Source organism: Mustela lutreola, chromosome 3 (assembly GCF_030435805.1).
Source record: "Mustela lutreola isolate mMusLut2 chromosome 3, mMusLut2.pri, whole genome shotgun sequence".
Classification (NCBI taxonomy): domain Eukaryota; kingdom Metazoa; phylum Chordata; class Mammalia; order Carnivora; family Mustelidae; genus Mustela; species Mustela lutreola.
This window is the reverse complement of record NC_081292.1, coordinates 80018404-80162582: the sequence shown is the minus strand read 5'-3', so window position 1 is coordinate 80162582 and position 144179 is coordinate 80018404. Positions and strand designations below refer to the sequence as shown.

Sequence of the window (144179 nt, the reverse complement as noted above, 5' to 3'; positions counted from 1 at the left end):
CTGCTTCATTATCTTCTGGTATAATTTGTTAAGCTGATGATTAATTCAAAGCCCTATTTCCTATGAGTTCATATTTTACCATATTTTTAGGTTTGTTTTTTTTTTTTAGATTTTATTTATTTATTTGACAGAGATCACAAGTAGGCAGAGAGGCAGGCAGAGAGAGAGAGGAGGATGTAGGCTCCCTGCTGAGCAGAGAGCCCAATGTGGGGCTCAATCCCAGGACCCTGGGAATCATGACCTGAGCCGAAGGCAGTGGCTTAACACACTGAGCCACCCAGGTACCCCCATATTTTTAAATTTTTAATAAATAAGCTCTCAAATAATCACTTATAAAAGTACCTGCTTCCAAAACCCTTTTATATTTTAACTAACTTCTGGGGTGCACATTAAAGTTTTCAGAATGCCCTAATAAGCATTTTTTTCAATTTTTCCTCAGCCTGGGAAATTAAGCCTCATATAAAGTTAAATTATATATCCAAATTAATGGTGAAGTTGTGATGCATGAGATAGTTTGTCTCCATATTTGAAGGTTTTCATTAAAGGAAATTGTCCCATGAAAGTCCTAGGTGCAAAAGAAATAAGGATGTTATGTACTTAAGGGTGTGGTTAAACAAAAGGAGAGAATGGGGATGGGGGCTGTGCTTTAGAAGGTTTCAGATCATGGAACGGTCATCATGGCCAGTTTTTCCAACATGGTGTTGGTCTGGTTCACACAGAGGTATATCGAAACTGCTCTGTTTGCCTTCAAGAAGACCATTGGATTTTTATTCCAAGGAGAATATTTAGGAATCAAAGATTATGCAAAAATAAAATGAACTGCCCTGAGTGGTAGTAACTTTTTCCACCTCTGGAGCAATTGAAATATCACCTGGATATTTCTAGGGAATTCATATATTTTGCGGATGAGATTTAAGCATTGCTTAAGTTTGGTGATGAGGCATTTATGGTTTCTGATATTTTGTGACTTCATACAACCCTGATGATTTAGAATATGTTTGAATTATAGAATACTGAAGGCAAGGCAAATGTTTTAATTCATGCTTTGCATTTAAATCACAATGGAAGAGATCATATGCCATTCAAAGATATCTTAAACTAAATTTTGATTTTCCTGAGAAGTTGCCTATTAATTAAGAGAATAGATTTGAAATTGTTAATTGCAGGAAGACTCCATCAAATATTTATTGTATGAATAAAGTCTGAATAATTAAACATGTAGAGAAAATACATATTTGTATTAGATTTTTCATTCATTATTCCTTACCTTATAGAGAGATTTGGGCTAGATGTATGATAGAAGCTTTGCTGCACTCTGCATGTAAGTATTAGCCAATTTTAAGAAAATAGGGTTAATTTCATTTGCTCTTTTGGTGCCCCAATTATTAAAGCAATTGCCACTTTTATAACTGGTACTCGTAGATGTTAAGTACAAGAGAGGAAATAGAGTATCATAAACTTGATTACCAATAACTGAAACACCACACTTACTTTAGCAAGATAATTATTGTGGTTTTCAGTGGGACCATACTCTGACAATTGTGAGGTTTTGCCTAGTCTCACCTTCTGCCACTAGGAAACACGTCCAGGCATATTTTAGAGGAGCAGATGGGCAGTAATAATACATGTTTCCTAAGTAGATCACTCAAAATCTAAATGCTCATTCACTTATTTATTTCTTAGCGTACTTTACAGGAGTTTAGACTACTTGGGTATTGTGGATAGCTCTCTCAATTACTTTTATATAGGGCATCTCTCATCCATGGGATACAGTTTCAGTTGTTCATATGGGACCTATTTTTTTCTCTGTCAGAATTGGTGTTGAGACTAATAGGATAACATACTTTGGAATGTATATTTAAGGTCTTTTTGTAAATTCATCCTCAGATTTTATTAGAAATTAAAATGAAAAGAAAAGGGTCTTAAGCACTAAGGTAATTTGGTGTGAAAATATCTTTCAATTGTGATTTATCTCTGTAAATAAGATGTTTTGTCATTGTTTCTGGTAAACTAATTTTATTTAACTATTTTCTCTAAATTAATAGAACAATTTGAATATGTCTGTGAACACTAGCTTGAAATATGATCCTAAAGATGTTTCAAAACATAAATTATATTTATATATAAATAAATTATATTTATGTTTTGAAACATCTTTAGGATCATAAAATACATATTTTAATGGGTATATAGCTATTGTTTAAATCATGTTTATTTAACACAAATTTGTGAATATTGTTTGATGAAGCAAAACTGAATTTCTGAAACCATTTTCTATTGGTTCTGAGGGACAATTTATATTAGAACATATTCTTTTTAAATAAAAGATTTTATTTGAGAGAGAGAAAGAGAGAGCATGACGGGGAGAGGAGCAGAGGGAGAAACAGATTCCCTACTGAGCAGGGAGCCCAATGCGGGGCTCAATCCCAGGACCTTGAGATCATGATCTAAGCTGAAGGCAGATGCTTAACCAACAGGACTAGCTAGGCACTCCCTATTAGATCATATTCTTAATCAAAACTCACAAGTAAAAAGTTACTAATATATCACTAAGAGGATTAAGCCACTAATGCTATGTATGAATGCAGAGTAATCTTACTAAAATATATCATAATTTATTCCTTCTATTGTCAATATATAGGAATTTGGGGTTAATGTGCTAATTATAGGAAAGATGAAGACATATTAAAATATGTACCTATGCTTGCATAAAGGAGTTGCATGTGGGCATAGAGTGATAGTAGCTAACCACATAACATATAGATGATGCCAGCATCTTCCAAGCACTATGTATATAACAACTTATAACCTCACAAGCATGCTTTGAATTGTTGATATAACAACTATTCACATTTTCATTGTGTAGAAGGAAAAGTGAATCATGGAGAAGGTCACTGGTCCAAAGTCAGGCTCATACTTGGCCGAGGGAGGACTTGAACTGGGCAGTCTGTTCCAGACTTCATGTTTTTATCTCTCAGATGATACTCCGTTAGTTTCTTCATTCTGCATTAATTTATTTGCTGAACATAATCATTGAAACCAAATCAAATTTCACTAGTTTTGTGTGTCAGGAAGGTTCTTTTTCCTGATGTGTTTTAGGATGGTACTTGAGAGATTGTTATTAATTTGGCTTTCCTGTCTACAGACAGTACATTTGCATCTCTGCAAAATTAGCAATTAGTTCCTTGGCTTGGCTGCAAGCATTTTTACATAACTGCTAAGATAATAAACAACTCCTACTTTTCCATAAGCAGAGTTATCTGTTGGAATGCAACAGCCACAAAAGAGCCAAAATGTTGAATGGCCAGTGAACATCTAAGAAACAGTATTCATCCACAAGGGCCCTCCCCCACATCCTGCAGGAAGGTACTCAGGGCCATTGTGCATGTCCCTTGCACCCTGGGGCATTGGAGCCACTTTTACTGAAAGTCAGTATGCTCTCCAGCCTACTAGGCAATCACACTGGATGTTAAAGCTTTTTTTTTTTTAATTTTTTTTTAAGATTTTATTTTTTTATCTGACAGAAAGAGAGACACAGCGAGGGAAGGTACACCAACAGGGGAGCAGCAGAGGGAGCAGAGGGAGAGGGAGAAGCAGGCTTCCTGCCGAGCAGAGTCCGATGTGGAGTTCAATCCCAGGACCCTAGGATCATACCTGAGCAGAAGGGAGATGCTTAACGACCAAGCTGCCCAGGAGCCCCCTGGATGTGAAAGCATTTATGTGAGTAGCATCTATTTTATTTGTTCCTGCCCTGAAGATGCTGACAAGATAATATTTACTGATGGCATGGTTTCTTCATTTAAAATTTTTTCAAAATTTTAGTCTTAAAAATTGTTCCTAAACAGAATAAGACATAGAGATGTCAGGCCGTCCTTCAATGTTCTCATTAGTAGAATGTTCACATAAAGCTCTCTTCGGTGATGCGGGAGAAACAGACATAGGCTTTTCTGATGTTTGATATGAGGACCAACTCCTTTCTGGGCCACTGCCCAAGCCTCTGAAAGCTGAAGCAGACCTCTTTTGTTTTCTAGATTTTCTTCCTCTGGGAAGTGGCAGTCAATTGTAAATGTGAATTTGGGGAGACATAATTAGTCTGGAAGGGAAGTCTAGGGCTGAGTTTCCAAAGATAGAATGCAATGACGGGCCTGGATTTGGCTCATCAGTCTGCTGGATGTGCTGCTCAACATGCAGGAACATGAATCACTGGAATTCAGTTGAGAGGGTCTAGGTCCTGGTGCTGGTACTCTCAGTTTTGATAAAAGGCAGTTTCCCAAAACCCTTCAAGGATGATGACCTAACAAATTGTACAGCTCATTAATCCAAGGTTGATGAGATTGCCAAAAGATTGTTGAATTTAAGACACCTAATTGTACTTTTTGCCATTCAAATTAAGGTTCAGAGTTCTGAGGTTGTCCAGAACACAAGCAGTAGTACACGTAACTTTGTACCTGTTGTGCTAATGAACCAGATATCTCGAAAACACTGAGCAGGGAGCAGAAATGCATAGATTAGGAGAAAAAAAAAAAAGAATCATAGATGAAGGTGATGTGGTTTTGGAATCTAGGTGAGGTTTGGTGGGGGTGGAGTCCAGAGCCCATGTCCAAGAAAGAATTCTTGAGACATCTTTGTTGTGAAATGGTTTATTAAAGTACAGGGAAAGGACCTGGGGGCAGAAAGAGCTGCTGCCCCGAGGTTGTGAAGGGTGGCTGATTATATACCATGGGATTGGGGCAGGTAAGGAAAAAGGGAGGTTTCAAAAGGATTTTCATATATTAAAGAAGACTCACAGGATATGGAGGCCTTGCCATTGTCAAGTTAAGGTTGTTTTTCCCTCTAGCAAGACATTAACATGAAGATAGTTGGGAACTTCCTGGAGGAATGTTACACTCTGCCTGTTTCAAGTATCTCAATGGGCTGCCAATTATAAGGACATTATAAGGACACAAAAGCTATTGCTTTAGTAAGTAAAATAAGTAAGTAAAATACTTACTTATTTCGTAAGTAAAATCAGGTCTGGTTGGACTGCGGTCTCTACAAGTTAACTGTTCTCCCTTTAGGGCAGCCAGGAGTGCCTAAGGAATGTCACATATATCCCATGGGTAGGGGGGGAGGGTTGTGGGGTGTCAGTTTCTGCTTTGTCCTCAGCTTGCCTTCTGTTACCTCATCAAAGGGCAAGCTTTAATCTGTAGGTAATATATCATGATTACTGAAGGTTTTTAAATCACAAACAGAAGTAAAACTAAACATTTTGATGTAACAATTTTGATGCTACTGAGCAATTAAATTTCTCCTGGAAGAGAAATTGAAATCCACTAAGAAGTCAGTGGAATTAAAACTAGGAAGGGAACCATCAGAGTAAACAGTCTGTGATTTAGGCTCTGAGGTACCAACATTTTATTGCTTTAAATTTCTTTTTTGATATATCCTTTTCAAAAGTTAAAACAAAACAAAACAAAACAAAATGGGTTCCAGTGTGTTTAGAGAATTTCCTGGCATCTTTTGAAGTAATTTGACCAATTCATTTATTGATTTTCATAATTTTCTTATTAACCTATATTTCTTTTTAGTTGTATAAAATAGTGAGCTTTTATCATCATTATAGAAATAACATTTTTTGGTGAGCTGTTGACTATTTTATTTTGGTTTTTACATTCACTGAAGGTATTTTTTATTAGCATTGATAGGGAAAAACTGTGCTCTAAGATGGCTGACCAAACCAGCAAGGGAATTCCAGTCCCTGTCTCAAAGCCCTTCTGGGTTCTTCTTTCCTACCCCGTTTCCCATGCACGTGCCAAAAGTACCAAGTACGTGTAAGTAGAAGGGTATAAATCTCCCTCCCTGCTTGTGCTCAGGGCTCAGACTCTTGGAGGACAACCTCTTCTGAGCCCACTAGTGTTAAATAAACCTCCAACCCTCCAAAATCTCTGAGTGCCACTTGGTTCTTCCGCCAGGATCCAATTCAGGTTCCACAACAGCATGGGGCAAATCTACCTACCCTCTTTTCTTTATAATTTCTTTTCTCTGTAAGGTTATAAAGTCTTTCACCCTTCAGGGTGGGGACAAGTATTTAACTGCATTACTACTTTTGTTTTTAAATGGTGTCTACAGTTTCTATAACTCATCTGGATACAATTTTGGGTGAGAAACTTTTTATTTTTTTTAGCAAGGCTGATGTCTTCTCTGGCTTATTTATGATGTGTTGATTTGGCTAATCTGGTCTCTTTTCTCTGCTGCTTTATGAAAGGATTCTGTGGATCCAGGTTCTTCATTTCTAAGGTGAGGGGTTCAGTGATGGGTTGGCCGAGAGTAGAGAGAGCGGCTGGTGGGCTTGTCTGGGGCCCAGGAAAGAGATGCAGACTGAGGTATACTTAGGGTTTCATCTAGTACTACCACGCACCCAGACTGTGGCCCAGGGAGCCCCCCCCCTGTGTGAAGGATGGGGGTGCTAGTTTAAGGACCCAGAATAAATCACCCCACTCCTATAAAACCTTTTATGGTTATCAAAAATATAAAACTGCCTTTCTTTTCATGCATACACCTCCTAGGCTACAAGCTACATCATGTAATTTGATTTAACTTGAATTTCAAAAAAGGGCAGATCATTTGTTCTGAGCACTGAATCTTTTCTAAGGATGTTATTAGCATTGAAGCAAAGCACTTTTTGCAAGTAAGATAATAAAAGCATGGCTTTCCCCTATCCTTTCATTTAAATTCCTCTTTTCTGCCATATTTATCCTGTGAGCAGACATAAATGAAGTGTACTGTTGTCTAAACTTGCTTCAGAGGACACCTTGGTGGTTCAGTCATTAAGCATCTGCCTTCAGCTCACGTCATGGTCCTGGGATTCTGGTATCAAGTCCCACACTGGGCTCCCTGCTCTGAGGGAAGCCTGCTTCCTCCTCTCCCACCCCCCTGCTTGTGTTCCCTCTCTCACTGTGTCTCTATCTGTCAAATAAATAAATAAAATCTTGGGGTGCTTGGGTGGCTCAGTGGGTTAAAGCCTCTGTCTTCGGCTCGAATCATGATCCCAGGGTCCTGGGATCCAGCCCCACATCGGGCTCTCTGCTCTGCAGGGAGTCTGCTTCCTCCTCTCTCTCTCTCTGCCTACTTGTGATCTCTGTCTGTCAAATAAATAAATAAAATCTTTAAAAAATGATGAAAAAGAAGTAAACTTGTTTTGGGTACCTCTGCCAGGCACAGTTCTTGCCTTTCTGGAACTCATACAGAGTGACAGGCAGAAAAACCAGGACAATAACTGCAGGATAAAGACACACAATGACTTGGGGTCCCTGGATAGCTCAGTCAGTTAAGTGTCTGCCTTTGGCTCAGGTCATGATCCTGGGGTTCTGGGATGAAGTCCAGCATTGGGCTTCCTGCTCAGTGGGGAGCCTGGTTCTTGCTCTGCACCCTCCACCCCATGCTTTCCCTCTCTCTCTATCCCTCCCCCCAAAGATACACAAATACAGACAACAGGTTTAACAGTCTCAAAGACATCTTCCATGTATATTGAATATCTTAAGATACTGGTTGAATATGATGCTTATAGTTTTTGAATTTCAGAGATCAGAAGGAGGATGAGAACAGTCAGATGAGACTGAAAAGAGGGAATGCTGGGAGCACAGCCTCTCCACACCTACCCACTGGCCCACAGTGACTTGCATATAGTAGATAATGAGTGAGAGTGTGAATGTAATAACACTGCTTGTGCTGGAATGTGCAAAGCTGGGAATAGGTGTCAATTTGAGATGAGAGTATTTCCATCTGCTGGCAGTAGTTGGATTGGTAATGATGGAAGGCATGATCCTGATCCTGGGCTAGTCCATCCACCTCTCTAAGCATCAGTGTCCTTATGTTAGCTAGGGTGCAACAGATGTTACTCAATCAGAGGGCTGAAAACCAGCCACAGAAGGGAAGTGGGAGAAGGGACACAAAAGGGAAGGGATATGTTTTGTTTTGGAGAACCAATAGTTCCAGCCAAGGAGAGGACCTGCTGAGATTTTCACCTGAGAGCCCTGTGCTAGGTGTGCCTTACCCAATAATGCGCCACCCCCACCCCCGTAGGTGAGCCAGTTTGAGTGAGATTGGAGCTGAGAACCTGCACAGAAGTTCTCCTGAATTGTACTGAAGTTACCTTTTACTAATTAGAGTACTAAGATCTCCTCCTAGGGGTAGAGTTTTCAAGCATTGTTTGAGGATATGGATGTATGCATTGATGTATTGATGTACTGAACATGTGTAATTGAACCAAAGGGCCTAATGGAATTTGTTTAAGCTCCATAACTGTTGGGCAATCTCTCTGCCCTGGGCCTAAGACACTGAGTAGAAGCTTCCTGCACTACCCTGAAGGGAGCCAGTGCTTTGAGACCTATTTCCCTGTCTCCACATTTGTCACAATAATCACAAGTTCTTTGGTTTCAGCACTTCCACTTCTGTTCAGCACTTGTGTTCAATTTAATGCACCTCAAGTGATGTGGTTTTGGAATATAGGTGAGGTTCAGTGGAGTGAGGTCTGGAGCTGATGACCAAGAAAGAATTGTTGAGATGTCTTTGGTGTGAAATGGATGGTGGTTTATTAAAGCATGGGCACATGACCTGTGGACAGAAAGAGCTGCTGCCCTGGACTGTCAGGAATGGCTGATTATACACTCAGGAATTGGGGGAGTAAGGAAAAAGGAGGTTTCAAGAGGTTTTTCCATATGTTAAAGAGGACCCTAAGGATACTGGAGGCTGTCAAGCTAAATTTGTTTTTCCCTCTGGCAAGGCATTAAGATAGTGAGGAGAGCGGGGAGGAGTCAAGATGCAGAGGAATAGAAGGGTGAGATGACATCAGGTTGCAGAAGTGCAGTTAGATAGTTATTGAACCTTTTCAAACACCTGCAAATCCAACAGGAGATTGAAGAGAAGAGCAGTAGTTCTAGAAACAGAAAATCAACCACTTTCTGAAAGGTAGGACTTGCAGAGAAGTGAATCCAAAGTGATGGGAAGATAAACCTTGGGGGGGGGGGGGTGGCTCCCAGAAAGTGGTGGGGCAATGGAGCACAAAATCAGAACTTTTAAAAGACTACTCCACTGAGGACATGGCTCCAGAGCCTAAGCAGGGGTGGAACCCGCGTGGGGACAGAGGGGTCTCAGGTCCCAAGGGGTCACAGAAGGATCAGGGGGTGTCTGAGTGTAGCAGAGCTCACAGATATTATAGCAGGGAAGCTGGCTACAGAGACGGAGCTGAGGAGTGAGCTCTCAGCTTGGTATTACCTTAAACTGTGATCTGTGGCAGTCAGGCCGCTGCTCTTTGAGCAGGGATTCCACAAGTGGCAGATCCAGGGAGACTCACCTTCCTTCTCTGGAGGTAGGAATCTGCTGGGTTTGGAGACTCCAAACAGGACTGTATGCCAGAGACAGAAATGCTCAGTCATAGGCCAGGTGAGCTCAGAGAACTGCTGGAGACCAAGATGGGAGTGATTGATGTCTTTTCTCCAGGGTCACACTAAGGAATGGGGCCCTGAGCTCTTGGCACCTCTGGGCCAGAGACTGGGAGGCAGACATTTTCATTCCCATCTTCCAGAGCTCTACAGAAAGCCTTCAGGGAACAAAAGTTCCCAAGAGCAAACGGAAGGAAATTACTTAGCCTAGCCCCTGGCAAGGATGGTGCAATTCCACCTCCAGCAAAAACACTTGAGAATCACTACAACAGGCCCCTCACCCAGAAGATCAGCAAGAACATCCAGCCAAGACCAAGCTCACTGATCAAGGAGAAAAGCAGAATTTGAAGGAGGGGAAAGCAAAGCATGGAATTCATGGCTTTTCCCCCATGATTCTTTAGTCTTGCAAAGTTAATTAAATTTTTAAAATTTTATTTCCTTTCTTATTCTATTTTTTTAACTTTTACTCTTTCCTCTTTTAATGTTTTTTAACTACTTTATCTTAACAATACCTTTCTTTAAAAAAATCATTTTGAATCTTCATTATTATAGTCATATTTTATTCTTCATTGTATCTAACTTAATTTTTTTCAAACATACAGGGTTTTTTCTTCTAAAAAATTCTGGGATACAACTTCTTCTAATAGATCAAAATATACCCTAAATCTAGCACAGGGCTTAGTTCTAGGCTCCAGCCTGAGCAAATTCTCCTAACTTGCTTTATCTTTCTTTTCCCATCCAACTCTTCAACTCTCTCTCTCTCTCTCTCTCTCTCTCTCCATATATATATATATATATATATATATATATATATATATATATATAGTGGTTGTTATTGTTGTTAAAAATTTTTTTAAAGATTTTATTTTTTTATTTGACAGAGAAAGACATCATAAATAGGCAGAGAGACAGACAGAGAGAGAGATGAGGAGAAGCAGGCTCCCTGCTGAGCAGAGAGCCCAATGAGGGACTCGATCCCAGGCCCCTGGGATCATGACCTGAGCCGAAGGTAGAGGCTTAACCCACTGAGCCACCCAGGACCCCTGTTGTTAAAATTTTTTTTAAAATTTTTGAACTTTTTAAACCTTTTCTTCTCCCCATGATTTGGGATCTCTTCTGATTTGGTTAACACACATTTTTTCTGGGGTCTTTGCCACCCTTTTAGTATTTTATTACCTCATTCATATATTCTTATCTGGATAAAATGACAAGGCAGAAAAACTCACCACCACCACCACCACCACAACAACAACAACAAAAGGACAAGAGGCAGTACTAAAGACTAGGGACATAACCAGTACACACGTTGGTAATATATCAGATCTAGAGTTCAGAATGGCAATTTTCAAGGTGCTAGCTGGGCTTTAAAAAGGCATGGAAGATATTAGAGAAATCCTGTCTGGATAAATAAAAGCCCTTGCTGGAGAAATAAAAGAACGAAAATCTAACCAAGCTAAAATCAAAAAAGGTATTAATGAGGCGCAATAAAAAATGGAGGCTCGTACTGGTAGGATAAATGAGGCAGAAGAGAGAATTAGTGATATAGAAGACCAAATGATAGAGAATAAAGAAGCTGAGCAAAAGAGAGATGAACAACTACTGGACCACGAGGGTAGAATTTGAGAGATAAGTGACACCGTAAGATGAAACAATATTAGAATATTTGGGATTCCAGAAGACAAAGAACGAGAGAGGGGGTAGAGGGTATATTGGAGCAAATTACTGTAGAGAATTTCCTTAATATGGCAAAGGGAACAGGCATCAAAATCCGGGAAGCACAGAGAACCCCCCTCAAAATCAATAAGAATTAAGTCCACACCCCATCATCTAATAGTAAAACTTACAAGTCTTAGTGACAAAGAGAAAATCCTAAAAGCAGCCTGGGACAAAAACTCTTTAGCAATAAATGGTAAAAATATTAGATTGGCAGCAGACTTATCCACAGAGACCTGGTAGGCCAGAAAGAGCTGGAATGATATATTCAGAGCATTAAATGAGAAAGACATGCAGCCAGGAATACTATATCCAGCTAGGCTATCATTGAAAATAGAAGGAGAGATTAAAAGCTTCTGGGACAAACAGAAACTAAAAGAATTTGTAAATACCAAACCAGCTCTAGAGGAAATATTGAAAGGGGTCCTCTAAGCAAAGAGAGAGTCTAAAAATAGTCAACCAGAAAGGAACAGAGACAATATAGAGTAACGGTCACCTTATAGGCAATACAATGGCACTAAATTCATATCTCTCAGTAGTTACTCTGAATGTAGATGGGCTAAATGCCCCAATCAAAAGACACAGGTATCAGAATGGATAAAAAAACAAAACCCATCAATATGCTGTCTACAAGAAACTCATTTTAAACCCAAAGACACCTCCAGATTTAAAGTGAGGAAGTGGAAAACAATTTACCATGCTAATGGACATCAAAAGAAAGCTGGGGTGGCAATCCTTATATAAGATCAATTGGATTTTAAGCCAAAGACTATAATAAGAGATGAGGAAAGACACTATATCATACTCAAAGGGTTTGTCCAATAAGATGATCTAACAATTGTAAATGTCTATGCCCCTAACATGGGAGCAGACAACTATATAAACCAATTAATAACAAAATCAAAGAAACACATTGACAATAATAAATAATAGTAGGGGACTTTAACACCCCTTGACTGAAATGGACAGATCATCCAAGCAAAAGATCAACAAGGAAATAAAGGCCTTAAATGATACATTAGACCAGATGGACACCACAGATGTATTCACAACATTCCATTCCAAAACAACAGAATATGCATTGTTCTCTAGAGCACATGGAACATTCTCCAGAATACATCACATCCTGGGTCACAAATCAGGTCTCAACTGATTGGGATCATTCCCTGCATATTTTCAGATCACAATACTCTGAATCTAGAACTCAATCACAAGAGGAAATTTGGAAAGAACTCAATACATGGAGACTAAAGAGCATCCTATTAATGAATGAGTGGGTTAACCAGGAAATTCAAGAAGAATTGAAAAAATTCATGGAAACAAATGATAATGAAAACACAACTGTTCCAAAATCTGTGGGACACAGCAAAAGTGGTCCTGAAAGGAAAATATATAGCCATACAAGCCTTTCTCAAGAAATAAGAAAGGTCTCAAATATACAACCTAACCCTACACCTAAAAGGAGTTGGAGAAAGAACAGCAAAGAAATCCTAAACCCAACAGGAGAAGAGAAATCGTAAAGATCAGAGCAGAAGTCAATGAAATAGAAACCAAAAGTACAGTAGAACAAATCAATGAAATTAGAAACTGGTTTTTTGAAAGAATTAATAAGATTGAGAAGCCCCTGGCCAGACTTACCAAAAAAGAAAGGACCCAAATAAATAAAATCTTGAATGAAAGAGGAGATCACAATCAACACCAAAGAAATACAAACAATTATAAGAATATATTATGAGCAACTATGCACCAGCAAATTTGACAATCTTGAAGAAATGGATGCATTCCTAGAGACAAATAAACCACCACAACTGAACAAGGAAGAAACAGAAAATCTGAATAGACCCATAACCAGTAAGGATACTGAAGCAGTCATCAAAAAATCTCCCAAAAAACAAGAGCCTAGGGCCAGATGGCTTCCCAGGGGAATTCTATCAAAAATTTAAAGAAGAATTAATTCCTATTCTCCTGAAACTGTTCCAAAACATAGAAATGGAAGGAAAACTTTTTATGAGGCCATTACCTTGATCCCAAAACCAGACAAAGACTCCATCAAAAAAGAGAATTACAGGCCAATATCCTTGATGAACACAGATGTGAAAATTCTCACCAAAATACTAGCCAATAGGGTCCAACAGTACATTAAAAGGGTTATTCACCACGACCAACTGGGATTTATTCCTGGGCTACAAGGTTGGTTCAACATCCACAAAACAACCAATGTGATACAACATATTAATAAAGGAAAGAATAGGAACCATATGATACTCCCAGTATATGCTGAGAAAGCACAGTATCCTTTCTTGATCAAAACTCTTCACAGTGGAGGGACAGCCAGCATAAAGTCACACATATGCCTTAAGAAAACATGCCTCTACATACATTGTGTGTAAGTAAGGCTGAGGGTCCTCTTTGTACAGAGATTTTAGTATTATAATGAGGTAAATGTCATTGTTGGTCATGCCATACATGGTCCATCGGTGCAGACTAGATTCAGGGGTTTAGCTCAACACATCTGGGTGGTCTGGGCCAAGTGGAAGTCTCTTCAGGGCAATTGCTATCACCTGATGGGTGGTTTCTGTTTTTATCTGCCAGAGTTAATAGGCAAGTCATAAAGAAGTGCTTAAAGAAAAATGTAAGACAAAGGTTGCAAATACAAGCAGTAAAGTGAGTACGGGAAATCAAGGTCAGGTCTTGGGGTTTAGCTGGTAACACTTCATTGGAGATATGCATCACAAATATCTTCTTCCAGTCTGTGACGTGCTTTTTTACTCTTTTGGTGGGGTCTTTTGATGAATTATAGTTCTTATGTTTCAGTGAAATGTAAGGTTTCAATCTCTTAGTTGCTTTTCATGGGTCCAATTTAAGAATTTTTTGTTTTCCCCAGGGGAAGAATGGGTATTTTTCTGTTTTCTTCAAAGAGTTTTATTATTATATCTTCCACATTTAATTTCACAATCCGTTTTAAATATACTCTCCATGTTTCAAATGCATTTTGTGCATAGTATGCAGGCAAAGTCAAGGCTCACTTTATTTTCCATCTGGTAACTTTTAAGAAAACCATCCTTTCCCTACTAAGTTGCAGTAGCTTTGTGGTAAATCAGGTGATTGTATATATGTGAATCTATTTCTGGACCCTGTTTTCTTTTCCATTTTATTCTGTGAGCAGAAACCAGGACTGTTTTTGTGAGGCTATAGATAGTAATTTCTCAGCATGCTATTTTTAGATTGAGACATGAATGCTTTTGCCTTCATAGAGTTCTTTTGATTCTTTTCCCTGACTTACTTTCCATCCCTTTATAAAGAAAAAGATAGCAGTGACCTCCTGGACATGCACTGGCAATGGTGACCCCAGAGCTTTTTTACTATAAATTTTATTATGTTTACTTTGTCTAATAGAAAAAAAAATATGTCGCTTAACCCAAAAAAGAAAAGAAAAGTACAATAATATGAAAGGAGCAGTTATTTTTCATTATTTATTATTCATTTTTCATATTCCTGACTGAATATGAACACCTACTAGAAATAATCTACAAATGTTTTGAGATCTCAGAGAAATAATAGTTTTATAATCCAAGATTTGGCTTTTCAAACTATTATGTGTAAAGGAAATATTGCATCAGTTTATCTTTAAACTTGGCATTTAATATAGTAATTAGTATAGATATTGATGTAATCTCCATATTTTCACTATATATTTTAAATTATCTTTTAATTAGAAAGGTAAATGTTTAGCTCTTGCTTGTGAATGGAAACATTAAGTACAAGAAACAATACTTTTACATATTATGGCTGTTATATTTTTATAAAATGAAATTCCATATGTTCTTCATAATCTGACAAGTACAAAAAAAACTCCTGATGTAAGTATTGATCATAGTTTCTCTGATGCTTCCAGTGGAACTAATATACCAGATTGAATTCTCTGTAAGTCCTTAGTCACTGAACACTTGCTATCTTGTGACAAAAAATTTTTTTAAGATTTTATTTATTTGACAGAGAACAGAGAGATCACAAGTAGGCAGAGAGACGGGCAGAGAGAGGGGCAGAGAGAGGGGGAAGCAGGCTCCCTGCAGAGCAGAGAGCCTGATGTGGGACTCGATCCCAGGACCCTGGGATCATGACCTGAGCCGAAGGCAGAGGCTTAACCCACTGAGCCACCCAGGTGCCCCTTATGAAAACCTCTTAAGTCTATCTCACAATGTACCTGGCTCCCCCTAAAAATAGGTTCAGCAATATGTGCAGCCTTAATTCTGAAATTATGGATTTCTCTTTTCTCTTCCCTCTAGATTCACTTGTGCTTCTTCAAAATGTTAGGTGAGTTTTCTGAGGTCCTATATAACACCAAAACTTACTGATAAATGACAGCTACCTGAATCATTCAGGCAAGGAAGTTTCTGTTAAGAGAATAAACTTAGAATTAGTGGTCCTTGTCCCACAGAATCCAATTTTGGCTAAGTTGTACTGTGAACAATGCGCAGTTTGTTTGCATTCACAACATATACAAAGTAAAGATGAGAGGGAGCACTTTGTTGCCTTAGGTCTTCAACAAAGACCTTAGTGAAGATAAGCCAAATAGAGCTAGAGGAGATACATTTGAAAGAAGTGATATAGCTCATCACTTTACCAGTTCAGTGATTTTTGAAACGTGTAAACTTATGTTAAGAAACATTAAAAAGGCAGTTTTGTATCAGTCCCGAAAGGGCTTATTTAAATTTCAAGATGGTTAATGAACTTCTTTTGTATGGAAATGAAAAAAATAAATCTAGACCAATATATACTTTTTTCCATTTATTGTGTAATATGGTTAGTTCTCTAACATCTTTAATTCCTATCTCAAAAATAATTTTTCACATATGTCATGTTTCTCATGAAAATTATACTTCATTTAGAGAAAAACAGAATTGTCAAAATCAAAATGGCTATATCTAATGAATGAGTCAAACTAAAATAGGGATCAAAATGTTTAATTGTTTTCTAAAATTTTCTAGAAATCCATATTCTAAAATTATTTTAATGTACAGAATATGGATATTAGGTCATTTTTAAGTGCTTCTCTTTTATTTTCTTTTTTCCCCAAGGTTTTTGGTTTTTGTTTGTTTGTTTTTTAAGATTTATGTATTTATTTGACACAGAGAGTGAGATCACAAGTAGGCAGAGAGGCAGGCAGAGAGAGAGGGGGAAGCAGGCTTCCTGCTGAGCAGGGAGCCCAATGGTGGGGCTCGATCCCAGGGCCCTGAGATCATGACCTGAGCCGAAGGCAGCGGCTTAACCCACTGAGCCACTCAAGGTGACCCCACCCCGAGGTTTTATTTTTAGGTAATCTCTACACGTAATGAGGAGCTCGAACTCACAACCCTGACATCAATAGTTGCAAGCTGTACCAATGGAGCTAGCCAGATGCCCCAAGTGCTATTCACATTAAGTTTAGAATGGGAATTAAAATTTTTCTCTACAAATTCTGTGTTAAAATCTTTATCCCAAGGAAAGATAGAGGGAAGAGAGCAGAGAGGTTTTAGTGTCTCTTTGTATCCCTAAATGCATCAGAGATGTCAGTTGCTACTTCCATCTGACGTGCCATCGTTTAACTTTTGTGGGATTTTGGTGGTGGGCTGGGGTTAGGGTGGGGTTATATGCCTTTTGTTTGTTTGTTTTTTAAAGATATTATTTATTTGGCAGAGAAAGAGAGAGTGCATGCACAAGCAGGGGGAGGGACAGGCCGAGGAAGAGGGGGAAGCAGATTCCCTGCTGAGCAGGTAACCGAACATGGGCTAGATTCCAGGACCCTGGGATCATAACCCGAGCTAAAGACAGACACTCAACCGACTGAGCCACCCAGGTGCTCCAATAATAGCATTGATGTAGAAACCTAGGAAGACCACCACCTTACAACCCTAATTAGTGTTTTGAAACCACTTATGAAAGTCTTTCTAGGAATGTATAGATATTTGTATGGCACTTTTCAATATGCAAAATATTTTCACTTAATTTCTCTCATTGTGATCATCACAACAAGGCTGTAAGGTTAATTTCTTCCAGATAACAGAAATTCCTACAGGGAAATTAAGGCTAATTCTGCCCCTTATCAGAATGTCACATTGTATCATGCCTACAATTCTAAGCAGGAGGATCTGTGTGAAACATCGGAATTTTCCTGAGGAAACAAGTTCTCTAGATGCTTATATTAAAAGACTTATCAAATGAATAAGGATGGCTGTGTTCGAGTCATATATTTTTGAGCTTCACTTGTGGGTATTGATGATATGGGGCTAGAGATAAATGTGGGTTGGGAGCAGTCCTGAAATTCCAACATGAACAGAAAGTAGCTGACTGCAAGCACCTGACACAGGCAGCTTATGGTGCCCTTGGACTGCACCATCACTGTAGTTTTATCTTATTAGACCTCAGCATCCCTGTGGTCTACTGGTTCACCCTATTGGATAAAGTCCAGAATTTTCCCTTGGAGCAAAGGTATTTCTTTTAAGTAAAAAGGCTGGATTCAGATAGACAAAGGTCAAACTTTCAAACTCTTTGTTTCTTGAGCATTATCTTTGAAAATGTGGATGGTTCCTGTAGTAGACTAGCAGTTCATACTATTGTAAGAGGCTTCCTACAGAAGGTAATTGACTAAACATACTCCTTGTTGTTAATGAACTATATCTTTGTGCTGTCTCTTAATTTGTAGAACTTTCTTCAAGAAAGGACCACAGTGACTGCTCATCACTTTCAGTAAGATCCAACTTGTTATTATAGTAACCTTGAGTATATGGTTTCCCCCCAAACTTTGAAAAGACCTTGTGAGAAAATACTGTGCAAAGTAATGGTAATAAATTCCTTGATATTAGCCATCCTCCATTTCACAATTGTAGCCTTTTAAGATATGCCACAAGTGCATTAGGAGGCATTTAGCTTTGACCCTTCTAATCAAAGTAAAACTTTTGAAGTTTACTACTATGTGAATACACAGAATCATCTTGATGCCACACATTATTTAATGGAGATTTTCTGAATTTCATTCTTTTTTAAATAATCTTATTTATTTGACAGAGAGAGAAAGAGAGAGCACAAATAGGCAGAGCTGAAGGCAGAGGGAGAAGCAGTCTCTCCACTGAGCAGGAGCCGAATGCGGGGCTCGATCCCAGGGCCCTGGGATCATGACTGGAACTGAAGGCAGCCGTTCAACCTGAAAGAGCCACCCAGGTGCCCTTTGAATTTTATTGCAATCATAACCTTGTAATTACAAGCTCTGTAATTAAAATGATTAGAAATAATGTGGCAGTGAGCATTGAGGAGGTATTTTAGTATGTCTAAATTGCTGGAATTGTTACACTTGATCTTAGCCAAAAGGCCGAGAAGCGATAAAATTGCTGGAATTTTTAAGATTTATATGAAAATCTTGGAATTTCCCATTCCAGTTTGGTGTATTCCAATAAACACAACAAAGAACATATGCAGAGGGAAATCAGGTACTACCTAGAACTTGAGTAAAATGAGAAAAGTTTAAAGAAATAATTCAATAGTGATCTGGAGAAATAGTCCTAGTTTGTGGATATGTGGCTGGAATTTTAAAATGATTAGTCCAATCAGACAAGAATTTAGTTATAGTCTCATGGAGACAGGACTAGAACTTCATCACACTTATAAAAAAGCTAACCCCTGAACAACTGAAAAAGGCAGCGCTGACTACAGGGGTAATGTGAAAGGGAAGCTAGGAAATGCAGTAGGAAATGCAGCTGGGGGAGACTGGTGAGTAGCACAGAGAAGGCGAGTCCCCACCTTGGACTCCCACAGCTGAACTGCTGTGGCCACCTGAAAGCCAATTTCTGGCTCACTGGGCTACATTTTGATAATTCTGCTTCCACCAAGGGGCAGAATTCATCTGTTAGTATACCACATTCCCTTGGCAATCATATTACTGTCACAAGTGACAATGGTTTGAGTTTATACCAGAATCACCCCAGTGACATGGCCTGCCTTCATACAAGGACATGGAAAAGTTAGTACTTACTGATTCATTCATTCATTTATGGGAAAACGGTTTGAGTGAAGATATTTAGAATACAGAGCAGCACAGGCATGCTTGTGAGGTAAGTCATTCAAATCCCAAGAAGACAACTTGGACACGCTGTGGAAGTGATTTCTTGACATTCCAGTTACATCCACAAGCCTGGACCCAACCACCTCTTAACATTATGAACTAGGATTTATCACGTAGCTCATGGGGTGAGATTTCAACTAACTCTACTGTGAATACTGTATTGATAATGGTAAATAGCCAGTTACTCAATTAATCAAAACTTTTTTGAAAAGCCTCTCCAGTGTTTTAAGGAGTGCACAATTGTTCAATACAATTGTTTGGGAAATACCAGGTACCAAAGTTGGAAGGTGACTTGTCCAGTATCGTAAATCCCTGCAGATGTCGGGATCAGAGTGATGACAGAATTCTTGTACAATTTTTGAATGCTCTTATTTCCAGGGTACAAAATAGGCCACAGTTGTAAATGTTGCTTACTCATGTTTCCTTGCACTCTTCAATGCTACAGGCTAAAGTATGTTGCTTTTAAGGATCTAGCTATGTATATTGTTGTATATGAAAACATTAAGGACAGAGTATACATTACTAGATCATGTATAAACTTTTTTTTAAAAAAAAGTTAATACCTGCATATATGGTGACAGTTCCAGAAATCATACTTCTAAGCAGGTTGAAGAAATAAACTTGTTGTACATAACTGAAATTGATGAGGTAATTCAAGCATCATATATACTTGTGGGATTAGGCTTTACACTTGCAGGAGTTAGCTCATTCTTTAAGAAACTAAGCAGTTGATGTTAGAAGCTTGGACTTGTTAAGTAGACATCCACTGATACAGAATTCAAAGAGAATACAAGTGACACGTATGTGAGTTATTCACTCAGTAATATTACTGACTAGTGGAGGAATTAACTGATGGCATTTCTAAATCAGTCTAAGAAAGGAGTATTACATCAACTGGGAATTAGACTGTCAGAAGCATTTTTGCTATTAGGGTCCACAAAACATCTTGCAGAAGCAACATAAAACATTTATAAAAATAGCCTCTGAGGTGCTGGAAATTCGTGAATTGTCCATTTTATAGTGATAGTTCAGTAAGAATGGGGGGGATTTCTCCCTCTAGCAGGCCTAGCACCTGCTCTGAAGGGAAAAGATTCGGTGACATGTTAAAATGGCTGAACAGCACAGTATTTTAATGGGGGCACAGACAGTAAATAGGCATTGCTAAGTATATTCTTATGTGATGCATACAATTATGCTTTGATGAGAGCACAGGGAGATTTAATCTTGCATTTTGTAGCACTGAGGTTTGCCACTTTCCATTAACATGGGGACTGATACTGCTAGTAAGCCTTATTTATTTTAAGGTAGGAATGGAATAGGTGGAGTTCAAATGAAATGGTATCCAAGTCTGAGAAACCTAAGAAGTATGTAAACCAAATAGTTTACAGCTGACTGCAGTCTCATTACCACTATGTTGAGAAGTGTTTGAATTTCCATCTTACTCATAAAGATAATAAATTATAGAAAGCATTTTTAAAATTGGCCAAAGATGGCTTGTTTATATTCTGAGACTATGACTAATATAAAAGCTATTAGTGGACAATGACATTTTTAACTGCTTCCAGTTTTTACTACTAAGTAAAATTCCTATTTGTGGAAAATTATTTTAAACATTGAATTTTGTGGCTTTAGACATCATTAAATCACATGCTAGTCTAAAAAAATTTCAAGGATATCTATCACGATTTCTAAATATCAAGGGGGTAATAGCTACTTTGCACCTAACTTGAGAAAGTATTGTGATGGTTTAAAAAAGACAATTTTTATGCCCTGCTACTCCTTTGAATGTAAGTTGGTTCTGTTAGTTTGACCAAAAAGACAAGTGACAGAATTTGATTTCCAAGCCTCAGACTTTTGCTACTTCTTTCAGGAATGCTGCATTGCTTAGAAAGCCAGGGTATTATGATGGAGGCCACACAGGGAACCAAAATATTCCTGGTGACAACCCCAACTAATCTTTAGACACTTCAGTGAATATGGAACATCTAGCCTAAATTGAGTAAACAGGTGACTACAGCCATGTGAGCAACTAATTGTTTTGGAATGAACAGTTACACAATAAACACTTGATACAGAAATTGGTACCAAAATTGTGGGGCTGTCATAACAAAAGCCTAACATTTGGCACTCCCTGACCAAAGGCCAGAACAGTGAAGGAGTTGTCTGTGAAGGTTGGGAAAGTAGAGAAACTGTTACTGGAAGCTGGAAAGGTGAGGACATTTTGCAGTAGTCAAACAAATGGCAAAAGTAACAAATGTGTGCTTCCGGGTAAAGTTTCCAAGAAATGTTCAAAGTGACAACTGATTCATTTTAGCAGTGTATGAGACATGGGAGAGATGGTTCCAAAATGCAGGTCTCTGGGAAATGTGACTTGATGAAATGAAATACGAAGAAACATTTAAAAAAACTGAGGCTCTGGCAATTATACAATAATAGCACAAAAAGAAAAAACAACAGAGAAGCGTCAAATAGACTACGGGCTGTACAAGGAAGGAAATGTAATCCTAGCTCAGGACTTGGATCAGCAGACAGTATTTAGAGTCATGACAATGTAAATGCTAGTTGAAAAGGAACCGTAAATTACTGGAAAGAGAGCAGAGAGAGTTCTAATGAAATAACTAAAATTTCATATAAGACAGTAAACTGATAACAAATTATCAAGTACAGTACAGTACAGTTATGATTTGGTATATAAACTAAAAAAGTCTAACCAGTAAAATTTTACCTCTATGTGGTACAACTGGGAAACAGGACAGGGACGTAGGGGTATATTAAGTTTTTTGAAAGCATGTGCATGTCTTATACCATGAAAATTTTAAAAAATGAAAGTGAAGGTTAAGATAATTTTTGTTCATTCTGTTCTTAGCATATGCAGAGGTAACTCTGCAAAAAGAAATTACCCACATATTTTACATGTGCTTGAATTTTACTTGCAGAAAAATATGATTTAAACACTCATCCCTGGAATAAAGATATATTTCTATTAGAGTCTGAGTAGTGAATTTAACAGCTTTTGACTCTGCAAAAAATCTTTACAATAGCTAATATTTATCCAGTATTTAATGTTTTTGAAACTGTTCTAAGTACTGTGTATTAATTTTCATCACTTAACCTTCAAAATGACCTTAGGAGGTAGGTCCTAATAGTATACCATTTTATACATGAGAAAACTGAGGTTCAGTTTAAGTTGCCCAAAGTTAAGGTTAGATCTAGAAATGGAACTCAGGAGTTCTGATGCACCAAAGTACAATACACATTGACCATAACCAGAGGGTTAAGAACTCAGTGAGTTCTGACTTCTAGGTTTCATTTTTCTTTTTAGCTAAGAAAATTGCATTTTCCTTACATGTGTTTTATAAAGGGATATATGAACACTGATAGGATGGAAATAAAAGAAGAAAAACTAAGAGCAATAAAATCCAACATTAAAGAGGGGCATTAATGAAATGATGGCTTTCATGTGTCAGGCCACTTTGGTTCCACAGCATAGTGACCACATATTTATGTGTGTGACGGGTACCAAATAAGTCAAATAGTCCATCTGGCAGATTCATTTAGGCTCAACCAAATCTGCTTAACAAAACCATTCTGTATATAAAGTAGTTTATTGCTTTGGTTTTTTGCATTGAGATGTCATGGAAGGATTGAATAGAAACATGTGAAATCATTTGCTCATTTATTCATTAATATGTTGTCAAATTCAGTTATCTATACACTATGGTGTTTATTCCATTTTCTGTACTATTAGATATACATATTTAAAAAAATATTTAACTTATTTTTAAGAAGAAATTAAATATTTTCTGAAAAAGAATCATTTAATTATTGTTCTCTAGCAACAAACCTGAAACAAGCCTCATCCAACTCAACTAACTCATTTAAATACCTTTGCTCCATAGCAATTTGTCTACATACCTAGTTTATACAATTCTATTCTACATAACACTGTTTTACCCTGTTACATAGTATATAGTTAAAGAACATTTTTGTAATAAACATGTTTCTCTTTTGCTTTGATACAGAACAAGTTTTTCCACACTTCCCAGCAATCACTCAAATATATTAAAAACGTATCCTTCTTTAAAAGGCACACACATGTACAGGTTCAAATCTTTATTGTTTTAAAATTCTACATGTCTTTTACAATACAATACTTTGTTATTTAAATGACCTCTAAATGGTTAATGTACAATGAATATGCTTTTTCTGAAATCAAACCATGAATTACGATTTCATCAATATGACTATTCTAAACCAAATAATAAAGAGGTTGGGAAGTCTCCAGTGCTGCCTTTTAAACTGTCGATAGCACAGACTCTTCCCTTTAGAACCCAGGTGACCACTGTTGAAAGTGCTTTTGAAGATTGCAGATTATGGCTGATCTTAACATCAGTCACTCAAATTAAGAGTTTCTTTTTGTTTTGAAACATCAAAGGGCATTTAAAAAAATAAATGAAACAGTTTGCTTTAGTAATCTACAGAGGCAAACTCAAAGTTATGATTATCTGCATGCAATAACACTCCTCTTTAAATAGATTTGAAGAATTTATACATTTTATAAAGAATGTGTTTAAGAGTGCAAGTTTTCTGATATTGATTTCACAAAAGGACAAATGCTGGTAATAATAACTAACATTTAATATCTAAGTCCAAGCTAATGTATATGTAACAGGCAATTAATATGGCTAACCATAAGCCACAATGCAGGGTATGCCCTTTGAGAAAATGAACTAGTTTGGTCCGCATTTCTAGTTATTTGGGTAAAAAAACAAAAACAAAACCATTTTAACTCAGCCAAGGGTTTTGATGAATTTATTGTTCCTAAAACGTAGCCAGTTAAAAAGTAAGTGATATACACCAATGAAGTATATTGTCACGGTGACTTTTGTATAAAAAGATGGCCTGCTGTTTTTGGAGTGATGAATAAGCACTGTAGGACAAATCAGAAAAACGTCACAGAAGGTTTAATTTCTTCCATAAATTATACTTTCTTATTCCATGACACAGCTTTCACTCTGTAGAACTTTGTCCCCAAAGGAACTTTAAATCTGTTTTGTGCCTATGAAGAGAAGGAAAAGAATCACTTAAATGGGTAAAACCAAATTACAGAGGTGCTGTCCTATAACACTACTCAATGCTAGAGTACTGGGGGCTGAAAAGCATGGGTAAGGAGAAGTCTTTATAAAATTATACAAGATCCAGCCCTTACACCTGAGAGTATACTGAACCACTAATACTGATGGAAGAAAGAGCTGGTAATCACTGCTCAAGAATATAGTACAAAGGGAGATATATGTCATGATTTTAAGTATCAAAGCATCCTCAAAGCACTGTTTTAAGTTTCATTAGTGTTTTGGAGCAGAGGGGCCCCAAATTACAGTGAGTCAGGAAAAATGCTCATTAGATTCCATTGATTCTATAGCTTTGATACTGACATTAGTCACGTACATTTTTAGTCACCAATTTTTTTGCATTCTTTCTTCAATAGGGGTAAGCATATGAAAATCAGAAAAAACAACTCTGCTACAAATAGATTCACTTTTAATCACCAGTTATGCTGTGTGATTAAGAAAACATAATGGTTCTAGAACAGAAACTTGCAGTTATTGTCATGTACAGGCCGACTAACTGTTGGGAAGCTACCTATATCCACTCTCTAAAGATAAATAACAGATATTTATAAAATCGGTGGTTCATACTCACAACTCATTAAATTCAAGGTATTAATGAAATGAGCTAAAGGACAAACGCCTGCCCTACTAACAATTTCTATGTGAAGTAGTATGTGAATCTGAATCTTCTTGATAGTTTCTAGGTTTATATCTTTTGATGTAGTTTTTACCTTTTTGGCTTGACAGTATTCCTTTTCCATTACTTTTCCAAGTACCCAGGGTCTTCTAGATGCACCTGAAGCTGTTGAATGAAATTGTTAATTTCTTTTTAAAAGTAAGGATATAATCACCCATGAAAACATAACTGCCAGAATCAAATCAAATAAAGTTCTCTAAAGTAAAAGAAGGTATAAGACTTTTAAAACAAATCACTAAAATACAAAATTATTTGTAAATCGAAAATTAATTCCTTTTACTTTTCCGCCATAGTTTTGGCTTTTCTCACTAAATATAGTTGATAAATCCTATCACAGAACTAAAACAAAGTTCAAGAACTACAAATCATGAATGAATAAATCTAGGAATTCTAAATTAGCTCAACAATGCCATCTACTGAAAGTGCTAAGGAAGATGACAATGTCCATTTCTGAAAGCAGACAGTTACTCAGACAAAAATTGCTTTTCTAGGTTCAAAGCAAACCACTGCCCTTTTCTTTGGTGTTGGGGGTGGGGTGCCTTGAACGCCAGTGCTCAAGGGCAGGAGCTGCATCTGCCTGGCAGCCTGGTATGCCTTGGCATGGAGTGTTAACATCATCAGTGAGGAAAAAATGGCAGTTAAAGGGTTAAGAACCAAATCTGGAAAGGCAGTGCTTATGTGAAGGGGAGATGGAAACTGTGGGAGGAGACAGGCTGAAAACAATAGTCCTCATAGAGTCAAAGTGTGACAAGCTAAGGAAATTTTATTTTTTAATTCATCAGAAGATAAGTTTTTAAAAGAGTCGATTTCAAAAGTATTTGGCCAGTAAACTATCTGGTTAGGCTAAAGCCTTTGAGATTCCTAAGAAAAGACAAAACTGATTTTTATTCTGTAAACATTATTTGGCAACATATAAATGAAAGATATTACAAGGGGTGCCTAGGTGGCCCAGTAGGGTGAGTGTCTGCCTTCAGCTCAGGTCATGATCCTAGGGTCCACGGACTGAATCCTGTGTTGGACTCCCCGATCAATGCGGAGTCTGCTTCTCCTTCTGCCCCTCCTCACAGTCATGTTCTCTCTCTCTCTCACTCACTCACTCAAAAATAAACAAACAAAATCTTTTTAAAAAATTTAAAAAGGGGGGAGGAGTCAAGATGGCGGAGAAGTTGCAGGCTGAGACTACTTCAGCTAGCAGGAGATCAGCTAGATAGCTTATCTAAAGATTGCAAACACCTGAAAATCCATCGGCAGATCGAAGAGAAAAAGGACAGCAATTCTGGAAACAGAAAAACAACCACTTTCTGAAAGGTAGGACTGGTGGAGACGTGAATCCAAAGCGAGGGGAAGATAGACCCCGGGGGGAGGGGCCGGCTCCTGGCAAGCGGCGGAGCAACGGAGCACAAAATCGGGACTTTTAAAATTCTGTTCCGCTGAGGGACATCTCTCCAGAGGCTAAACCGGCGCGAAGCACACGCAGGGTCACAGAAGGATCGGGGGTCTCTGAGTGTCACAGAGCTTGCGGGTATTGGAACAGGAAAGCTGGCTACAGAGACAGAGCCAACAGTAAGATCGCAGCTTGGGGTTTCCTTGAAACAGCCGCAGGTTCGGTGAGCTAGGAGCCCGGCCAGAGGTCAGGCAGACGGGAGTAACTGGGCGCTGTTCTCTGAGGGCGCACTGAGGAGTGGGGCCCCTGGCTCTCGGCTCCTCCGGGCTGGAGACCAGGAGGCCGCCATTTGTATTCCCGTCCTCCGGAACTCTACGGAAAGCACTCAGGAAACAAAAGCTCCTGAAAGCAAACCTGAGCAGATTACTCAGCCCGGCCCCTGGTAAGGGTGGTGCAATTCCGCCTGGGGCAAAGACACTTGAGAATTACTACACCAGGCCCCTCCCCCAGAAGATCAACAAGAAATCCAGCCAAGACCAAGTTGACCTACCAAGGAGTGCGGTTTTAATACCAAGGAGAGCAGCAGAATTCCAGAGGACGAGAAAGCAAAGCACGGAATTCATGGCTTTCTCCCTGTGATTTTTCTTAGTCTTGCAGTTAATTTAATTGTTTTTCTTTTTCATTTTTTGTTTTTTTTCTCGCCTTATGGTAAAATTTTTTTTTAACTTTAATCCTTTTCTTTTTTAACGTTTTTTAACTAGTTTATCTAATTACATATTTTTTTTTTAATATTTTTCTTCATTTGTTTTCTTTTTTTAAATTATTTTCGTTTCTTTTTTTTCTTTCTTCCTTTTTGAACCTCTTTTAATCCCCTTTCTCCCCCCTCACGATTTGGGATCTCTTCTAATTTGGTTAAAGCATATTTTCCTGGGGTTGTTGCCACCCTTTTAGTATTGTACTTGCTCCTTCATATACTCTTATCTGGACAAAATGACAAGACGGAAAAATTCAACACAAAAAAAAGAACAAGAGGCAGTACCGAAGGCTAGGGACCTAATCAATACAGACATTGGTAATATGTCAGATCTAGAGTTCAGAATGACGATTCTCAAGGTTCTAGCCAGGCTCGAAAAAGGCATGGAAGATATTAGAGAAACCCTCTCGGGAGATATAAAAGCCCTTTCTGGAGAAATAAAAGAACTAAAATCTAAACAAGTTGAAATCAAAAAAGCTATTAATGAGGTGCAATCAAAAATGGAGGCTCTCACTGCTAGGATAAATGAGGCAGAAGAAAGAATTAGCGATATAGAAGACCAAATGACAGAGAATAAAGAAGCTGAGCAAAAGAGGGACAAACAGCTACTGGACCACGAGGGGAGAATTCGAGAGATAAGTGACACCATTAGACGAAACAACATTAGAATAATTGGGATTCCAGAAGAAGAAGAAAGAGAGAGGGGAGCAGAAGGTATACTGGAGAGAATTATTGGGGAGAATTTACCCAATATGGCAAAGGCAACGAGCATCAAAATTCAGGAGGTTCAGAGAACGCCTCTCAAAATCAATAAGAATAGGCCCACACCCCGTCACCTAATAGTAAAATTTACAAGTCTCAGTGACAAAGAGAAAAGCCTGAAAGCAGCCCGGGAAAAGAAGTCTGTAACATACAATGGTAAAAATATTAGATTGGCAGCAGACTTAACCACAGAGACCTGGCAGGCCAGAAAGAGCTGGCATGATATTTTCAGAGCACTAAACGAGAAAAACATGCAGCCAAGAATACTATATCCAGCTAGGCTATCATTGAAAATAGAAGGAGAGAGTAAAAGCTTCCAGGACAAACAAAAACTGAAAGAATTTGTAAACACCAAACCAGCTCTACAGGAAATCTTGAAAGGGGTCCTCTAAGCAAAGAGAGAGCCTACAAGTGGTAGATCAGAAAGGAACAGAGACCATATACAGTAACAGTCACCTTACAGGCAACACAATGGCACTAAATTCATATCTCTCAATACTTACCTGGAATATTAATGGGCTAAATGCCCCAATCAAAAGATACAGGATATCAGAATGGATAAAAAACCAAAACCCATCTATATGTTGCCTCCAAGAAACTCATTTTAAGCCCGAAGACACCTCCAGATTTAAAGTGAGGGAGTGGAAAAGAATTTACCATGCTAATGGACATCATAAGAAAGCAGGAATGGCAATCAAATCAATTAGATTTTAAGCCAAAGACTATAAGAGATGAGGAGGGATACTATATCATACTCAAAGGGTCTGTCCAACAAGAAGATCTAACAATTTTAAATATCTATGCTCCCAACGTGGGAGCAGTCAACTATATAAACCAATTAATAACAAAATCAAAGAAATACATAAACAATAATACAATAATAGTAGGGGACTTTAACACTCCCCTCACTGAAATGGACAGATCATCCAAGCAAAAGATCAGCAAGGAAATAAAGGCCTTAAATGACACACTGGACCAGATGGACATCACAGATATATTCAGAACATCTCATCCCAAAGCAACAGAATACACATTCTTCTCTAGTGCACATGGAACATTCTCCAGAATAGATCACATCCTCGGTCCTAAATCAGGACTCAACCGGTATCAAAAGCTTGGGATCATTCCCTGCATATTTTCAGACCACAATGCTCTAAAGCTAGAACTCAACCACAAAAGGAAGTTTGGAAAGAACCCAAATACATGGAGACTAAACAGCATCCTTCTAAAGAATGAATGGGTCAACCGGGAAATTAAAGAAGAATTGAAAAAAATCATGGAAACAAATGATAATGAAAATACAACGGTTCACAATCTGTGGGACAACAACAAAGGCAGTCCTGAGAGGAAAATATATAGCGGTACAAGCCTTTCTCAAAAAACAAGAAAGGTCTCAGGTACACAACCTAACCCTAAACGTAAAGGAGCTAGAGACAATACAAGAAAGAAACCCTAAGCCCAGCAGGAGAAGAGAAATCATAAAGACCAGAGCAGAAATCAATGAAATAGAAACCAAAAAAACAATAGAACAAATCAACGAAACTAGGAGAGGGTTCTTTGAAAGAATTAATAAAATTGATAAACCTCTGGCCCGACTTATCAAAAAGAAAAGAGAAAGGACCCAAATAAATAAAATCATGAATGAAAGAGGAGAGATCACAACTAACACCAAAGAAATACAAACTATTATAAGAGCATACTATGAGCAACTCTACGCCAACAAATTTGACAATCTGGAAGAAATGGATGCATTCCTAGAAACATAAAAACTACCACACCTGAACCAGTAAGAAACAGAAAGCCTGAACAGACCCATAACCAGTAAGGAGATTGAAACAGTCATTAAAAATCTCCAAACAAACAAAAGCCCAGGGTCAGACGGCTTCCCAGGGGAATTCTACCAAACATTTAAAGAAGAGCTAATTCCTATTCTCCTGAACCTGTTCCAAAAAATAAAAATGGAAGGAAAACTTCCAAACTCATTTTATGAGGCCAGCATCACCTTGATCCCAAAACCAGACAAGGATCCCATCAAAAAAGAGAGCTATAGACCAATATCCTTGATGAACACAGATGCGAAAATTCTCAACAAAATACTAGCCAATAGGATTCAACAGTACATTAAAAGGATTATTCACCAAGACCAAGTAGGATTTATTCCAGGGCTGCAAGGTTGGTTCAACATCCGCATATCAGTCAATGTGATACAACACATCAATAAAAGAAAGAACAAGAACCATATGATACTCTCAATAGATGCTGAAAAAGCATTTGACAAAGTACAGCATCCCTTCCTGATCAAAACTCTTCAAAGTGTAGGGATAGAGGGCACATACCTCAATATCATCAAAGCCATCTATGAAAAACCCACTGAAAATATCATTCTCAATGGAGAAAAACTGAAAGCTATTCCGCTAAGGTCAGGAACACGGCAGGGATGTCCATTATCACCACTGCTATTCAACATAGTACTAGAGGTCCTAGCCTCAGCAATCGGACAACAAAAGGAAATTAAAGGCATCCAAACTGGCAAAGAAGAAGTCAAATTACCACTCTTCGCAGATGATATGATACTATATGTGGAAAACCCAAAAGACTCCACTGCAAAACTGCTAGAACTTGTGCAGGAATTCAGTAAAGTGTCAGGATATAAAATCAATGCACAGAAATCAGTTGCATTTCTCTACACCAACAACAAGACAAAAGAAAAAGAAATTAAGGAGTCCATCGCATTTACAATTGCACCCAAAACCATAAGATACCTAGGAATAAACCTAACCAAAGAGGCACAGAATCTATACTCAGAAAACTATAAAGTGCTCATGAAAGAAATTGAGGAAGACACAAAGAAATGGAAAAATGTTCCATGTTCCTGGATTGGAAGAATAAATATTGTGAAAATGTCTATGCTACCTAAAGCAATCTACACATTTAATGCAATTCCTATCAAAGTACCATCCATCTTTTTCAAAGAAATGGAACAAATAATTCTAAAATTTATATGGAACCAGAAAAGACCTCGAATAGCCAAAGGGATATTGAAAAAGAAAGCCAACGTTGGTGGCATCACAATTCCGGACTTCAAGCTCTATTACAAAGCTGTCATCATCAAGAAAGCATGGTACTGGCACAAAAACAGACACATAGATCAATGGAACAGAAGAGAGAGCCCAGAAATAGACCCTCAACTCTATGGTCAACTGATCTTTGACAAAGCAGGAAAGAATGTCCAATGGAAAAAAGACAGCCTCTTCAATAAATGGTGCTGGGAAAATTGGACAGCCACATGCAGAAAAATGAAATTGGACCATTTCCTTACACCACACACAAAAATAAGACTCAAAATGGATGAAGGACCTCAATGTGTGAAAGGAATCCATCCAAATCCTTGAGGAGAACACAGGCAGCAACATCTTCGACCTCAGCCGTAGCAACATCTTCGTGGGAACAATGCCAAAGGCAAGGGAAGCAAGGGCAAAAATGAACTATTGGGATTTCATCAAGATCAAAAGCTTTTGCACAGCAAAGGAAACAGTTAACAAAATCAAAAGACAACTGACAGAATGGGAGAAGATATTTGCAAATGACATATCAGATAAAGGACTAGTGTCCAGAATCTATAAAGAACTTAGCAAACTCAACACCCAAAGAACACATAATCCAATCAAGAAATGGGCAGAGGACATGAACAGACATTTCTGCAAAGAAGACATCCAGATGGCCAACAGACACATGAAAAAGTGCTCCATATCACTGGGCATCAGGGAAATACAAATCAAAACCACAATGCGATATCACCTCACACCAGTCAGAATGGCTAAAATCAACAAGTCAGGAAATGACAGATGCTGGCGAGGATGCGGAGAAAGGGGAACCCTCCTACACTGTTGGTGGGAATGCAAGCTGGTGCAGCCACTCTGGAAAACAGCATGGAGGTTCCTCAAAATGTTGAAAATAGAACTGCCCTATGACCCAGCAATTGCACTATTGGGCATTTACCCTAAAGATACAAACGTAGTGATCCAAAGGGGCACGTGCACCCGAATGTTTATAGCAGCAATGTCCACGATAGACAAACTATGGAAAGAACCTAGATGTCCTTCAACAGATGAATGGATCAAGAAGATGTGGTATATATACACAATGGAATACTATGCAGCCATCAAAAGAAATGAAATCTTGCCATTTGCGACAACATGGATGGAACTAGAGCGTATCATGCTTAGCGAAATAAGTCAAGCAGAGAAAGACAACTATCATATGATCTCCCTGATATGAGGAAGTGGTGATGCAACATGGGGGCTTCAGTGGGTAGAAGAAGAATCAATGAAACAAGATGGAATTGGGAGGGAGACAAACCATAAGTGACTCTTAATCTCACAAAACAAACTGAGGGTTGCTGGGGGGAGGGGGGGTTCGGAGAAGGGGGTGGGATTATGGACATTGGGCAGGGTATGTGCTTTGGATGAGTGCTGTGAAGTGTGTAAACCTGCTGATTCACAGACCTGTACCCCTGGGGATAAAAATATATGTTTATAAAAAATAAAAAATTAAAATTTTAAAAAGATACCATGAGTAAACTATTAGAAATAAAAATATATAGATGTATCACATGATAGAAAGATAAAAGCCCCTAAGCCAAAGGATATGAAAATATTCTCAAGAGTAATATAGGACATCACAGACAATCCATGATTTCTGGAAAGAATGACCTAAAACTAAATACTTATGTTTTGTTTGAGCAGTAAATAAGTCCCACTGTCATGGGCAAAAAAAAAACACTATTATTATTCCCCAGGGCAATGATAGAAGGGTAAGGTAGCATCATCCCCAATTGGTATCCTCTCTTCTGTATTTCTCAAAAAAAAAAAAAAAAAAAAAAAAAAAAAAGGTTGGAGGGGAGAGAAGGCTGGAGTTCCTTGGTAAAATAAGATTGTTAAATTCTTTTCTCCGAGACCTCTGAGAACCTTTAAAATGGTAATGTTGCACTGTGAATCTCTAAGATTATACAGTGTTTCTTAGATTTATTTTCATTTATTTATTTATTTTTTAAAGGATATTATTTATTTATTTATTTATTTGTCAGAAAGAGACACAGCAAAAGAGGAAACACAAGCAGGGGGAGTGGGAGAGGGAGACAAAGGCTTCCCGCTGTGCAGGGAGCCAATGAGGGGCTTAATCCCAGGACTCTGGGATCATGACCTGAGCCGAAGGCAGACACTTAACGCCTGAGCCACCCAGGCACTCTTCATTTAATTTTTTAAAGATTTACTTATTTGTGAGAGAGGGGTAGAGAGAGAGAATGCATGCATGTGGAGGGAGAAAGGGAGAGAATCTTCAAATAGATTCCCCCTGAGCTTAGAGTCCAACACGGGCCCAAGATCACAGCCTGAGCTGAAACCAAGAGTTGCACATTCAACCAAGTGAGTCACTGAGTTGGTTTCCTAGATTTAAGCACTAACTCTCCTATTCTCGGGAAATGTATATTGAAATATTTAAAGACAAAGATCCATGATATAACTTAGGCTCATATGGTTCCAGGCAACAAAACAAAACATGCACCCATTTGTGTATATTTATGTGTCTATACACTTAGACATACACATGTAGAATAAGGCAATGGGGCAAAAATGTTAACAATAGTTGAATCTGAGTAAAGGTGTATGGGTCTTTTGTTTTTGCTCTGTACTTATCATGCAACTCTGTGGTAAATAAAAATCATTTTCAAATAAAAAGCTTAAAGAAATGAGACAAAAGAAACCCACAGAAAATCGAAACAATACCAAGTTCACTGTTTTCAAGACACAAAGCCAGTAAGCTGTAAGGTTATCCTCCCATTTTTCAAAGTCTTATGAAAACTATGCAAGTGTGTGGACATTCACCAACAGCCATGATGGACTGATTATGTGACATGGGCCTAGTTCAAGAGTTGGTATTTGCCCATGTTGGTTAAGTCATTCCGAAAAGAAACATCAATGTAAATGGACATACATTCTCATATTTTAATAATTCTATTTAAGCTAAGTATCCCAAGGTTTCTATTCTTCTAAGTTCAAAGTAATTATAATAGACATTGTAATTTGGTAAATTTTAACAAAACTATTTTTTAGAAAGCCTTAAAAAATTAAGTATTGACAAGTTTAATGAAAAACAAGGAAGGAACATAAGATGATAATAAATAAAAGATATTTTATAGCTGGAGAGACTATTTTTTCTAAAAGCAGTCTTTTTTGCCTTTTTAAATAAATAAGTGTGACCTAAGCTTAAATAGGCTGCATTTATATGGGAATTCTGATAATATAATTCTACTTTTGCTAGGGTATGAGATACTTGACCTAAATGCACTAAATATACTCTAATTTTGAACTGTCCAGAGACCAGGAAAATAATCTAATACTGATTTTATAAAAAACAACAACAAAAAATTAAGCAGAGTTCCTTCTTAGTGACTTAATTCTGTCATACTCAAACAAGAGGGTAGAAAAATCTTTGAAATATTCTCTACACTCCAGGTTTAATATTTTAGTAATGGATGTGACACTTACCACCCTCACCTGGTTTGAGATCCAGGGCAGGCAGAGACTCCGAATGCAGAAAATACAAGGTTGGACTAACAGTAAATAACACATAATTGTCATGGCGCTCATCTAGGATGATGAGTACCAAATCTCCAACCTGAAAACTGAATAAAAGAATGTAATTTATTGTCTCAATAGTTACTGCCTCACTCTTCTGAAAACCTTTAAGTATATATTCTGCAATGTTCCACTCTATATTCAAATATCAGTGCATTATTAAAACTCACATTAACACATGATCTTTTTTTTTTTTTTTAACTCTACCCTGCTCCCGGTGGGAGTGCTGGTCATACATAGCACATGTTCAAAGGGTGATGCCCATGACACTCAAAGACCAAAATTTTTAAATTTCCAATACTATTGTTTAAAAAAACAAAAGTAATGCTTGGGTGAGGGGGAGAGAAAAACACTATTATAGTCACCAACCACAGGAAGAAGCTATTCATCTCCATCTTCCATCTTAGAACATGAAACAAATTCCAAGTGAACTTATTTACAGTCATAGTGGAAAAGAAAGACTACATACTATTTCTTCTGTCTCCAGCTTTAGAGCTCTTCAATTTGAAAGAAAAACCTACTGTGCTCAGTTCATGTACTTATAGGGTTAAACAGGATAGTGAAAATTAATGCTTTGGGGTGAAGGCCCAAAAGGAGGAGCAAGGAAAGAAAGAAGTGGGTACAACTGCCCATATGCTTTAATCGGTTTTGTGTCTTCAGAATCATTTTTAGAATGTTGTTCAAAATATGAACAGGCATTTAAAGTTAATCTTAATCTTTTGACCTTACTGAATTTATCAGTTCAAGTAGTTTTTTGATGGAACCTTTGGGGTTTTCTATATAGTACCATGTCATCTGCAAATAGTGTAAGTTTTACTTCTTCCTTGCTGATTTGAATGCCTTTTATTTCTTCTTGTTGTCTGACTGCTGTGCCTAGGACTTCCAATACTATGTTGAGTAAGAGTAGTGATAGCTACCAGAGGGGAAGTGGGTAGTGGCGATGGATGAAAATAGGTGATGGAGATTAGGAGTACTTTTATCATGATGAGCAGTGAGTAACACAGAATTGTGGAATCACTATATTGTACACCTTAAACTAATATAACACAGTATGTTAACTACACTGGAATTAAAAGTAAAAACTTAAAAAAAAAAAAAAAAAAAAAAAGAAAGTTAATCTCAGATTTCTTAGTTGTCAAGATAATTTAATTTAGTAGGTCCTGTACCTGAAAAATCATCAAAATCACTGGGAAAGCTTTTAAAGGATAATAGCTTTTTCCTTAATTGCTCATCGTACAAATACTTGATGCCTTACCTAACAAGATGTGGCAGGAATGGTTTTGGCTAAATACCAGAACACCTTCAAAAAGGTAGACAGGGCCTCTCTTTAGGCAGTTAAATATTTTTTTTCTTTTAAAGTTCATCTCAAAACTGGATTTGGTTTGACATACAGCTGATACATAAAAGCAGATACCAGCTACCTTTCTAACATCACTGAGAAAAGATAAAATTCTAATTAGAAGTTCAAGGCCAGAAACCACAGATGTCTGACAACCAAAAATTTAGTTGACAGACCTATTTTAGACAAAAATAAAGGGTCTTGTAAAAATATCTAGTTTACTGATTTTTGTATCTGTCCATAGGTATAGGATATGTGCTGTTCACGTGTTCATGTGCTGCTGGCAATGCTTTTGAAAAACTTTATTACAGAGATCCTCCTTTTAATAGCCCATGCCAAAAATCAACATATTATGATGGGTAATGGGGTAATGGAAGACTGTCTATGAAATTATTCAACTGATAAATAGCATATTATGAATTTGTAGTAGTATATCAATAAAATGAAATCTGAAAAATAAAAATGAGGAAACAGTATGACTTATAAAAATCTGACTCTCCAACCTACAATGTAAAAGGAAATAGGATGTAAAAGAGGTGGCATTAGATGAAAAGTAGAGTCAAAAGGAATATTTGTATATAAATGATAATTGAAGCTGTAATGACTTCAAATAGAATGCTAATGTTTCCAAGAATAATTTAGGAAAACTATGCTTTTTAATAAAAAATTTTTACTACCAATGGGTACAAAACAGCTCAATGCACTTGAATCTGAAGGATTACAGCCACTGAAAAATATTTTCATTAACAATTCAATAAATTAATAAATTTTTAAAAATCAATAAATTTATTTCACATGGAAAACAGAAAATATAAATATAATACTTGCTCTCTAATAGCTATCTTTTCAGAATGCCTTGAGGATACCGAAGACATGCTCTGAGACATCTAAAAAAAAAAAAAAGAATAAAGTTTATAAAATTAAAGCACCACATATATTTATTAGGTCCTTGTTGCAAAAATTTCTTTTGATGTCACACATATTCACATCTGTGTCCCAGCTTTTAAGAGCCCAAATATGATGTTCACTAATGTAATTGCTTTCCATCAACAATGACTTTCAGTGGGCAAATTCACCTACATTTTTATATATGGTATTTTTTAAGTCAAATTTGGCTGCATTAAAAACTTTAAATATAGAATCGTATCTTATTTCTATTTACACAGTTAATATTAAATATATCACAGAATAGAGATTGACAAGTTTTGGAGAAGCGCTTGCCAATTATAACACATCAGTTTCAAATCTTTCATTTTGGTAAAAGAACAAACCAAAAAACTCTTGAGCAAAATCTTATTCAAAGGTCCAATATCTAACTAGGAAAAACAAATATAATACTCCTCTGGTTAAAATAAGGGTGGGAGAAAAAAGTCCCGAGAATTGGTAAAGTCCCTCACTTACCTCCAAGGCAACTTCTGAGAACTTCAGTTTAAAAACCCACTATTCCCAGCAAGGGCTAAATAATGAGCCCTTAAGGGGCTTAAATTAAGACCTTGAAAATTAATTCCTCTCCTGATGAGCACAATGGAATGGGACTTGCTAGCTGATGTAGTGCTGCCTTAGCCCAGCTGGGACTGCTTGCTTTTCAAACAGGCTTTAATCCATTATTTAATACCATCACACGATACATGGGACATGTGTCCTATGGTCTTGGGGCCTGAAAGGATGGCAATGATGCCTATATTTCCCAAGCAGAGTGGGTCCATTACACAGTTGTACAAATCAAGGACGGATAAATGAATTTCTCTTTGTTTAAGAAGTCTAATTCTGATGCCCTCGGAACATTATCTGGAACGATGCAGGGTCTCACTAGCATTTGGAAACAAAATAAAATGAACAACAAATAGTAAATAGAAAGGCCTAAAAGTGTAGTAACTTTTCAGAATCATCGAAATGGTCTATATGCTGCCAGTGAAGACAAGTCTGATTTTCCATTTTCCAGACCATATTCAATTTTATTTTGATTTTTAAGTTTTTCATATATTTATTATAAAATAAACGAGGGCTGAGATTTAAGAAAACACTGTGTGAAAACAGTTGTAAACTGATATGAAAGTATGCTTTACACTAAGTTACATCTTGGGGCGGGAGTGGGGTACTCTTTGGATCTGAAGAATAAAAAGCTTTCATTCATAAACACTTCCCAAGTATCAACTGTGTACCAGTTGCTAGTTTAGGTGCTAAGAACACAGAAAATTGATTAAAATCCTTGCCAGACACAGCTTATATTCAACTGGAAATACTGCATAAAACAGCATACTGAATGATGTCTGGGATAGGCAATTCTTCTTAGTCTTTGTGAACAACAGTTTCCTCTACTTAGAAAAATAGTAAATAGCCTTAAGATTATCTTGGTGATAAATTGACTAGAATGACTATAGACTAACTCACTATATGACCAATGACTGTAGAATTAAGATGTGATTTACACTGTTTGAGTTGGGGAAGAAAGGCATATGAAACACAGCAGATGTTTCCCTATAAGACACAATTTTTAAAAAGCTCAATTCTAATCAGTACCTTAAAGTTTTCAAAAGTACTGAACACAGGCCTTAGATTATTCCTATTTTGTTGTAAATTACAATTATTACACCTTGAAAAATTAAGTAATTGCTTTATTAAAACATGTAAGATCAACTTTATAACTGTTCAAGTAACTGGTTAGGTTTGCAGGTGACAGCAGAGCCAAGATTAATTCAAAACCATATAGTCTCTCATGCAAGGTGTCAAGGTCAAACAGCTGAAGTTAAATTAAAAAAGAGAGAGGAAAAAAAAGAGAAAAAAAGGGGAAGGGATACAATGTATTAATTATTCACACTTCCATGTGAACATGTTAATTTTCAAAAGGCCTATGAAGAATACCTTTAACTTTGTTACGGACTTAAGAATCCTAACTTGATGTTATAAATACACATAATTATGGAATCCTAAGTGATCATAGCTTTTAATCAGAAAACTGCTTTGATTTTATTGATTGATTTTAACATTATATTAGTAAGGTAGTCCACTTGGTCAGTTCTACGGCCACATATAGTAACTCTGAGAATCAATTCATTAATGACCCACATGGCCCAATGAAACTACTAGAAATAAATTAATCAAGCTGTATACATCTCTGATGGTATTTATAGTGAAAGAAAATGCAAAACATTTTGAAATGTTAGTATCTATTTGGTAAGAAAAATAACTTACCAGTCTTTGATTTAACCGCTTGTTTTCTTCTTCTTTCAACTGTAACGTCTGCAGGAGAAAAAAAAGACCCCTGTGGTTTAATCCCTTGTACCTTCTCAAATTGAAACTTAGTAATTGTCAAAATTTCCTGAATTTTCACATTAATGTTCTGATCTACTATGAAATATTAGGATATTCTTTTTTATGGGTCTTTTCCAACTGTTTTAATTATTTACAGGCTTGAGAGAGAGTTAGAATAATTTTAGGTACATTTGCCTAGGCCTAGAGTTCTCAGAATTTTACATGCATTAGAATTACTTGTGACACTTGCAAATATGCAGTAAGTAGCTGAGCTCTATCCCCAAAGACTCTGTAGGGAATAGATATGAGACAGGGATAGGAATAGGTATGGCCAAAGAGGATTCTGTAGTTGTAACCCACAGCCCACCTGATTCTGACAAAGGTGATCACACAACCCTTTAATTAAAAAAAAAATGTAGAAAATCTTAAAAGCCTAAGGAATGAAAAGTAGTCTATGAACAAAGATATGTTAACTTTAAATCAAAATTACATATAACCCGGTAGTACAACTGGGAGGAAACTACTACTGCCAATTTTTTCTTGTTCAATTAATTTCTTAAAAATCCCTTTTCTTCTTCATTATTCATATTCTATTTTTGCCCAATTCTAGAAAATATTTACCTTGCTTTAGAAATACTTAAGTTCATAATTATAATGTTCTGTGCATTTTGAACCATTACTGAATAAAACCATTATTCCATATATTCATTTTATAAAGAACACCAATCTTTCTTACTGACAGAGACTTCAATTATTGGGAAGAAATGAAAAGGAAAGGACTGAGTTACTACTGCCAAACATTTAGCCAGTTGGATTAAAAAAAAAATGACAGGATTTCTCAAAACATTAACCATTAAAGTAACCATTAAAAGCAAGATTAACTTATAAACACAACTGTGTATGTTTTCAATACAAGGTTTATGTAACTGCATCTCCAAAGTGAACATAGCAAACATTGTATTTCAAGAAAGCAATTTACTTACTCGTTCTAACAGCATTATTCTCTGTTTTTCTTCAGAGAGCATATGAATATTTTCTCTAAAAGAGAATGATTTATTTTAGTTTAAGTTGTTAAAAATTCTGAACTTACATTTTCCAATAAGATTTGGAAATTTTATACTAAGTTTAACTATTAATACAGAGCACTTAAAAAATTTAAAGGTCTGTACTAAATTTTCAAAAGCGGCCTATTTAAATTAGGATACATTTCAATGGTATATATTCTTTGTACCAGGTCTTGAACCTAGGTCTATAAACTGTTTGAAATTATAAGCAAAACTTTGTGCATGCATTTTTCTAGAGATAAGGTCTTCTAAATTTTAAGTCCCCCCCCCCCTTCTTCCTCTTTGTGGGGTTAATCTATATTACCAATCAAGTGTTACTTCTTGGGTGGCTTCACCATTAAAACTAGAAACAAAATAAAATTCTACACATACTTGAGTAAGCTACAGAACTTAAAGTTTTATTTTATAAAAAATAAACCAAATATCAATAGACTTCAGAAGTATTACTAAATGGCTATAAATGTGCCATGTGTGAATCTGCCCATCACACTAAAATACTCAAAAACCTAACACCTCCATCACTTACCTTTTTTGCAAGGCAGGGAGAACACTGAAATTCTACTCTCCTATCATATTTCAAATACACAACACATACTCTATGTGTGTGTGTGTGTGTGTGTGTGTGTATATATATATATATATATATATATCTACATATCCACATATCCTCAGGTCTTACTCATCTTTTTTTAAAAATTTTTTTTAAAGATTTTATTTATTTATTTGACAGAGAGCGAGATCACAAGTAGGCAGAGAGGCTGGCAGAGAGTGAGAGAGGAGGAAGCAGGCTCCCTGCTGAGCAGAGAGCCTGATGTGGGGCTCGATCCCAGAACCCTGGGATCATGACCTGAGCCGAAGGCAGAGGCTTTAACCCACTGAGCCACCCAGGCGCCCCGGTCTTATTCATCTTACAACTGAAATTTTGCACCTTTTCCCCCCACCTCCTGGCAACCACTTTTCTACTTTACCAGTCTGATTTATTAAAGATTCTTCATATGGGGATACTATGTAGTATTTGTCTTTCTCTGCCTGGCTTATTTCACTGAGCATAATGGCCTCCAGTTTCATCCACACTGTTGCAAAGGGCAGAATTTCCTTCTTTCTTATGGCTGAGTAATAATCCATTATATATTTTTATTCACCATTTTATCTATTCCTCTATCAAGAAATACTTAGGATGCTTCCTAAGTATGCTGGCTACTGTGAATAACACTGCAATGAACATGGGAGTACAAGAATCTCTTTGAGATAATGACTTCATTTCCTGTGCATGTATATAATCAGAGGTGAGACCGCTGGATCATATGGCAGTTCTACATTTAATTTCTTGAGGAACCTCCATACTGTTTTCTATAGTGGCTGCGCCAGTTTACATTCTCACAAATGGTACATAAGGGCTCCTTCTTCTCCACATCCTTGCCAGCTGTTGTTATCTATTGAATACAAAAACAGACATCCTGATAGATATGAGGTAACTGTTATCTTGTGGTTTTGATTTGTATTTCCTTGATGATTAGTGACACTGAGGAACTTTTCACATACTTGATGGCCATCTATATGTCAACTTTGAAAAAACATCTGTTTTTTTTGCCCACTTTTTAGCTGGTTTGTTTCTTTGCTATTGAGTTTTGTGAATTCGTTACATATTTCAGACATTGATAATTTATCAGATAAATGATTTGCAAATATCTACTCCCACCTATGGCTGGCCTTTTCATTTTGTTGATGTATAGAAGCTTTTTAATTTGATGAGGCACCACCTATTTATCTTTGTTGCCTTTGCTTCCAGTGAAAAAGCAGAAAATCAATGCCAAGGCCAATGTCAAGGAGCTCACCTCCTATATTTCCTTCCATGAATTTTACGGATTCAGGTTATGTTCAAGTATTTAATCCATTTTGAGGTGATTTTTATATATGACGTTAACACAGGGATCCAATTTCATTCTTTTGTATGTGGCTATCCAGTTTTCCCAGCACAATTTATTGAAGACATTGTCCTCTCCCCATTAGTTTTCTTGGCTACCTTGTCAAATTTTAGTTGCTTAGTATGGGGGGATTTATTTCTGGGATCTCCATTCTGTTCCACTGAGCCATGTGCTTATGCCACCTGTCTGATTCCATAGCATTTTAAGACAGTTTGAAATCAGGAAATGTGAGGTCTCCAGCTTTGTTCCTCTTACTCAAGATCGCTCAGGCTACTTGGTGTTTTGTAGTTTCACATGAATTTTAGGATTGCATTTTTCTATTTCTGTGAGAAATGCCACTGGAATTTTGATACAGATTGCATGAAATCTGCAGATTGCTTTGGTTAATAGACATTTTAAACAGTATTAATCTTGCAATCTAAGAACACAGGATACCTTTCCATTTATTTTTGTGTCTTCTTCAATTTCACCAATATGTTTTAGTTTTCAATGTAAAATCTTTCAGCTCCTTGGTTAAATTTATTCCTAGGTATTTTATTCTTTTTGATGCAATTGTAAATGGGACTCTTTCCTCAAATCTCTGTTAGTTCACTATTAGCATATAAAAACACTACTGAGTTCATTCCTGCAACTTTACTGAATTTATGATTAGTTCTAACAGTTTTTGGTGGTCTTTAGGGTTTTCTACATATGTCATATCATCTGCAAAAAGAAAATTTCATTCTTCTTTGCCAGTTCGGGGTTTTAAAATTTTTTTCTTGCCTAATTGCTCTGGCTATGACTTCCAGTGGTGAGAGTGGGCATCTTTGTCTTATTCCTGATCTTAAAAACCTTCAGCTTTCCACTAGTAAGTGGATTTTCATATGATCTGGGTTTCTCATATATGGCCTTTATTATGCTGAGGTACATTCACTCTATACACCTAACTTTGTTAAGAGTTTTTATCATGAAAGAACGCTGGAAATTTTGTCAAATGCATTTTTTCTTTCATATATTGCAATGATTAAATGATTGTCATCCTTTGTTTTGTTAATGTGGCATATATCATACTAATTTGCAGATATTGAGCTACCCTTGTATACCGGGAATAAATCCCATTGATCACGATGGATGCTTTTATTTTTTATTATTTTATTTATTTATTTGAGAAAGCGAGTAAGAGAGATCATGAGTGGGATGAAGGGCAGAGGGAGAAGCAGACTCCCAGTTGAGCTGGGAGCCCGATGAGGGACTCGATCCTGGGACCCTGGGATCCTGACCTGAGATGAAGGCAGACACTTAACTGAGTCACCCAGGCGCCCCGTGTGCTCCTTGCAATGTACTATTGAATTCAGTATAGTACCATTTTGCTGACAATTTCTGCATCTGTTCATTAGGAATATTGCTCTGGATTTTTCTTTCCTTCCCTTGTCAGGTTTTGGTATCAGGGTAGTGCTGGCTTCATATAATGAGTTCAGTGGAGTTCTTTCCTCTTCCGTGTTTTATAAGAGTTTCAGGAAGTTTGGTATTAGTTCTTCTTCAAAAAAATGTTTGACAGAATTCACCAGAGAAGCCATCTGGTCCTGGGCTTTTCGTTGCTGGGAGGTTTTTGATTACAGATTCAATCTCCTTAACTATTAACTAGCCTGTTGAGATCTTCTCTTTCTTCATGATTCAGTCTTGTTTGGTTGTATGTTTCTAGGAATGTATCCATGTCTTCTAGATTGTCCAATTTGTTGGGAATAGTTGTACACAGTAATCTCTTATGGCTCTTTGTAGGTCTGGTACTGTGGTAATGTAGTATTGTAATTTAATGTTTTAAATTCTTTTGCATGTGTAATTCACAGATTACATTTTAAGCAACCTGACTGAGGCAGGAATTCTATCTTCTAAATGTTAATTCTTGTAGGAAGAAGCTTTGCCTAACATAACGTCACAAAGACTCATAATTTTAGCTTTTACATTTAAGTCCATGATCCACTTTGTTAATCTGTCTTGTAAAGTAAACAAAAGATCCAGTTTCACTCTTTTCATGTGGATATCCAACTGTCCCAGCACCATTTTTTAAAAAGGCTATTATTTCTCCATTGAATTGTTGTCTTGGCAGCTGTGACCATAATGTAAGGGTTCAACTGACTATGAGAGCTTACTTCTGGACTTTCAATGATTTATAAACATATACATTCACATATACAAGCACACAGATATAGATGAGGCTACCACCACCGTCTTGATTGCCCTAGCTTTGTATTAATTTTTGTAATAAGGATGTGGACATTTCCAACTTCATTCTTCTTCTTTGCATATTGTTTTGGTTATTTTGAGTTCACTGCATTTCCATATGAATTTTAGGACCCACTGTCCACTTCTGGAAAAAAGGCATACTTCAACAGCAAATATTGTGCTGAATCTGCACATCACAAGAGTACTGCTACCTCAACAAGATTAAGTCCCCCCCCGCTTTAAGATTTCATTTTTAAGTAATCTCTACACCCGGTATAAGGTTTGAATTTACAACCCCAAGATCAAGAGTAGTATGCTCTACCAACTGAGCCAGCTAGGTGCTCCAAGATTAAGTCTTCTAATCAATGAACATGGGATTTTTTAGGTCTGCAATTTTGTTAAATAATATTTTATAACCTTCAGTGTATATGTCTTGAGCTTCTTTTATTAAACTTATTAAATATTTAGACTTTTAGTGAAATTCTTGGGATTGTCAATAACAAGAACATGTTATAGATACAAATAAAGATAGTTTTATTTGTTCCTTTCCAATATGGAATGGATGACTATAATTTCTTTTCCTTGCCTGAGTGACCTTTATAGAAGAATGGATCTTTTTCTTAATTTTTAGGGGAAAAGCATTCATTCTTTCATCACTGAGTATGATCTTACTTGTGGGTAAGATGCTTTTTATTAAATTAAGGAAGTTCTCTTCAGTTCCTGCTTTACTGAGTGCTTAAATAAAGTATCTGTTTATTGATACTGATAGGGTATATTATATAAACTAATTTTTAAATATTCGGCCAATATTGCATTCCTGAGACCCAGTAAGAATCCCTTTTATGTATTGTTGGATTTGGACTATTTGTATTTTGCTGAGAATATCTGAATCTATAGTTATGAGATATTTTCATAAGTATTAGAACTGAACTTGATGTGGAGTTTCTCATTCAATAGGACTTGGAAGGGTTCTAAGATTTTAATTCCTAAGGAGTTTAATGCTAGTTCTGATACTGCTTATTTAGAGAAGGAACCTGAAGAATGACTGTTAAACTACCATTTTTAATTTTTCTAAAATAAGCATTTAAAGTTATTTAAAATAACTTTAGAAACACAAACAGAAAATTAAGGGAAACTCCTAAAGTTGGTTGAAATAAGTAGAAATCCAGCATATTTAACAAGCCAATTAGAAAAGGACCAAATTGGCATTACTATCCCTAGCTTCAATTTTCTTTTTCTTAGTTTTACTGAGGTCTAATAATTGATATGCAAAAATCTGCACATACATTTCATATACACATCTTGATGGGTCTAAACATATGCATACACCATGATACCACCACCACAACCAAGGAACCAGATATATCCATCAAATTAAAAAATTTCTGTGTGTGTGTATAAGAAAAAGGAAGAGAGAAATTTTAATGTAACACTTACTAGTCTTTTCCTTACGCTTCCCTACTCCACATTCAAAGCAGTCTACTTTAAAAAATGCTACTATGTTAAAAAAAATCTTCAGTCTTTAATACATCTGTAGTATTTTTTGGTATATAACATAAAATATAGGTTACCCTCCACCAATAAGCAACCAGGTATTACTCCAATGTCTCACGTCTTCTTCCAAACTCATTTAAAATGCCATCAATTTCCATACATCCATGGGTTTACTCAAGAGAATCAAATCTAGTAATCTATTTACCTGTGACTTTATCAACAATATACAGAATTATCATCTACATAGCTTAAGACTGCATCTTAACATCCAGCAGGATAAATTCCTACTCGCTGATAATTTTGAAAGTTATCACTGTTTTTTTGCACATATATTTTTCTGTATGAATTTTAACATCCAACATCAAATTTTACCTACTTATCCTGCTGGAATTTTAAATGGGTATAAATAACTGAATAAATCTGATGAAAAAACAGTATCTTTATAACACTATACTTTATCATCTTCAACTCTCAAGCCTTTTAGTACCTTTCATATAGTTCCACAGCTTTCTCCACAAGGGTCTTGCATATTTTTCGTTAAATTCATTACTAACAATTTCCTTATATTTTCATTGGGACCTCATACACACACACACACACACACACACACACAAACACACACACACACATATATATTCCCATCAGCTTTTGCTGGTAAATAGATGCAAACTGCTCTATTTTGATATATTTAAGACACACACTCTGATGCAGTCTTACTACTTTTAATAGTCTGTTAGGTCTATGTGGTTTGAAAAGGATATTATCATGATATCATGACAGTTAAGACTTTACTTGCCAATTTTTATTGTTTATTGTCTTGCAGAATGGTGATGGTGACAGCTGGCATTCTGGCATTCTTCCTAAAATTACGGAAAATGCTTCTAAATGTTTCAACATTGAATATATTTGCTATGTCTCATGTATACTCTCTCAAACTAACAAAGTTCACTTCTATTCATAATTTACTAAGTTTTTAATTATTGCATTCCTGAAATACTCCACTGAGTCATGATGATCATCTTAATACTCCATTGTATTTAAAATGCTGGAATTGTCTTGTGGACTTTTTACACTTATATTAACAAATGAGATTAACTTTTATCTTATTCTGTAAAATTTTTAAAACCATACCTGCAGTTATGGCTATACTCATTCCACATATTTACTTGTACCTACTTTTTGCTTAATATTTTATTTATCACATCTCATATACTTTTACCAATTTCATTTTCTAATACAGATACTTGAGATTATTTAATTCTTCCAGTGTTACCACCTTCTTAGTATCTCTCGTTTTTTGATACTTTTGTTTAGATTTAAATAATTAAATTTCCATTTTCTTATCAATACCTATGTTGAATATACAGGTATTCAGATTTAAAAATGTATAAACTTCTAAGTTTGTTACTGATTTTCAATCACTTATGTTTAGTGGCTGGAATTGTATCAATATTTAGACCTTTGAGACTTCCTTTGTGATCTGGTATATAGTGAATTTTCTTGACTGTTTCTGTACTGTTTTATTTTTTACTTCACTGTGCCCTGAGAGGAAATTCTATTGTTAATATGGATCTGAAAAGTTCTCATTCTAGTTTTTTTTTTAAGATTTTATTTATTTATCAACAGAGATCACAAGTAGGCAGAGAGGCAGGCAGAGAGAAGGAGAAGCGGGCTCCCCGCTGAACAGAGAGCCCAGTGTGGGGCTTGATCCCAGGACCCTGAGATCATGACCTGAGCTGAAGGCAGAAGCTTAACTCTCTGAGCCACCCTAGGCGCACCTCTCATTCTAGTTTTAATCCATTTTTCTTTCAGATACAATTGATAGAAGTTACATTTTCAAGCATCTACGTAACAATGAATTGCTTATGGTAAAACTGCCCTCTCTAAATATGAAAACTTTTTCTTAAGTTTATAAAAACTATTGCTTTGAGTAGCTTATATATTTTTTCCCTTTATCATTTTTCTTTAGGTGCTTCTCATATGCAGAATTGGATCTTTTTTTTTTTTTTAAATTCTATTTATTTATTTTACAGAGAGAGATCACAAATAGACAGGCAGGCAGAGAGAGAGAGAGGGAAGCAGACTCTCTGCTGAGCAGAGAGCCCGATGTGGGACTCGATCCCAGGACCCTGAGATCATGACCTGAGCCGAAGGCAGCGGCTCAACCCACTGAGCCACCCAGGCACCCTGGATCCTTTTTTCTTTTTTTGCCCTGAGTCATTAGGTCAGTTAACTTTCCACATATTTCGACTTATTTCTGTCATTTACATTTTCTAATTACCATGGGTTCTTTAGAGGTTTGTTCCTTGCCTTTCTGAATTATTCATTTCTCTATTTTTCACATACAGTCTTAAAGCCTTATATCTTTCCAAGACTCAAGTTAACCAGCTTCTACTCCTTTTTTTTAAACCAAGTGGAAAGCTGCATTTTTACTTTTTAAAAAACTCCTCTGCCTCCTCCCACCCAACACACACTCATCAAAATAAATATATTTATTACTATAGTAATGCCTTTTCCTCGAGTTAATGGGCCTCAAAATTTAAACAGTTCTATAAATAAAAATAGTCTGACACTACTGCAATGATCATTATCTTGGAGGCCTATGAAAAGTCTGGTGCACATAAAAAGTATAACAGGTCAAAGTGATTCAAATACACACAATCATCAGTATTAAAATATTTCTCAAATCTACAGCTTAAACGAATTTAAATGGCACAACTTTCAGATATATGGGCTGTGGGCAACCAGCAGTGCTACACGTATTTCCTATCTTGAGTGCTTTCAGCTTAGACAAGTGCACTAGTGCTGTAAAAGCATGTATTACTTAAGGCAGTTGAAGACATATGTACTTACTGTACAGACATCATGCTTGTCTCCATTGCTGAATCAACTTTTCCTTCATCTTGTGTTTCCATGGCTGATCTCTCTGTTTCACCTGGGAGTTCAGGTGCACAAGCTCCATAAAGTTCTGGGGCTGCAGCTACATATGCTGAAGGAACAAAACTGCTACTACGCAGCTTACTGACTTCTTCTTCAAGTTTTTTCTTTTCCTCAAGCAAACGAGCTCGATCTTCAGATAGTGACTCTATCAAATCTGAAGGCACCCCAAGTTGAAATAACATTATAAAACATTTCATATGATTTTTTAATTTTAAAAATAAAAATATATTGTGAAATATTACTAACCTTTATCTCGCTCTTGCTGTTGCATTGTACTTTTCAACTTATCACTAAGATCATTGATTATGTTTTCTTTTTTCATTTTCTCTCTTGTTAAAACAGTGTTAAAATTGGTCTGGAACAAGAGAATGACAACTACTTAAATTACCTGCATGTACACAGCAGCTAGGGCTAAAGAAACTAGCCAATATTTTTGCATGGTGCATTTGTATGTGGAGAAGATAAAATGCAATTCACAAATGATGTTAATTTTTGATAAGAATGTCCTACTGTGGTAAAAACAATGTCACTGGGTTGTCCTGAGGTTCCATATTAAGATATGCTACAATTTAATTCCTTAAAAATGAATTCTATTTTTTCATTATTATCTACATATCTATTGTCAAAGGAAAAGCATGAGCAGATGATTTTAAAATTGGGAAGAAAGAAAACAAGTGCTGTTATCCACTTTACTTTTTCTTTAATAATCTTTCTGCTTCTGGAATCTTCCTTTAGTCTTACAGCTAAGTCTTGATTACCACAGTAATATTTTATAGAGATGACTTTATCTCATCTTCTTCTCCTTTCTGGACATTTGCAATAGCCACTGCACATGTAGTGAATAATAACCGGATCTGTTACTCCTTTAATTTTTTATAAAAATTTTCCTACTGTGAAACGCATATATCAAAGTGCCTACACAGATTACATAAGCCCATCTGGCAATTCTAACCACAGTTTCTTTTATAAAGATGACTGAATTGTTAACAATTACATTTATAAGATCTCCATTAAGATCTTCCTTAAACTTAAAAGCAATAGCTGAATGGTAAATGATCTAAATTGATTCTTCCCATCTGCCCAGCATTTCCAATTCCAAATTTAATAATCTATGATCTTTCAATCAATGCATAAAGCCAATAATGCTAAAAACTGGGAGATGACTTAGTATGGCATTTTTAGATCGAAATTAGTTAATTCATTAAAGATTGAGTTAAATACCATTTCTAGCCAGAAAGCATACATGAAGATACCTTGAACATTTATGATGCTAAGCCATTTCTTTTGTTAAGCCATTTCTCCACATATTATGTATGTATAGAAAATTAACAAATATTTATAATAGTGTTTTAGTCAGTTAATTCATCCCTAATATTTATAAAAGCATATTTCAGCCAATTAATCCGTCCCTTATTTAATTTTGTAAATCAGAAATTGCATATTAGCTCACAAAAGACCACAGAGAAAGAAAGTGAATGGAAGATATATTTTAAACATAGATGTATATATAAAATATATCCAAGACATATACAAAGGAATTTTTAAAAACAGAGACATCATTAATGATTTCTTCATTGGTAATTCTTCCTTAAAACTAAACTGGCTGCTATTCCACCTCCCTGAACACTTAATTTTGTTGACTTCCATAGCCACATTTTTCCTTTTTCTAGTTATTTTTTCTTATTCCCCCTTTCAGGCTCTTCTTTCATTCCCCAAGCCTTAAGGCTTAAAATAGAAAGTTCCTACAGGTTTTGAACTACACTTCTATACTTTTCTTGAATTCTACAAAGACCTAAATGTAATCACACCACCACAGGAAAAGGAAAATACCACATATATTGAACAAATGTGTGTATCAACTGCATATGTTACCTGTTTCAGAAAAACATTCCTTGGGGTAAAAAAAGCAGGTCATTATTCTCCCTGCCCTATCTGTCAGAGCAGGCATCCACTGTCCCCACAGCTGCCCATGTCTAGCAGTTCTCCACTCTTTCTCCCCAACCCAGTTGTACAAATCCAACTGTGGATTTCCTTTATTTTCTCTCCAAGTGCCTGAGGTGAAACACAGCTCCTGAAGAAGGCTGCCACCTAGTCCTTAGTGGTCTGTGCCTGTTTCCCATATAAGCTTTACCCTCTCACCATTCCTCAATATTATTAATCAAGTGAATCAACAAAATTCAACAGTAGGCCACGATTATGTACCACTAGGCTGTCACATGGATAAAAATTATAGGAAGCATAAGAAATTTGTATAGATTGGCATGTAATTTAGAGTAATAAAATCTGAGAGCTTGGAGGAAAAATTCAAATATGTGCAAAGTAATAGAAGCACTTCCATTTTACAAAAAACCTAATCTGAATTGAAAATGCTTTTATCATGAGGATATTTAATAAGTATGACAGGGTCAATGCAGGAAAATCACATGTAAGATATAAGATGCCCTGAGTTACACAAAAAAATTATGTCTGTTAATTTATGTTTATCTTCTTTAGACCTGAAATAAATGAAACAAGGGTTGGGGAACATACCTGTTGTTCAGCAATCAGAGATGTTCGAACATTTTGCATTTCTTCATTCTTTCGTTTCTCTTGCTCTTCAAGTTGTTCTAGAAACTTTGCTTTTTCTTCCTGAAGCTTTTCTTGAAGTTCAGCAACTAGGCTTGAAGAATCTTCTCTGGTAGATTCAATGGCAAGACTTGAAAATTACATACAGTATTAAATTTTTTTAAAAAATAACATATAATCATAAATATACAAAATATCAAAATTATTTGGCATCAGAAAGGCTATATACCTTCCTTAAACCCAATAGTAATTAATTACTGTAAACCGAATAGTAATTACCGTTAGAGATAATTCTATGTAACCCTCCACCCTTTTTACCTACTAAGGAAAGGGAAGCAAGTGAAAGGGAAAGTTTAACAGAGATTATATACTGACACCAACATGGTAAATGCCTATAATGATTACATTTGATAAATTCAGGGTAATCTGCTTCTACCTGCATTGGGAATATTTTCAATATAACGAATCAATATGCCTCTCAAGAGCTCTGCTTCAAATGTCAGTTCTGCTAATCCCAGAACTGTAATGCACATGACAGAGAAAGAAGAAAACAAACATATGTGAGGATCACATACTTTTGAAAAATCCTTCTTAATTTTTTAAATAGGTTTTAGTTCACTTTGTTAATTAGTAAACAAGTAACACAAAACTAAAAGGGAACTTAAATGTTCACACAGCAAATCTACATATTGATCATTCATATTCACCTCCCTCAAAACTAGCTACCCCCTAAGGGGTTACGGATAAAACACCAGAGGTAAGAGAAGAGGACACACAAGGAGAAAAAGCCCAAACACAAGTTAGTAAGTATTGTAATTTCTGATATAGAAGTTCAATCCAATTTTATCTTTCAATCCAATAATCTTTTTTAAAAATTATTCTTATTAACATATAATGTATTATTTGCACCAGGGTACAGGTCTGTGAATCATCAGGTTTACACATTTCACAGCACTCACCATGGCACATACCCTCCCCAATGTCCATAATGCAACCACCTTCTCCCTACCCACCCAGCAACCCTCAGTTTGTTTTCTAAGATTAAGAGTCTCCTATGGTTTGTCTCCCTCCCAGTCCCATCTTATTTCATATTTTCCTTCCCTAACTCCCAACACCCCCCCGCCCTACCTCTAAATTCCTCAAATCAGAGAGATCATGATAACTGCTTTTCTCTAATTGACTTATTTTGCTCAGCATAATACCCTCTATTTCCATCCACGTCGTTGCAAATGGCAACCTAATAATCTTTTACATCAAAAAAAGTTTGCCCATGAAGTAGATAATTAATCCCACCAAAGGAGTTATAAATATGTTAAACCACAGGAAAGAGGCTGCCATGTTAGCAAATATTCCTAAACTATTTTGGTGACTAAGTCAACTGATTGCTTTAAATGTAGATTTACACAATTTTAAATTACACTTTAATGTTTTTGGAATCAAATAAATAAAATTTATTTGAAAGAGAGAAAAAAAAAAGTGGGGGAAGAAGCACAGGGAGAAAGATAAGCAGACTGCGCTGAGGGCAGCGCCCGATGCAGGGCTGCATCCCATCAGCCCGACATTATGACCCAAACTGAAATCAGGAGTCCAATGCTGAACCAGACACTCAACCTACTGAGCCACCCAGGTGCCCCTTGGAATCAAGAGGCATTTTCTAGTCAATGTGGATACTGAAATTGTTTGCTTATAATTATTCCTGATGTAATTTCGTAATATATAAAATTATCATACTATTAATATTATAGCAATTGATAATCATACAAAGGATTGCTGTGATTCTTTTATTCATTCTTCCCACTTTACTAACAAAATCAAGCAGTTCATATCAATTTATTGCCCATTTTCCTCTAAGGGATGGTTTTAAATGGCCAAACATGAAATATGCAGTTAGAGACATATTACCTCTATCAAAGTTTGAGATTTCTTAGTTTACAGCAAGATTTCAATTGGGAAATCACCTAATCCCTTAGGCAGTAGAAAGGATAAGGTAAAAGAGTTGTTTTCAAAGTTCTTCCTTTAGGGCTAGAGGAGTACAGAAGGTAAAAATTAGAGCGCAGATGGAAACCTGACAAGCTACGTAAACCAAGGTGTTACTTAGGAACCAGAATATAAATATGGACTCAATATACTAACAATAAAGTGTTAAGGGTTCAAATTGGTACAGGCAAGGTTTAAGTATTAGGTTTTCTTCAACAGTGCCTAATGTCTACCTTTGGCAAGTAAGAGTTATACTTTGAGGAATTATCCCTACAATTATAGGATAGGTGAGTTGTTACAGGAAAAACAAAAGGCCAGGTTTCAGGCAGGTAAGCAGGGCGACCATAGTGAGGAATGAAGTTAGAGAAGCAGGGGGGAAGCCAGATCACAAACAAAAAGTATTTGGATTTTCTCAGCAGTACAAGGTAAAGTCATTAAAGAATCTTGTCTAGAGAGAATGACAGAATATAAATTTAGGTTTGTCAAAGACTGTTATGAGGATTTTGGTGAAAATATGGAGCACAGTAACAAAGAAAGGAGAGATTTCAGCATGAGAAAGGATGCTAAGAATCCTGTGAGAGTGTGTGGGGTGTGTGTGTGTGTGTGTGTGTGTGTGTGTGTGTCATGCACAAAGATGGGTAGTATTTGTAATTTCTAGGGGTCTTGTAACTTTGGGCTGCCTGATGCACCTTTATTTCAAGTGTCAGTGCTGTGCTAGGATGGGGCAGGTAGGGGAGAAGACAGTTCTAGGCATACAAGAATGTGCAGACACATCATTGTCTCTTTGTACTTTTTTTTAGATTTAAAGATTATTTATTTATTTGAGAGAGAGTGATAGACAAAGACAGAGAGAGAGCATGAGCCGGGGGAGGAGCAGAGGGAGAGGGAGAAGCAGACTCCCTGTTGAGCAGGAAGCCTGACGTGGGGCTTGATCCCTGGAATACAGGATCATTACCTTTGTAAATACGTAATTATTCCAAATACCCAGAATGAGCACATTAAATGATTAGGTATACACTGATTCATAGGGTAAAAGACTTTTGGTGGCAAAAAAAAAAAAAAGGAGAGCTTAAGACACAAAGAACAATAATCCTACAGTGTTGGGGTCAGGGGTTTCTTGTGATTATATATGCTATGTCACATTGAGACTCCTGTTGGAAAAGGTTCCAGGGAACTGTTAGCCACATCATTCCATTGTATTTTATACTACTCTACAACCTCAAATGGCTCTGTCATCAGGGGGAATTAACCCCAGCAATGGAATAATAATAGCTAAAGTAAGTTTTATTTTTTGTATCACCACAGCCACACTTTCTTTGGGGAGTAAGGAGATACGTGTGTGCTGGGTACCCGCAATCTAAACTTACATAATCCTGTCTTATATTAATATCCCAAAACGGCCTTGAAATTAGAACTGAAGGAAGCAGATACATTTGTTATCAGTTGAAGTTTCTATACTCTTACATAGAACCTGAAATAAATCATAAATCATTTCTGGTTGATAGGTTACCCCACCATTAATAAATTAGTGTATGCTAGTCAAAAGATTATTTTATACCCAACATTTCTAGAAAATTTGCATTGAATACAAACTAGACTGTCATGATGCCTGAACTATTTCCTATCATTATATTAGATTTGGGCCTAGTAAACAAATATTGTTTACTGTGGGTTTTAAACGTTTTTCAGATTAAGTCTGTAAAACTGAAATGCTCTTCCTATACTCACCCAAATCTATATCAACTACTCCCTGGAGGTACAGCTATAAACAGTAAAGTAGGCAGATTTGTAATCATAGACACACATACATTCTCTGCACTCATTTTCTTTGTACAGAGGTGTATGAGAAAGCCCCTTCCCCTATTAAAAATAATCTATACTACTGATTTAATTTTTCCCTAGTTATATGGGAAAAAATGTGTCTTACTTTAATTTTGCATTTCCGTAATCCCAGGTAGACTAAAAACTATTCACGTATTGGCTATTTGTATTTTTTCATTGATCTGGTTATTCATATACTCTGTCCATTTTTCTAATGAATACCTTGCCTTTTCCTAACTGATTTCTGGGAGTTCTTTAACATTACAGATACAATTAATACTTTTATTTATATCTTGTTGATGCTTCTCCCACACAGCTGGTCTCTCCATACTGCTTCTGGCATATTCGCAACCAACCAAGTGGTGGAAAGCAGGGAGGTGTGCTGTATCATATCATCATCCCAGCATCATTTCTGCTCAAAGATTTCCACATTCTTTTTCAAGTGTTTCTCCTGCATGACAGAGAAGCCTAGAAACTATGTCAACCAGAACCCCCTTCCCAGTAAGCTCGGAGTTCAAGTTTGCCAATGAAAGATACACAAGATACACAAGATCTGGAATGCTAAGGAAAAGAGAGTTTGTCATTCTGTAGAAGTGGCTATGACCAGCTATGTGGGCTGTTCAGTTTATGAGGGGTTTCCAAGTGGACTACCTGCACGGGTGCTATAGTAGACAACTGGTGGACATCTCCAAGAACCTGTAGCAAGTTTCTGATTCGCTACCACTTCTGGCGCTTCAGACGGCTTTGAACCTACAGACCTTCAAGTCTTTGGCGGCAACTCCTTTACCCGTCCCTCCCTCGGAACTTCGGGGAGTTTGGGAAGACCCAATTCTAATATTAAACCCTTTAATCCTGGAATATTTAAAAGAGATTCTGTTTTCTAAATTCAATTCTGACAGATACAAATATGATCCTTGGGGAAAAAAGCATAAAGACAGGAATCTGGAATTGATTCTCTGATATGCTTTGATCTGAAGGCAGTAATGACCTGTCAGTGCAAAATAGAACTCTGGGAGATTAGGGCATTCCACGGCAGAGGAGCTGATACCTATACCTGTGTGGATCAGGTGATTAAGGTGGCCAATGCCACAGCTGTCCCTACCAATCCCACCAAGCCTTCCTTGCCAGCAGCAGCAGCCTTTACTGCCTCATCTGAAAAGATTAGTGCCAGTTTGCCTGAGGTTCCCATCTCAACAAGCTGATCCTTCTCAACTGGCTCCCCTACTATTTAATTACTTCCAGACCCATCTCTACTTTCAAATCCCACATCCCAGGGGAGTTGAAAATCTAACCAAGGAGGAATTGCAACTGGAAAATTTTTCATTTATATTGATAGAAATATAGGAAATACGTATGGGGATAGAGCCAATAGGAGTTAGAAAAGGAAAGGCAAACATAATGGTAACTTGGGCCAAAATTATCTGTAGGGATACAATAATCAGAGACTCCAGATTCAATGTTAACACACTGCTAGATTTATTGCCTGAAACCTGGATGTGATGGCCCACATTAAAGAAAATAAGATGCAAAGACGAGATATTCTAGACCATAGGCAAACAACGGCCTGCAGGGCAGATCCAGCTTTTATTTGTTGTGTAGTTGAAGTTTTACTGCAAAATAGCCACACCCATTCATTTATATTAACTCACTTATCTCTTGCTAGTTCAGCAGGAGGGATAGAAACCATTATCACCTGAAAAGCCTAAAATATTTACGATTGGTCCTTTACACAAAGTTTGCCAACCAATCTCTGTATCAATGATTCTCAAGGTGAGATCCATAGACCTTAGGGGTGACTAGAAACAGTATCAAGGGATCAGTAAGATCAAAACGATTTTCATAATAATACTTAGATGATATTTGTCTCTTACACCTTGTTGACATTTGCACATATAAAATCGCTGACACCTAAATATAAAGACAGCAGTGCCAAACCGTACTTTTTTTTTTTTTTTTTAAGATTTTATTTATTTATTTGACAGAGAGAGATCACAAGTAGGCAGAGAGGCAGGCAGAGAGAGGAGGAAGCAGGCTCCCTGCTGAGCAGAGAGCCCGATGCGGGACTAGATCCCAGGACCCTGAGATCATGACCTGAGCCGAAGGCAGCGGCTTAACCCACTGAGCCACCCAGGCGCCCCCAAACTGTACTTTTAATCATTGTTTCTTTACACTAAAGCACCCAAAGTGGAAAAGAAAAAGGCAAATTTATTTTGGAATATCCATGATATAGCAAGAATTATTATTACTGAATCCTGACTACTGACTATGCACCTTTTTAGTACTCAGCATGATGAAATGAGTACATATAAAGCCACTTACAGAAATATGTCTATCTCACGGAAAAGTACTTGTATAATTCCTTTGGTGTGTGCTGAATTAGCTACTTTTTCATGCTCTACTATTTCTATTTGAAAAACGACAATCTGCGGCACCTGGGTGGCTCAGTGGGTTAAAGCCTCTAAGGCTCAGGTCATGATCTCATGATTCTGGGATCAAGCCCCCTATTGAGCTCTGCATTGGGCTCTCTGCTCAGCAGGGAGCCTGCTTCCTCCTCTCTCTCTGCCTGCCTCTCTGCCTACTTATGATCTCTGTCAAATAAATAAATAAAATCTTTAAAAAAAATAAAAATGACAATCTTTGGTTATTTAGATTTTTCAACATATTCTTAAGAATGACTAATGTGAGCTTATTAACGTCAATGAACAAATGACAGAATTTATTACCAATGGTTAAGATGTCATTATTTAAAGATAAATTAAAATTTAGAAACCCTGAGGTGCCTGGCTAGCTAAGTTGGTGATCTCAGGACCATGAGTTCGAACCCCACGGGGCATAAAAATTATTTAAAAATAAAACTAAAAAAACAAAAAAAAAATTAGAAAACTTGTACCTGCCACTATGGGCTTGAGAGTTTTGCAGGACTTAAGATCTTTCTCATAAAACTGGTAGATACAGTAACACATCTGATTTTTCTTTCAATAAAATATGACCGTATTTACAAGATCTACATAACTCAGTGAGCCTGTATTTTTCAAATGGACAATTCATTATGCTACAAAATTATGCATGAGTAAAATAGCCAAAGTGCAAGACAGAGTTCAATAGATATTAGCATAAACAGCGTGAAACAATCCATTCTGACAGTTTCATATTCCTTCCTGAAACTTATGTTTAAGAACTTATCGTTTATTGAGAGGGAGGAGTCAAGGTAGTGGGGAATTAGCAGGCTGAGATGACAACAGGGAGCAGGAGATCAGCTAGCTTATCAAACCATTCTGAACACCTACAAATCCAACAGGAGATTGAAGAGAAGAGGAGCAGCAATTCTAGAAACAGAAAATCAACCACTTTCTGAAAGGTGGGACCAGCAAAGAAGTGAATCCAAAGCAATGGGAAGATAAAGACTGCAGGGGGAGGGGCCGGCTCCTGGCAAGTGTCAGAGAAACAGAGCACAAAATCATAACTGAAAAAGTCTGCTCCACTGAGGGACATCAGTCCAGAGGCTAAGCTGGGGTGAAGCCCATGCAGGGACAGCATGGTCTCAGGTCCCGTGGGGTCACAGAAGGATCAGGGGTGTCGGAGTATTGCAGAGCTCACAGGTATTAGAGCAGGGAAGCTGGCTAAAGAGACGGAGCCGAGGAATGAGCTCTCAACTCAGGGTTACCTTAAATTGTGATCCGTGACACAGACCACTGCTGTGTGAGCAGGGACCCCACAAGATCCAGGGAGACACCCCCTCCCCCGGAAGAGCACAGGGATCTCTGGGGCTTGGAGATTCCAGGCGGAGCTGTGTGCCAGAGACAGAGATACTTGATCACAGGCTGGGTAAGCTCGGAGTGCAGCTGGTGGCCAGGGAGACGAGTGATTGAGCGCTTTATTCTGAGGGTGCACAGAGGAGTGGGGCCCTGAACTCTCGACTCTTCTGGGCCAGAGGCTGGAAGGCCGCCATTTCTTTTTTTTTTTTTAATTTCTTTTCAGCATAACAGTATTCATTGTTTTTGCACCACACCCAGTGCTCCATGCAATCCGTGCCCTCTCTAATACCCACCACCTGGTTCCCCCAACCTCCCAACCCCCACCCCTTCAAAACCCTCAGATTGTTTTTCAGAGTCCATAGTCTCTCATGGTTCACCTCCCTTCCAATTTCCCCCCACTCCCTTCTCCTCTCTAACTCCCCATGTCCTCCATGATATCTGTTATGCTCCACAAATAAGTGAAACCATATGATAATTGACTCTCTCTGCTTGACTGATTTCACTCAGCATAATCTCTTCCAGTACCGTCCATGTTGCCACAAAAGTTGGGTATTCATCCTTTCCGATGGAGGCATAATACTCCATAGTGTACATGGACCACAGCTTCCTTATCCATTCGTCCACTGAAGGGCATCTTGGTTCTTTCCACAGTTTGGCGACCATGGCCATTGCTGCTATAAACATTGGGGTACAGATGGTCCTTCTTTTCACTACATCTGTATCTTTGGGGTAAATACCCAGTAGTGCAATTGCAGGGTCATAGGGAGCTCTATTTTTAATTTCTTGAGGAATCTCCACACTGTCTTCCCAAGTGGCTGCACCAACTTGCATTCCCACTAACAGTGTAAGAGAGTTCCCCTTTCTCCACATCCTCTCCAACACATGTTATTTCCTATCTTGCTAATTTTGGAAGGCCGCCATTTTCATTCCTGTCCTCTGGCAAAGACACTTGAGAATCACTACTAACAGGCCCCTCCCCCAGAAGAACAGCAAGAAATCCAGCCAAGACCAAGTTCACTTACCAAGAAGAACAGCGGAATTCCAGAGGAGAAAGCAAAACATGGAATTCATAGCTTTCTCCCCATGATTCTTAAGTTTTGCAAACTTAAATATTTTAAAACTTTACTTTTTCTTATGCTAAAATTGTTTTAAATTTTAACTTTTACTCGTTCCTCTTTTAATATTTTGTAAATTAGTTTATCTTAACAATACTTTTCATAAAAAAATGTTTTATGAACCTTCATTATTATAGTCATATTTTATCCTTCATTGTATCTAACTTTATTTTTTGAATACACATAGGGTTTTTTCTTCTAAAAAAATTTGGGATACAACTTCTTCTAATAGATCAAAATATACCCTAAATCTAGCACAAGTCTTTATTCTGGTCTCCAGCCTGAGCAAATTCTCTCCACTTCCTTTTTCTTTATTCTCCCAACCAACTTATCAACTCCTTTTTTAGAAATTATTTTAAAAAACATTTTCATCTTTGTAAGTCATATTCCATCCCTGCACTATGTTTACCTTTATATATGCTTTTCTTTCTTTAAAATTTTGGGAGGTAGTTTCTTCTAAGAGACCAAATACTCTGAAAGTTAAGTGGGTGACCCTGTTCAATTCACCAGTCTAATATAAATATTTTTTAAATATTTTCTTCTTTTTTTAAAATTTTTTTGTTCTGAACTTCTTTTTACCCCCTATTTCCCCCCCATAATTTGGTGTCTCTTCTGATTTGGTTAAAGCACATTTTCCTGAGGTCTTTACCAACCTTTTAGTATTTAATTCGCTCCTTCATATATTCTTATCTGGATAAAACGACAAAGTGGAAAAACTCACCACAAAAAAAAGAACAAGAGGCAGTACCGAAGGCTAGGGACCTAATCAATACGGACATTGGTAATATGTCAGATCTAGAGTTCAGAATGATGATTCTGAAGGTGTTAGCCGAGCTCAAAAAAGGCGTGGAAGATACTAGAGAGACCCTGTCAGGAGAAATAAAAGCCCTTTCAGGAGAAATAAAAGAACTAAAATCTAACCAAGTTGAAATCAAAAAAGCTATTAATGAGGTGCAATCAAAAATGGATGTCTTACTGCTAGGATAAATGAGGCAGAAGAGAGAATTCATGATATAGAAGACTAAATGTCAGAGAATAAAGAAACTGAGCAAAAGAGAGACAAAGAATTACTGGACCACGAGGGGAGAATTTGAGATATAGTGACACCATAAGACGAAACAATGTTAGAATAATTGGGATTCCAGAAGAAGAAAGAGAGGGGAGCAGAAGGTATATTGGAGAGAATTACTGGAGAGAATTTCCCTAATACGGCAAAGGGAACAAGCATCAAAATCCAGGAGGCGCAGAGAACCCCCCTCAAAATCCATAAGAACAGATCCACACCCCGTCATCTAATAGTAAAATTTACAACTCTTAGCAACAAAGAGAAAATACTCAGAGCAGCCTGGGACAAGAAGTCTGTAACATACAATGGTGAAAATATTAGACTGGCAACGGACTTATCCAGAGAGACCTGGCAGGCCAGAAAGAACTGGCATGATATACTCAGAGCATTAAATGAGAAAGACATGCAGCCAAGAATACTATATCCAGCTAGGCTATCACTGAAAATAGAAGGAGAGATAAAAAGCTTCTGGGACAAATAAAAACTAAAAGAATTTGTAAACACCAAACCAGCTCTAGAAGAAATATTGAAAGGGTCCTCTAAGCAAAGAGAGAGCCTAAAAGTAGCTTATCAGAAAGGAACAGAGACAATATACAGTAATAGTCACCTTATAGGCAATACAATGACACTAAATTCTTATTTCTCAATAGTTACCCTAATGTAAATGGGCTAAATGCCCCAATCAAAAGACACAGGGTATCAGAACGGATTAAAAACAAAACAAAACAAAACCAAAAAAACCCATCAATATGCTGTCTACAAGAAACTCATTTTAGACCCAGAGACACCTCCAGAATTAAAGTGAGGGGGTAGAAAACAATTTACCATGCTAATGGACATCGAAAGAAAGCCAGAGTGGCAATCCTTATATCAGATCAATTAGATTTTAGCCAAATACTATAATAAGAGATGAGGAAGGACACTATATCATACTCAAAGGGTGTGTCCAACAAAAAGATCTAACAATTTTAAATGTCTATGCCCCTAACATGGGAGCAGCCAACTATATAAACCAGTTAATAACAAAATCAAAGAAACACATTGACAATAATACAGTAATAGTAGGGGACTTTAACACTCCCCTCACTGAAATGGACAGATCATCCAAACAAAAGATCAACAAGGAGAAAAAGGCCTTAAATGACATACTGGACCAGATGGACATTACAGATATATTCAGAACATTCCATCCCAAAGCAATAGAATATACATTCTTCTCTAGTGCACATGAGAAATTCTCCAGAATAGATCACATCCTGGGTCACAAATCAGGTCTCAACTGGTACCAAAAGATTGGGATCATTCCCTGCATATTTTCAGACCACAATGCTCTGAAGCTAGAACTCAATCACAGGAGGAAATTTGGAACGAACCCAAATACATGGAGACTAAACAGCATCCCTCTAAAGAATGAATGGGTCAACCAGGAAATTCAAGAAGAACTGAAAAAAATTCATGGAAACAAGTGATAATGAAAACACAACGGTTCAAAATCTGTGGGACAAAGGCAGTCCTGAGAGGAAAATAAAAGCCTTTCTCAAGAAACAATAAAGGTCTCAAATACACAACCTAACCCTACACCTAAAGGAGCTGGAGAAAGAACAATAAAGAAAGCCTAAACCCAGTAGGAGAAGAGAAATCATAAAGATCAGAGCAGAAATCAATGAAATAGAAACAAAACAAAACAAAAAAAACCACCAACAACAAGAAAACAGAACAAATCAACGAAACTAGAAGCTGTTTTTTTGAAGAATTAATAAGACACCTGAACAGACCCATAACCAGTAAGGAGATTGAAACAGTCATCAAAAATCCCCCAACAAACAAGAGCCCAGGGCCAGATGGCTTCCCAGGGGAATTCTATCAAACATTTAAAGAAGAATTAATTCCTATTGTCCTGAAACTGTTCTAAATCATAGAGATGGAAGGAAAACTTCCAAACTCCTTTTATGAGGCCCGCATTACCTTGATCCCAAAACCAGACAAAGACTCCATCAAAAAAGAGAATTGCAGGCCAATATCCTTGATGAACACAGATGCAAAAATTCTCACCAAAATACTAGCCAATAGGGTCCAACAGTACATTAAAAGGGTTATTCACCACGACCAACTGGGATTTATTCCTGGGCTACAAGGTTGGTTCAACAACCGCAAATCAATCAATGTGATACAACACATCAATAAAAGAAAGAACAAGAACTATATGATACTCTCAATAGATGCTGAAAAAGCATTTGACAAAGTGCAGCGTCCCTTCCTGATCAAAACTCTTCAAAGTGTAGGGATAGAGGGTACATACCTCAATATTATCAAAGCCATCTATGAAAAACCCACCGCAAATATCATTCTCAATGGAGAAAAACTGAGAGCTTTTCTGCTAAGGTCAGGAACATGGCAGGGATGTCCATTATCACCACTGCTATTCAACATAGTACTAGAAGTCCTAGCCTCAGCAATCAGACAACAAAAAGAAATTAAAGGCACCCAAATCAGCATAGAAGAAGTCAAACTCTCACTCTTTGCAGATGATATGATACTATACGTGCAAAACCCAAAAGAGTCCACTTCAAATCTGCTAGAACTTGTATAGGAATTCAGTAAAGTCTCAGGATATAAAATCAATGTACAGAAATCAGTTGCATTTCTTTATACCAACAACAAGATAGATGAAAGAGAAATTAAGGAGTCGATTCCATTTACAATTGCACCCAAAACCATGAGACACCTAGGAATAAACCTAACCAAAGAGACAAAGACTCTGTACTCAGAAAACTATAAAGTACTCATGAAATAAGTTGGGGAAGACACAAAGAAATGGAAAAATGATCCATGTTCGTGGATTTGAAGAACAAATATTGTGAAAATGTCTATGCTTCCTAAAGCTATCTACACATTTAATGCAATCCCTATCAAAATCCCATCCATTTTTTCCAAAGAAATGGAACAAATAATCCTAAAATTTATATGGAACCATAAAAGACCTTGAATAGCTAGAGGAATATTGAAAAAGAAAGTCAAAGTCGTTGGCATCACAATTCCAGACTTCAAGCTCTATTCCAAAGCTGTCATCATCAAGACAGTATGGCTGTCAGAAAAACAGACACATAGATCAATGGAACAGAATAGAGAGCCCAGAAATAGACCCTCAACTCTATGGTCAACTCATCTTTGATAATGCAGGAAAGAATGTCTAATGGAAAAAAGACAGTCTCTTCAACAAATGGTGTTGGGAAAATTGGACAGTCACATACAGAAAAATGAAACTGGACCATTTTCTTACACCACACACGAAAACAGACTCAAAATGGATGGACCTCAATGTGAAAAAGGAATCCATCAAAATTCCTGAGGAGAACACAGGCAGCAACCTCTTCTATCTCAGCCGCAGCAACTTCTTCCTAGGAACATCACCAAAGACAAGGGAAGCAAGGGCAAAAATGAACTATTGGGATTTCATCAAGATCAAAAGCTTTTGCGCTGCAAAATAAACAGTTAACAAAACCAAAGGACAATTGACAGAATGGGAGAAGATATTTGCAAACAATAAATCAGGTAAAGGGCTAATATCCAAAATCTAGAAAGAACTTCTCAAACTCAACACCTAAATAACAAATAATCCAATCAAGAAATGGGCAGAGGACATGAACAGACACTTCTGCAAAGAAGATATCCAGACGGCCAACAGACACAAGAAAACGTGCTCCGCATCACTTGACATCAGGGAAATACAAATCAAAACCACAATGAGATACCACCTCACACCAGTCAGAATGGCTAAAATTAACAAGTCAGGAAATGACAGATGCTGGTGAGGATGTAGAGAAAGGGGAACCCTCCTACACATTTGGTGGGAATGCAAGCTGGTGCAACCAATCTGGAAAACAGCATGGCGGTTCCTCAAAAAGTTGAAAAGAGAGTTATCCTATGACACAGCAATTGCACTACTGGGTATGTACCCTAAAGATACAAATGTAGTGATCTGAGGGGGCACATGCACCTGAATGTTTATAGCAGCAATGTCCACAATAGCCAAACTATGGAAAGAACCTAGATGTCCATCAATAGATGAATTGATAAGGAAGAGGTGGTATATATATACAATGGAACACTATGCAGCCATCAAAAGAAATCAAATCTTGCTATTTGTGACAACGTGGATAGAACTAGAGGGCATTATGCTTAGTGAAATAAGGCAAGTGGAGAAAGACAACTATCATATGATCTCACTAATATGAAGAAGTGGAGATGCAATATAGAGGGTTTAGGGAGTAGGAAAAGAATAAATGAAACAAGATGGGATTAGGAGGCAGACAAACCATAAGAGACTCTTAAACTCACAAAACAAACTGAGAGGTGCTGTGGGGAGAGGGGTAGGAAGAGGGTGGTGGGGTTACGGACACTGGGGAAGGTATGTGCTATGGTGAGTGCTGTGAAATGTGTAAACCTGGCGATTCACAGACCTGTACCCCTGGGACTAATAAGACATTATATGTTAATAAAAAAATTAAAAACAATTAAAAAAGAAATAATCATTTATTGGACTTTGACTTAGTATCAAGGAAATGTCCACAAGTATCTGAAAGTTATTCAAATATTCCTCTTTTCCAGTTACATGTAAGTAAGAGGGAAATACAAAATGATAGAAGTTGGCGAGAGGGAGACAAAGCCTAACAGATTCTTCATCTCAAGAAACAAATTGAGGGTGGCTGGAGTGTAGAGGGGTGGGGAGGATGGGGTGGCTGGGTGATGGACATCAGGGAGGGTATGTGCTGTGGTGAGTGCAGTGTACTGTGTAAGACTGATGAATTACAGACCTGTGCCCCTGAAACAAATAATACATTATATGTTGATTTAAAAAAAAGCTTCTCTGTAGTACTCTGCAGGACAGGGATAGCAGAGGGAGAGAAAAATCACTGAAATTCAATGAATTTATAATGAGAATACAGTATTCTGGAGTGGTAGAGGCCCATTAGTGGCACTTAACCAGAGATATGATGCAGTACTATTACAAGCAGCAGAGCCAGAGCAGCAATCAGGTCTGACCCAGAAAAATCTTTGGCACTGGCTATCCACAGGGCCACAAAAGAGGGATGACAAAGGATTATTAAAACTTAAAAATTTTTTTTTTAAGAAACTCTTCATCACCCCTCACCTAACCCCAACATCTGAGTCAGTCATCAACTACAATGCCAAAGTTTTATAATGCTGTCTCCATAGTCTTTAGTATAGGGACCTGTGTCCACATCTCAGGCTTAGTGTGTATTCTGGTAAAGTAGTTAACCAACATTTGGGGGACAAAAGAATACTGGCTCTGAGGGGGTTCTGATACCACTGTGGTCCATCAGGAGATTACTGATAGCCAAGTGATAAATGGGGTTTGGGTTCAGTGGGTCCTTTATCATGGACAATTGATAAAATACATCTTTACATCCAGAATCCAGTGGGATATACATAAAAGTTATTGTTGGAGACTCCTTGTTGGTTCCCTTTCTCATGGAACTAAGGAACTATTATGATAAAAAAGCCAAGTAAAATCTCTAAAACAGTCTCTCATTTCACAGGATGTAAGGGCAATTTTTATAATGTTCTTATTCAACTTAACTATGTGTCCTATAGAAAATATACAACAATAAGCAATGGATCCTCATAAATTTAATCAGGTAGTGACTCCAAGGAAACTTATTTCACATATGACCCCTCTGCTGGAGTAAATCAACAAGGCCATTACTGCCTGACATGGAGCTAGTGACTTAGTGATTTCTTCCCTCTTCATAATACATACTAGAGGCTGACAAACTTTTTCTAAAGGGAAAAAGTAAACATTTTAGTGAGATCATCTGTCATACCTACTCAACTCTTCCAAAAGCAACCACAGGTAATAAATAGGTAAAGGAACGGGCATCTGTGTATATTACAATAGAGCTATATTTACAAAAACAAGTGATAAGCTGGATTCCCACAGGGCAGTTTGCAACCTCTAGTAGTATAGACCACAAGCAGCAGTTAGATTTTACCTACAACAACAGCAACACACTTCCAATGTCTTATCTCTGGATTATACCAGTTCTCTAGTTCTCTGTTAAAATCCAGTATTCAGGGGGCCTGGGTGGCTCAGTGGGTTAGGCCGCTGCCTTCGGCTCAGGTCATGATCTCAGGGTCCTGGGATCGAGTCCCACATCGGGCTCTCTGCTCAGCAGGGAGCCTGCTTCCCTCTCTCTCTCTCTGCCTGCCTCTCAGTGTACTTGTGATTTCTCTCTGTCAAATAAATAAATAAAATCTTAAAAAAAAAAAATCCAGTATTCAATGCACACAAAACAGATAATCATGTCAAAAATGGGCAGAAGACATGAACAGATACTTCTCTAATGAGGACATACAAACGGCTAACAGACACATGAAAAAATGTTCATCATCACTGGCCATCAGGGAGATTCAAATCAAAACCACCTTATACCAGTTAGAATGGCCAAAATTAACAAGACCGTAAATGAAATGTGTTGGGAGAGGATGTGGAGAAAAGGGAACCCTTGTACACTGTTGGTGGGAATGCAAGTTAGTGTAGCCACTTTGGAAAACAGTGTGGAGATTCCTTAAGAAAGTAAAAATAGAGCTTCCCTATGACCCTGCAATTGCATTACTGAGTATTTACCCCAAAGATACAGAGGTAGTGAAAAGGACCATCTGTACCCCAATGTTCATAGCAGCAATGGCCAGTCTCCAAACTGTGGAAAGAACCAAGATGCCCTTCAACGGACGAATGGATAAATAAGATGTGGTCCATATATACTAGGAATATATACGCCTCCATCAAAAAGGATGAATATCCAACTTTTGTATCAACAAAAGATTATGCTGAGTGAAATAAATCAAGCAGAGAGAGTCAATTATGGTTTCGCTTATTTGTGGAGCATAAGGAATAACACAGAGGACATGGGGAGCTGGAGAGGAGAAGGGAGTTGGGGGAAATTGGAGGGGTAGACAAACCATGAGAGACTGTGGACTCTGAAAAATAATCTGAGGGTTTTGGAGGGGGGAGGAGGTTGGGTGAGCCTGGTTGGGGGTGTTATGGAGGGCACGTATTGCATGGAGCACTGGGTGTGGTGCATAAACAATGAATTTTGGAACACTGAAAAGAAATTTAAAAAATAAATACAAATTAAGAAAAATCTAGTTGGCAGGGATACTGGTCTTCATGCTATTCCTCAAAATATCAATACTAATCTGAGAGGAGGCGGGGAAAAGATATCATATTAATCCAATACATTTATGGCATTTATGTTCCTTAGGCCGAGTAAATAGGAAGTAGCAACTACTTCAGCTACCAGGTGACGACAAAGGAGTGCCAGAGGATGAGCAATAATGACCATGAAAATTCAGGAGCTTGTCAGTACAGTGAAATTTCTTAGTATTCAGTGGTCCAATCATATGAGATGTCCCCTCTAAGGTGAAGGGACTAACTACATTGTAGGTGATCATCTCTGAATTTTGGAGGCAAAATGTACAGTACAACTGGGTGTGCTGCTCAGACTCATTAATGAAATAATTCCCTATTCTGTGTAAGGTCCAGGGCAACATGCAAGTTGCTTTGCCCTTTGACCCACATCTCCCAGAAGATGTTTGAAGTGTCTGTAGCGGAAATTAATAACGTATAGAACTTTTGACAAGTCATATAGGAGAATCACAGTTGAGACCCTTAGAATTTTGAAGTGCATAACTAATTTTTCTTTTTTTTTTTTTTAAGATTTTATTTATTCGACAGAGATATCACAAGTAGGCAGAGAGGCAGGCAGAGAGAGAGGGGGAAGCAGGCTACCTGCCGAGCAGAGAACCTGATGTGGGGCTCTATCCCAGAACCCTGAGATCATGATCTGAGCCAAAGGCAGAGGCTTAACCCACTGAGCCACCAGGCGCCCCCATAACTATTTTTCTGTTGTAAAGTAGCTTGCCTCTGGGTCCGCAGAGACTGAAAGACTGACCATGGTCTCCCAAGGTACTGTGTCCTGAGCTACCCATCATAAGGTAATGCTGTCTAGGTCATGAAACCATAAAGTTGGGTATACACGGCAATATACTATCACAAGTTAGATATGGCATACATGAGATCAAACAAATTATGGCACAAGTATGGCATAAACAGATCAAGAGGTTTCAGGTTCCCAAGGGGCCTTCTCCTGCTACACTGCCTCCTTTCTCTCCACCACAATTCTGACATTGACTGAGTGAAAAAAAAAAACCTGGCAGGCTTGGTTTTATCATGATTCTGTAAAATATACTGACACTATTCAAAAGTATAGTTGAGGTATTAGAGCCCCACTGAGAAATAGTTCTAAAGAATAGTAGTGAAGGGGAATCTTCTCACTGGCAATATGTTAAGCAGTGTACCTAAAGTTACTAAAGAGGACAAATGGTCAGAGGCAAAGATTTGCAGTGATTCATGGAGACTGGCCAGGCTTTGGGTGGATAGTGAGAGACTTTAAAGAAACTAGATTGAAATCTGGTGGGAAGATTTCTGGAAAAGAAATAAGGACCAGCCTCTTGAAATGTACAGGATATGTAAGTTCTCTGAATATATTGTGTCTGACTGTGAGGAACCTCTTAATAATCAGATGGGCAACCTGAACATTCTAGATTATCAATCAGTCCTAGTCAAAAGGCTGACGAACAACTGTCCATACAGGCAGGAAGTGAGGTTACATATAGGCTCAGCAATATGAACTTCTATGTATTTAGTAACTAGCAGTTGAGCCCCCTGATATTGTAGTGCTCCTCTGGGAAACCAGCCAGCTACCTGGTGGCATGCTGATTACACTGGACTGCTTCTATCAAAGAGAACTGTAATCTATCTTCACAATTAACAGTCTATTATTCTCCATATAGAATTACTTTCCATGCCCACAGTATTTCTGCAAAAATTACCATTCCTGAACATACAAAAAAGGCTTATTCACTGCTATGATATTCTACTAGAATTGCTTCTAAACATAGAATTACATTGTACAGTGAAACATATGTAGCTATAGCTACATACCCATGGAAATCACTTATCTTACCACAAATGCCAATCACTAAACAGCCAGTTTGATAAAACTGTGGATTAAAACATTAAAAATTCATTACAGTACCAGATGGGTTCCCTACCCACTGTAGAGCCCAATGCAGGGCTTGAACTCATGATCCTGAGATCAAGACCTGAGCTGAGATCAAGAGTTAGACCTTAACCGAATGAGCCACTCAGGTACCCTGTCATTTTGAATGGCTAGAGCAGAGAATGCAGAACATACCCTGAATCAGATTATTACTATGTGAAACTAATTCTCCCACAGTTAGAATATATAGGTTGGAGAACCAATGATAAAAACTGGAATAACACATATGTTAAACTAACTAGAATTTAAATAAAGATTTAATACAAGAAAAAAAAATTGTAATAACTATTATTCCAATAAGCCAGCAGCAAAAATTTTGCTTCTCATCCCTACAACGTTGGATTGTGCCAGTTTGGTTTCTCCAAGAAGAATTCCTTTACCAGGAGATACCACCAGGGTCCCACTCACCTGGAAGCTTAAGCTACCACAGGGATACATACGGCTCATCACAGCACTGAATCAACACAAAAAGAAGGAAGCTGCAGTTATATATTGATATTTAACTTAATTATCAATGAGAAACAGTTGTCCCTAAACAGTAAGGCAGAGGAATATGCCTGGAAGTCAGAAGCTTTTCTAGGGTATCTCCTGGCACTTCCATGTCCACTGATAAACAGTCAAATGAGAAACTACAGTGCCTGTATTACAGGAGGAATCATTATTGGCAGTCTCTTCTGGTCAAGTAAAGTCAGCTGAGGTAATGTTTAAGGTAATAAAATAGAAGGAAGCTGTAAATACCTATTAGGGTTATGAGACTAGTTATAGAAATAAAGACTACCACGATTAGGTCTATACATAAGGATGAATTTCTTTTTTTATCCTTATACCTTCTCTTGGTATCTCAATATGTAGTAAGTATTGTGACAATTGTAATTAAACCTGTATTTCAGTATTTAGCCTACAGTATATCAAACAGAGACTGTGTCTGTACAGAAAGAAAAATGAACAGAGTTCTAGGATGGCTACAATGACATAAGTTATTTGGAAGAATAACTCCTTTGGAAGAGGTGAGACTGAGGAGATATGAAAGACACAAGCTGAATCATGTCGAAAAGAATGACATTTCAAGTGTCTTTATTTGGAAGTTCAGTATGGGTAAATGAAAAAAGAAGGACCCTTGGGTTGGAAATGGGGTATATACAGTACTGGACTGTCATCATCCATCCATCCATCACTCTCATCCCTCTTTTAGAGTCTCATCTGTACTGTACTGCAGAAATGTGTATTTCCCAGAATCCCCTTGTAACTGCAAGTTTGCCAGTAAAAAGAATATGTACAAGATTGGAGAGCACGAAAGCTTGGTGCACCCTGATGAAATTTCAGAGGAGCTTCCTGTCAAGTAACTGAGAACTACCCTTTTGTGTTGCAGACTGAGCCACATTACTGGGGCTCTGAAGAGATTCTTGGTTGCTACAGCAATTTTCCAGTGAGCCATGAATAACTCTCAGCTTTGATGGGTAGTTCAGCATCTATTTTCCTGATATTTCACCCAGAGCTTTCCTGATTTTCAGCAGTCATTCCCTTGATCTTAGCTCCCCCAGCTCTCTAAACATTTGTATTAAACCCTCCAATCTGCCCAGAATACATGAAGAGTTCTTGCTTTCAAAACAGAGTGGGAGGTTTAACTGAATGCCAGTATATGAAAAGTACACAGCAGAGTATATCACAAGATATTATAAAAGTGATGAGGCAAGAAATAGGTTAAAGTATATAAGGTATTCAAACCTACAAATATATTCACTGAGAAGAATTAATGACAGAACTAATTGATAATGGTCTAGAAGTTAGTCATTAGGCCATATAGCCCATCAATGAAGTTTAAAGAGCAGAAATACTGATCAAAAGGTAGTAATATCAGTCACAATATTAAAAATGCAAAAAAAAAAACCCCAAAAACCAAAAAACAAAAAACCATCACTGTATAAAACCTGGAATTTAAAGACATTATCTTTTGAACCACAGAGGAAATGACAGAAATTGTAATATCAAGGGACTAACAGTGAAGAAACACTTAGTCAATTTGGAATTTACTCTTTAATAAGTGAGCACTACTCAGATGAAACTATTATCTTTCACACATATGCTATTTAAAAGGAATGGTAAAGAGTAATTTTCAACAGAAGAAATTAGGTTAAAACATCAAACCAAAAAAGGAAAATTAATGAATTAAAAAGAAGCCCAAAACATATGAAATTTTCAAAAAATAATTTCTCTGAAAATCCAAGATTCTCAGCCATTTTTAAAAGCCACTAATGAGCTTATGCAGTCTATTATTTTTTAAATGTTTACAAGAAACAATGAATATAAAGTAAAAGATTGTAGTTTATAAAAATATCTCAATTACTATATTGACCTATGATAAGGAAGTAAATCAAGGTACTGTGATTATATAAATAGTTAAAATTTGAATCACCAATATTTTAATTTTAAATTTTAAAGCAATTCTTACCTCTTTGCTATTTGATTCTCAAGATGTTTAACTTTTTCTAGTAACTCTTTCTCAACAGCATCTCTCTCCAATTTAAACTCTTTTAGGGCAGTGTGAATAGCTTCTTCTTTTTCACAATTAAGCTTCTGAATTAACTGTTCTCTGTCTTGTTCCTGGCTCATGACAAGATTCTCTTTGTCTTTCTCAAGTTTCTGAATAATGGCTTCATACTTCTCTTCCTGTTGGGTGAGTTTTTCATCTTTTTGTTTTTCAAGAGCACTCAATTCTGCGCCCAATTTACTCTGCAGTTCAGCTATTTCTCCTTTCAGGTTTTTTTCTATTTCAAATGCTTGGTGATTCAATGACGTTACTTTGTTTAATTCAGCTTTAAGCATATCAGATTCTTCTTCATGTCTACTAATTAACTCTGAAATGCACTGATCTTTTTCAATTGTCATTAAAGTTCTTAGCTCTGCCAAGCCCACCTGATAGTTTTCATTATTATCCTGAATCCTTTGGTTTAGTTTACTTATCTCTGTTCTCAAATTTTCTGTCTCTTGTTCAAGGAGAGATTTTAAGGTCTCCTTCTGCTGGGTTCTGCATTCTTCCAGCAAAATTTTTATTTCATCAGTTTCTGCTTCCTTCAATGCAAGTTCAACCTCTAACTTACATCTCATGTCAGACAAATCTGAAACCTTCAGTTTTAATTCCTGTAGCTGTTGTTCTTTCTCTTGGATAACTGTGGCATGAGACTCTTGTATCTGATCGATTCGTTGCTGATTTTCCTTTTTTAGTTTCTCCAAAGACACTTTATGGTCTGCCATAACTTTCTCAAATTCCTGAGTGTGCCTGACACGCAGAGCGTCCTCTAACTCCTTTAGATGACTTTGCTCTAAACACTGAAGTTCTGTCCGCAACAACTGCATCTTCTCATTATTTTCAACATGGAGCTTCTTTAATTCTTCTAACACTATCTCTCGTGACTGTTTCAGTTCATTAATTTCACAGTTTTGAGTGTGCATTGTATTTTCCATCTCTAACAACTTCTGATCCTTTTCATTTTGCAAGCAGATAACAGCTTCTTTTTCATGTTTAACCAAAGCAAATTCATTATCTTTATTTTGTAAAACCTCCTCAAGGCATACCAAGTCTCCTTTAAGCTTTTTAATTTTGTTTTCATTTTCTTCACTTTCTTTCATAAGTGCATCAAGTTTGCCTTCGTATTCACTTTTTAAAGACTGCAGCTCTCTTTGATGTTTTTCATTTAGTGTTACTTCCAAAGAATATTTTACTTTTTCAATAATGTTTCTTATTTCTAGTGCTGTACATTTTAAAGAATTTGAGAAGTCACACTGTTCTTTCTGTACAAATGTTCTGAAGTGGCAAAGGTCTTCCTTGATGGTTTGTATACTGAAGTGTGAGTCTTGGGCAACAACTCGACACTTTTCCAACTGGACATTTAGAGAAGCATGATCTCCTATATCCTCTTTACCACATACATTTGTATCCTGCATCCTTCTACTGTCTATCGCATTGATAACAGATGAATAAAGTGATTCCACCATCATTTCTGGACTCTGTGGATCACTTATAGGATTAGGAGATGACAAATTTTCTTCTATTACAAACTCATTTACGGCAGACATAAAATCTGATTCAGGGCTTTCTGCTAATGAATCCAAATCTAATGAAACTTGGTGAATAGTCTGTTCTATGTTTGGATGGGGGATAGTTTCAAAATCAAATGTATGTGCATCAATGCTATCTGGAGATAATTCTTCTAAGGGACATACTGCAGGACATAAGGGATCCTGAACAGTGAGTGGAGGAGGAGTTCTTGGTGAGGTAGTAGTTGCAATTCCTGTTGCACTTTCTATCCTTGGTGACGAAGCCGACTGTGGGGACGTCTGACTCATGGATGCCTGGAAAAGAGAGGGGATAGGCTTAAAGAGCTGTAGCAACAAATATTTTACGCTAATGAAAACAAATCATTTGAAAGAACTTAATTTGCCTTTTGTTCACTCAATAGATCTGTAATGGTCTGTGACATTTCATCCAAACTTTGTGCTGCTTTTACCAAATTATGTAGAGCAAGTACATGCTGGTGTAGAGGTTCAAAGTCACAAAGTAAGGGGACCCTGGAACAGAAAGCAATATAATTAGATTTGTGATTCCACAATGAAAAGATGGATGCCTACAACCAAATATTTCCATCTATGTAAAAAAAAAAAACAAAAACAAAACCCCCCCAAAACAGTACCATCATCCCCTTTTAATCAACACCAGAAAAATAGCTTAGACCTAAGACATAATCACTGAAGTGATGAATCAGACATCTCCCACGCTATACACAAAGTGAGAATAATTACTAGAAAAAAATTAATTACATGTAAGGCACTAATTTCCTTTATCTTCATTTTCTGATCATTTGCATATTCCCTAGAAACTTCTTAAAGCAGCATATCAGTCTATCATAAAATATTTCTATATTATGGCATCTCCTGAGACTATCAGTGCTACTTTCCACAGCTCCAAAATAATTAAAGTATTTTAAAATGATAACTAAAGTTAAAAATAATCTTTCTCAGCCTTTTGGCTAAGATCAAGTGTACTAAAGTTAAAAATGCTAATGATATTTACCTGAGGAGTGGCTGAACTTCTGAAGGACAAAATGATTGAAGAAACTGTATATCTTTTAATGAAATATCTGGAAGTTCACAGTCAAACTTTCGAGGCTTCTGTGTCTGTACAAAAAAACGAAAACAAAACAAAACCCAAAAAATATACAGTACAAATTTATAAATTTTTACTATGATTAATTTCAATATTAACAAAGAAGCAAAAATGCTACAAATCTACTGACATTTAAGAAATAGGATAAAATAAAAATGAACTATTCAATGACCAACACGGTATACTATTTTTCTGAGTTTTAAATGACTGGGGATCATAGCTGTTGGTGATCCAAGTACTGTGGCTGTTCCTCCCTTTCTCGTCAGCTTTTAAAAAATGGGGTAGTGGGGCACCTGGGTGGCTCAGTGGGTTAAGCTCTGCCTTCCGCTCAGGTCATGATCTCAGAGTCCTGGGATCGAGTCCCGCTTCCGGCTCTCTGCTCAGCAGGGAGCCTGCTTCCCCCTCTCTCTGCCTGCCTCTCTGCCTACTTGTGATCTCTCTCTCTGTCAAATAAATAAATAAAATCTTAAAAAAAAAATAAAAAAAAATAGGGTAGTATCCTGTCAACATCAAAGAAACCCATTTGTTTCACCAGCATATAGGCTGTTCCTAAATTTTTCTTTAACTTATAACAAGACCATGAAGATCTCTCTGGCCTTAGCTCTATGACTATTCCTATCATTTATTAGGATGCCTTGGTGTTTTAATATGGTAAAAAGTTTTTTCCTATGTAACATGTCCTTCCTTGCCTTTTACTTGATCTTTCCATTATTTTCCAAAATAAAAAACTCTTAGTAAATTTCAGTTTCTTAAAAAAAAACTACCTGGTAAGTCCTACCATTTCTTTATAATATTGCCAAGAAATACAACTTTTAATGTGACTCTAATCATTTCAATCACTACCTAAGCAGATTTAGAGATGTCAAGATGCTCTTCATTAAATGGGGGTCCTAGATATATGAGTGTGGGACACCCTATTACATCACTCATTTTTAGATATTAAAAGATTCATACATTTAAGGCCTAAAAATCCTGCAGTACAGAAACACATTTAATAGCTAAGCACTGCATCTTAAGAGAAAACAAACAAAAAGCCTACAGCATTTCCCAAACTTCTCTGACCCATGGAATCAATGTTTCTCATGAAATAAAATGAATGGTCCCCAGTAATCCTGGTTTAAAAACACATTTATTTTTCAGGATTTCAGTGAAGGCCACCTGAAGAGTCACCTTATTCTGATTAGTAAACACAAGAATAAAATGAGGGTGGTGGTGGTGGTGAAGAGAATGAAAAGAGGAGAGGATAAAAGGAAAAGAAAGTGCAGGGATGGGGAGAGAATGAGGGAAGGGAAAGATAAAGAGAATGAGAGGAGGGCAAATGAGAAAGATAAAATAATAAGACAATCTACTCCTACCAAACAATATCTTAACAGTGTAATATGTCTTATCCTCCTGTGTTATGAAAACTCTTCATCAAAAACTATGAATATATTTTAATAAAGTTTCATGACAAATGGCTTTTAAAACCAAAAACATTTTTATGTTATAAAAGAAGACTCTATGTTTCTGAAAATATCTCCACTTCTGAAATAAGGTTTGAATACGTACAAAATTTAGTCATAGTTAGAAAATTAATACATACACAAAAGGACGGGGGCCAGGAGTCCAATCCCCTAAACAGACGATTTCTTAAAAAGGACTTCCCTGTGTAAAAAAGTTAACAATATGATAATTTTATAACTTTGTATTTCAGAGGAAAAAAAATTTCTGGTTTTTGAAAAACAAATGAGCAATTCTTTTATTTAAGTTTTAACAATGGATTCAACTTTACAGACCTTAAAAAGAATATTTCTCCAAATTTCAATGGTAACTTAAATCACATAGATCCTATATAACAACACATTCATATTGACAAAATAGCATTTTTCATTAAAAATAAATTAGTAAAGAACACTTACTAAATAATTTCCCAAAGGATTCCCTTTTTGACTTTTCAGCTTCATATAATCGCTTTCCATCTGTGACTAAAGCACCAGCCCACTAAGAGAAGGAAAGCTTACGTTAATAATCATACACCAACTCATTAAGGCTCATACACAATGAAAAGAGAATTCAACTTGCATACCTCCCTGTAGTGTTTTATGAACATTTTTCTCCTTACAACCTCAACAACAGCTATGCAGTACATCTGAGGAACTGTACTAAGAGCTTCAACAATTTTGACTCTTTCTAACAGTTCTATTACAAGGCGCAGCAAAGCTTGCAATTTCTCTCCATCTTGATCAGCATGAAGCATTACAAAGCAACACCACCTACAGAATGAAATTGAGACACAAAGCTCTATAAAAATAATCTAATCCCAAGTTAATCAACCAATCAAGTATTTCAATATAACAATAAAAAGTACTCCATTACTTGGCAGAAATTTTAAAAAATCACTTGGAAACATCCAAAATTAGATGTAAGAGAATCACTTACTTCAGTCGGACATGTAGGTTATTTGCTAGTTCCTGTTTGGCAGTGGTACATTTCTGTTTAATATCCAACAGTTTTCTATGATTTTGCAACATAATCATCAACTGATTTGCGTGACTCAGGCACAAATCAGGTAAAACAGATGCATCCTTCAAGTTTTCAGCTCTCATCTGATTAGCTAAAAATCCCTTTGAAAGAAAATATTTAAAAGGACATTAACCTGGTTTCAGGAAAGATAACATTCATTTAAGAGGGAAATCTTTGTTAAATATGAACTGTTCTACTTTTAAAGATTTTATTAATTACTATCCTGAATGTAGATATACTCATAAAAAAGATTATTTTTAAGAACTCTGCTCATCTAGTTGTTTCAATTTCTAGCTGGAAAAAAAAAAAAAAAACCCACTGGGAAGATAGAGTAATTTATCCAAGGACAGACACTCTTAACAGTTAAATTAGAACCAGAATTTATGCGTCTAGACTCCTACTATACCATGGGTCAGTCAGATCATGTATTAAATAAAATATGATCACTGATTTTAGCCATGAAATAACTGACCTAATCTAACCAATGATATTCAATAGTACTTTGTACCCTTCCCCAAATGAGTAACAATCAATTTACTGTACTTTTTATTAAGAAGTCATTCCTCTCTCCAGTATTTCTGGACTAAATTTTTTCCACTATATATATATATATATATATATATATGTTTACTCATATTAGAATGACTTAAATGTATAGTTTTATAATACATTTTATTATTTGATAAGAAAAATATTATATTTTTTCTTAGCTATCCTCACTCATTTATTTTCATAGGTGAACTGTGCATCATTCTGCTAAGCAGGGATTGTGTTTAGGCTCTAAATTAATTTAAAATACGATAGTTGTATATACAAAACATAACAAAAAAAGAAACCCAACAGCAAAACCTTAAAAAAGGTCCAAGACATCTTATTAAGGTTACTACTAAATGCTTTTGTTGTACTTATCGGTTCTTTTACTACTGCTTACTGAACAGTTTTTGTGTTACAGGAGTTTTATAATTTGCATGTCCATCTGACGGCCATACTTGCTACTGTAAATAATTATCTGTCTAGGAACTTAACAATATGGCTGGCAATAGTATGCCTTCTAACTTTTTGGTAGTTCTCTCTGTTTCTGTCTTCCTAAATTTCAAGAAAATATTTAAATTTAAATGACATGTACTAAACTCAAAACCATTTAATATCTGAAAATAAAACAATTTCAATAGGAATTTTATATCTTATTTCCTTTTCAATATGCCATATGCTCTACTGTGGCTATATTTTTTTCTGAACTTAAAAATAACTTACTGGTTTTATCAATTGCATTAAAATCTTAATAGGTTTCCACTACTTTTTAATGATCCAAGAAAAACATAATCAATCCCCCAAATTAAGTTCTAAAGCAATAATGAGGAATTTCCTGACACCAAAAGCACATACATGCCAAAGTTGCCAAAAGAAAAAACGTTTAGGGGCACCTGGGTGGCTCAGTGGGTTAAAGCCTCTGCCTTTGACTCAGGTCATGATCCCAAGGTCCTGGGATCAAGCCCTGCATCAGGCTCTCTGCTCAGTGGGGAGCCTGCTTCCTCCCTCTCTCTCTCTGCCTGTTCTCTCACTACTTGTGATCTCTGTCTGTCAAAAAAATAAAATAAAATCTTAAAAAAAAGAAAAAAGAAAAGAAAAGAAAAACGTTTAAATCTGCTTTCAATAAAGTAATTTCTGTATTTATCAAACCATCCTTAGAGTAATATTTAGACTAAGTAGTAAAATACCTAAGTACAAGCTTCTTAAAATAAGTCATCGGAATGAAAAGTATAGCATAAGGAACATAATCAATAATACTGTAATAATGTTTAATGGTGACTAGATGATAATTACACTTATCATGTTGAGCAATGAGTAAAGAATTGTCCAGTCACTTTCTTGTAGACCTAAAAACTAATGTAACACTGTATGTCAACTATACTTCAATAAAAAAAGTTTAAAAAAGTATAAAAAACCGTGATGTCATTTCGTATTAGTATTTTTTATGTGTAAGTAAGGATAGATATATACATGATATGTAAGTTTAAAAGAAAATTACATAGCTGAGTGATGATGGAAGACAGAACTTAAACTATACCACATCCTAATTCTGAATTTTTAGTAGGTTATCTAATAAGAATAATCATGACAACATTCAAAAGAAATCTAACTAGCTCTTAGTTACTACAGTACTTACAACTCCCCTCAAGATATATTCTGTGAACTTTTGGTTTAGGGAGCAGATTTCCTATTATTTTCTTTTTTTGTTGATAATCTTTAAAGACAAAAAGAGTACTAGAGAAATAAAACACACTGAATAAATTTTCAGGGCTCCAGTGTTAACAAAGCTTCACAGATCTGGTTAAGATTCTCTGTCAATTAAGGTAGAAGTGTCTATAAACCTCAAAAGTGTTGTGGTCTTAAAAAAATTACTCTCTTAAAGCTGCCTGAACTGGTCTTTATCATATAAGATACTTAGGCAATAAATCTCCTTCCATTGTCTCATCCCTTCTTTCTCTTTCTCTTTTTTTTTTTTTTTTTTGGAGAAAGAGAGTGTAAGAGAGCAAGTGGGGAGGGGGGCAGAGGGATAGAAGAGAGAAAATCTTCAGTAGGGTCCATGCTCAGTATAGAGCCTGATGTAGTGGCTTGATCTCACAACTTTGAGATCATCGTCTGAGCTGAAATCAAGAGTTGTACACTCAACTGAGGTACCCAAGTGTACCCTTTCCCTTTCCTTTAAGAGTGGTGAGAAGATTTAACTGCTATGTTGCTAGAATGAATTACATAAAATTGTGTTTATACGGAATCTAAAATCAACTCCTCAAAATGATTAATCTGAATTTATCGACTTTCACTGACCACATGCTGAAGGAAATACTGATAAAAAAAAAAAAAAAGAAAATATCTGCAATGGAAAAAAATACATTAACTATAATAAAACTAACAGAGGAGACATCTGCAAATAACGAAAAGGTCCCAGACCAGATTTTTATTGAGAAGTCTAACATTCCATAAACTCAAGACTACCCTACCCCAAATTCTTGCTCTTTCTCTCTCTGTCTCTATTTTTTTAATGGGGAGGAGTGAGAGAATCTTATGCAGGCTCCACACCCAGCTCAAAGCCCAACTTGGGACTCAATCACATGACCCTGAGATTATGATCTTGGCCAAAATCGAGTCAGACCATAATAGAATGAGCCAACCAGGCACCCCTCATTCTGTAAATACTGACTGTGTACTTACTACAGGTAAAGAACCTGCAAGGCACTGTGATTAGGGCAGCGAGGAAGAGAGATTAGAAACCTGGTTTCTTAGAGCTTATTATTATTATTATTTTTTTTCTTAATTTATACACCCAGTGTGGGACTCAAACTCATGACCATAAGATCAAGAGTCATGGGCTCCTCCAACTGAGCCAGACAGGTGCCCTGGAGCTTGTATTCTTAAAGAAAAAATTTCATTAAAAAAAAAAAAAAAAACAACCCACATAATCACTTAAATGTAATTATGACATAGCCTAAGTACAACCTGCTAAGAAAAAATATATCTGATCTGATCAAGACTGCAAAATCAGAGAAAATTTGTCTGTGAAAGTGATGTCTCAGTTAAAACCCTTGCCTCTATACATCCTTTGGCAGTCAAACACATAAACATATAGGAGTGAAAAGTTGCTCCAACAGCCATGTATACCTAACTTCAATAAGTTATCCCTCATCCCTCATAAGCACATTTAGAATTATCTTATTATAGCCAATTTCTCTCAAAGCTATTTACTCAGGCAAGCCCAGCTGACATCTATGGATTGCTGGGCCTTGATTTCCATCTATTTTACATATTAATATTTTACATATTCAGTTTTATTCTGAATATATAATGTACTTATATTGAAGCATATGTAGGAACACTAAAAATATTCACTGACGAATAATTAAATGAAATTTAATTGCCTCTCAATGTCAAAAAGGATTATACACTATACTACTTGAGGTATCAATATCCAAGAAAAACATAAACATTTTTATTTGAGAGAAAGAGAGCAAGAGAGAAGGAGCTGGGGGAGGGGCAGAGGAAGAGGGAGAAAGTAGACTACCTCCTGAATGGGAAGCGTGATGTGTGGCTCAATCCCAGGACTCTGAGATCATAACCTCAGGCAAAGGCAGACACTTAACCAACTGAAACACCTAGGCCTAAACCCCAGAAAAATCTGTTTTTTTAAAAGTAAGAGTATTATGTCTTAAAAGTTAAATTCTATAAAAGTTAACTTAAAACATTAGCAAAAGCTGGGAATAAATTAGGGGGAAAGAAGATAGTTAGACAAGGTACTTCTATGATCACAGGATGCCAAAGAGTAGTTTTCAAATTTTCCCAGGAACAGTATAGGACAGATCTACTAAATTTTTTTCAGTTTGGGTTCAAGAAACCCTGGGAGGGTTCAGCCCTGAAAAACAAAAATACAGGAGCAAACAAAAAAGGATCAAGAAATGCTTTCTCTATTTTTTAAAGAAAATAAATAAATACTATTAGGTCCTTTATTAAGCAAATACACTTCCAGGAAAATGACCTATTCTTGTATTACACAACTCCATTTGCTGAATCCAATGCAGATGAGGATAACATCAGCATTAGGTTTTTTTTTTTAATATAACCAAATGCAACACCCTTCCTTTTAGCTGCCTGATTGTAGTAGAGCTACTATACACATATTCCACCCACACCCTCACAACAGCCCCCAGAGATTTGAGAGTAAAGAAAGGAGAAAACAGATTATCTAGATAAGAAAACAGGAAGCCCTGGTTTATTCAATCAGAGAAAGAGGAATAAAGAAATCTGGAGATTTTAAAGGAATGAAGAGTTTATTAAAGACGAAAAAATGACTAATAATACATCTGACTGCATCAAAATTTAAAATTTCTGTTTAACAATCTTCACAACACTATCAACAAAGAGACGGTATCTGTATTATTTACATTAGACAAAGGATTATCCAGATTACATATAAAATAAATTTTTACAGAAACATTAGGATAAAAAAAATTGGCAAATGAAAATTCAGAGGAAATAGATGGCAAATACTGATATAAGGAAAACTGCTCTTCTCTTAATTACTGGGAGTGTTGACTGATTTTTCCTTTATGGAGGGTATAGCATTACTAATTAATATTTAAAAATGCACAAACACACCAGAATCTAGCAATTCAATTACTGAAGATTGTCCCAACATGCACATAATGACAGAGATGTACTGGGATATTAAAACAATGTTTGTAACAAGAAAAACTAGAAGCAACCTAAATGACCATCAAAGAAGTCTGGTTAAATAAATTATGTTTGATTCATTCTATTGAGGGCTAAAAAAGAATGACCTTGGAGAAACAACAAAACAATCAGAAATTCAAAGCTGTCTCAAGTGATGGTAAACTATAATTTAATGATAATGTAGACTAAGCTTCCTATGGCATTAGTTACGAAAGACCTAAGAAAGCAGTGAAGGAGAAGAACCAGGATCTAGAAGGAGGAAACCTAGGAAAAGCCAGTTAAGTAACTAGGAATTCTTTGCCCTAGAGACATGTGCTGATTCCTGAAGAGGAGCCCAAAGCTAAGAATTAAAAAAAGCAATCCTTCTGACATTCTCAAGGAGCTATGAAATAAAAAACTGGAGATCAGGGCCAGCCAAAGGAAGTGAAGATGGAAAACACTTTGTATTAGTACCCCAAAAAGCTATATCCTATGGAGTAAGAGTCTACAAAAGTAGACTGGCCACCACCACAAGGACTGTAAGATCAACTTCCCATAAACTAAATCCTTGATGTTACATTAAGATAATGTAAGACTGTGATAGCCCCTATCACATGCAAACAAATTCTCTCCAGAAGTGTTATCTTAAGCTTCATATTTCCTGTTTTTATTTATTTATTAAGATTTGTCAGAGATAGAGAGGGAGAGAGCATAAACAGGGGGAGGAGCAGGCAGAGGGAGAAGCAGGTTCCCTGTTGAGCAAGAAGCCAGATCCCCACCTGAGCTGAAGGCAGATGCTTAACCAACTGAACCATCCAGGCATCCTCTGGGTTTTTCTTATCAAAAATAATTAGGCAGGTGAAAAGGCAAAACCACATGAATTTAAACTATTTAAACTATAAGAAACAATCCTATATCCACAGACACACAGGCACAAGTAATGGAGTTAACAGATAAAGAGACTTTTAAATTACTATATGGTTAATGTAATCAAAGAGATGATGGATGAGTCTGAGTATTTTGATAGATAATTTGAAACTATATAAACAAAAGAACCAAACTGAAATTGTAGGGCTAAAAAAATAAACAAAAATTACATATCAATAAATGGGTTTAATAACAGCTATTCACAGCTAGAAAAAATTAATCTGGGTCGAAAGAAATACCTGGAATAAAGCACAGATGGATATGACGATGGGAAATGCAGGCTATAAGGGTAAATGAAGAGAATGAGATGTAAGGTCTAATACATGTGTAAATGGAATCAATGAATGAGAAGGGAAAGAGCAAGGCAAAGGCAAAATTTGAAGAGAAACTGGCAATTTTCCCAAAACATATGCCATTATACCACAGCTTCCAGTAGTACTACAAGTGCAACGCAAGGAGAAATACAAAGAAAACCACATTTTGTCGTATTTTAGTAAAACTGTTAAAAACCTAGAAGTAAATCATGGAAAACCTAGATTCTATATCCAGAGAAAACATCCTTCAGAAATAAAGGTGATTTAAAGAAATTTTCAAATGACAAAGACTAAATTTTCCACTAAAGGATACTTTAGGATATTCTAAATGCCTATCGAACTTACAAGGATGCATGTATTACTTTAAAAAAGCTAATATGGAAGATAAAATATTTTTTTAATGATAAGTTTTAAAATGATACGTATATATGTATATATGTATCATTTTAAGAGAGAGCAAATGACCAGCGGTTATGGGGCAAAGTAGGAGAGATTTTAATCAGGCTCCATGTCCAGCATGGAGCCCAACACGGGGCTCAATCTCATACCCCCGAGATCATGGACCTGAGGTGAATTCAAGAGTTAGATGCTTAACTGACTGAGCCACCATCCCCCAAATTTTTAAATTTTATTTTTAAATGATAAAAATAATCCAAAGGGCAAAAGCAGAAAGAGATATAATTGGAAGAAAAATTAGAAATAAGACTTAAAAACAAATAGTAATTATATTAAATAAATGGACTGAATACTCTTTTTTTCAAGATTTTATTTATTTGACAGAGAGAGATCGTAAGTCGGCAGAGATGAAGGCGGGGGGTGGGGGAAGCAGGCTCCACGCCAAGCAGACAGCCCAATGCAGAGCTCAATCCCAAGACCCTGAGATCATGACCTGAGGTGAAGGCAGAGGCTTAACCCATATTAAGCCATCCAGGTACCCCTGGACTAAATATTCTAATCAAAAAATTTCTCAACTTACTTTGAGGCCATCATAAAGACAATGCCCAACTTGACAAATATATACCGAATGAATACACAATATAATTCAGTTTGCCAAAATGTTACACTTAATTCAGAAATACATGAAAAAGACAATATATTATGACCATGTTGAGTTTATTTCAAGAATCCAAGAATGGTTCAAGATTAGAAGCAGACTATAACTTTCTTAATCTGATAAAGGGTTTCTTCTATTAACACAAAGAGAAAAAACTATTAGAAACATTCTAGTTGTGAAATACCACTTTCTATGGATCAAAAATTAAACAATGACACCTGCTATCACCTTCTACTCTGCATTGGTACTAGGGGATTCCAAGTCAGTGCAAAAGCACAAGATAAAGGGGTTCAGTTCACAATAAGGTGGCCACATCCAAAATCAGGAGAAAAAAAGAGTCGGAATGACGGATGAATTCACTTAGGAAACCATAAAAATACAATAAGTATTTTGAAATTTATTTTAGAAGAATTAAAGCAAGGATATACATGTTTTATCTACCTACCGCACACTGTATAATGCCATGCAAGTAAAATAAAACATTTACACCCATTTGTATGTTTTAATGTTAAAAACACATTGGAGGAAAAATACTGAAGATACAGAAGAACATTAAACTAGAAAAGTGTATATTAGAATCAAGATTATGCAAGTCTACCCTTTTGGTGTTTTGCCAGAGTGGATGGAGGGCAAAATCATTAGCATGGCAGAAAATGCCTACAGTTTCCACTCTTTGCAATTCCATCACTTTGTTTTGGTTATAAAATCTCTGACAGAGTTCTTAGAACACTACATTAAATTAGACCTAAAAACCTAAGTATTAGTAATCTGTAAGATTTCACATTTTCCTCCTATCTTTTACAAATCTCATATGTTCTTTTTTAATTTTCTGAGGGGGGAGCAGGAAGTACTCAAATGTTTAGTACAATGACTGCTTTATAATGTTCTTTCCACATGTTTTTTCCCCAGCTGCTGACAGCATTTTCATGGTTTATCTTTCTGTTACTACTTAAAGTGGCCCCAGCTCACGTTATCAAACCTGAACATTAAGAATGTGTAAACCTGGCGATTCACAGACCTGTACCTCTGGGGAAAAAAAATACATGTTTATAAAAATATAAAAAATTAAAAAAAAAAAAAAAGAATGTGTCTTCTTCCTTATTTCATGCAAACAATACTATTCATTAACAATAATCAAGGATGTGGTAAAAAATAATGGTGTATAGCAAATTGATACTACACATAAACTACTAGGATAGAGAAACTATGAACTGGTTTTCCTGAGAGAAGACTGATAGGGTACCTGAGCGAGTTCCTTCTGTTCATTCACCAGTCGGCTGCAGCTAGCAATCATCTGGTCCAGGGCATAGAGCCGGTCTTCAAGTCCTTTAATGGCTTTCATATTCTGATTATCAAGTTTGGCAATAGTTTGACGGCACTCTGCTATAAATGGCCGAATAATCCTTGGATCAAGCTAAATGACAACAGAACATATGAATGAAGTTTTCAGCAAACAATTTACAATATATTTCTCACCATTTTGATACACAGTTTCAGAGGAAAAAAAATAAAAAATACAGAAAAGTAAAAGCATGGGGAATCCTACTTATACTTTCACAAAATTGAGAGCAGGATAATTATGTCAATAAAAAATTACTGATTATATTAGAATACATAATTAGGGATATAGTGCCAGGAGGTACCTGGAGGTATCTTTATTATCAGTCTCTATCTTCTAAAGGAATTTGCTTTATCAACCCAACTTTTTTCCTCTTCAATCTCTCCTGTTCCCTGGCTTTAAATCTACGAATTTTCTGGAATTCATGGAGCCTAACAAATTTCTCTCAACACTGTTCCCCTTCCCTTGAAAGAATACACTGGTAGTGTTTTTACAGATAGTCTCCATTAAAAAACATTGTCAAAGAGAACCAATGACCTCCTTTCACTTGAGGCTCTTAAACACTGAAGATAATCTTTTACAAACTCTGGAAGTCTGGGGCATTACTTCACTAGTTTCTCTACAGTACCATTCTCTGGCTCCTTTTCCTATCTAATCCATAAATACAGATAATCCAGAAGGACTCTGTGCTTATTAGCCCATCTTTACTATTTTATATGATTTCAGCATTAAGCATAATTTCTATGGAGCTCCCAAGCCTTCTGTAATCACTAATCCTTCTCATAGATTTTCAGCTTGTGTTTCTGACCACCTACTTATATCTCTATGTGAATACCAACCAGTTATCTTCTATTATTATTATCTCATTATAGTTGTCTTCTGTTGAAATCCCTAAATGGCTTCCTTCTGCCCACAATGACATCCAAAAAACACAGCATATAGTAAAGGCTTCAGTAATTGGATACAATTAAATCTTTCTAAGGCCTATCCTCTTCTCAAACTGAATTACCCATTACATCCAGAAAAGCTCTTTGTTTCTCTAGCTCTGATCTTTCTTCATACTGATGATCCTGCCTAGCTGTTTGCAAGCCCATTCCTGTTTCTACATAAGGGTCCTAGTCGAATACTGCCTCCTTCATGCTTTCTCTGATCACTGAATTTGAAAGACCATAAAATATTCAGTGTAGTGTTCGGCACAGAGAGAACATACAAAGGCAATTAAAACCGAACTATTTTATTGTTATTATCAATAATCCAGTGTAATTATTAAGAGGCTGCATTTGCAACAATGCTACAAAAAAATTAACAAAGCCACTGCTTATATATAGGCAGCATTTGCCCAATATTAATGAAAACCTTACATACGTTTAACATTTTCTCACTTTTCTTAATTTCACTGTAACTAAGTCCAATCTGTACACATTTGTGATCCAAAGTATTATACAAACCAAAGTTCAGCTATAAATCATTAAGGTGATAAAGGGCTAAAAAAGAGGATTAAAATAGATTTGAATTTTTAGCTTGTGCAAAATTACAACTATGCATGGACTTTTCACAGTAGTAATTTAAAGAAAAAAATCCCAAACCAGGGCTCCTGATTATGATAGTTCTGTATTTCATAATTCATTGAAAGTATAATACAACTATACTGGCAATATGGAAGAGTATTTTGTAAATCACTTAAGTAGCAGGTACATAACCTGACTTCCTAAAATCTTATTCTACTTAATATTTTATTTCATTTGTCCCACAGAGTCTCTGGAGAAATTCTTTTTTAGAGATTTTATTTCTTTGTCAGAGAGACAGCTCACATGCACAAGCAGAGGAAGTGGCAGGCAGAGGGAAAAGCAAGTTCCCTGCTGAGCAAGGAGCCTGATGTGGGACTTGATCCCATGACCTTGGGATCATGACCTGAGCTGAAGGTAGATGCTCAACTGACCGAGTCGAGTCACTCAGGTGTGCCTCTGGAGACATCTTTAAAAATATGTATTTTAAACCACAGAATTCTATTAATTATTTAGGAAATTTTCAGTAACTGAACACAGTGCTACATTCGTATTTTACTCTTGGACTTTTCCACTGATATCTGGAAAGATTAATATTATTGTTGTATTAAAAGATAAGAAACTAGAAATTGTCTTACCCTCTCCATTCTTCCCATCCCACCTCTAAATCCACACCCACTGCACAGACCAAACACTATTTCAGTTACACACAAAAATCCTGAATGAAATAACTACAAGATTCAATACATTATGCTGATACTAATCTGAACAGCTTAGAAATGAGCTGAATACGCATATTTCCAATTATTAATCATCAGATATACAAATGTTTGCCTTTTATAGTATAACCTGAACTAAAATATCCAAGATTCATTCTAATACAAACACACCATAACCTAAATATTTGAGTACACAAAAATCCAGCAACAATTCTAAATTTTACCTGGTATACGAGGGGGAAAACTAAATAGGTCATGAAAATGCCATCTATTAATCCATCCAAGTATTATAAAACAGAGGATTCAACTGACGTATGGATGAGATGAGTAATAAATGGATGGCAGTGCCAGGATTTGAGCCCTTAGGATGCCCAATCTTAGGGAAGTTCCATAATGCCTATGTTTTGACTAGTTTCTTGAAAAAGATATTTGATTTAGGCAGTTGAAAATGCATGTTACAAATACTACTGAAACTGGGATTAGTATGTGAAAATGATGACTTTAAACAGGATTTGCTTTTGTAAGAACATCAAACCTTAGCACCTTTTAAAATTCATTGGCAAAGAGCACTTTCTACTATCAGATAATCAAGTAGGTTAGTTGTTATGGGTTAACTATGTAATAAATGTGAGATAAAAAGGAAGGCATCTCTAGTGAGAGAGAAGTCCCATACTCCCTTTAATCTATCTTTAGAAATGCCATTAATGGTATTAAGAATAATACATAAATCTACCAAGAGGAGGAAAATATTAATCTAATAAAGAAATTTGACAAGTGATATTTATTATTCAATATATCCCACTAATAGATCATTCCACACTGTAAAATACAGGCAGAAATATATAAACAAATATTGAAACAAGTTTTTCAAAATGTGTTTTCACTGCTTTTAAACAAAATTTTTTAATCTAATGGGCATGCACAACTGAAAAGAATGCTGTATTATAGACAGTATTTTACATTATGCTACACTTATTTTATAACAAGTAACTATAACCAAATAAAAATTTATATTTTGCCTTCAGAATATAATAGCCATGTAATCTATCACAAAGACTTCAGATACTCTTGGTATGTACTATGAGAGTAAATATTAACTTAGGTCAAAAATGTGACACCCTAGCAATAATACTATGGCTAACTTCTGTAGATTATTTCTATAAATATAAATTCTTATAAATTTTCATTAAGTCAGAAAAGGATCACTATTTCTTTTCTCTTATCATGTAAAGCGAATAAAAATTATATGACTGTGCTGGAATTCATTTAAACACGTAAATGCAAAGCCAATTTCAAGTCCGTTTAAAAGGGGATTTTCCTCATAGTCTATAACCCTATTCTGACTCACGCAGAATTTTATATATATATATATATTAAATACACATATATACACTTCAATCACTCTAATTACCATCATGTATTAGAATTTTTAGGCTACTAAAATGTCAACATTTTAAACAGGAACACAAGTTTTCATCCCTTTTAGGCAGTAATCTTTGCATAATATATTACATATTTTCATGCCTTGGCAAATGTCTTAATTGAAGCTTTCTTTGATGACAATAAGTGGCCAAAAAGAAATTCCTGCTTTAAAGGATGTCATCAAGGAAGTGGAAATTTAAAGAAGAAGAAACCTAGAATTTATTTAAGTTTTCCATTTGGAAAGATATGTGCTATTTTCTAGGCATTCCAGACAATGCACTACCTTTCTCAATATTCAAAGAACAAGTTTTTTTTTGTAATTGAGTACCCTTTTAAAAAAGGCTATCATGCCAATTATCTTTAGACACCTGCAGCCTTCAAAATACTATTTTGTTATTTCTGTATAACTGACTGAGCCACTCAGGCACCCATGGATCATATTTTAAGAGAGATTTATTTCCCAGGTCTAAAAGTTTTTAGAAGTATATTTGGAGAAAAATTTAATCCAGAATATGAGCTCACTATAATTACAAAATACAACCAAGAATACAATGTTGAAATTTTGAATTTTAAAGTATCTCAGGCAGATACGATATTTAAAACTTCTTTTAAAAGTCAGCAATTGATTAGATTAGAAAGATGCACACGGGATTTTCAGGGAGACAAAAGTGTTCAGAATCTCCTTTTGGGTGGTGGTTATTCTGTGACCTAACCACTAAAGAACCTGAATATTTCACTGAATATAAATCTTTCTCGCCAAAAATAATTTTTTAACTGTAAAAAACAAAATTTTATCTTTAATATTTTCCAAAAGACCTTCAAAGTTCTATAGCATTTATAAATGTGAGCATGTTATTAACTTAAAAATGTTATAAATGTGAGCATGTTATTAACTTAAAAACAAAATTTTATCTTTAATATTTTCCAAAAGACCTTCAAAGTTCTATAGCATTTATAAATGTGAGCATATTATTAACTTAAAAATGTGGCAGGCTAGAAGTGGCCAAATATTACCATTTACCTATTTACTTATATTCAGTGAGTGCTCCATGCCTATAGCACAAGAATGAAAACATTAAGACTGCTCAAGTTTTACCTAGAAGATAAAAGAACCTAACTGTAGGAACAAATTAAAGGATAGGAGATAGTAAAACATCTAAGTAATATTACAAGGTCAGAGAGAAATATATTTCAAAGTGCTACCACCAAAATTTGTACCACTTGAGCGGACACTTCAAATGTTCTGTATTGCAGTAGAAATTTTATGTATATGACCTCTAACAGTTTTCACAAATTTACTAACAATTCATAAATTAGGTTACAAGTGAAAAGGTTTGATTCGTCCAAGAGTCTCACATCAAGGCTCAATATTTCTACTGTTAATAATGTGTTGTCATTCTCCCATTATATAAAATATTCAGTACAAATAATATAATTTTGTGTAGCTGAAATGACCCAAGAAATACCAAATTAACATGACTTACTCTGCTCATGGAATCAAAGCATTTCCTGACCAACGATTCCACATCATTAGGTCTATCTTGAACATTTATCCAGTCTAACAAAGAAACATTAAAAAAAGGCAGATCACCGTCTTTAGCATCTACTGACGTTTCATCCTGCTGGACAGTACTTTGACAAGATTCCCTAATTTCTTTTCCATTTTCAGCATCTGTGGTATCTGGGGCTATATGTTCCACTGACTTGTGAAATGAGGTTAACAAGGATTGGTTAGTTGTTCTAGGCATATCAGGAGAGAGCACCAGTTCAGTGGAGGTTTTCATTTCAGCCTTTTCTGAGCCTTCATGTTCAGGTAAAGAATCCAGTCTTCCCAAACATTCCCTGTAACTATGTCTGGTTAGGCACTCCAACAGTGGAATCTTGGCCATTACTGAAACCGCAGTTCCTAAACTTAAAATACAAAAGAGCTGTCAGTAAAATTATGAGACTGCTCTAGCCAGAGAAATAGCATTTAATTACTATACACACAAAAACTACAACCTCTTTATTACATTATGCATATATAGTCTGTGTTCTTTTAAAAAAAAAAGTTAGACAGAGAAGGGTATCATTAATACATTAAAATACCACTCTCAAGTAAAGGGAGCCAGCTTACACTATAACAAGTGGACACATGATTTTCATCAAACCTTAAGCTATAAAAAATTCAAATTAAAAAAAAAAAAAAAGATTTACCCACAGCAGTTCCTTAAAGTATAACTTAAAGCCAAACAAGTTGAAAGCACAGGATAAAATTAATAATCCCAATAAAGATTAACATAACTCTCATATTCATTTCACCCTATAGACAGGTAGATCTATGTTGTCAAAAGGCATGCGGAAGATGAACTATCTATGATTTGATTTCTGTAGAACATTTGTGAAATGACTCAGGATTCTATGAGGAATTAACATATCTAAAAGAACTTCTCAAACAACAGTTACTTGAAAAGACTGTTGTATAAACTCTTTCTAGTCTTAAGTAATCACTCCCTTCCTTCCCAAGATCAGTCCCATTTGCAAGGCTAAAATCTTCTAATTCATACCACAAAACAGAAAAATTTCAATTAATGATATTCATTTTAATTGAAAAAGATGTTACTTCCCTCCAATTCAATTCAAAGTAACAAAAAATGTAGAAACTAAAAAATGAATGTAAAAATTGAAAGCATACACACAGACAACAAAGGGCTATATTCATGCTGAATTATTGCTGTATTTTTACATTCAGTATAGCCTTTTTCAAAAACAACCACTGGCTATCAAATGTGCTTATATGAAAAGAACCAGAAAACCATCTAAATGGTTTCTTTCCATCTTAACAAGCCTACATCATGGCAATATTTAAAAAGGAAAATAAAAATTTCCTTGATTGCTGAATGTTTGAAAACTTTTCCATTTCTGCTAGATGTGTTATGTTTATATTTTGCCTTTACTTTAATGTAAAATTGGTAGCAGGGCAAGGAGACAAACACACTCAGGTATGTAAATCATTCTAAAGTATTTTGAGTGCTTTACATAAAGAAAACAAGGTAAGTAAAAGAAACGTGGGAGATCCATAAAATAGGAGGTGAATAAAATTGAACACAATTTTAAAGTCCATAAAAGTCATCATAAATGTCTCAAAAAACGAACAATTATAATAAACAGTTATTAGAAATGAAATCACAATTACTGAAACAACTGATAAATTGCAAAGGTATTTCAAACAAACATCTTATTACCCATTTTAATGGCAAACATACTGAGTAAGTTTTAACTTGATGTCTTCTATGGATTGCAGATAATTTGAATAAATACTTTCAAACTTGAAAAGTAGCTTTTGGTAAGAATTTGAACAGTCCTCCAGATTGGCCATAATTGCAGCCCAGCCTTGGTGCTGAAGATGTTCATCATGGACCAGACCTTCACAGAAAGAGCAAAGTTTCTTGGCAACTTCATACATTTCCTGAAAACAAAGAAACACACCAAAAGAAGGTAATGTTTTCAACAATTAAATGAACTGTAGTATATTCACACAATGGAATACTGTGTAGCAATGCATACAAACCATCAATTCATGCAATTATATGTAGAATCTCAGGAACATAATGTTAAATAAAAGAGGGGAGACACAAAAGAAAACAATGATTCCATCGATTTAAAGTTCTAAAAGAGGCAAAGTAATTTATGGTTTTAAATTCAGGATATTGGTTTATTTTACAGAAGAGGAAAGATGGGTACTGACTGCGAGAAAGCATGAAGTAGGGCTTCTGGGGTGATATTATATTTTAAGATTTCACTTTGTGAAATTTGCACAATGATTGAATTTGCACAAATGAATGTGCAATGATCTGTACATTTTCTAATATGTATATATCTCACTAAACAAAAATCTATTATTTCACTAATGAAGGTATCTGAATCCAAGGTCACACCACAATTGAGGTGACCAAATTTAAACTCTGACAATTTGACTCTCGAAGACCATACTCCTGCCATTATTATAGAGCCTCTAATTCCTATTATAGAGCCTCTAATTCTAATTCAAATTTCTTATAATATGCACTATCTGACATATTCACTGTTTTGGTTACCACAGCTTTTGAGTACATTCTAAAATCTGAGGAAGATGTATTGTTCCCTCCACCTCTCATTCTTCTTTCTCTTTACTTTGGTAACTATTCCTGAACACTGATCCTTCCCCATAAACATTTTATCTAAAACAAACAAAACAAAACAAAAAAATCAAAGCTCCTCCTCACTCTCCAAAGCAAAAAATGCTTTTTTTTTCTCCCTACACCAGTGCTTTCCATGGCAACTTTAAATGCAATTCATTACGCTAATGAATAATATTAAGATTATGACTGTGAATACTAAGAATGATATTAAGAATGTCTTTTTTTAGGGTGCCTGGGTGGCTCAGTTGTTTGAGCATCTGCCTTCAGCTCAGGTCATGATTCTGGGATCCTGGGATAAGTCCTGCATCAGGATCCCTAGCAGCGTACACCCTCCTTCTCCCTCTACCTCTGCCTCTTTCTTTCTCTCTTAAATAAAATCTTTGAAAAAAGAGTCTTCTTTTATTTCAGAGATAGAATTTAGTGATCCGCCAGTTGCATCTAACATCCAGTGCACATTACTTCAAATGCCCTCCTTAATGCCAATCACCCAATTATCCTTTCCCTCATCCTCTTCCCCTCCAGTAAGTAATTCTGTTTATTTCCCAGAGTTAAGAGTTTCTTATGGTTTGTCTCCCCCTCTGATTACCCTTTGTTTTATTTTTCCCTCCCTTCCTCTACATTCCTGTTTTGTTTCTTAAATTCCACTTTCGAGTGAAATCATATAATAACTGTCTTTCTCTGACTGACTTATTTCACTTAGCATAATACCCTCTAATTCCATCCATGTCATTGCAAATGGCAAGATTTTGTTCTTCTTGATAGCCGGGTAATATTCCATTGTATATACACACCACATTTTTATCCATTCATCTGTTGATGGACACTTGGGCTCTTTCCATAATGTGACTATTGCTGATAATGTTGCTATAAACAGCACGGTACATGTGCTCCTTTGAATCACTATGTTTATATCCTTTGAATACCTAGTAGTGCAATTGCTGGGTTGTACGGTAGCTCTATTTTTAACTTTTTGAGGAACCTCCATACTGTTTTTCAGAGTTTAAAAATATGTCTTTCCATTAGCCTATAACTTGTATTTTTCTTTTTTTTAAGATTTTATTTATCTATTTGCTAGAAAGCGAGAGAGCACAAGCAAGGGGAGTGGAAGAGGAAGAGGGGAAGCAGCTTAGCAGAGAGCCTGGTGTGTGGCTTGATCCCAGGACTCTGGGATCGTGACCTGAACCAAAGGCAGATGCTTAACTGACTGAGACACCTAGGTACCCCTATAATTTATATTCTTTAACAGAATTTTATAATTTTTGTTGCTACTTAGATTGTAATACATTTCCATTTGCATTCCAAAGCAGGGCCCAGTACTGAGAAATGTGAATGTTTATGCATTTATCACATACCCAGCCACCTTACCAAAAGTCTTTCTGATAGATTTTTATTAAATCCTCTGATATTCTAAATATACAACCATAGATCGCCTAAAATGGATGTTTTTCACTTCTTTTCCATTAATTTTGCCACTTACTTCATTTTCATTTTCTTATTTTAGTGTATTTCTTCAGAAGTTCCAAAAGAATACTGAATAGACTGATTCTGATTTATGTAAAAATGGCTCTAATAATTTGTTGATTTAAAAGCTGATTAGCTTTCATATTTGGTCAATTCTACATTTTATTTATTTTGTTTCCTTCTAGAGCTATTTTACTATGAGGAATAGCTGCTAAATTTTAACATACGCCTCTTCTGGATAATATTAATATGACTCCATGTTTTGTCCTATAAAGTATAGTATTACCGATTGAGGCAATTAATTACCATTAAATTTCCAAATACTGAAGGACCCTTGCATTCCTTTAATATACCTTTTGCTATTAATATATTACTCTTTTGATACTCTTATTTTGGTTTTATCTGTAAGAAAAAATGAGTTATTCTCCATTTTCAGGATCCAAAATATTAAACACTGGCCCGTAAGAGCTTTCTGATTTTAAGAGACATATTAAAACCTCCCATTTTTAAAAAATCTCCCATTTTAAAATTATGATAAATACACATGAAACTTAATGTTTTAACCCATTTTAAGTGTATGGTTCAGAAGCACTAAGTTTTTCACATTGCCGGGTAACCATTACCACTAACCTTCTTCAGAAATTTTTCATCATCCCAAAGTGAAACTGTACCTAATAGATAATTAACTCAACCTTCCCCTCACCCCTCAGCCTTGGGTAACTCTTATTCTATTTTCTGTCTCTATGAATCTGACTCCTATAGGTACTTTATATAACTGAGATTGCACAATATCTGTCCTTTTACATTTGGCTTATTTCACTTAGCTTATTTATCCTCAAGTTTCATCCATATTGTAGTTCATATCAGAACTTTCTTCTGATATGGTTAAATTTGACAAGGTTAAATAATATCCCATTGTATGTATGTATATACCACATTCTGTTGATCTATCTAGTTATCCACTGATGGACATTTGGGTTGTTTCTATCATTTGACTACTGGAAATAATTCTGCTATGAATACTGGTGTTCAACATTATGTTTTATTAAGTTCTGCAATTATTATCATTTATCCTGTTTTGATAGAAAAATACAGATCTGACTTCTCTTTCTCACAAATTAAATCTTTTATTATAAATTTCACTTTGTTCTGTTTAATGCTTTAACATCCACTTTTCAAGTATCAACACTACCATTTAAATTTTTTGTATGGTGGAAAGATAATTTGTTCTCCTCAAGGACTTAAATATGGGTATGGAAAAAACAATCACATTTTTAAGAGTTAGTTAAGTCTTTTATTTCTGTCTACTCCAACACAGGTAACTTTATTGTTTATAGCAATATTCAGAAGTCAATAACTGCATACCATCATTTAGGAAAGAAGTTGAACAAATCATGTTTAAAACTGCTTTTCCACTCTAAGATCTTATAACTCCTTGCAAATGCAGAATGACTAACAATGTATGAGTCTGAAAATTTAAAAACCAGACATATCAGCCAGCAAAATATTCCCCCAAAACTTTATTTTTATCTTTTTTTTATGCTTCCCCTGTAATTCAGACCATCTTGCTAGCTACTTATTTGAGTATAGTTAACACACAATGCTAGCTTCAGGTGTACAACACTGTGATACAACAACTCTATACCTAGGCTATACACACAACAAGTGTAGCGACCATCTGTCAGCATACAGTATTATTATAGTATCACTGACTATATTCTTTATGCTGTACCTTTAATTCCCATTTATTCATTCCATAACTGGAAGCCTATATCTCCCACTCTTCTTCAACTATCCCTCCACTTCCATCGCTCTGGCAACCATCCGTTAGTTCTCTGTGCTATTTAGATTTGAATGCTTTTAGGAACTATCAATTTGTTATAACGTTCACTGATGCCTAAAACAGGCTAATACTTCATGAAAATATTACCAAGTATATGAATAAGATATAATTTTGTTAAGTAACCAATTTTTAATTTTAAATTATACTAGATGTAAATAAGTATAATAATCTCAAAAAACAATTATTTTTATCTTACCACTGCAAGTTGTGTTCTTGAAGCAACAGTGTGAAAAACTGCAGGCATCATAAGAGACTCTTCAACTTTTATTTCCATGTCATTTTCTGTTGAAAAAGTAGTTTTTGGAATAGCAGGTGGACGATCACATAAAATCATTTCTTTGTTGAAAAGAAAAATTGGATTTGTGTCCTACAGAAGTAAAAAAGCAAAAGAAACTAAAGTAAAATGCTATACTGAACATGCACACTGCCCTCAATATATGAAGCCGATAAACCTTACTTTTGAACGTTGAGTTCCCAATTCCCTACGTGATGTGAAACTGGAGCACGTTTGTACGAAAACATTCATGGACACATACCGTCCCAGCACTGTAGGTGCACACTCTTCGATCTGCAGCCATGCATTCTCCTCCATTGACCACCAGCACCTGATGCTGAATAGCAATCTTGTATTTGCTATGAATGGCATGCTTGAGATCTGCCACACTTTAAAAGAGATGGAGGTAGGGCAAAAAATTATTTATACATACTTTCCAATGACAAACTTTTTACCATCAAAGTAGCACTATGTAAAAATATTTGATAGATATTAATTTCACTCTAAAAAATTTTCCCCAAAACAACAGCATAAAATACAAACTTGTTTCTGGAATCAGATTCCACAATCATCTGGCTGATCTTAGGTGAATAAATCACCCATGTGGCACAACTAAAAGTGAATCTATAAAATACAGGAAGTAGACATATTTATTTCTGTGATCTTTATATAAAAAACATAGCAAAAGAATATGCTCGAATTTGCATCAGGTCTGTTAAAGTCTTCAGAACACAGATGTCTGTTAAAATCCTCACATCACATTACACAAACTACATTAAGTATAAACCATAAAATTGCTTCCTTTTCTTACCTTTCAGAAAATCATTCCTTCACAGGTAAAATTATATTTTATAAAAAGCAGAATTTTAAAAAAAGAATATAATTTCAAATTCTATTTTTAAAACTAAGATTATAATTCCAAATTATTTATAATATTTCCAGTGTCAGATTTGTTTACTCTGTATTGCATTAAGTCTTTGCTCTCAGATCCACTACCAAAATACAAGTATACAGGAATAGTTGTTACTATTCCCTTCCTTGCTGTTTGCCCTAAAAATATATCCTCCCTCCCTGACACTTCTCCCCACATTTCACAAATATAACAACATTCATTAGTCAAATATTTGAATCTCCTACAAAGCTGGAGAATTATTAGGTAGTATGAGTCCTACAAACTTAGTTAAAAATATTAAGCTGATTGTCTTCTTGAATCAACAAACAAAACAACTATTACTGACTTTATTCATGTAAGGGAATAAAAACAAATCACCAAAACATCTAGGACTGACACATGTTACTTTATATAGTTAGCAATAATTTCCTTAGCAATGTCCTGGGAAACTTAGAAAGGCAATCAGGTATGAAAACTTCTTCTATTTGACAGTTTTAATTTGAAATAAGTTTGTTTGCAGGTAAGTTTGTTCATTGTGAATAATATATTCACAAAAACAGACAAAGCACAACTTTATGAACTTCGGTGTTTTAGTGAAAGAAAACAACTATGTAAGTAATATGCTAGAAGATTTAAGATATTACTACTCTTTTTCTTTAAATTTATTTTTAATTTATTTGTAGCTTAACAGTATTCATTATTTTTGCACCACACCCAGCACTCCATGCAATCCGTGCCCTCTGTAATACCCACCCCCCAAGATATTACTACTCTTATTTTCTTATTTTAAAAAGGAAGAGTTTTCTGCAAATCGGTTACTTTGTAACTTTTTGCCTACACAAAATACAGAATTGATGAAATTGAACGAAATACAACTTACGTTTGCACTGTAAGTTCAGTGTCAAATGTCAGGGTAGTTCCAGTGTTAACCAGAAATACATATAACTTCATGATGATTTCTCTGGATTCTGTGAGCTTATACCTCACACTCTGATCCGGTTATTAAAAAAACAGACAAGAAAAATGGTCAGTTACATAAACATAACTACAAACACAGATACCCTCACATAAAACATGTTATTTCTGTGCCACATAAATAACTAAAAAATAGTTTTTGGTGTCTAAGATGGCTAACTGGACAATTTGGTAAATTTGCTGCTTAAAAAATAAACAGTAATGAAATTAGTGAAAAGCATAAATATTCTAATTAAAAATATTTGTTTTAAGGAAGAGGCCAGCAATCAGAACAAAAATTATGTGTACACTTCACACTGTCCTCATGTACCCTTCTACATTAAGAATTAAAATTAAAAATTTGATCAAAGATCTTCCTAACTCAAAAAGTTCTTCCCTGACTGCTTCCTTTTAACAATAAAAAATTGTCTGGAGGTTAGACTTACTGATAGTAAATAAGAGTAGCCACTACTTGCTAGTTAGGGAAAACGAGTTAATTCCAATTCCTTCTACCAGCTGTCTCTTAATCTAAATTCCACCTCCACTCTGAGTTAGAAATGCTCCATAAGAAACTGTGACCTAACGGTTATATCATCTCCTTGAGCAGTAGAAAGTGCACAGGTCTAGAAATCAGGATATTTGAAACAACTGCTATTAACTAGCTGTCCAAGCCAAAATCTCATATATAAAATAAACTTCTTCAGGGAACCTGGGTGGTTCAGTCACTTGAGCATCTGACTCGTGGTTTGGGCTGGTGTCATGATATAAAGGTGGTAAGATCAAGCCCTGTGATGGGCCCCACCATCAGGGAGTCTGCTTGAGATTCTCTTTTTCCCTCACTCCCTCTGCCCTTCTCCATCCTTCCATGTGTATCCTCTCTCTTTCTCTCAAGTAAATAAATCTTAAAAAAAAAAAAAAAATGAAATAACATAAACTTCCCCACCTACAAGGGACAGGTTTAAAATCTAGCATTTTATTTTTTACAATCAGAGGTAAAAATCCCCCAAATTAATGAAAGTGATGAAAGACAATAAATTAACAGATATTAGAATATATCTTTCCTTATGCTCTTTCCAATGAGCTTCAGAGTAAAATTATCAGGAAAGAAGGAAAAAAATAAATAACATCTTAAAATCAATGTTTCCAACACCAGTTTTTAAAAAAATGCATTAGATGAAAAACTCATGAACTTAGAACTGTACTTACTGTCAGGCACTGTGAAAAGGACTACCACTTTTCTTAAAAAGCAGATTAAAACTGGCTTATGTTTGCTTTGCTTGATATTGGCAACTGAATGGCATTACTGGTTAAACTCAGTGAACTGGAAAAGAAAAATTTCTGGATTATCATAAAGAGAAATAATTCAGTATATGACAACGTATGATTATTTATTTAAAAACTCCCTTGTGAAAATAATTTCTACTCAATATCTCCTCCTACCTGCACATTCACTGAAACCATAAGAGTATTATAACTTTTATCCATACCACTCCACTAAGAGACATAAAAGTCTCTAAAAAACTCTCCAAAGCTGCCAAATTCTACAGCCATTTCTTAGTTCTTTTTTTTTTAATTTTTTTTTAAGATTTTATTTATTTGTCAGAGAGAGAGAGCGAGCGAGAGAGTGAGTGAGCACAGGCAGAGGGAGAAGCAGGCTCCCTAGAGACCAAGGAGCCCGATATGGGACTCGATCCCAGGACACTGGGATCATGACCTGAGCCGAAGGCAGCCACTTAACGAACTGAGCCACCCAGGAGTCCCCAGTTCTTAAGATATAGTGGTAAAAAAGAGCCTGGCAGCTTTAGCCCTAGCAGCATTAAACCCTGAGGCAGGGTTTAATCCTGGCCCCATTTCTTGTACATTATCTTGGGCAACTTACTTAATTGTCTTGATTTCTTGTTTTGTAAAATGAATAAAAATGGTACCTGTAGCAGGCAGCCTGCAAAACAGCCCTACTACCTCTGGGTATCCTTACTCCAATGAAATCCTCACCCCTACTGGGTATGGGCAGGGCCCATGATCTTTTTCTAACCAATGAAATATGGTAAGGTTAATGAAATGTCACATGATTGCTACTCAAGATTATAACATCCACCATGCTAGCTGACTCCTTCCCTTGCCAGCTCTGATGAAGTAATAAGCTACCATGGAGAGGCCCAATGAGTCAAAAAATTGAAGTTAGCCTCAGCAAGAAGCTGAGAGTCTCAATCAGACAAGCTGCACAGAACTGGTAACCACTGCTGAGCTTGGAAGCAGATCACTCCTTGGTTGAGCCTCAGACAAGACCTCAGCTCCACCAAACACCTTCACTGCAATCTTCTGAGAGACCTTGAGGCAGATGACCCAGCCAACCTATGCCCAGAAAATGTGAACTAAAACATTTCTTATTCAGCAAAAGATAATATAGTACCCCACATTGCAGGGGTATTATGAGAAGTAAGGGAGAAAAAGTATGAAAAAAAAAAAGAAAAAAAAATATTAGCCTCATGCTCTGCAGGGAATAAGAATTCAATAAACAGGGCGCCTGGGTGGCTCAGTGGGTTCAGCCTCTGCCTTCTGCTTAGGTAACGATCCCAGGGTCCTGGGATCAAGGCTTGCATCGTGCTCTCTGCTCAACAGGGAGCCTGCTTCCCCTTCTCTCTCTGCTGGCCTCTCTGCTTACTTGTGATCTCTCTCTCTCTCTGTCTGTCTGTCAAATAAATAAATAAAATCTTAAAAAAAAAAAATTCAATAAACAACCCTAGCACCCCTTCTTGGGCTTTTTCCTCTGCCAACTCTCCAGTATTTGGGTAGGACGGACCTCAACACCACACTCAAATTCAAAAGTATATTTTATCTTACAAGTTAAAGGAGTTCTTTTGTTTTCTAAAGGATTAGGTAGCTATAAGTATGGTGACTAAAAAAGAAGGAATATTGGTAGCAGAGATGATTCATTAATTCATTCATTCATTCAAATAGAACACTTATTGGGCTTGTGTGTCAGGACTATATTTTGTGAACAAAACAGACATGATCTTTGTCCTTATGGAGATCACAGCCCTGAAGTAGAAAAAGAAATTAAACAAAAAGAAAACAAACATGGTATAAGTTACAATAAATGCAATGTAAGAGGAATGGGGTGGCAAGGACCTAAAAACCTATTTTAGATTTGGGGGAGCAAAGAAGGCCTCTACGTAGATTACATTTAAATAGGTCACACAAATGAGACTAAGACTGTTCTGTAAGGGGGGTAAAGCAATACAAGAAGATATAACATTTGTGAGCCTAAATATAAAACCCTTAGAGTAATCACAACTGTATTCTAAGTTTTACTTTTCTTTCCTCTTAAATATTATTTACACTTTCTGTTTTAGGGTAACTTCACACTTAGAAAAAAGCTCAGAAATAGTAAAACAAACAAACAACCAAACAAAAACAAAACAAAAAAACCCTCCCTGGCACGTTTTACCTAGTGTTACCAACTATGTACACTGTGCTCCATGCCTGCTCCTTTCTTTTTCTCTCTCTATATACATATACACTGTACACACAGGATACATTTTTTCTGAACTATCTGTGAGTAATCTGCAGACAGAATGTCTCATTATCCATAAACACTTCAGAATGTGAGTAACAGGAAGAATTTTTCTCATACATGACCAAAGTACATTTATCGACTCATCAAATTTAACCTAGATCCATATTATCACCTAATCCACCATCTGTACTCAAATTACTGCCCCAATAATACTCTTGACAGTTTTTCTCCCTCGAAGGACCCAATTCATTGATAATATTCAGATTTATGATCCAATTCAGGATAATATTTGATAATATTTTAAATTTAACATCTATTTGATTTCCTTCAATCTAAAACTTCATCCATCTTTTTCTTTTCATGATCTAGGTACAATACTGTTCTCAATACAATAATCCATCAGAAGCTTCAGAAATCATTATAAAGATGGACTCAGTGCCATTTCCCTGTTCCATAATACTTACAGTAAATGAGGGAAACTGATAAATGCAGCAGCTACTATGTGCCTTTAAACAAACACTAATCTCTTTAGCTGGTGTTCACCCTAAGAAACAGCTCAATAATTAACAATGCTTACGAAAACAGCTACACGAAAAAAGCTTATTTGAAAATTAGTCTATATGTATAATTCATGAATAATGTAAAACAATCTCAAGGACACTTTTTATTGCTGTGGCTCTAGAACCTAGGTTAGTTTGACTCTACTATGTAGGCATTATATAGGCACACTATACAGGCACACTTGATATTGCCTGTCATTTAGATCATTTCTTTCTTTTTCTTTTTTTTAATTTAGCTCATTTCTAAAAGTTCCCGAGTGACATTATGGCAGTATCATTTAGAGAAGCACCTCCGGACCTACCCTGATGTAACATCCCACATTCATCCATTATCCATTGTGTGAAGCCATCGCATTGGCAACTTTAACCAGAAGCATCCCTCTGAATCTTAACTCTCTATGTCCTCATTAATTGTCATCTACCACCCAGGACCTATGCTAGAACAGCATAAGAGAAAAATCTAACTAGTAAAATGAATCATTGTCCCATGGGTCTCACTGGCCCGGGTGCTCTTTATTTATTTATTTGACTAAATAAATAAAGCTTAATGGTAATCCTAAAATTTGTATGGAATCACAAGAGACCCTGAACTTCAAGTAATCTTGAAAAAGAACAAAATGGAGGCATCACAATCCGAGATTTCAAGATATACTACAAAGCTGTAGTAATCAAAATAGTATGGTACTGGCATAAAACTAGACACACAGATCAACAGAACAGAGAGCTCATAAATAAGCCCATGATTATATGACCAATTAATCTTCAACAAAAGAGGCAAGAATATGCAATGGGAAAAAGTCTTTTCAACAAATGCTGCTGGGAAAATTGGACAGCTACACAGAAAAGAATGAACTTGGACCACTTTCCTACACCATACACAAAAAACAAACTCAAATGGATTAAGACATAAATGTGAAACACCAAACTGTAAAAATCCTAGAAAAGAGCACAGGCAGTAATTTCTTTGATATCTGCTATAGCAACTTTTTTCCTAGGTATGTCTCCTGAGACAAGGCAAACAAAAGCAAAAATAAACTATTCAAAGTAAGAAGCTTCTGCACAGTGAAGGAAGAAATCAACAAAAGTAAAAAAGACAACCTATGGGATAGGAGAAGATATTTGAAAATGATACTTCTGATAAATGATTACTATCCAAATACATAAAGAACACAAGAAACAGTAAGTGTTGGCAAAGATGCTGAGAAAAAGGAATCCCTATGCACAGTTGGTGGGAATGCAAACTAGCGAAGCCACTGTGGAAAACAGCATGGAGGTTCCTCAAAAAATTAAAAATAAAAATTACCATATGATCCAGTAATTCCACTATTGGGCACTTACAAAATATGAAAATATGATAATTCAAAAAGATAAATGCAACCCTGTGTTTACTGCAGCATTAGTTACAATAGCCAAGATATGGAAGCAATATAAGTGTCCATTGACAGATGAAGGGATAAAGATGTGAGGTGTATACACACGTATACACACACACACACACACACACACAAAATTACTCAGCCATAAAAAAGAATGAAATGTTACCATTTGCAACAACATGGATAGATCTAGAGAGTATAAAGCTAAGAGAAATAAATCAGAGAAAGACAAATACATATGATCTCCCTCATGTATGGAATTTAAGAAACAAAACAAGTGAATGAAGAAAGAGACAAACCAAGAAACAGACTCCTAATTACAAAGAAAAAAACCAATGGTTACAAGAGGGGAGGTATAGGAGGAGATGGGTGAAACAGGTGAAGGGGATTAAAGAGTACACTTACCATGATAAGCACTGAGTAAAGTGCTGAATTGTTGAGTAGCACTTAAAACTAACAGAATACTCTATGTTAAGTACACTGAAATTGAAATTGAAAAACAAAACCAGAAACATAAAGTAAAAAATGAAAGGGAATAGCAAAACAAAATAAAAACAAAACAAAAACAAACAAAACAACACAGGGTATGGTTTCCACAGCCATAAAACACTCATTTATTTCACCTGTCCTAAGTATACAACATAAAATAATCATCAGTGACCCTTACTGAATAATTCATTATATATCGGTGATTATGCTCAGTAATATTATATGCAATAGTTCCCTTATTTTTCATAACATGTAAGATAACCATATTATTAATTTCTTTTTGGGGTTTAGGGAAAAGATTCAGAGATCACTCAACTTGTCTAAAGGTAGAAGGTTAGTACATATGAGATCCAAGAGTTTGAATACATCTCAGTTTACAACATTCATTCAATAAAATTTCACCTGAGAATCTAGTATGCCCTAGGTGGTGTGTGTGTGTGTGTGTGTGTGTGTGTGTGTGTTTAGTTTTGGATAATAAAACAAACAGTGTGATAAAACTGCTGAGTCTCATGAAGAGTACATCTGGGTAATCTATACACAAACTCTGTGATATCTACTTTCAAAACAGTAGCTCTAAAAATGCAATTATTTGTAATTAAAAGTAATTCTAAAATATATGCTTGCATTTTTCTATGTTTTATTCTTTAAAGATATTGATATTGTTGACTTAACAATAACCACTGATTATTAACATGAAATAAAAGCCATACCAGCTACATATCTTCACAATTTCTACTGTGAGAAAGGCTATTATCTCTAAATCAAGTGATAAAACTATGGTTCTAAAATAAAATACTTCAATAATCTCTCCAAGTCATATAGCAAAAACAACCAGAGTTCAAATCTATGGCTGGGTCAAGAAGGAAAGAAGTCCAACAAGGAAAGAACATGAACTACTACTAAAGAATATGAACATGTACTACTAAACACATGTAGTGAATACATTCCATGACTTGCCATTTTACTGTTCCTGTGTAAGTTCTAATACTTGTTTCCCCCACCAATTCTCTCTTTTCATTTTCTTGAATGCAATATAAAAAAAATTCTAAAAGTAAGTAAGGGGGTGGGATGGCAGAACACTTCCAAATTTGACATGGTAAGGTTTTCAAATGAAAAATAAGTTGCCCTCCAAGAACTGATGTGATCCTAGGTTATGGGAGAGTAAGATTCCCTTGGGAACACAGATAACATAGTTCCTTGTATGTGGCAAGACTGGAAATTCTTTCATGCTGTGGATCATCTGTGCATGGGGATTCTCTGAAAACTTTAAACCTAGAGAAATGTACACTGAAGAACTTACCTATGGTAGCCAAGAAAACATGCCTGAGTGAAATACTCAAAGTGGCCTTTGCTCTGTAGCCCCTGGGCTGTTTAGACACTGTTCTAAGTGAACAAGAAAGCTGATGAAACCCATTCTACTCCCAGTGCTGCCTTTCCATTATCTGTTTCATCATTTAATCCAAGTATCAAAAGATGGGATCTGACTTTCTCCCCAAAACTGGTAAGTGGGACACTGTTACAACAGAGATTAAGGGTAAACAGCTTTAAAAAAAAAAAATCCTATAAATTAGTAAGAAAATCACAAAAACCCACAACAGTGCATGAGAAAGTAATCCAAATAGTTAACCAATGAGGAAAATAAACCTCTTCAGTAATCAAAGAAATACAAATCTGAAAAAGACAGAATTTTCACCTATTAAATGAGCAAGAGTTTCAGTCTAAGAGTCCTAGACTTTCAATCTAAGAGAAAAGAATACAATAAAGCAAAAAAAAGGACTTTAGAGATGTGAGTTGAAACAAAAATTGTTCTCTTTGCATAAAACACATATTTCACACCCCCAGTGAAATAAAGGCAGTGACAATCCTAGAGCAATAAGTACTCATCTTCCTTGTATAGTAAAGAATTAATCTTATCCAAAGAGAAGTCTGGACTTTATCCTTGGCTATGAGGAGGGGAACCTGAGGTCTCTAGGATGTCCTATTTGACAAGAATATATCTGTTTGGGGGCTTTAGAATAGTATAACAATATGATTTATGATGGGGGCTTTGGGATACACAGTACCAGTTCCCATCTCCAGAAGAAATGGAGACTAAAAGACATAGTAGAACCTCCAGAAGAGCTAGAGACTAAAGGTTAGCTACCATGTAAAGATAATAGGACCTCAATAAAAACTCCAGACACCAAAGACTCAGGTAAGCTTCTTAGAGGAAAAATTTCTTATAGAAAAAATCTGAACTACAGTTGAAGTATATACAAAATAATTCACTACTTCTGAATAGTGTTAAAAATACTTCTAGTAGGGGCACCTGGGTGGCTCAGTGGGTGAAAGCCTCTGCCTTCAGCTCAGGTCATGATCCCAGGGTCTTGGGATCGAGCCCTGCATCAGGCTCTCTACTCAGCCTTCTTCTCTGCCTACTTGTGATCTCCGTCTGTCAAATAAATAAATAAAATTTAAAAAAAAGAAACTTCTAGTACTGGAATTAGTAATCTAGTAAAACAATTTGCTGCCAGAATATCTGCTGGCAATTTATTGCTAAATAAATAATCTAGTAAACTAGATAGAGTAAATAATCTGCTAAAACCATTTGCTGTTTCTTGGTTATAATCTGACCTAAAGTGAGGGAAAAACAACTGACTTTTATATAGGAAGAGCTTAATAGACCTGGTTTAAATTCTTTTTTTTTTTTTTTTTAAGATTTATTATTTATGTTTGAGAAGAGAGTGCCTGTGAGCAAGGTAGAGTGGGAAGGGGGAAGGGACAAGCAAACTTCCCCCTGAGCAGGGAGCCTGACACAGGGCTCCATCCCAGGATCCTGGGATCATGAACTGGGCTGAAGGGAGCTGCTTAACCTACTGAGCCACCCAGGGGCGCCCTGGTTTAAATTCGTACTCTGCTATTTATAGGCTGAATGAGTTGAGAAAAGTAAAGAAAACATTTTCCTTGCTGGGCTATTGTGGGTGTATCTGTTCTTTAAATTTATAAGACTACAGTTGCAAAAGAAGGGGAAGTAGCAGCAGGAGCTGTGGGGGGAATATCATGGCATATAACTGAAACAAGATTAGGCCATGAGATAACTGATACAAAATGATAGTTACATGTGGCTCAATATTCCATTGCCTATTGGTGTTAACTTCCACGAAATGTAAATATAAAAATACAAGAACAAAATAAAACTTACAGAACACTTTCAGAGGTTCCTCACCCCTACAAGAGAAGAAAAATAGTATACTAAAAAAACTTGGCTCAATAACCTGGTTTTCTGTATTTTGGTTATGTTTCTGTTTTTGCTTTTTTGAGCAAAGCTAGGAGTTATTCTCAAAAGCAAGTCCATTCTATAAAACCCTGCTGTAAAGAACCTTGTCTGTGCTGAAAACTAACTCCTGATAATGCCTATATAGGGTGCCATGCATGTTAGAAATTATGTGTCCCACACTTTCTGCTATTCGTACTGGACAAAATTTTTTTTAATTTCCTCCCACACCTAGTGGTCATATTTTCTCACATTAATAGCAAGTTTTTGAAATACTTTCTCAAGGCAGCTTCTCACTGTGCTGCTAAGAGAATTTCTTTTTCCTAATTTCTCAAAGAGAACTGTGAACTTGTAAGTAAGTCTGGACCCAGCATACAGCAAATCTCAGCATATCTTACTTGCAGCACGTCCACGAACAAGAGAATATACGAATAATGAGGGCACCTGGGTGGCTCAGTCTTAAGTGTCTACCTTCGGCTCAGGTCATTATCCCAGGGTCCTGGGACTGAGCCCCACATCACATTTGGGTGGGCTCCCTGCTCAGCTGGAGGTCTGCTTCTCCCTCTCCTACTCCCCCTGCTTGTGTTTCCTCTCTCACTGCATCTCTCTCTGTCAAATAAATAAAAATCTTTAAACAAAAATATACAAATAATGTATAATATTTAGGGGCTTTGTGGACAATAATTGCAAATACAATGAAAATCACAACTTCCTCTAAGTAAGCACATATATATAGAAAGATACAAATCCAACTCTCATGTCACACCAACACCTAATCTAAATCTATATACAATATAAAAGATATGCAGCGCTTTCTTACTCTCAAACTATACCGTCAGCCTTTAATTTTTCAGCAAAAATCACCACAGACATGAAAAATAAAATTTACTTTCAAGTTAAGAGTTTTCCTGGACTATTATTGCCAGGAGAAGAAATCTGATTTTGAGGATACCCAAAGTGCCTGCCTAGTCAAGATTCTGTTAGAGAAAGTTTATGTACAGGGCTCAAGCCATCTATTTAAGGAAACAGGCAAAATTCAATCTCTGTCTTGAAGGGCTGTACAATATTATGAGGTTAACAAAATGTAACTAAAAATTCAAAAAACCAGATATGAAAGAAATAGTAAATGTCCTGAAGTTCCACTACTCTTACATGAGCACTCTGTCTTGCTCGATACAAAGGGATATCATATAGATCACCATATTTCCCATCATCTAAATCTCCTCATAAGCTTGCCTGACCTTAAATTCTTTCTTCTGTACCTTAGCTCCTAAGTCACTAGAATCTTTTCTAAAAATCTACTCTGTCTTTAGCTGTTACTTCAACTCTGGGTTACTAATTTCTAAGTGATCACATCACAGTTTCACAGCAAGATTTGTTTCGGTCAAGAAAGATTTCTATCTACATTTAATTTTTTTTCTATATTTCACATACTGGACACATAGGGTGATGGACATGAATTTTTGTGTAAGCAAAAGTTCTGATTCAGATTCTACCTGTAAAGTATGGTTTATAAAAATTAATAAAAATTATAAAAATCATTAAATGCTCTAAATGGGTAACAAAATAAACATGTTCATAATATTTTAAATTCTCTTAAGAGAAATACAAAACTTCTATAAAGACTTATTTTGTGTAATCTAAATCAGTTATAAAATTTTATTGAATTATATGTTCTCCAGACAATCCAGGAGTCACCTGACTTTATTATCAACTAAAAACTTGTGGAGTTAAAAAAACCTTCTCATCACTACACATCTAGATTTCTGTTTGCTAATGTGTAAAATGGGAATGTTAGCAATACCTGTCTCCTAAAGCTTTTTGGAAAACAACTAACTATGCAAAGAGTTTAATATTTAGCACAAAGCCAACTGCACATTATAAAACTCCAAAATGTTACTTAGGAACAGGCAGTAACTCTTGCTACACAACAGAAACTATTCAAGAACATCTACTGAGAGAATAGACTCTCACAAGCAAAAGTACTCTTAGAATACTACTTGCAGGGGCGGCTAGGTGGCTCAGTGGGTTAAAGCCTCTGCCTTCAGCTCAGGTCATGATCCCAGGGTCTTGGGATCTAGCCCCACATTGAGCCCCACATCAGGCTCTCTGCTCAGCAGGAAGCCTGCTCCCCACCCCACCCCCGCCTGCCTGTCTGCCTACTTGTGGTCTCTGTCTGTCAAATAAAAAAACCTTAAAAAAAAAAAAACTACTTGCAGTAAGTAAATAATAAAACAGTTCAAATAGTTAATTGAGAGAGATCTCATCCAACTATCTAACTATTGGTAATTTACTTAGAACCAAGGTATTCCAAGGCTCTTTAATTAAAAAACAGAAAAGCAAAAATGCAATAATCATCTCTACTTTAAACATCTCCAAGATATTTCTCCTACTGACCTTTTTGGGTTCACCAATGGTAATCAAATTTACCATGTCATATGTGAATAAGTACTCTTTCATCTCTATATTCCTCTTTACCACTTATTCCCAATTAAGCTATCTAATTCAGTGCTTACTACTGCATACCCAAGCTCTGACAATAACCTAACTGAGCTCCTTCTACCCAGTGGGTTTCATTTCAATTCAACCCTGTAAGACACCACCAACTAAAAAATCTGAGGTCTTATTTTAATGTCACTTTACTTCTCACCCCAACTAAAAGCACTTTATAAGATTTACTTCTATAAATTCCTTGGAGTAAACAATCCAATATTGCCTTTCTGCATCTCATTAATGAAGCTCCATATCATTTAAAATGACCTCCTGATATAAGATGAATAAGCCTTGGTCTTTAGTGTCTTTACTCATGTCACAACACTGCCTCCATTTTGTGACCATGATGTCACTCACAAACATCCTGTTGTAAAGTCTTCATCAACCTACTGGCTGTTAACAACCTTCCTTAAGCACTTACGGCCCTCAACTTCAAATTTCAGCTAATTAAATATTAGTGTCTATATCCAGAACATAAGTAAATAAATGTCTTGCTCTACATTTTTCCCCATGTGCCAAATGCCTGACATCCCCCAAACTGTATTGTAAACAGCTAGAGAAAACTTGGCCATGCCTTATACCTTTCTTCAAGACATCACAGTGTCTTCTACACCTATTACCAAGACATTAGACAGTTAATAAATGAGGCCAACGCTATGGAGAAGGACTAGAGGAAGACCACAACAGAGAAATCAGAAATACAAAGTGGCTCAAAGAGAATCCACAGGAGTACTTTATTTATAAGAATGTATAATTTAGGGGCGCCTGGGTGGCTCAGTGGGTTAAAGCCTCTGCCTTCGGCTCAGGTCATGATCTCAGGATCCTGGGATCGAGCCCCACAAGGGGCTCTCTGCTCAGCAAGGAGCCTGCTTCCCTCTCTCTCTGCCTGCCTCTCTGCCTACTTGTGATCTCTCTGTGTCAAATAAATAGTTAAAAAAATCTAAAAAAAATGTACAATTCATATATTCAACAAAGCTGAATTCACTCCTTGCTATGTAATTGTTAAAACATTAAGCAAAAAAAGGGGCATTAGTAATAGTAACCACACACACATTTGGTCATCCTGAAAATGAAGAGAATCTGTCCTGAAAAAATAATAGAACAGAAGTAAAACAGATATAGGTTTTACTCCTAGATCCACATTCTTTACTTTTGTGACCCTGAGAGCCTAATTTCACCAAATCTCATTTCCTCACCTAAAAATTGAAAGGGCAGACGGGTTAATTCCTCCAGGTTTTTATAAAATCTCAGACGTTAAACTCGTTCTAACTTATTTAATGTGCGAGTTTCTAAAGATTAAAAAATATATATAAAGTATATGCTATCTCCTTTCAAGGAACTTAGTCACATAAAATGAATATGCCACTACAATGCAATACATATTATAGAGGTATACAAAAGTTGTATCGAGAAGGAACGGGCAAAAGTTCACAAAAAGGAGGTGTTGTTTCAAAAAAATACCAAAAAAAGGTTACGTAAAATGGAGTTCCTGGTTTAACCTCCTCAATTACATTTGCTAAAATTTAAGAGGATAAGCTTAGCAAAACACAAATTTCCTTGAAAAAATAAACATTAAAAAGAGCTAACCCTTTCATCAACTTAGGAAGTTGGGATTGCTAATTAAGCACATTTTCCCTTAACTTCCATAAAATCTATCAAATTTCTAAGTGGACTGCATCTAAATGATCTAGAACTAAATTTTCACATGCAATGGTAAAGTGCCATCATATAAGTCAACTACTGCTGAATTAGAAATTAACTTTATGACAAAATTTCAGCCTTAGTACATTAAGTACATACATGGTATTACTTTTCACCAAATAGTCAAGATTTTCTAAAATTTGCCATAATGCTCATTTTATACATAAAAGTCATTTTTATAAAATGAATAGTATGACACAAGCTAGCCCAATTTAAAATTAAAAGCAACAGGTTAGTAACTCAATAATGACACATTCTCTTAAAATTATTATGTGGTCCTTTGCCTAAAAATGTCTCTAGTTTCTGTCCATTAAGCCAGTAATAAGTGGCCATTATAAATACTTATAAATACACATACATGTATATTTGGGGAGTGAAACAGACATTACAGGAGAGAACATTTATCGAAACATGTCAGACATAGTCTAACCAGTTACTAAAACTGGGATTCTGGCCCATTTGATAGATAACTTGTGGAACAAAACCAATACAAATAGATCTTCATATATACACGTGCAGATAAAAAATAATAATAGAATTTCAAATTAGGGGAAAGGATAAATGGTTCAAGCAACAGTACTATGACAAATGGCTATCTATAGCATACAGAAAAATAAACTTTATCAGAAATGCCATCAGTTTTTACCCTTTAGGTTACTTCTATAATGAATGAAATGAACAGTGTTGATTCCTGTTACCTCACAACAAGCACACTGGCAGTCTTAACAAGAACAGAAATCCAGGGAAGCCTGGGTGGCTCAGTCTGTTAAGCATCTGCCTTTGGCTCAGGTCACGATTCTGGGGTCCTGGGATTGAGTCCTGCATCAGGTTCCTTGCTCAACAGGGAGCCTGCTTCTCCCTCTGTCTCTGCCTGCTACTCCTCGCCCCCCCGCCTCGCTTATGCTCTCCCTTTCTCTGACAAATAAATAAAGGAAATCTTTAAAAAAAAAAAAATAGAAATCTGTACAACTTATAAAGAGATTTAATCTGGTAGTATGTATCAAAATTTAAACTGTGCAAATTAAAATGTACAAACCAACAATTATATCTTTGAAAATATATTGGAAGCAAATAAACAGACAAGTATACAAAGGCATATATCCAATGAATTATTTTTAACAATGAAAAATCAGAAAACTGCCAATCATTATTGGTCAAGTAAATGATGGTACAGCTATATGACATTATTTAGATATTTAAAAATATTAGCTCGATACATTTTAGTGATTATTATTAGTGATTATATTATTAGTGATTAGTGATATATTTATTATTCAGTAAGAAAAACAAGTTACAGTATATGTGATTCTGTTTGTGGATTTTATTGTTATTTTATTAACTAATGGTGAGGAGTACATGTATATACAAGCATTAAAAAAGTCTGGACTACATTTTCCAGCTATGTCTCCTGAAGCAAAGGAAACAAAAGCAAAAGTAAACTATTGGGACTCCATCAAAATAAAAACTTCTGTACTGTGAAGGAGACAATCAACAAAACTAAAAGGCAACTAGGGAATGGAAGGTATCTGCAAATGACATATATGATAAAGGGTTAATATCCAAAATATATAAAGAACTTACAAAACTCAACTCCCAAAAAACAAATAAATAAAGATAAAAAACAGGCAGAAGACATGAACAGACATTTCTCCAAATAAGACATACAGATGGCCAACTGACACATGAAAAGATGTTCATATCACTTACCATCAGAGAAATGCAAATCAAAAGTACAATGAGATAATATCTCCCACCTGTCAGAATGGCTAAAATCAAAAACACAAGTAACAAGAGTTGAACAGGATGTAGAAACAAAAGAACACTCCTGCACTTGTCTGGGGGAATGTAAACTGAAGCAGCCACTATGGAAAACAGCATGGAGGTTCCTCAAAAAGTTAAAAACAGAACTATGATTCAGCAATTGCACTACTGGGTATTTACCCCCAAAATATAAAAACACTAATTCAAAGGGATGCATGCACCCCATGTTTACAACAGCATTATTTACAATAGCCAAATTATGGAAGGAGCCCACATGTCTATCAATTGATGAAAGGATAAAGATGTGGTATACACAGACAGACTGACACAGACACACACAGACACACACACACACGCCACCCAAGATTATTATTCAGCTATGAAAAAGAATGAAATCTTGCCATTTGCAATGACATGGATGGAGCTAGAGAGTGTCACAGAAGGACACAAATACCATATGATTTCACTCACACGTGGAATTTAAGGAAAAAAAAAAAAAAGAAGAAAATAAGAAAAAAGAAGATAGAGGGGGGGAAAAGAGAAGAAAAACAAAAAATGGATTAACTAAAGAACCGATGGTCATCAGAGGGAAGGGAGTTAGGGAGATGGGTTAAATGGGTGATGGGGATTAGGGAGTACACGTATCACGATGAGCACTGCACGATACCTGGAATCACTGAATCACTATACTGTACATCTGAAACTAATAACACTAGGTTAACTAACAGGAATTATGAACAATTTAACATCAATCTTTTTTTTTTTTTTTAAAGATTTTATTTATTTATTTGTCAGAGAGAGAGCGAGCGAGAGCGAGCACAGGCAGACAGAGTGGAAGGCAGAGTCAGAGGGAGAAGCAGGCTCCCTGCGGAGCAAGGATCCCGATGCGGAACTCTATCCCAGGACGCTGGGATCATGACCTGAGCCGAAGGCAGCTGCTTAACCAACTGAGCCACCCAGGCGTCCCAACATCAATCTTTTTATGATGGCTATTTCTGGATGCAGGACTTTCATTTTCTCTGATCTCCTTAAAAATCAGATTTATAATCAGAGGTAAAGATACTTATTTCAATTTTGAAAAAGAAAAAAGACAACACTTAATGCATCACAAAGAAATTAAGAATCTGAAATATGGTGCCTTAGAAGAGTTGGTACACTAAAAGAACAAGACAATGACCACCATCTGCTGCTCCCATTCTAGCCTCGAATCTGCCATCCCAGTTTAGATAATGCCTTCCAACTCTACATCTTTCCTACATGGCCATTCATATTTAGTTCTCGAATTGTTATCTTTACTACATGTAAGAAGGAAAAAAACCAGGAATGTGAAAAGAACATGAGATTGGGAATCAGAGAGCTATATTTAACTCCTATCCTCACTATTGACTATGTGACCCTGATTAACCTCATCAACCTTAAATTATTTCTTTTAAAATATTTTTTTATTAAAAAAAAATTTTTTACGTTTTTTAATTATTATTTTTAAAGATTTTATTTATTTATTTGATAGAAGACACAGCAAGAGAGGGAACACAAGCAGGGGGAATGGGAAAGGGAAAAGCAGGCTCCCCACTGAGCAGAAAGCCAAGTGGGGAGCTCAATCCCAGGACCCTGGAATCAGGACCGGAGCCAAAGGCAGCTGCTTAACGACTGAGCCACCCAGACGCCCCAAGATTTTTTTATTTTTTTAAGTAAGCTTTACACCCAACATGGGGCTCAAACTCACACCAATTTCAGGAGTCATACGTTCCACAGACTGAGCCAGCCAGGCACTGCTAAACTTAAATTATTTGGACTACAGAAAGACACTCCCTATCTCATGGTTGTTGTGAAAATGTAAAGAATCTAAGTATAAACTATAGAGTTATGCAAACTGAAGTGCAATACAAACATCAGTTACTGTTGTTTAATTCAGATTTCCGCCCCCAGGCACAAGACTAGCACTCACCTGATGCTAAGTATCTCCCATTAGCAATCACGTTGTTACCACAAACTCGACATATCCACATTTCAATTCAGTGCTTTTCCTTTAAAACTGGTCCCCAACTTCTTTTGTCAAAAAAGCTATCATTTCCCCATTTTTCAGAACTTCAGTTTTTCCTAAAGCCTATCCATTTTTCCTCTAGAGTTCAACCCTTCATTTTCCAATGACATAACTCTTATTTTAGAGCCTGGAAACTCTTCTCTCTGCCTTTATATCTCCATCTTGCTCCAAGTCTTCCTGTGCATTCCTACCAGTTAAAACTGTCATCACCACTGTCATCAGGCTGCATCCCTACTCAAAAATCTTCCCCAGAGCTTCACAGTTGCCTACAGCAGAACACAAATCAATGGCCTACCATGCTCTGTAGCTTTTTTTTTTTTTTTGCAGCTCTCTTCTGTGACATCAGTATAGTACTTTACAGTTGCACTTAATTTAATTATCTATCTGCTCCTTTAAGAACGTGAATTTGCCAACTCTGGCTTAAAGCTACATTAACATTTAAAGGGCAGACTCTGAAGCATGATTTACCCTTATGGGAATCCCATCTCTCCCAATGACGCTCAGACGACCTGTAAACATCAGTTTATAATCCACAGACTGATAGGATACCTTTTACAGAGTGTATTTCAGACTCCTTTACTATGCAAGGACTAAAATAAAAGCTCTAAAGATGATGGCGATTATAACTTTAAACTCCAACATTCATGGACTTCATAATTACACTCTAGTTTACCTTTCTAGAAATATCTCCAACTATTTCTTTACAGGAAACTTATATTCTCTCACTTTATATAGCTCTGCCAGACACAAGTCCCCCAATTTCTATTATCGTGAATTTTACTCAGCCAACTATGGTCCAAAAACATGGTTCTGTTAGCACTTCTAGTGCTAACCTAACCACAGGTGGCCCACTCTTTTCCCTCTGAATTTACAGAGCTCTTACCAGCTATATCAAGTAGTAGGAATTATCAGAGGGAAAAAAATCTCACATCATAGAAGGACATTTGTTCCACCAGGATCCTCTTGGGATACAGTCAGCTATAAATGAGGGGGAGATGGGATATCAAACCATCTCCAACACTCGTGAAAAACACTGTCTACCCAATTTATCAACTGGAGATTAATTTACAGTTTCCTCTTTGAGAAACAGCCACCATAATGACTAGGTCAATTGTTCCAGTTTACTGTCAACTATTCAAAATTTAGAACTAGCTTCCTTAGGGCGCCTAGGTGGCTCAGTGTATTAAAGCCTTTGCCTTTGGCTCAGGTCATGATCCCAGGGTCCTGGGATCCAGCCCTGCATAGGGCTCTCTGCTTGGCAGGGAGCCTGCTTCCCTTCCTCTCTGCCTACTTGTGATCTCTATCAAATAAATAATAAATAAAATTTAAAAACAACAAAAAAAAAGAACTAGCTTCCTTATGGAGAAAACAAAGGGAAAAACCTCAATTTCTGACTTCCCAAACTGAACACATTCAGCCATTAGTCACTCTCTATTTGTTAAAAATCCAACATAAGCCAGAAACTCTGCTAGGTGCTGGAATTACAAGTCTCCACAGTAGCTTTCAGGTCCAGCAGAAGAGATAAAATTGAATGAACTAGGTATGTTAGACCAAAGTTTCATAGAAAAAGAACAAGAATTAGGAATAATTCTGTTTGATTTGCAATTCTGGAAATTGCAATTTGACCTCCCTGAGGGGTAACTGTGTGCTGCATCAATGAAAATGTTCACTACAAATGGAAGGTGTAGGTTACCCATGGGACTGAAAACTGGACTTCAAATCCCCCAAATCAGATTATTTCCACCTGATCTTACCCTTTTTCTCTGCCAAGAGGAAAACAAAAGAAAAAAAAGAAGAGTACGTCAGTCATTTTCCTCACATTCCCCCAAAGAGAACTTTTTCCATAGAAGTTCAGAGCCTCCAAAATGAAGCTCCAAGTAGACAAGCAACTTCATATAAGATAGCACCCAAAGAAAGCAGACAACAGGAATACTTTTAATAGTTTGGCTTTAGGTTTTTTTCCTATACAGAAAAAAAACATATGTGTATGTACGGACAGTTTGGTTTTTACAGAAATGAGAAAACATTATGCATATTGCTATACACCTTGTTTGAGCTGAATAACATAATGTGGGTATCTTTCCATCAATACATGTAAATGTATTACACATCTTGCTGTCCTGCCATTCATAAAAATTATGTAAAATGCATGACTTATATAACTTGAATTTGGAGTAAACAATCTAAAAAACAAAAGCCCCAATATAGAATATCAATAGATTTGTTATTCTGAATTAGTCTCTTTCATAAAAACTTTGTAAGTATTATTGTATTTAAACATGTTTTTTCATACATGCTATGTCATTTAATAACTTCTGCTTACCAGAAATTAAAAAAAAAAAAAAAAAGCCATTTAGATGAATTTAAGTCAAGTTTGCTATAAAACAGCTCTCCTGCCTCCAAATTATACCAACTATGGAAGCCACATCCATTTTTTTCTGTATTATTGTCACCAGCTGAAATATAACATCCAGGACTGTTCATGGTGTAATTTTTAAGGAATGGCAAGATCAAGTTGTGACACTCCCTTTAAATGTGAACTCAGGTTTTCTAAACTAATATTCACCTAATTATGTCTATAGCAAAAGTGTTATAGTTCTATGTTTCATTTTATAATGACTTGGTTTAAAAATGAAATCAAAATTATATATAGCAAATATTGAACTAGCTTAATTCTATTAAACCATATGTAAACATACAGCAATATCAAAAAAATTCGCAGAATAATGGCTAAAACAACCATGGATATATTAACAGTATGGTACTGATCTGACTAATATTTCAACAGATTTTCTGGACAGTTGCTGATCAATTGTTATGTGTAGAATGAGGGAAAAATAACGTGTATAGGCCCAAACCAGTAACAAGAAATGGAAATGAGTCACAATTATTTTCCTACCTTAACATAATTACAAGTATGAGAATTCAAAAGAGCAAAAACATGGGGAGTATGAAGAGTATGGGGTATCATTCCATAATCCTCACTGAACAGCTGTTAAAGAAACAAACCAATGAAAGAACGGGTGCATGAAGGCACTCACATATTAGGAAAAAGTAATTAGAAAGGACCTCAACTTCACTGAGGGATGCAAAGAAATGTCACCCTCTCAGGGACCACACAACAGAGGTCTGCTTATAGGCAATTAGGTTTATTAGGCTCACAATAATAAACAAATCAGAAATGTGATAATTAAAATTTACATACTTTTATCTATAACAGTAAGTATACCTCTTCGACCTAGCACACTACAATCTGCTTCTCTAGTGTCTGAAAGTAGCTAGCATTTGCAATCTATCTTTTTAAAAATTTCCCATAGTTCAAAATTTCCTACATTCTTATATACAAAGCTTTACACACAAAGTTCTTATTCATTATTGCAGGAGCTAAAATTATGTATTGCAGGGGTTAACATTTCTTGAAAATATAAATGAATATTAGGTACAAGCTGCCTCTGGCCTTGCTGGGTTTCCTGGAACAAACTTCTATGCCTTTGCACACGCAGGGTTACAGTACATGACTGTTTCCTTACTATTACCCCAAAACCCTGAGTATCTGTAGAGCCCTATCACCATTCTCAGAGCCCCCTCATTTCTATTAGTACACCCTGAGTAACCTTTTCACTTTTTCATGTATATGCCAATTATTTCAGAACCTACCTATTTACTATTCCTGCTGCCAAGAATGTTCTTGCCCAGCCACACAGCAGCCTTCTCACTTCTCCTGGTTCTTTATTCCAAAGTTACCAACCAGTGAAGACTTCCTTGGCCACGTTATCTAAACCTCCTAATCCTGATACTCATCTCCTTCCTTGTTTGTGTTTGTGTGTGTGTTTTGTTTTGTTTTTCTTCCTAACATGTATCTCTTATTCCTCATTTTTCTTGAATGCAGGATTTGGTTTGTTCACTGTCAAATTCCCAACATTTCTTGACCAGTGCCTGGCACATAGTAGGTACATGATAAATCCTAAGCCAAAATTTGTTGAGGTGGCTAGGACATCGTTTTTTGTTTTTTGTTTTTTTTAATAGATTTTATTTATTTATTCGACAGACAAAAGATCACAAGTAGGCAGAGAGGCAGGCAGAGAGAGGAGGAAGCAGGTTCCCTGCCAAGCAGAGAGCCCGATGCGGGACTCAATCCCAGAATCCTGGGACCATGATGTGAGCTTAAGACAGAGGCTTTAACCCACTGAGCCACCTGGGCGCCCCTAGGACATCTTTTCAAGGAAAAGTGAAATGACTTATCCATGTTAGATCATGCTTCTAAAAATATCCCCCTACACTCCATAAAAACCCAAATTCCCTTTCATAACTTCTTTCAAACTTGCAATAATGCTCCAAAAGTGTAATTATATTTATACAGAACCCCAATCTCCTATTATAAGGCAAAAACAATTTCTTACATATTCTTATATGTATTCTTATGATCCTTGTAGTAACTGGTTCAATGGTCTATTTTAAGTAATAACTGTATGAATGAATGTGTGTAGAAAGGGACTGCTAGATTTTCACTTGAGTTTCTTCAGCCACTATTACCTACACTACAAACGAGAAGCTTACATGGGTTAGAGAACAGCATTATCCAAAAAAGAACATTTTACTAGATATTCCTGTTTAAAAAAACATTTATAAGTTTCATACATCTGCAAAGTAAAGCATATAGCAAGTGTTAAAATGTTTGCTGAATGCATGAAAATTTAAAGACAGTTTCAAAATCAGAAGCCAAATAAAAGCTCTTCTCAAGCTTATACAATAAAAATTTAGGCTCAGAAATGTGGCTTTTCAAAAACAAAGGTCTTGTGTCCTCTGCCCTTCTGGACCTTATGAATTTGATTTGCTAAGAGTCAATCTGCCATACATTCTCAACTTGTATTTGTTAGCAAGGGCCAGAAAAATTCCGACACAAGAGTATTGCTTCACCGTCTTTCCTGTCATCCAACACACCAGAAGAACCAGGCCAATAATCAATACTAAATTTGACTAACAATAAAAGATTTAAAATCGACTAAAAAAAATTATTTTTAAAAAGTATACTGAGTTCCTATCTAATGTCCATCAGCAGATATTTCTTGACATAAACACCAACATAAAGCATTTCTTTTATAAAACTATTTTGGGTTTTAAACACAACCCTAAAATTAAAAAAAAAAAAAAAACACGACAGGAATGTTACTGAGAAAATGTGTTCATTTGGGCCACATTCTGTTACAACATTACAAAAAGCAAAAATACCTTCCCACCTAGCTTACAAACCAAATAACCCCCCAAATAAAATCCTTATGGTACTTCTGCTTCTCATGGTAATAGCCTATCAGAATGGGAAAGACCCTCTTTTTATCAAATACCGAAATATAATAATGTGATTCCTGATTAAACACAAATTTGTCTATTTAAATAATAAAGTCGTCTGTCACCTCCTAAGTTGCTAACTTTCCAACCCTTCGGATAAATCACACAATCAGCATCAACACACAACCTAGAAACTATTCAATAAAAACGATAAGCACATTTTCACAGGGCCCAAATCATTGCTCTACGTAAAGTCAAGTCGAGGCAAACATCGTTATCTAGCTTAATGACTTAGGCAGTAACGAGGCTCTATCAACAGCGAGCACATTAGTCTTCCCTGGTATGCAGGCACACACCACTTCGTGGTATGACCACACTCTGAAGAGTCATGATGGAAAAGACTAGATTACGAAACCATAAACAATAAACATAGTACATCCACCAGGCGGTGGAAGAAACTATTCCCCTCAAAAGCTGCCATTTCTCCTGTTCTCCTGCTTCTACTAAGGAAGTTGTGAAATCCGCAAACACACCCCATCCCAAATCTATCGGTGGGGCTGGCGGAGGCTGAGTCATTCCTAGGAGTAACTTTATACCGATCCTCGCACTCCCGGGTCGGGACAAAGGCATCTCTCCGATCCTCCCGCTGTGCGCTTCGTTCGGCCTCGGCCCAATTCCTCTCTCTGGTTTCCCAAGTCAAAGACAATATTAGGGCTAAGCCCGGTAGTGGTGACGACAAGGGAGAGTACGTCCCAGTGGGTTAGGCGTCCCTCCCCCTCGGCCACTCCCGAAATTCGGCCCGGAGCGCGTACACGGAGGGACCCCGGCGGCCCGGCCGAGGGAGCCGCAGGTAGGCCTGCACGGGGCGAGCCCGCCCCACATCTCCCGTAGCCCAGTGGCGCTCCGACTCGAACCGCGAGTCTCCTCAGGGGCTGTCGCGCCAGGGAGGCAGCCGCAGGGCAACACCTGCCGCGGCCGGATGCGCCAGACTCGCCGGCTCACAAACCGGCTAGCCAGTGGCGTTCGGCCCGGTGGGGACCCGGGCGTTCCCGGCCCACTGTGCCCAGGCTCGCCGAGCGGCTCCGGTGTCAGATGGGGGAAGGGGCCACGGGCGGCGACGGCACTTACCTGGCAACACCTCCTCCTCCGCCGGCGGCAGCAGCAGAGCCAGCAGCCCCTGGCACCATCTTCCGCCACCGCCTCGTTGTCGGCGGCGGCTACCAACCGCCCATCGGGCACCGCCAACCGACAAAACGGCCGGTGTCCCAGGTGCCGGTGGCGGCCCCGAACTCCGGGCGGGAAGGGAGGGGTCGGGGCGGAGGGGGTACGCTGTCAGGCCCCTCGGCTCTGGGTCGGGGGCCGGGGGTCAGGGGGCCGCGGCCAGTCAGAGCCGAGGGGCCGGAACGACTCGGGGACCCCAAGGCAGCGCCGAGGGCTCGGCAGGGCCGCGGACACCGCCGCGGTTGGGTTTGTTATTGTCGACTCCGTCCCTTCCTCCGCGGAGCATGCCGGGAAACGGTGGGCGGGGGGAGGGGTGCGCCGGGCTGCCCTGCCGGCGCAGAGACGCGCGCGCAGGTCCGGAAGTCGGCCGGGACCCGGGAAGGGGGGGTGACTCCGCCCATAGTCGTTGTCCGTAGGCCTGTGACTTGGCTGTCCTCTGGTGACCCGAGGAGAACGCTGGGGCGGCCTGTTGCGGTGCGAGCCGTCGTCCGGGCGCGCATTGCTCCAAGGTGATCTTGACCTTCCTTGCTACAGCGAGCTGGCCTGGGCTGGGCCGACTCCACCGAACTTTGGATTAGCCCCAGGTTAAACAACTTTTCTCTTTGAACCTGTCGCGGAGGAGCGGGGTCCACTGAGGTTCCGTGCGTTCGTCGCCTGCCCGCACACTCGGCCGAAGTCTGTAAGGGGATGACGAACCTGGCCGTGCCACCGCCAGGCTAGACTACCCCCACCTCATACCCCCACCGCCAGGACTGCGAGCAGCTGTTAAGTGTCTCGGGTAACTCTGCAAGTGTGGGGCGGCACAATTTTTCTCAGACCAGGTAAGGCAACGAAAACATCCAGGAGAGGAGAGAGTTGAGGTTTGGTCGATTGGAATGAAGGTGTAAGCGGCAAGACCACCAATTTTCAGCTCTATAAATACTGAATTTGTTCTCGAGTGGGTTAGCATGAGCACGCTAATGGGCGGGAAACAACTTGGGTGGAATCCTGAGTTTGTGAAGATGAACACTCACGAGCGATGACTTGAAGCCACAAGGCTTTAAGTATTAAAGTGTGGTTAGCAGAAGTTACACGTAGAATAATGATATAATACTCTAAATTCCTGTTCTGTCCAGATATATATGGTACGAGTCAAAGTTGAGAGGTGCTACCAGTGTCAGAGGCTCTTGAATTGGGTTTGCATAAAAATGAGTATTATCACTGTTTTCAAGAGCACCGAAACAAAAAATACTATTAGGAAGCGAAGTTTGCAGTCCTTCACTTGTCACGTGGAAACTGACAAAACAAAACATTGAACTACTGGTAAGCATTAGGGGTTTTTAGTTTCCTTCACACTTAACCGGTTTCTGAAAGTGATGTTTAAGAAGGACTTCATTTTACCACTTGCTTTTTAATTTCACACTCCTGCATATCCCAGAGAGAATCTTGTCTTTGGCAAGTCATTTCACTTGTTTAGTTTTTTTGGGCTAGAGTATTATACACTCAGCAAGATACAGCAGAGAAGTGAAAATTAAGAGACTAAATTGTTCTTATGCCTTGGGGGGAGGTACGAGCTGGCAAGACTGAAGAAGAAGGATGCTGATTTTATTAGTCACAGCATAGTAACCAGCACACAGAAAATAGGTGGTGGAGAGATTTTGCCAGAAAATTGGTGAGCAAAACAAACTACTAGGCCTATAAAGAATATAGGGGTGCTTAAACTTCACTTAGTTACCGTTGACATTCATCTTTACAAATATAATACAGCTTAGAATGTAGAAACATCACTGAACTATGTGAGTGGTAATCTATTAAATAATAAAGTGTTTTAAATGTTATTTGTCTCTCTGACCTCTTTCTTGGGGGGGAAAAAAATTCACTTTTCATCTTCTCTTAGTCATAGGTTGGAAGAAATGATCAGAAGAGAAGGTTCATACCTTAAAAGTTGACATCTTCTCCAGAGTGTAAGGTTAGAATTTGTATGCATTCAGTGTTGCTTCTTAGTGATTAGTGTAAATGTGTTAACATTAGCTTTGTTATGTATATGCAGATATCTAGACTAAATACTATTATAAGTTACTGATGCTGCTTATGTCAGTAGTAATAAGTTTCAACAAGTTGCATTTTGTCCTACCAAGGATATTGAAAACTCAATATACTCTCCCTTCCTTAGTAAATTAAACCAGCCAAAATCCCTCATGCAGCATTACTTTTTTTTTTTTTAAGATTTTATTTATTTATTTGACAGAGAGAGATCACAAGTAGGAAGAGAGGCAGGCAGAGAGAGAGGAAAGGAAGCAGGCTCCCCGCCCAGCAGAGAGCCTGATGCGGGGCTCGATCCCAGACCCTGGGATCATGATCTGAGCCAAAGGCAGAGACCTTAACCCACTGAGCCACCCAGGCACCCCAGGGAAGCTGGTTCTTTTTAGGATTATGTAGGGATTGCACAGAATCTGCAGGGAAGCACTAGAAATACTTCAACTCAATTCAGATCTTTAAAATCCTATTTTTCCTTCAGGTCTCCATTTCAGAGATTCTTTCTTTCTTTCTTTTTTTACTTATTTATTTATCTGTCAGAAAGAGAGAGCTCGCAAGCAAGGGGAGCAACAGGCAGAAGAAGAAGCAGGCCCAGGATCCTGAGATCATGACCCAGACCAAAGGCACCTGCTTAAACCAACTGAGCCGCCCAGGCGTCCCTCAGTGTCACTTTCTCAGGGAGTCCTTTCCTAACATTCCTGTATTTCCTCTAGATTATTATATCTTCTACTATTCATCTAACAGCTGAAATATAGGTCCTTTTTTAATAGAGGAACTGTTTCCTTATGGTGTACAGTAATCTGCATACAAACATTTGTTGACAGTACCCTACACTTTTTTCCAGTCCTTCAGTTTATACTTGGACTCACTTTAACTAGTCTCCATCATTTACTCTATCCAAGACCAATCTGATCATGCCTCTTCCCTAACCATCTTCATGGTTTTGTTTTGTATATGGATGCAATTTAGATTTTTTCAGGTAGCATAAGAATCTCTTCATCATGTAGCAACCCATCTCTTCACCTGTATCTCCTGGCACTTTTGCCCTTTACACCTGTGTTTCTTCCTCCAGGAATATTAATTCCACCTTGTTCCTTTTTCAAAGTCATTTTTTAAAACAGCTTAGACATCGATCAGCTTCTAACTTCTGGGCAATATAGTGATCCACACATCCTACTACATCTGCTCCATACCACACAACTATAAATTTTTGTCTCCCCTCTAAGTCTATGAAACTCTTAGGTTTAGAAGCTATGAATTACTAATTTTTAAGTTCCTAGAACTTTCTAGAGAGCTTGGCACAGACTTAGCAATGACTAAAATATTTATATTGAAGATTGAGAAGTTACTATGAAAAATGCTTGTCCTCAAATATCTCAAAGTCTTGTACAGACAACCATTCAAAAATCACTGTAGTGACAAGTTTAAATGACATTAATTCCTTATCCAGAATAAATCAAGATACTGGGAAGATCTAGTTTACAGCTTAATTTTGTTTACTGCCTGATTTGGGATTTTATTTTGCATGCATTAGATGCTTCTCAACTTTTTGTCATTACACTCATTTTCTTTTAGGTTCTGTTCAAACACCCAGCAACTGTGATTAACATAATTTGACTTTTTTCAGAGAATGAATCAGTTAGCCATTTTTAAAGTTAACTCCTTTTTAAAAGTGTTGCATTTTGTTTTTAAGATCATAGCTAATGATGTATAAAACATGGTCATGCACTACTTAGAGGCTTCTGGTACTATGATTATTAAGTTAATGTTTTTAGTACTATTTACAGACATTAAAGCTGCCTTACTCTGTCTGTTGGTACTCACATATTATTAATGATAATGATGATAGTAAACTTGGTGAGTGTTTATCTTCAAAGCTAGTGCTGAGCTTGATGAGCTAGTGAGCAACACTGATTCTAATGCTGCAACACATGCAGGACTTCTAGCATGCTTAATTTTTCAACAGATTTAAAGCAGTAGATGGAGATAAAATACTTTTGGTCATTTTTCACATTAAGTTTTTGTCTCATTACTTTAAGAGCTTTTTAACAAAATGTCCAAAGATAAAGCCGGACTGTCTTTTTTTTTTTTTTTTTAAGATATTTATTTATTTGAGAGAGGGAGAGTAATGGAGGGAGAAAGAATCTGAAATAGACTTGGCATTGCACACAGAGCCAGACTCGGGGTTTGATCGCACAACCATGAGATCATGACCTAAGCCAAAACCAAGAGTTGGACATTCCACTGACTGAGCCACCCAGGTGCTCCTCAGCTGGACTGTCTTAAAGCAAATCTTGTCACTTTTGCAGATATAGATTAGACTAAAACATCAAATGGTGGTAGTTGGATTTTGAATGGTGTCTTTCAGAGCTCTTTTATTGTGACACACATTAAAAAATACGTTTAAACATTGTGACCTGGTACATACATATAGGCCTCTATCGATGAAACCATGTTTTATGAAAATAATAACTTATCATGCACTCAGATTTTTTTCACTCTGATATCTCCTATTCTATTTTTGTTCCAGTGCTAGTCTTGACCCATAAAATTGACTTTACCACCCTCCAAATGGCTTGAAATTTCTTAGATTCAGTGACATAGGCCTCAAACCTTGAGATTCTTTGCTTCTGATTTTTCCATCAGTTTTTCCTATTTAGACTCTACCCCTCCGTGGTGAAGTTTGTGGTTATGTTTATTAAAAAAATAATGATACCCTAATTGAAGCCACTACAACCTAGTGAGTGTATCCCTAGATGACAAACATGGGCTTTACATTTATAAACCTACTTATTTGTCTTAGTAGTTCTATCCAGTTTCTATTAATTTCCCCATATTTACAGATGGGGAAATGAGAATTTAATTTACAGATCCCTTCTAGGTAATGTTCTTTAGCGAGTAACTATTATGGCTAATATATGAGCCCAGCCAATTCAACAGACTGTATCCAAACACTATACTATGCTGTCCCTTAATTTGGTGGACTCCTGAAGGAGGAGAAAAATTTTAAAAAATTAAGTCTAGAAGTAGACTATAGAATCTCAGCATTATTAGCATTTTGAGCCATGGGGGCTGTCTTCTATGTTTTAGGATGTTTAACAACATTCCTAACCTCTACCCACTAGATGCCAGTGGCACCCCCAGTGATGACAACCAAAAGTGTCTCTGGACATGTTGTAATGTTCCCAAAGAGACAAAGTTACTCCCTTCCCAGAACCACAGGCAAGAATATGGTACATCTATATAAAGAAATGCATTGAAGTCTTTAAAAATGTATTTTAGAAAAATATTTAATGACAAAATATTCTAAGTTAAAAATATAGAATTACTGGGGTGCCTGGGTGGCTCAGTGGGTTGGACCTTTGCCTTCGGCTTAGGTCATGATCCCAGGGTCCTGGGATCGAGTCTCACATAGGGTTTTCTGCTCCGCGGGAAGCCTGCTTCCCCTGTCTCTCTGCCTACTTGTGAGCTCTGTCAAATGAATAAATAAAATCTTAAAAATATAGAACTACTGTACTCTTTTTAAGGTGTACTTCTTTCTTTTTTCATATTTTAACATCTCTGAAATCTGGGTGCATTTTAACCATGGGTAGGGTCCTACAGTCTTGTTAACCAACTGCCATTCATCACCTGTTTATTCAAGATATCAAGAAACTAGCTGAGGGGGAAAAAAACCCTAAAAACAAAGGTGGAGCATCCTTTTGAACACAAGATTTCACATAATTTGACTTTTTTAAAAGAATGAGTCACTTTCACAAAAGTTTGTGGAGAAAGATGGGAAAGATGATGAATCAGACATGTTGGACAGCATAATGAAAGGCAGTCTAAAGCGTACCGTATCCAGAGAATTGCAAAGCCAGTCAGTAGAGGAGTCTGGAACCATGACACTTGCTCCATTATGGATTCACAGGAAATATCTGTTGCCGAAGCTTTCACTGGTAAAAAGGATGGTTTGTATGGAAAAATCATTGTATTTTATTTACTTATATTTTCCTTTTTAGGTATGCACAAGAGCAATGATAAAAAACACGTTAGTGAAGTCTAACAAAGCTTTTTAAAGAAGTAAAAATTATAGGTGATGTTTTCTTCTGTGCAAACATATTGCCGTATTTTCCAAACTACAAGGTCCTTGAAAATATATCCTTACTCTTTCAACTTTAAGTGATTCTATATTGGTTATTACACAAAATTCAAGATTTTCTAATTTATTGAACTCCATTTATTTAATTAATAGCATAGTTTTTTGCTATGACTTCCTTATTTCATCATTTTTATTTAACCCTGCCTGCTGTCCATGCATGCAAAAACACTTTTCCCAGTAGGCATTCTTTTTCAATGTGGTTTATTTATTTATTTATTTGGAGCATAATTGACACACAATGTTACATCCATTTCAGGTGTCCAACTTAGTGATTTGACAAATTTATATATTATGCTATGTTTGCCACAAATGTAGCTATCATCTCTCTCATTACATTTCTATTCAATGTGTATTAGAAGGAACAGTGAACCGGACATCTGGAAACCTTGAGTCTAATCCTGCCTCAGCCTTCTGTGCTATGTTTCCCTGTTGGTCATCTCCTACTCTGTCGAACTGTCTGGACTATTCTTAAACCTTTAACCCTTACCACTTTGCAGTTCTCTCATTCTTGGTAAATAATCTTACCTCATACATCACTGAGGAAATAGAAGGTATGAAAAAAAACTTGTTCACCCTTCTAACAAAGTCTGCAAACCCATCTGTACCTCTTTAATCTCCCCTCTAATCACTGTTCTGTCCATTCTATGGAAGATAGTCATGGGCTTTTAACTCCATCCCATCATCTCATTGTGTCACTTTGTGGGGCTACTTGGTACATGTAAAATTTTAGTTCATGCAAAATGTTCTGCAGAGTTTAAAGAATATCCTTAAAATTGGGTTTATTGTTAAGTGCTTATTGTTCCATTTTTTTTTTTAAACAAGAAATACATCAATAATATGATTTAGTGTTCACCTAAGGTAACTTTTGATGTGCCAGTTTTATCAAAATTAACTTCTTAGTTACTAGACAATTATTTACATAAAATGCCATATTGATCTGTTAAGATCAAAGTTAAAACTCTTAGGAAGATAACGTAAAAACTACTGAAAAGTTTTTCTTTTCCCCCTTGTTTCTGTAATATTGTAATTTTTTTTACTTTAAATTTTTGACTGCCTTGATCACATGAAATCTCTTTTCTTTCCCCAAGTTTTTACTTAAATTCCAGCTAGTTAACATACAGAGTAATATTAGTTTCAGGTATAGAATTCATATGAATTATTAAAAATTTTCACTGTCTCTTCTGGCCATTATTATTGTTAGTTTCATCATTGTTACTGAAACTAATTTTATTGTATAAAGGAGTGCAGTGTTAAAAAAAATTCTCCACTTTGAGTATCAAGTACACTATACAGTGACAAAGCCCAGGACTCAATTTTTAAATAAGTTCTAGAGGGAATTCTAATGCAGACTTGGCCCTGGGAAACAAAAGACTAAATCTATACAGATCCTTTTAATCCTAGTAAGTCTTCCTTTCCCTTTAAATGCTTTTTAAATCCATAGTTCTTACCCTCTCTCAATGAAATGTATCTTTGTACTGTTATCAAAGGATTATTTTGAGTTTGTCATTCTCAAATGTGCCTTGATTATTTTGGAAGTGTGCACATTGTTTCTATATAACTAAATCGTAAGGTTGTTCGCATATAGGAGTTGGAAAAACCGAGATCTCATTTGGATTTAGAAAATCACTTAATATGTATGATTTCATTTTCCTCCTTTGATAATGGTGTTCATCATATTTTAGCTTTCTCATTACTCTATAGGTTATAATGAAAATTGCATGTAAAATATACTGTACTCTCAGCATTTTGTATAGTCCCAAAATAATAACAATGTTTTCTCATACTTTTTGAAAAATTCAATTCTATCAGTTCTTAAAATTAATAAAGTGCTTATATGTATTTTAGTACAGAACATCTAGTTACATTTAAAACATAAAAGAATTACTTAATTTTATATTTTTCTTGTTATTTACATTTCATATTATGAGTTTTTTGCCTCCTTTCTGTAAAGTTTTTCCGACGAAATAAACACAACACCAGGCAAAGTGGGTGCAAGGCAAGATTTATTAAAAACGCTCTCTGGCGAAGTTTCAGGGCTCAGGAGAAGGGGAGCCAGGAAAGTTGCGCCGGGAGGAGGTGGGCACCCTCCGGCGAGGTTCCGCCACTCTGGAAAGCAGAGTGGCGGAAGTCACGCCCAAGGCAGGGAGGAGGGGGCTTTTAAGGGGTCTTGGGGAAAGCTCAGGGGTCTTTTGGCAAGTTTCCCTTATTTGGATATCCCGCCTGCTCATCGGGATCCCATTGGTCCACGGGAGCCCGGGGCGGGGGTCTCAGATTCCTGCTTGGGCCTTTGTTCTCCTGTCCGAGCTCAGGTCTTGTGGCGGGAACTTTCGCCATTTTTAGTAGCCCTTCCTGCCAGCCCAACATTCCGACCTTTTGCTTAATATAATGTTGTCAGGGGCGACGACTTGGTTCTGGCTACTTCCTGCTGACAGGGGGCGTCGTCATGGGGGTAGTCGGAAGTGGGCAGGCGAGAGTAGGGCTGGAGGAGGAGTTGATTGACAGATACTCAGGCAAGTTCTTGTAGGCGACCCTGCAAGTACCAGAAAAGACAAGGAGCAACTGAGATTAGGAGGAGGATTATGCATACAAGTCCCGCCAGAGGGACCAGCCAGGTTACCCAGTTGTAGGGGTCCAGGCCCCAGGAGGATGTGTCTCGCCACTGTGCTTGGATCCGATCCCTGAGTTCTTTGATCCTGGAGGTAACTATATGATTGGTTAACAACGTAACAACATTCTTCATTTAATATTAGGCAGGTCCCCCCTTTTTCGGCGGTCAGAAGGTCTAAGGCCCGTCGGTTCTGTAGAGCTAAGGCTGCCAGGCTGGTGACTTGCGTCTGTAGGGCTGTGAGGGAGTCAGCAACCCGTTCCGTGTCATCATTCAGGGCTTGGGAGAGTTTGTAAGAAAAAAGTCTATGGAGGTTCCTATCCCCGCTGTTCCAGTTGCCACCCCTGTGGCTATTCCTGCCCCTGTTATGAATGGGAGGAAGGCAGCCCTTCCTCCATGGTGTTGGGGAAATAGGATGGACAGCAGCTGGGATTCAGAGTAGATGGTGGTAGAAGGAGATAGTAGGATGAATATACAGCCCAGGGAGTCATTAGTGGTCAGGCAGCGATAGATTCCCTGAGGGCACAAGAGAAATATTCCCGAGGGGGTACAGTACAGGAGGGAGGAATTAGTGATATGGCAGCTGCGGTGGTAAGGGAGGACACATTAATAATATGTATGTTTCCCCCGATGGGGCCCATATGGACCATATTATTTGTGGCTCTGAAGTTGGGGAGTGGCCAGTCAATAGGGAGGGGTATCCCCAGGACGTAGAGTGAGGTAAGGTAGATAGGATAAAAGAGGCGGGGGAAATGGCCGGAGGGCTATGATTTCTAAGAAAGGGCCAGCCGTATAGTAATTCAAATGGGCTTAAGCCTGAAGACCCGCGGGGCGTAGCCAGGAGTCTGGTGAGAGCTATAGGCAGAAGTGTAGGCTAGGAAAGATGGGTTTCTAGGGTAGATTTGGTGAGTTGGGCTTTGAGCAGCCCGTTGGCCTTTTCTACCTTCCGATGACTGTGGGTGAAAGACCCCTCCCCTAGAAGATAGATAGGATAACTAACCGCTTGTTTGCTTTTCTGTGAACCGCTGGCTTTTAGGCGTAAATTAGGTTATTAATTGCTTATTAATTGCTCTTTTGCCCTTCTGTAACTGCTTGGCTTATAGAAATAATAGAAGACGCCATGATGGCATTCCTACCTTCCCCCTTCTTGTTTTCCCTCCCTGCCTCTCTCCTCCCGCGCGCGGGCCCTCAGAACCAATCAGCTTGTTCCCACTTCCCGCCTCTCTCTTCGCGCGCGGGTCCCCAAAGCCAATCAGCAAACTCCATGTATGCCTTTTTCAAAAGTTCTAACTGTCAACCAATCAGTTGCGCCCCACCCAAAACTTGTTTGTACCTGTCTATAAAAACCCGGCACCACCCCAGCCGGGTGTGCTCAGCTAGCAGGAGCTGCTGACCACCCGCAGGTGCCTGCGTAACAATAAAGAACCTCTTGCTGATTGCATCCAGTGGCAGTGTTGGATTCTTGGGTAAAGGGATCCGCGGGTCTTTCATGGGTGGTATGGGATGTGAAGTTTCCAGGTTATGTTGAGGCTCTCAGCTACCTTGTTGGGTTACACTGGAGATGAAGGCAGGTCCATTGTCCGACTGGAGGGTCCGGGGCAATCCGAACCTCGGGATGATGCACTCGATGAGTATTGTAGCCACTATGTCCGCTGTTTCCCGGGCCATGAGGTATGCTTCGATCCAGCCTGTGAATGTATTTTATGGCGAGGCATGGGAGTGAAGTCCAGGTGTCAGTCTTCCCCCAGCTGATGACCTCGGAGCTGTTGGTTAGGCCCTGGTCTGCAGATTCCTCCTTGTGAATTCATGGCGGAACAGGTTTTGCAAGCCCTGTGGACAACTTCGATTACCTTAGATAAGGAAGGATGATAGAACAATGGCCACTATGGAGGGATTGGTGGATGTCAGTAATCAAGGTGTGCACCAGATTGCCTGGCAGGGCAATCCTGTCCTGGATGTAGATCCACCCCTTATCTGGCAAGGGTATAGGCAGTAAAGTTGCAGGGTTTAAGGGGGGGGGGGGAGGTAGAGAGAGAGAGATGCGGGTTCTCTAGGAATAGCAGATGGAATAGCTGGAGACGAGGAGTCAGATGGGCCAGAGATCGGTGGCTAAGGAGGTCTGTGAGTCGGTGGGGAGAGTAGACCGTGATGGGCTGCCCTAAGGTCATGTTGAGGGCCTTAGAGGGGGGCACTTGATATCCCTTGGCCCCCAGAAAGTTAAGTAGGGTGGAGGTGTCGTCTTGGGAGACCGAGAGGGAGGGGCTACAGAGGAGGAGGTCATCCACATATGTAGTAGAGTACTGGCCTTAAGGACGCACTGCTGTTAAGTCTGTAGGCCTGGCCGAAAATGTGAGGGCTGTCCCTGAACCCCTGGGGTAGAACAGTCCAAGTTAGTTGTCCAGAAGCTTGCGTGTCAGGATCCTCCCAGGTGAAGGCAAAAAGAAAATAGGAATCAGGGTGCAAAGGGACGGTGAAAAAGGCGTCCTTTAGCTCCAGTACAGTAAAGTGAGAGGTGTTTGGGGGAACGCGAGACAGTAGGGTTAGGAACGACTGGGTGGAGGGGGACCACGACCTCGTTGATAAGCCTAAGGTCTTGTACCAGTCGATAAGCCCCTGAGGGCTTGCGTACTGGGAGGATGGGGTGTTACGGGGGAAATGATGGGGATCAGGAGTCCCTGACGTTAAAGCCGTTCTATGATAGTTTCAGGCCCTGGCGGTGGGCTAAGGAAATAGGAAACTGAGCTCGAGAGGGAAACTTAGAGTTATCCTTAAGCTGTACTTTAACCGGGGTAAGGTGGGAAGCAATGATGGGTTCTGAGATGTCCCACACCTGAGGGTCTACAGTAGGTAGGTCATCTGGAGCGGGGGTCAAGGGAGTGGAGAGGTGTAGGATGAGACGGGTTGAGGTGGATAGAGGGGAGGAAGGGGAGAGGCAGATAGTTGCCCTTAGTTTCTGGAGAATGTCCCTACCCAGTAGAGGGACCAGGCAGGAAGGAATCATAGGAACGAGTGGGGGAAGGGAAACCCATCCAGGCTACAGGTAAGAGGAAGGGTCACCCTAGGGTTGGAGGAGGTCCCATCGATCCCCATAACAGTAATTGGTGAGGTTTGAGTAAGTCCCGAGTAGGAAGGCAGAACAGAGTAGGTAGCCCCCGTGTCCAGCAAAAAAGAGATGGACTTACCCACTACCTGGAGCGTAACCCTGGGCTTGGCCTGGGTGAGAGGGGTGGCCGAGTGGGCTTCGTCAGTCGTCCTCCAATCCAAGCAGTTGAAAGGCCAGATTTACTGTCTCGGGGGGTCCCTCACGTTGAGGCGCCGAAGATACCCCGAGGTTAGGGCAGTCGGATTTCCAGTGGCCCATCAAATGGCATTGAGGGCAAGGCCGAGTTGGCGGCTTTGGATTGGGGCACTGGCGAGCCCAGTGTCCCTTGGCCCCGCATTTGAAACAGGCCCCCGGGGGGGTGCGGTTAGTTGCCCCTCTCTGCTGGCTCCCGGAGCCGGCCGGCCGCAGGGCTGCTACCAAGGCTTGGGTCTGCAACTGAACCTTTTGCTGGAGTCTGGCTTGTCGTTTAAGCTCAGCCGCCTCCTCACGGGAATTAAAGACCTTAAATGCCATTTTCACCAAGTCAGAAATGGGGGTCTGAGGGTCCTCCTCAGCCTTCTTTAACTTTCTCTGTATATCCGGTGCCGATTGAGAGATAAAATGAGTAGCCAGTACCGTGGCCCCCGCAGGAGAGGCAGGGTCCAAGCGAGTGTACTGGGTTAAAGGTTAGGTCAACTGGTTAAGAAACATGGTGGGGTTGTCGTAGGGGCCTGGACAATATCCCTAATCTTGTCATAATTAACGGCCTTATTAGAGGCTGGCCACATCCCTGCTATGAGACACTGGACCATGCGGTCGCGGCGCCAGTGGCCATCTTGGCCATCCTGATAATCCCAACCTGTTTCTACAGCTGGGACCGCCCGGGCTCCAACTGGCATGGCAGCATCAGTGAGCTGGACCTGATCCGCGTGCTCCTGGGCAGCAGCCTGGATGTGTTCCCTCTCCTCTATGGTGAGGGTGGTGGTCTGGACCACATGTAAATCATGCCAGGTGAGGTCATAGGCTTGGGCCAGATATTGGAATTCTTTAATATAGTTATCAGAACTGGCCGAAAAGGAGCCCAAACGTTTCTCAATTTGGGAAAGGTCCTGTAGAGAGAAGGGTGCATGAACTCAAACTTCCTCAACTCCAGCAACCTCCCTTGGGGGGCAGACTAACTCAGCAGGGGGCTTTCGAGCCCTAGTGCGGCTGGAGCCACACAGACACATTCACGCAGTCAGGCACTCTTCAGATTCAAACAGATTGGACACCCTCCCCTTTGGGTATCCCTGGCTAATGGGAGGTGATCAGTCTCCCCTTCCATTCTTTACGAAAGGATCTAGCTCAAACAGTAGCCCTGTGGCTGTTACAACAGAATTCAATTAAGCACAAAAGGTGTTTACCAACAGCAGATTTCAAAAGCGTAAACCTAGTTCCGGGCGACCAGCGCTCGGGTAACGGTTACCAAAGACTTTGAATGCTACCTTAAGAATGACCCATTAAAACTCCGAGACACACAATTAACCAGCAGTTCTAGTCATCTCTTTGCTAGCAGATTTTAACAAATAACAAGAGCCTATTTGACCTTCAGTAAACTTTGATTGGAGTTTCCCGTTTACTGGGGATAAATTTGTCAGGAGTTCGGATAGGAGTGGGGAGGGGGAGAAGGAGGGGCAGACGAGAGCGCTGGTTCAGAAATCCTGAATTTAAGGGACCTTGGGGTGAAGGATCGCGGTAAAGAGGAGGAGGAGGAGGAACCAGAGGCCCTCTTGTCAGTGGATGGGTGAAGCTCTCCGGGGGTTCAGAGAGAGGAGACGGGGAGGAGAGGTCCGAGTCTTTGGGAGCAGTGGGTGGCAGGGTAGGGGGAGGGGAGCAGGCCAAGAGGACCTGTGAGGTGGAGCAGTGAGAGCAGAGGAAGGGGCGAGAGTGCAGAGTCCAGAAAGCTGGACATAAGGGACCTTGGCCCATCTGCCTTGGTGTCTGCCAAGGTTATTTAGGTCCATGAAAATCTGATAGTTAAACGTGCCTTCCGGAGGCCATTGGGACTGATTGTCTAATCGGTATTGTGGCCAAGCGACAATACAGTAACGTCGTTTTTGCAGGTCCTGGTCCAGTTCCAGGGTTTTAAGATTGGCCAGCAGGCCTAAAACACCCCCGGGATGTTTTAGGGTCGAATTTGGATTGGGAGGTCCCCATGATTTGTTGCCGGGCAACCCAAGGGCTGGAGGAAGGCGTCCCCTCGTCCACCACTGGGTTGCGGAAAAACTGTGTCGACTGCCATAGAGGTTAGGACGTCTCCCAGCCTCTCGGAGTCACGGAGGTCACCTGGTGACCGGCGGGGTCCACCCTGATGCGGCCGTGATTAGGGCAGGGCTTTCCGGTAGGAGGCGCGGAATCGGGGAAACTCACCACAGCTTTGGAAGTGGCGTTCAGAAAGGCGGGTCCAGGTTGGCCAGGGAAAGGAGAGAGCCTCCCCACTGTGTGGGGGCTCAATCTCCTTCCCGGGTCTCGGCACCAAATGTAAAGTTTTTTCCGACGAAATAAACACAACACCCCGCAAAGTGGGTGCAAGGTAAGATTTATTAAAAACGCTCTCCGACGAAGTTTCAGGGCTCAGGAGAAGGGGAGCCAGGAAAGTTGCGCCGGGAGGAGGTGGGCACCCTCCGGCGAGGTTCCGCCACTCTGGAAAGCAGAGTGGCGGAAGTCACGCCCAAGGCAGGGAGGAGGGGGCTTTTAAGGGGTCTTGGGGAAAGCTCAGGGGTCTTTTGGCAAGTTTCCCTTATTTGGATATCCCGCCTGCTCATCAGGATCCCATTGGTCCACGGGAGCCCGGGACGGGGGTCTCAGATTCCTGCTTGGGCCTTTGTTCTCCTGTCTGAGCTCAGGTCTTGTGGCGGGAACTTTCGCCATCTTTAGTAGCCCTTCCTGCCAGCCCAACACTTTCCTTCTCCCCTTCATTCCTTTATATCTTTGAAGTTCTGGAAACCAAAGAGATGGTTGTGTCAAATGCTCATCTTTTCCTTTCTATACTTAAGGCTCCAAAGAACATTTTACATTCCTGTTTCAGGAAGGTTGTCTTTTTGAAAATATCCAACATCACCAAGAAGTAAGCTGAGAATCACAGGTTTCCTGAAAGGAAGTTCATCCAGGCTTCAAAAAGAAGTTACAGTATGTATGTCTTCAGCACAGTGTATAATACAGATTCAAAAGAAACAAAAATATATATTAAGTAATTAAAGAAATATATTATTTTTCTATTCCATGAAATTCAGTAGTAGGAAGTTTTTACACAAAAAATTTTATAATAATTATAATTTTATATTTGTATACAATTTGTATACAAGTGCATAATTGTAATTATTCAAAACATGAAATTGAGAAAATGTTCATTTACATAGCATCCGTTTTAAAAGAATAGGAATAAATTTAATTAAAGAAATGTAAGACTTGTACACTGAAAATTGCAAAACATTGTTGAAAGAAATTAAGACATCCCATGTTCATGAATCAAAAGACTTACTGAGATGGCAATACTTTCCAAATTGATACACCAATTCAACACAAGAAATACAATGCTATAAATTTAGAGTTAATTAAAGGTACCAAGACATTTCAATGGAGGAATAACCTTTGCAAGAAATGGTGTTGGGACAAGTGGATACCAGCAGGAAAAAAAGTGGGACTACTACCCTAAACCATATACCAAAATTTAGCTGGATTGAGAACGTAAATGTAATAGCTAAAACTATAAAACTTAAAAGCATAGAAGTAACTGTGACCTTGGATTTGGCAATGGTTTCTTAGATATGACTCCAAAAACGCATGCAACACACACACACACACACAGTAGGTAAAAAGCTTTTGTGCTTCAAAAGGCACCACTCAGAAAGGGAAAGGCAATACAGAGTGTGAGAAAGTGTTAATTAAATATCACATAAAGAACAAGTATCTAGAATATATAATGAACTCTTAAACTTAACAGTAAAAAGACAACCCATTTTTTAAAAACGGGCTTAAGGGCGCCTGGGTGGCTCAGCGGATTAAGCCGCTGCCTTCTGCTCAGGTTATGATCCCAGGGTCCTCGAATGGAGTCCCACATCGGGCTCTCTGCTCAGCAGGGAGCCTGCTTCCCCCACTCTTTCTGCCTGCCTCTCTGCCGGCTTGTGATCTCTCTCTCTCTGTGTCAAATAAATAGTCTTTAGAAAAAAATTAAAAATTAAAAAATAAAATAAAAATGGGCTTGAGATTTGAATAGTCATCTTTAAAGATATAAAAAAGCTAATAAGCACTTGAAAAGATGCTCAATCTCAGTCACTATGGAAATGCAAATCAAAATCACAATGAGATAGCACTCCACATCCCCAGGATGGCTAAAATCAGAGACAGATAATAATAAGGATGTGAAGAAATTGGAACTCTGCTATTTTGCTGACGGAGTTGTAAAATTGTGCAGTCCCTTTGGAAACCAGATTGGCAGTCCCTCAAAAGAGTTAACAGAGTTACCACATGGCCCAGCAATTCCACTCCTAGAGAAATAAAAATGTATGTCTCCACAGATACTTGTACATAAATGTTCAAACTGTATTACTCACAACAGGTAAAGGAAACAATCCTAATGTTCATCAACTGGTTGATAGATAACCAAAATGTGCCATATCCATACAATAGAATATATATGATGCAAAAATATCTATTCCCTTAGAATAAGCAGAATTACCATATGGCCCAGCATTTCCACTAAAGCCTGTGTTCACAGAAAAGTGTTGCAAATATTCATAGCAGCATTCTTCATAGCCAAAAAACATGGAAGCATGCCAAATGTCACCTGATGAATGGATAAACCAAATGTGACCTATATATACAACTGAATATTATCTGGCAATAAAAAGGAAAGAAGGGGGCGCCTGGGTGGCTCAGTGGGTTGAGCCGCTGCCTTCGGCTCGTGTCATGGTCTCAGGGTCCTGGGATCGAGTCCCGCATCGGGCTCTCTGCTCAGCAGGGAGCCTGCTTCCCTCTCTCTCTCTCTGCCTGCCTCTCTGACTACTTGTGATCTCTCTCTGTCAAATAAATAAATAAAATATTAAAAAAAAAAAAAAGGAAAGAAGGGCTGAATCATGACACAACATGAATGAACCATGGAAATATGCTAAGTAAAGGAATCTAATCAGAAAAATCCACATACTCCTCGATTCTGCTTATACAAAATGTTCAGAATAGGCAGATTCCTAGACAGTACATTAGTAGTTGTCAGGAGCTGGGGAAAAGTATGAATGGGATATGACTGCTGATGGGCTTGAAGTTTCTTTTGGGAATGTTGAAAGTCTTCTGAAATCAGATAGTGGTGATTTTAGAGTCTTATGAATATCCAAAAAGCCACCACATTGTATACTTTGAAGTGGTCAATCTTTGGTATGTGAGTTATATTTCAGTAAAACTTAACATTTAAAAATTAAAAATTATATTTTTAAAAATCTAATAAGATAACTATCAAAAAGCAAATAGTCCCATAAATCACTTTGGTTCTAGCTATGACTGAGGTGGTTTAAAAGTACTTTTAAAGTAGAAATCTGATTTAACCCTCATTGGAGGTGGCAGTCCTTTAGAAGAGAGTCTAATGGAAACGTCATCATTAGCCCTGGGTACGAGCAAAATAAAGTAGTGCTTGTCTACTTAATTGTTTAACAAATAATAAATACAACTATCATTAGTCTTCTTTTATTATCACCACGTGCCATTAGTCTTAAACAATGCCAATGAAAAAGTACTCCCTAAAAAATTTTTTGTTCAAACAAGTCAGGGTTTATCAATCTTGTCATCTGGAGCCAGATAATTCTTTGTTGTGGGAGGCTGTCCTATGCACCTTGAGATGTTTGGCTGCGTCCTTGGCCCCTACCTGCTTAATTACAGTAGTACTCTCTTACCCGTAGTTATAAAAACCCAAGTGCCTCCAGACATTGCCAAATGTCCCAAAAGGCAAGATCACCAAGGCATTCTAACTAAATGCTGTGATTTCAATTAAATTTTAATTACATATATGTAAGCCTCAATAATAAGTAATTTTTCTTTTTTCTTTTTTTTAAGATTTCATTTATTTGTCAGAGAGAGAGAGAGAGAGAGAGAGCAACCACAAGCAGGGCGAGTGGCAGGCAGAGGGAGAAGCAGGCTCCCAGAAGAGCAAGGAGCCCCATGCGGGACTCCATTCCAGAACCCTGGGTTCATGACTAGAGCTGTAGCAGAGGGCAGCCGCTTAACCAAGTGAGCCACCCTGGCATCCCAATAATAAGTAATTTTTAATATCTTTTGAATAAACTGTGTATTCTGTGGGGAAGTTAATTGATGTCTCCAACTCTTGTGGTACAATATAAACCCTACATATAAACAGTAGACTCAAATATACAAAGATAGTACCATGATTATAAAAATACCTGAACAGAAATGAAATAATTTAAATTCTATCATTCTGTGTATGGATTATTCTTTAAACCTTAAAAACCCTTTTTGAAGCATTTCTTTATCTTTTTCCTTTTAAAAAAAATAATGAAAAGCATTACTCTATTTTTTCCTCATTTATATCATATTTTTAACTTTTCATTTTAAAAATTTTAATGGCATTTTTTCAGTGTTTACATTTCTACCTCATATTATTGGCTCATATTATTTCCTTTCATTTCAAGATTAAAAAAATTTTCTCATTCAGAGGAAGGTGTTAAGAATGATAAATGTGCTAGATACACCACTGATTTCAGAGAAAGAGAAAGTAGCTAACAAAATTGAGTGAGCATGTGTGAGGTATCATGCTGAGTGCTCTGTACCTTATTCTAACACAACAAACTGTCATTTACATATGAGGAAATAGAAGCTCAAATTTAATTAAATTTTTCTTCAAATTCTATTTAAAATTCTAAGTAGCGTGAACAATTTATATTGGCAGAGATTTTACTATCTCAGTCTTGGGCTGGTTATTGCTAACTCAAAACCAAGTAATATAATGGTTTATTATTTGTATAAAATAATTAGTAACTTTAAAAAAACACGTATATTTGATATATAACGTTGTGTTAGTTTCAGGTGTACCACATAATGATTTGATATTTGTGTGCATTGTGAAATGATCACAGTAAGTCTAGTTAACATCTGTCACCATACATGGTCACACACAAAAATCTTTTTTGTGATTAGAACGTTTAATATCTACTCTCTTAGCAACTTGCAAATATGCAAAACACATTATTAACTTAGTCACCATGCTGTACCTTATATATCAGTGACTTACAACCGGAATTTTATTCCTTTTGACCCACTTCATCCATTTCTCCCAACCCCCACCTCTGGCAAACACCAGTCTGTCCCCTGTCACTATGAGCTCATTTTTTTTGTTTTTGTGTTTTGGGTTTTGTTTTTTTAGATCCCACATATAAGTGAGATCACACAACCTATCTCTATCTGATTTATTTCATTTAGCATAATGCCCTCAGTGTCCATCTATGTTGTTGCAAATGGCAAAACTTCATTTTTAAAAAATGGTTGAGTAAAATTCCATTGTGTACATATACTGCATTTTCTTTACCCATTCATCCATTGGTGGACAGTTAGGTTGTTTCAATATCATAACTATTGTAATATAATTAATAATTTTAAACTTGTGCACTTTTATTAGTTCTTCATTTAGTAAGGATTCCTTTCTAGAACATTAGTATTCCTCACAGCAAGACTACTGTCTTAAATTGTGGAACTATTAGTATATATACATATTTTGAAAGGAACCTTTTTAGACTTAAGTACTTACATCTCTGGTAGATGCCTAGTCTGGTGTACATTTAATTAACCCTTGTTGAATGAATAAGGGGTTAACTTGGTGGCTTTCCTACTCAACATGAAGTCAGCTCAAAGAAAAATTGTCCAAAAATGTTTCTATCAGCAAAACCTTAGTACACAATTTTAATTTGAAAGGCAGGTTATAATAAGAAAAAGAGGCAGAATCATTAAGACGAAGTCCTAATCTAAAACTTAGGATGGGAAAGAAGCAAGACTGGCATCTTTTAAGTGAATTATATTTCTTGGGTAGAAAGCTAAATAACAAGAGGAAGTATGTGTGACATTTTGCCTTGTTATCACAAATTTCCTAATGTGGCCTCAGTAAAATTAAGCACATTAAGTACTCCTTTGCCCCAGCCACAAAATGCAACATATCCAAATATTAAATAATGTCCTCTGCCAAAACTTGCCATTGGTGGTTAGTTAGTGTTATAAAGTTCTTACACAGAAGCTGCCCTTGTCATGATATGAAAATCAACTGAGGTATCAGAATATATGAACTTGAACTTGAGCTTTAAATAATTGGTTTGTCCGTTTAACAACAAAGCAACCTAGCCAGATATATTCTTGACATATTCTAAATACAGATAGGGTGTAGTGGCCCTTAGCTAGCTGGGTGTATCTCTGCAATTCAAAAGATGACTAATGAAATAATGTTTACATTTAAAACTAGAAAGAGAATTATACTGATGTGTACTGTTTCCTTGACTAACTGGTGATTGAGTCTATTCATGCAAATCCTGAAAACTGAAAAAGGTCAGAGTTTTAAAAGCAATAAAAGACTATTCTTCCTGAACCCCTCCCATTTACCTCTAAGGGCTTAAAATGACAAGAGGACTGGGGTTGGATTTCCCTG

At 37.2% G+C, this 144179-nt stretch overlaps 1 protein-coding gene across 4 annotated transcripts; it reads right to left on the bottom strand.

Moving 5' to 3' along the window:
- Nucleotides 1-22886: 22886 nt before the first annotated feature.
- On the bottom strand, nucleotides 22887-123712 carry RB1CC1 (RB1 inducible coiled-coil 1). 4 transcript variants are annotated; one of them, XM_059166457.1, is made up of 24 exons: nucleotides 123572-123712; nucleotides 101170-101284; nucleotides 99890-99999; nucleotides 98380-98506; nucleotides 98040-98210; nucleotides 93625-93827; nucleotides 91864-92290; nucleotides 86638-86808; nucleotides 77811-77995; nucleotides 77458-77644; nucleotides 77291-77372; nucleotides 76975-77036; nucleotides 75300-75403; nucleotides 74671-74797; nucleotides 72681-74581; nucleotides 51316-51481; nucleotides 49033-49141; nucleotides 48700-48940; nucleotides 40145-40199; nucleotides 39102-39149; nucleotides 36738-36796; nucleotides 34481-34617; nucleotides 25070-25140; nucleotides 22887-24286 (listed from the first exon to the last, which is right to left on the bottom strand). In XM_059166457.1, exons 3-24 carry the CDS (start codon nucleotides 99958-99960, stop codon nucleotides 24209-24211), a joined length of 4782 nt encoding a protein of 1593 aa, XP_059022440.1. In that variant the 5' UTR covers nucleotides 99961-99999; nucleotides 101170-101284; nucleotides 123572-123712; the 3' UTR covers nucleotides 22887-24208. The 4 variants fall into 4 exon arrangements, with proteins under 4 accessions (XP_059022440.1, XP_059022443.1, XP_059022444.1 ...); XM_059166460.1 differs by having other exon boundaries at nucleotides 34490-34617; XM_059166461.1 differs by having other exon boundaries at nucleotides 51316-51460.
- Between the last annotated feature and the right edge of the window lie 20467 nt (nucleotides 123713-144179).

Bases quoted from the DNA above. Each gene is read 5' to 3' on its own strand.
- RB1CC1 (XM_059166457.1), bottom strand. From the start codon at position 99,960: ATGAAGTTATATGTATTTCTGGTTAACACTGGAACTACCCTGACATTT. The intron at 98,507-99,889 runs GTAAGTTGTATT...TCTCTTTTAAAG, and splicing joins ACTGAACTTACAGTGCAAAC to TGTGGCAGATCTCAAGCATG. The intron at 49,142-51,315 runs GTATGTTCCCCA...CTCTTGTTCCAG, and splicing joins CTCTGATTGCTGAACAACAG to ACCAATTTTAACACTGTTTT.